We start from the raw sequence: 144179 nt of genomic DNA on the forward strand, positions 1-144179 counted from the left end.
TATAATTTATATTTTAATTTTAATTATAATTCTAATAATAAGGGTATGTTAGCGAATGTTGTAAGGGTGTAAGTCGAAATTCTGTCCGTGTAACGCTACGCTATTTTTAATCATTGTAAGTTATGTTCAACCTTTTTACATTAATGTCTCGTAGCTAAGTTATTATTATGCTTATTTAAAACGAAGTAATCATGATGTTGGGCTAATTACTAAAATTGGGTAATTGGGCTTTGTACCATAATTGGGGTTTGGACAAAAGAACGACACTTGTGGAAATTAGACTATGGGCTAATAATGGGCTTTATATTTGTTTAACTAAATGAAAGTTTGTTAATGTTAATATAAAGATTTACAATTGGGCGTCCCTATAAATTACCATATAAACTCGATCGGACACGATGGGCGGGGTATTTATATGTACGAATAATCGTTCATTTAACCGGACACGGGAATGGATTAATAGCCACTAGAATAATTAAAACAGGGGTGAAATTACATTCAAGGGTAATTGGTGTAATTGTTAACAAAGTAGTAAAACCTTGGTTTACACGCAGTCGATAACCTGGTGTATTCATTAAACAAAGTATTAAAACCTTGTTACAATTCGAATCCCCAATTAGTTGGAATATTTAACTTCGGGTATAATAATAATTTGTCAAGGACACTTGCAATTTATATTTATGACTGATGGACTGTTATGGACAAAAACCAGACGGACATATTGAATAATCCAGGACAAAGGACAATTAACCCAAGGGCATAAAACTAAAATCAACACGTCAAACATCATGATTACGGAAGTTTAAATAAGCATAATTCTTTTATTTCATATTTTATTTCCTTTATTTTATATTTAATTGCACTTCTAATTATTGCACTTTTATTGTTATTTAATCGCACTTTTAATTATCGTACTTTTAATTATCGCAATTTAATTTTATCGCATTTTTATTATTCGCAATTTCATTATCGTTATTTACTTTACGCTTTAATTTAAAGTCTTGTATTTATTTTATATTTTACATTAGGTTTTAACTGCGACTAAAGTTTTAAAATCGACAAACCGGTCATTAAACGGTAAAAACCCCCCTTTATAATAATAATATTACCTATATATATATTTGTATTTTTATAAAAATAAACTAATATAGCGTTGAGCTTTGTTTAAAGATTTCCCTGTGGAACGAACCGGACTTACTAAAAACTACACTACTGTACGATTAGGTACACTGCCTATAAGTGTTGTAGCAAGGTTTAAGTATATCCATTCTATAAATAAATAAATATCTTGTGTAAAATTGTATCGTATTTAATAGTTTTTCCTAGTAAAATATAAGCTATTTTATATACTACCCCGCTGCACATCAAAGTATTTTTGGCGCCGCTGCCGGGGAACGCCGAAGCGAAACGCCATATTTTTAATTTTTAAGTTATAATTAGTTTTGGTAAAATTTATATTTTTAAAAAAATAAAAAAAAAAAATATATAAAAAAAGAGCTTTTTAAAAAAAAAAAATATACTTATATATATTTTTAAGATTTTTATTTACAAAATTATCAAATATTTCTATTTTTAGTTTTATAAAAATATAAGTTTTTATTTAAACTATATAAATATTTTATATTAAATTTTAAAACAGAAAAATTAAAAAATAGAAAAACAGAAAAAAAAAAAAAAATAAGTAATCGGGCCAAGGTACTGTAGCAGCCCAACTTTTGGCCTGGATCCGAACACCATGCGAGTCGCATGACCCACCCCCTTAAACCATGCGAGTCGCATGAGGGGTCTGACAGGGCCACATCCAAACCCTAATTCCGCATTTATTACGATTATTATTTAATTATTATTAATTAAACCCTAATACTATTATTATTATTATAATTAAGTTTTTAATTTATTTAGTTATTTTTACTTTTTGTTTAGTTTTATTATTTATTTACTTAATACTTTTATTATAAAATATAAAAATAATATTTTTATAAAATCTAATATTTTTATAACTTTTTATAACTTTTATATTTTGTCCCTTTTTAATCGTTGTAGCGTAATATTTATATTTTTCGCTCATATTTAATTTTAAACTTAGTTTTTGCTATAGTTATTTTTACTCCTAGATTTTTAAGCTTTGCCGTAGAATTCCTTAAGTGCTTTTTCTTTAGACTAAGATTTAGGTGCTTTAGAATTTTGCGACGCCTTTTTAAGTTTTAGTTTCTTTTTAAGTTATTTCCATTTGGGATTTAGTTTTTCCTGTAAGCTTTAATATTTTTAGACCTTTTACTATGTATCAATTATCATTCTAATTAGTAATATCAATTTGCGATTATAATTTTAAGTTAGTTGTAGTAATAAGGTTAAATTAGTTAAGTATTTTTAAGTTTTTATAAGTTTCTTTTATTTTTCCGTCACCTTTTATTTTTCAACCATTTTTCTTTTTCGACCTTTTGCGACGAACTCTTTGTCTTTCTTATTTCTCGCCATTCTAGTTTTAGGACATAGATTTTTATTCTACTTCTTATCTAAATTTCTTAAAATTACGAAAATTTATTTTGAGTGGTTAAATCGATAGACATCAAAATTTTCTGGTTCGTAGTAATAGTTGGATTTGTACGTGGACCGGGTTATTGGAGCCAAACAGTCCTCAATTATATTGAGACCAAACGAATCCTGCCCCTCTGCTGCATCTTTTGGCTATTCGAAACGTGGGCAAAATCAGAAAAGTCTATTGATTGGATAACTTATTATAATTTTTCTTTCCTTTTTAAAACTAATAGGATATTCAGTGAATGCACCGAGCAAGACGTTCATCACCTTTTGTACGTTCACCACCTGTAACTCGATCAAGACATCGTTTAACAAATATAACCGCCGTTGATTTTTCTTTAGAATCGTCATCCAGTCGACCAAGTACTTCAGTTCAAATTTCCGATAATCCAGTTTTTGAAACAAACCTCACAATTGAGAATCCAGAAAATATTCAGGAACGGTTCGTAGATCCTGAACCATTAAACTTTCCTCCGGAACCACCAATCATTCAAACAGAGATTGTTGAGGAACGAACTATTAAATCAGAACCATCTAGTGATACCGAGTCAACAAATTCAATTATGGAGAATCTGGAACCTTTAAGTATGGAAGACCGAATGAGAGCTAAACGCACTGGCCAAGGTCACGCAATTACTCATCCAGACATTAATGCGCCAGATTATGAAATCAAAGGACAAATTTTACACATGGTGACTAATCAATGCCAATTTAGTGGTGCGCCGAAGGAAGATCCAAATGAACATCTACGTACCTTTAATAGGATCTGCACACTATTTAAAATCCGAGAAGTGGAGGATGAACAGATATATCTCATGTTATTTCCCTGGACTTTAAAGGGAGAAGCCAAAGATTGGTTGGAATCGTTACCTGAAGGGGCGATTGATACATGGGACGTTTTAATTGACAAATTTCTTAAACAATTCTTTCCTGCATCTAAAGCCGTAAGACTTCAAGCAGAAATTGTTACGTTCACACAGAAGCCAAATGAAACTCTATATGAGGCGTGGACAAGATATGGAAAGTTACTAAGAGGATGTCCGCAACATGGTTTAGACACCTGTCAAATAGTACAAATATTTTACCGAGGATGCGACATCACTACAAGAAAAGACATAGATATAGCAGCTGGTGGTTCTATTATGAAGAAAACCGAAACTGATGCTTACAAAATTATTGATAATACTGCTTCCCACTCACATGAGTGGCACCAAGAAAAAGATATCATTAGATCATCTAAAGCAGCTAGAGCCGATTCTAGCCATGACTTAGATTCCATTTCAGCAAAGATAGATGCTTTCGAGAGACGAATGGAAAAGATGACTAAGGATATTCATGCTATACGAATTAGTTGTGAGCAGTGTGGAGGACCACATTTGACAAAAGATTGTCTCAGTATTGAATTAACAATGGAACAAAGAGAGAATATTTCATACATAAACCAAAGGCCTGGAAATAATTATCAGAATAATTATCAACCGCCAAGACCAATTTACAATCAAAACCAGAATTATAACCGAAATATTCCATACAACAACCAACAAGGTCCTAGCAATCAACAAGTATCCAATAATACTTATAATCAGCAAAGACCGAATTTTCAAAACAAACCACCACAACAAACCGATGATAAAAAGCCGAATTTAGAAGATATGATGACGAAGCTAGTTGAAACTCAAACGCAGTTTTTCACATCTCAAAAACAAACAAATGAACAAAATGCTCAAGCATTTAGAAATCAACAAGCTTCTATTCAAAATCTGGAACAAGAAGTAAGTAACCTAGCAAGGTTAATAGGTGAAAGAAAACCGGGAAGTTTACCTAGTGATACAAATGCTAACCCCCGGAATGAAACAGCTAAAGCTATTACCACAAGAAGTGGTACAACACTTAAACCACCTGAAATACCTGTAACTTCTGATGAAACTATTCCTACTCCACAAGAACCACAACCTGATCAAGATAAGGAAAAAGAACCGGTAGTTGAAAAGGTTAATGAAGATAACACAGTTAAGGATAAACCTTATGTTAAACCATACCAACCACCACTTCCTTACCCGAGTAAAATGAAGAAAGAAAAACTTGAAGCCGAGCAATCCAAATTCTTGGATATGTTTAAACAGATAAATGTAAATCTTCCTTTCATTGACGTGATTTCAGGAATGCCAAGGTATGCTAAATTCTTGAAAGATCTAATCACGAATAGAAAGAAAATGGAAGAACTCTCGGCTGTTACTATGAATGCTAATTGTTCAGCAGTGCTGTTGAATAAGATACCAGAAAAACTATCTGATCCAGGAAGTTTCACAATTCCATGTTTTCTGGGTAGTCTTAGTTCAATAGAAGCATTGGCAGACTTAGGTGCTAGTATAAATCTAATGCCGTATTCACTATACGCTAAACTAGACCTTGGAGAATTGAAACCAACCAGAATAAGCATACAACTAGCCGATAGATCAATAAAATATCCTAGAGGGATAATGGAGAACATGCTAGTTAAAGTTGGTACTTTAGTATTCCCAGTAGATTTTGTTGTTTTGGACATGGAAGAAGATTCTCAAGTTCCTCTCATATTAGGAAGACCATTCTTAAACACGGCTAAAGCAATGATAGACGTGTTCGGTAAGAAACTGACCCTAAGTATAGAGGATGAGAGTGTTACCTTTTCAGTTGATAGAGCAATGCAACAACCACAATCTGCAGATGATACATGTTATTATATTCAAACTATAGATGCACATGCAGAATTATTAGAAGAATTTCCAGAATTACAAGGAACAGGAGAATGTTCTTTAGGAGAAGGTAATGAACCAATTGATGAAGCTGAAATGTTATCTACACTTATAGCTAATGGATATGAACCAACAACAGAAGAAATTCAAATGCTAAAAGAAGAAGACAGATATCGATATAAATCATCGATAGAAGAACCTCCGAAATTAGAGTTAAAGCCACTTCCAAATCATTTGGAATACGCTTATTTACATGGTGAATCTGAATTACCTGTAATAATATCGTCTTCTCTTACTGAAAATGAGAAATCACAACTCATTTCTGTGTTGAAAGCTCATAAACCAGCCATTGCATGGAAGATTCATGATATTAAAGGAATAAGTCCTTCGTATTGCACACATAAAATCCTTATGGAAGAAGGTCATAAAACGTATGTGCAACGCCAACGAAGACTAAATCCTAATATGCAAGATGTAGTTAAGAAAGAGATTATTAAACTGCTAGATGCAGGTTTGATATATCCAATCTCTGATAGTCCATGGGTAAGCCCAGTTCAATGCGTACCTAAGAAGGGTGGCATGACTGTCATCACAAATGAGAAAAATGAGCTTATTCCTACTAGGACTGTAACAGGATGGCGTGTATGTATTGATTATAGAAAATTAAATGACGCCACCAGAAAAGATCACTTTCCCTTACCTTTCATAGATCAAATGTTGGAAAGATTAGCCGGAAATAGTTACTATTGTTTTCTAGATGGATTTTCCGGATATTTTCAAATTCCAATAGCACCCGAGGACCAAGAGAAAACCACATTCACGTGCCCTTATGGTACTTTTGCTTACAAACGCATGCCATTTGGACTTTGTAACGCCCCTGCAACCTTTCAAAGGTGTATGATGGCGATTTTTCACGACATGATAGAAGAATGCATGGAAGTATTCATGGATGACTTTTCAGTCTTCGGTGATACATTTAAATCATGTCTAGTTAATCTGGAACGAATGCTAATTAGATGCGAAAAATCAAATCTAGTACTTAATTGGGAAAAATGCCATTTTATGGTTAAAGAAGGCATCGTTCTTGGACATAAAATTTCAAAAGAAGGAATTGAAGTGGATAGAGCTAAAGTAGATGTAATTGCTAAACTTCCACATCCCACCAATGTTAGAGGAGTTAGGAGTTTTCTAGGGCATGCCGGTTTTTACCGACGTTTCATAAAAGATTTTTCTAAAATTGCCACTCCTATGAATAAACTCCTAGAAAAGGATGCGCCATTCATCTTTTCAGATGAATGTATCAAATCTTTTAATATTCTTAAAGAAAAACTCACTAATGCACCGATCATGATAACACCAAATTGGAATCTACCATTTGAACTAATGTGCGATGCAAGTGATTTTGCAATGGGAGCCGTTTTAGGACAAAGGATTGAAAAACGATTTCAACCTATATATTATGCTAGTAAGACATTACAAGGAGCACAAACGAACTATACAACTACTGAAAAAGAACTCCTTGCTATTGTCTTTGCTTTTGACAAATTTCGATCATATCTCGTTCTAGCAAAAACGGTGGTCTATACCGACCATTCTGCTCTTAGATACCTATTTTCAAAACAAGATGCTAAACCAAGATTAATCCGTTGGATCTTACTCTTACAAGAGTTTGATATTGAAATCCGAGATAAAAAAGGAGCAGAAAATCTCGCCGCTGATCATCTTTCTCGTCTTGAAAATCCCGAATTAGAAGTTCTGAATGAATCGGCCATACAAGACAACTTTCCTGATGAATATCTATTGAAGATAGATTATAAAGAAATCCCATGGTTTGCAGACTATGCAAACTACTTAGTTTGTGGATTCCTTGAAAAAGGATTATCGTACCAAAGACGAAAGAAATTCTTCAGTGATATAAAACACTATTTCTGGGAAGATCCACATCTGTTTAAAAGTTGTCCCGATGGAATAATACGCCGATGTGTATTTGGAGATGAAGCTAGTAAAATTTTAAACCATTGTCACACAGGACCAACAGGAGGGCATTATGGGCCTCAACTAACAGCAAGAAAAGTTTATGAAGCTGGATTCTATTGGCCTACAATTTACAAAGACGCACACCTTCTTTGCAAATCCTGTGATGCATGTCAAAGGGCCGGAAAAATAAGTCAACGTGATGAAATGCCACAAAATGTCATCCAAGTATGTGAAGTATTTGACATTTGGGGTATTGACTTTATGGGTCCATTTCCAAAATCTCATAATAATCTATATATACTCGTAGCCATTGATTATGTATCTAAATGGGCGGAAGCACAAGCTCTCCCAACTAACGATGCACGAGTTGTAGTCAACTTTTTAAAACGTCTTTTTGCAAGGTTTGGAACACCGAAAGCTTTAATAAGTGATCGGGGTACTCATTTCTGTAATAATCAACTTGAGAAAGTTCTTAAAAGATATGGAGTAACTCATAAAATCTCCACCGCATATCATCCACAAACAAGTGGACAAGTTGAAAATACCAACCGAGCTTTAAAACGTATTCTAGAGAAAACCGTAGGATCAAATCCGAAGGAATGGTCCATTAAATTGGAGGATGCACTCTGGGCTTTTAGAACAGCCTACAAAACTCCAATTGGAACCACACCTTTTAGACTTGTGTATGGAAAAGCATGTCATCTTCCAGTAGAAATTGAACACAAAGCATTTTGGGCTTTGAAGACATGTAATCTTGATTTACATGAAGCCGGACGTCTACGATTAAGTCAACTAAACGAATTAGAAGAATTAAGACATGAAGCATACGAGAATTCGTTAATCTATAAAGAAAGAACGAAGAAATGGCATGATAAAAGAATCAGAAGTTCAAAAGAATTTAAAGAAGGAGACAGAGTTCTTCTTTTCAATTCACGATTCAAGCTATTTCCTGGAAAATTGAAATCAAGATGGTCTGGACCATTCATAGTCAAAAGAGTTTTCCCATACGGAACGATAGAATTAATAAATTCAAATGGGATTGAATTTAAAGTTAATGGTCACAGAGTTAAACATTACATACATGGTCCGATGGAAGTCGACAACGAAGTTAATCACAATTTCGACACCACAGCTAACTAAGTGTGGGGAGAATCAAGTCTTTAAAGGATAATATGTATTTCTGTTAGAGTTAGATTGTCTGTTTTCGTGTAGTTCTCGAAAATGGAACACGTATGGTCTTTCCCTAGCAGACCCTAAAGAACTAGTCTTCTCCCCCCATTCTGAATTTTTATTTTTTTTAGGTTTTTACAAAATGAAGACTGCCTGTGAACTAAACCATGGTCTAATGCTACACGCTTTGATCACTAAACGTAATAATGACATACTCCCGAGTGAAATAGTATCAGTAATCAGAGAAAGAATGGACGGAGTTAGAAAAGGATCCAGATGCGAAGATAATAAGTTACAATTTGGTAAAGGAAAATCAAAATCCGCAGCAAAAAGAAGAGCACGACACCTAGAACGATGTCACAAATGCGGAAAATGGTCACATGGAGGTAAATGTTCAAATAATCAAACCTATTCAAATACCGAATTTGTTACTTTATGCAGAGACGGACCGTTCATATGTTTAGAAGAAAAGACAATGAATGCTCGAGGTTACGCCTTTGGAGCCATGGAAAATCAATTAAACCGACTATCTTATGAATATAATAGATCATATAACTAAGAAATCTATTTCACAGGTATGTCTGTACAGTTTTTATTTTTATTTTTATTTTTAACCTTTTGATAATAAACGCTAATTTGTTCGCTAAAAAGTATTAAATTGGTATTAAATAAAATTAGGTTTGGCGACCGAAATTATTGATATCGTTCAAAAATTTATTACATCACTGCGAAATTTAACGTTTATTCTTAAGGTATAAATATCTTTAATCAATCAACCCAAAATATTTCAAAAATTCGTCATGAGTTAAATTAGGTCTTGGATCCGAAATTACTTTACCGAAAAGAGGGGCGCATATTTTTGATAATATTTGATCGATTAAAGTGGGATAAAAAGACAAAAAGATTTTTAATTTTATTTTTTTTACCATGTTTTTAAAATTAATATTTAAATCTTAAATTAATATTGTAAACATTGTAAAAACAATATATTTAAAATTGTAAATATTTGAAAAATTAATATAAGTTTGGTGTGAATTTATAATATAAATTTTTAAAATAAGTTTGGTGTGAATTTATAATATGAATTTTTAATTTTATGCATTTCAAATTTTAAGTTTGGTGTGATTTTTTTATATTAATTTTGAATTTTATAATTGTGTGAATTTAAAAACAAAAATTTACTTTATCTCATTAAGTTAAGAATATGATTTTTAAAATTCGTCGTAAGTTGAAGACTAGGTCTTTGAACCGAAATTGCTTTACCCGAAGGAGGGACGAGAACTTTTATTATCATTATTTTTAATCTTTTTGATTTAAAGTATGCCAAAAAAAAAAAAAATTATTAAAAAATCCAAAAATCTAAGCTTTTAAAACAATCGCTACAAAAAGACAAATTTTAAAATTTTGTCGAGGGACGGACTAGGGCATCGTCCCGAAACGACCTCGTCTTAAAAAGAAACAAAATTTTTAAAATTTTATTTAATTCTATGTTTTAAAAGTATAAGGTTTTATAAAAAAAAATAAAAAATAAAAAATAAAAAAATAAAAAAATACCTGGAAAATACCCCCATGCGAGTCGCATGGGGGTAGGCTACAAAGTCATGCGACTCGCATGACAGATAAAAACTGGACAGGATCAAAAGCTCAGCCGAGTTCTGCTTCTTTCACAAATACACACACATATACACGAAAACTCTCCCAAATCCTCTCAAAAATCCGCCATTTTTCACCAAATTTCTTGCAAAACTTCACAACAAACATGCCTAGATTCAGTAGTCTCAACCCCTTCAGGAGAAAGGTAAAGATTTCACCCCTAATCTCTTTAAATTCGAATTTTTGTGTTCTTGAGCTAGAAAATTTATATTTTGATTTTGTTAAATTTAGGTGTAATTAGAGCTAAATTGTTGTTATATTATGCATGTATATCCTAGATAGAAGCTATTTAACATGAATTGAAGCTAAAAACTTCAAATTTTTAAGAATCTAGGGTTTGTGTTCTTGAGCAATTTGGGGCTTTTTAATATAAACAGGTTATGGCCGATTTTTGTCATGAATTGTTGCTAAATTAAGTAGTGTAACATGTTTAGGTAGTTAATTGATCCAAACTTTGAGCCTAAACATGTTTTTGAGAATTAAAGTGGACTTTTTAAGTCTAAAAATTCATGAACTTGGATAATTTGATATAAAGGTCATTTGAAACTTGTTTCATTGCTAGTAGTGATTATTTTGGCATGTTATTTGAGATAAATGCTTATGAACTTGATGTACATTTTTCGTATATGCTTATTTGACAAATTGTAGACTTGACAAAAATATGAAAATGAGCACTAGTTTGATTTGAATGCCATGTAACAAGTGTTTAATTGTTATAATAATTATTGTTGACATGTTTAAGAGTTTAAATGTGATAAAACATTGTACACATTTTCGTATGTAAAAGTATATAATTGTTATTTTTAGGAAAATATGTATAAAATATGTTATGAATTGAACATGTCATCATAATTGTTTCAAGTTATTATTTTGCTAACACTAATGCATATTTGGATGCAAAAATTTTGTGTTTAATGTGTTTTGCAGAGAGCCGATACTGGAGGTTCAGGAGCATCATCATCCAGGCAACCAGAGCCCGAACCGGAAATGTTTCATGAACAAGAACAGCATATGCAACAAGAAGAAGAAGAACAGGAGGAGCAACATATTCCATATCACGATCAAGATCAGTTATTCATGAATCAGTTTCGTCAATTCGCTCCACATCAAAGGATTCTGAGCTTAGACATTAATGAAGATCAGTTACACCCAAATCTGAGATTTGATCGATGTTGGATAGAGTATCCAGATTATCAAAAGAACATGCACATTCTCTACTTTAAGGTTGTTGAAATGCCAAGGGCAATTGACTGGGTACCTTTGGAAACAGTTGACCTTGCCGAACCGATTCGGGAATTATTGGTGCAAAGGTATGGTAATTCTCAGTTTAACGATTGGATGCGCCTATTTTCCATTCGTAGAACCATATATAGGGAATGGTGTATAGAATTACTTAGTACTATTAAGTTAAACAGTGATGTTAGGAGGATAGATGATAGAAGCTTTATTAGATTTCTGTTAGGTGGACGCATGTACAGAATGTCCATGATAGATTTAGCTAGGGCCTTACAGATTTACACCCCTGCTGAACTTTTGAGCCCCGACTGTAATAGCCTGATTGCCCAAGGAGAAAGGGTAGATAGGGAATTTGATATTAACGCTGTCTGGAGGCGTATGTCCCACTTTAATGAATTTCACGCCAGTGGAAATCATACATACTTAGATATAGACAGAGCTGAACTCCGGGTGATTCATAGATTCTTAGCAAACACAATTACACAAAGGGGTAGGAATAAGGAGAAATTGACCGTAAACGATTTGTTCTACCTCAAGTGTATTAGAGACCCGAGGAGTTTCGTTAACATTCCCTATTGTGTTGGTTATTATCTCGCTAATGTAGTTTCGGGGATGAAATCGGGGAGTATTATAGGTGGTGGTATTTTCATTACTCTCATTGGAGAGTATTTAGGTGTAGATAAGCACCAAGGGGGTCCAATGAACGAAATAGAGGACGGAGGTGAAACTATAAGTTCAAACCTTTATCACGGTGCAAGGGTATTATTGATGAGACGTGGTCGGGTATATCGATACGAGGGACCTCAGCGACAGGTAGAAAGAGGTTCGGATGACGAGATGGAGGATGCGAACAACATTATAGGAGTTGTTCGGGAGACTGCTCTTGATTTAGGCGTTCGTATGGAGGATGAATACATGACGAACTATGATAGGCATATGCAGTACGAGGCATGGCAACGCCGGAATGACTACGAGCATTCCCGGCAACGAGAGCATGGCCGATGGGATTATCATCAGCGCCAAATTATAAGCCAGTTGCAGCCTGGCGAGATGTATTATCCGACCCGACCCGCATACTATCCCGCACATCAGCCAGAAATGAGACCACCCTATGATTCATATGATTATGACGCAGCATACCAGTTCACCTATAATCAGCCATGGAACCCGGACGCGAACATGAATTGGGATCCCTATCCTAATTATCCTCCTAACCCACCTCCTGATCAGTAGAGATAAGTTGGTAATTTTTATTTTTATTTTAAACACTTAACATTTTATTACGTTTATGTAATGTTTGATATTCTCATTATTATTGTGTACTAATATTTTTCTTATAGTTTGAAAGTGGGATGCCAAAGTTCCATTTCAAATTGCATGTATGATTATATTTGTATTGTATGTATTCTATTTTATGCACAAAACAGGGTAAAACAACGCATTTTCAAAGACTGGCATTAAGTTCAGCAAAAGCAAGTAATTTTGACGACAATGATGCAAAATGTATGTGAAATAACAACAAGACGGAATGAACAAATGACGTGCACCATTTATCATTCAGCAAACAAACGCCAATATATTTGGAAACTTTGGTAAAAATTTAATCATTTTCACACTAATCACCCTCAATAATTTAAATTGTTACTGATTTCTTGCAAATGAGGGCATTGCAAGATCTTAAGTGTGGGAAGGGGTTAAATTCTTTCGGATTTTAAAATTTTTATATTAAACACTTGGTTGCTATTAAAAATACTAGTAAAGCAGTAGTTGTATTAGAATCTAGTGCTCTCTGATAAAAAAGAACAGCCCTAGTCTTATATACTGACTACCCAATTCTAGTAAAATTTTTCAAAATTTTTAATTAAATGAATTCAAATCATGTTTATACATATTTATGAACGATAAAACTAGGTTTTAACACCGAAATTATTGTTACCTCGGAAAGGACATAAATTGAGAAACAAACGAAAATGTTAAAATTCATTTAAAATGGAATAGAGGACGATAAAAAGGAAAATAAAAGCCAAGTGTGGGAAAATTTACCAAGTTATTTTAAACATATGTCACATATATCTGTAACAAATAACTAAAAATACTTTTGCTTTGGACTAAACTAAACTGTTTTACCCGATGAAAGAAAAGAAGAGATGGATCTACACGATGAATCAATTCCATCACTAAAAGGAAGTAAAGTCTTCCGAAAAAGACACGCGCTTCTTGATTTAGGTCATGAAGTTGTCGTTCAGACCAGCTGTAGGTTGACGAAAAATCTAGAAAAGTCATCACTAAAATCAGCTGGAAATCCACGGACCTCAGCATTAAACAGGGTCGCCAAGTGGTCAGATTTATCCTAACCATGAGAAGGATTTATCTCGTACAATGGGGAGGCACCATGCAAATTAGCTGGATAAGACTAATGAATCAGATCCCCAGAAAGGATAATCTCCTTAAAGATTAAAAATCAGCTTTTAAGACTGATATTACTCAATCCTAGAGATTGACCTTAAAGATTGAGAATTACAAACTCATGGAATTCGATGATATCTAAACTCGAGCTTGAACGAGAAAATATTTTGATCAAAAATACAAACCGATTTGTTTTCTGAAAACCCTATTTTCAATGCGTTCATTACCATTGAACGTAAAATCCTAGGAATTCACCTGGAATTCATTAGGTCACCTGAACTAAATCGGGTGTCAACCGTAAGAACGGTGGTTGCATAACATGGTCAAAGACAGGACTTTGTGCCAAACCGACAAATTATAAGGGTGAGCTTTGCTATTGCTCCTACCAAGGATAGTAATTGCGTCCGACACGTTATAAACCATAATCAAAAGCATGTCACGGGACATTGCCTTAACAGTTGCTTGTTCAACGCTTTCCTTTACAACCGGACAGTAGTTTGCCGAAAGGTAATATACGGGACAAGTAAACTGGACGTGTTGCTTTCCAAATACAAGGTTAGCAAGTGGGTGACACAAAACCGCAAGTTTTGAGCTAAAATTTTCAAATCTGAAACCCACCAAACCCACAAAAATATTTTGCAAACACCGGTAAAGGGTTATTCCGGAAAACTTATCTAGGGTAAAAACTAGATTTTGAAAGATCAAATGTTTTCATAAAGATCCAATTTCCTTAATGGATCTAAATTTTTATAGTCATGTGGGACTGTAAACCATATCGTTACTTCCATTGTTTATACCGCCGTATAGAAATCACTGATGTACAAAGTGTGAAGAATAAAGAAGTGATTCTAGTATTTCAAGACAATATTGCTTGAGGACAAGCAACGCTCAAGTGTGGGAATATTTGATAATGCTAAAAACGAACATATATTTCATAGCATTATTCCTCAAGAAAGACAAGCTTTTAGTTGCAATTGTTCTATTTACAAGAGATATTCGTTTAAATAATAAAAGGTGAAGACAAAAGGCAGATTCGACAAATTGAAGACAAAAAGGTCCAAAGAGCTAAAAAGTACAAGATACAATTAAAAAGGTTCAAAATATTAATGAGGAACGTCTCAAAATGACAAGAGTACAAGTTGCGGAACGCAAAGTACGCGATTTAAAATAATACGCGAGGACGTCCAAAAATCCGGAACCGGGACCTAAGCCAAGAAGAAACGCCCGACGCAACGGACCAAAAATATCTAGTCTACTATGCACAAGAATATAATATAATATATATATAATTATATATAATTATATATTATATATATTATTATTATTATATTACGTCGGCAAGAAGAAAACAAAGCAGTTTGGCTGGATCCAGGGTGGCCATGCGACTCGCATGGCCAGAAGCACAAAATCATGCGAGTCGCATGGAGTGAGATTGCTGGTCAGGTCCTATATAAAGCCAGTTTTCTGCCGAGTTTAACACACATAATTTTAATCTCTCTCTCAATATATGTAATATATATTTATAATTTATATTTTAATTTTAATTATAATTCTAATAATAAGGGTATGTTAGCGAATGTTGTAAGGGTGTAAGTCGAAATTCTGTCCGTGTAACGCTACGCTATTTTTAATCATTGTAAGTTATGTTCAACCTTTTTACATTAATGTCTCGTAGCTAAGTTATTATTATGCTTATTTAAAACGAAGTAATCATGATGTTGGGCTAATTACTAAAATTGGGTAATTGGGCTTTGTACCATAATTGGGGTTTGGACAAAAGAACGACACTTGTGAAAATTAGACTATGGGCTAATAATGGGCTTTATATTTGTTTAACTAAATGAAAGTTTGTTAATGTTAATATAAAGATTTACAATTGGGCGTCCCTATAAATTACCATATAAACTCGATCGGACACGATGGGCGGGGTATTTATATGTACGAATAATCGTTCATTTAACCGGACACGGGAATGGATTAATAGCCACTAGAATAATTAAAACAGGGGTGAAATTACATTCAAGGGTAATTGGTGTAATTGTTAACAAAGTAGTAAAACCTTGGTTTACACGCCGTCGATAACCTGGTGTATTCATTAAACAAAGTATTAAAACCTTGTTACAATTCGAATCCCCAATTAGTTGGAATATTTAACTTCGGGTATAATAATAATTTGTCAAGGACACTTGCAATTTATATTTATGACTGATGGACTGTTATGGACAAAAACCAGACGGACATATTGAATAATCCAGGACAAAGGACAATTAACCCAAGGGCATAAAACTAAAATCAACACGTCAAACATCATGATTACGGAAGTTTAAATAAGCATAATTCTTTTATTTCATATTTTATTTCCTTTATTTTATATTTAATTGCACTTCTAATTATCGCACTTTTATTGTTATTTAATCGCACTTTTAATTATCGTACTTTTAATTATCGCAATTTAATTTTATCGCATTTTTATTATTCGCAATTTCATTATCGTTATTTACTTTACGCTTTAATTTAAAGTCTTGTATTTATTTTATATTTTACATTAGGTTTTAACTGCGACTAAAGTTTTAAAATCGACAAACCGGTCATTAAACGGTAAAAACCCCCCTTTATAATAATAATATTACCTATATATATATTTGTATTTTTATAAAAATAAACTAATATAGCGTTGAGCTTTGTTTAAAGATTTCCCTGTGGAACGAACCGGACTTACTAAAAACTACACTACTGTACGATTAGGTACACTGCCTATAAGTGTTGTAGCAAGGTTTAAGTATATCCATTCTATAAATAAATAAATATCTTGTGTAAAATTGTATCGTATTTAATAGTATTCTCTGCTAAAATTTAATAGTATTTTATACCCCTCTGCTTTGACATCAACACTCAATCGGACACGATGGGCGGGGTATTTATATGTACGAATAATCGTTCATTCAACCGGACACGGGAATGGATTAATAGGTACTAGAATAATAAAAACAGGGGTGAAATTACATTCAAGGGTAATTGGTGTAATTGTTAACAAAGTAGTAAAACCTTGGTTTACACGCAGTCGATAACCTGGTGTATTCATTAAACAAAGTATTAAAACCTTGTTACAATTCGAATCCCCAATTAGTTGGAATATTTAACTTCGGGTATAAGAATAATTTGATGAGGACACTCGCACTTTATATTTATGACTGATGGACTGTTATGGACAAAAACCAGACGGACATATTAAATAATCCAGGACAAAGGACAATTAACCCATGGGGCATAAAACTAAAATCAACACGTCGAACATCATGATTACGGAAGTTTAAATAAGCATAATTCTTTTATTTCATATTTAATTTCCTTTATTTTATATTTAATTGCACTTCTAATTATCGCATTTTTATTGTTATTATATTTAATTGCATTTTTAATTATCGTACTTTTTAATTATCGCAAGTTTATTTTACCGCACTTTTATTATTCGCAATTTCATTATCGTTATTTACTTTACGCTTTAAATTAAGTCTTTTATTTATTTAATATTTTACATTAGGTTTTAACTGCGACTAAAGTTTTAAAATCGACAAACCGGTCATTAAACGGTAAAAACCCCCCTTTATAATAATAATATTACTTATATATATGTTTGTATTTTTATAAAAGTAAACTAATATAGCGTTACGCTTTGTTTAAAGATTTCCCTGTGGAACGAACCGGACTTACTAAAAACTACACTACTGTACGATTAGGTACACTGCCTATAAGTGTTGTAGCAAGGTTTAAGTATATCCATTCTATAAATAAATAAATATCTTGTGTAAAATTGTATCGTATTTAATAGTTTTTCCTAGTAAAATATAAACTATTTCGTATACACCTCGCATAACATCAAGTATTTTTGGCGCCGCTGTCGGGGAAACGCAGAAGCGAAACGCCACACACATAAAAAAAAAAGATTTTTATTTTTAGTACGTTTTGTAGAAATACGTTTTAAATATTCGAAAATATAAAAATAAAAACAAAAATATAAATATTTTTTTAAGAGTTTGTAAGTTATATAAAAGTTTCTTTATCTTTATTTTATAAAAATATAAGTTTTATTTAATTTATATAAATATATTACATAATTTTATTAGTTACAAAAAAAAAAAAAAAAAAAATTTAATTCGGCCTGTACTGTAGCAGCCCACTCTATGGCCCGAAACCATAGCCCATGCGATCGCATGGCTGGGCAACTGAGGACTCATGCGATCGCATGAGCCCATCTGACACGCCAGATTTGACTTCCTGCTGCAATAATTACGAAATTATTATTATTATTATATAATTAAAACCCTAATTAGGGTATTATTTTTTTTTATTAGTTTAGTTTTTATTATTATTAATTTGTTATATTTAGTTTTATTTTAGTTTTCATTAAATTATAAAATTAATAGTTTTATAAAATAAATAATATAAAAATAATATTTTTATAAAAATTGTACTTTTTACAACTTTTTATATATTTTTATATTTTGTCCCTTTTTAATCGTTTTAGCGTAACTTTTGTATTTTTAGCTCATATTTAGTTTTAATTCATAGTTTTTGCCATAATTATTTTTACTTCTAGATTTTTAGGCTTTGCCGTAGAATTCCTTAAGTGCTTTTTCTTTAGACTAAGATTTAGGTGCTCTAGAATTTTGCGACGCCTTTTTAAGTTTTAGTTTCTTTTTAAGTTATTTCCATTTGGGATTTAGTTTTTCCTGTAAGCTTTAATATTTTTTAGACACCTTTTACTATGTATCAATTATCATTCCAATTAGTAATCTCAATTTGCGATTATAATTTTAAGTTAGTTGTAGTAATAAGGTTAGGTTAGTAAAGTATTTTTAAGTTTTTATAAGTTTCTTTTATTTTTCCGTCACCTTTTATTTTTCAACCATTTTTCTTTTTCGACCTTTTTCGACGAACTCTTTTTCTTTCTTATTTCTCGCTATTCTAGTTTTAGGACATAGATTTTTATTATACTTCTTATCTAAATTTCTTAAAATTACGAAAATTTATTTTGAGTGGTTAAATTGATAGACATCAAAATTTTCTGGTTCGTAGTGATAGTTGGATTTGTACGTGGACCGGGTTATTGGAGCCAAACAGTCCTCAATTATATTGAGACCAAACGAATCCTGCCCCTCTGCTGCATCTTTTGGCTATTCGAAACGTGGGCAAAATCAGAAAAGTCTATTGGTTGGATAACTTATTATAATTTTTCTTTCCTTTTTAAAACTAATAGGATATTCAGTGAATGCACCGAGCAAGACGTTCATCACCTTTTGTACGTTCACCACCTGTAACTAGATCAAGACATTTAGCAAATATAACCGCCGTTGATTTTTCTTTAGAATCGTCATCCAGTCGAGCAAGTACTTCAGTTCAAATTTCCGATAATCCATTTTTTGAACCCGACCTCACAATTGAGAATCCGGAAAATATTCAGGAACGGTTCATAGATCCTGAACCATTAAACTTTCCTCCGGAGCCACCAATCATTCAAACAGAGATTGTTGAGGAACGAACCATTAAATCAGAATCATCTAGTGATACCGATTCAACAAATTCAATTATGGAGAATCTGGAACCTTTAAGTATGGAAGACCGAATGAGAGCTAAACGCACTGGCCAAGGTCACGCAATTACTCATCCAGACATTAATGCGCCAGATTATGAAATCAAAAGACAAATTCTACACATGGTGACTAATCAATGCCAATTTAGTGGTGCGCCGAAGGAAGATCCAAATGAACATCTACGTACCTTTAATAGGATCTGCACACTATTTAAAATCCGAGAAGTGGAGGATGAACAGATATATCTCATGTTATTTCCCTGGACTTTAAAGGGAGAAGCCAAAGATTGGTTGGAATCGTTACCTGAAGGGGCGATTGATACATGGGATGTTTTAGTTGACAAATTTCTTAAACAATTCTTTCCTGCATCTAAAGCCGTAAGACTTCAAGCAGAAATTGTTACGTTCACACAGAAGCCAAATGAAACTCTATATGAGGCGTGGACTAGATATGGAAAGTTGTTAAGAGGATGTCCGCAACATGGTTTAGACACCTGTCAAATAGTACAAATATTCTACCAAGGATGCGACATCACTACAAGAAAAGACATAGATATAGCAGCTGGTGGTTCTATTATGAAGAAAACCGAAACTGATGCTTACAAAATTATTGATAATACTGCTTCCCACTCACATGAGTGGCACCAAGAAAAAGACATCATTAGATCATCTAAAGCAGCTAGAGCCGATTCTAGCCATGACTTAGATTCCATTTCCGCAAAGATAGATGCTGTAGAGAGACGAATGGAAAAGATGACTAAAGATATTCACTCAATACGAATTAGTTGTGAGCAGTGTGGAGGACCACATTTGACAAAAGATTGTCTCAGTATTGAATTAACAATGGAACAAAGAGAGAATATTTCATACATAAACCAAAGGCCTGGAAATAATTATCAGAATAATTATCAACCGCCAAGACCGATTTACAATCAAAACCAGAATTATAACCGAAATATTCCATACAACAACCAACAAGGTCCTAGCAATCAACAAGTATCCAATAATACTTACAATCAGCAAAGACCTAATTTTCAAAACAAACCACCACAACAAACCGATGATAAAAAGCCGAATTTAGAAGATATGATGACGAAGCTAGTTGAAACTCAAACGCAGTTTTTCACATCTCAAAAACAAACAAATGAACAAAATGCTCAAGCATTTAGAAATCAACAAGCTTCTATTCAAAATCTGGAACAAGAAGTAAGTAACCTAGCAAGGTTAATAGGTGAAAGAAAACCGGGAAGCCTACCTAGTGATACAAATGCTAACCCCCGAAATGAAACAGCTAAAGCTATTACCACAAGAAGTGGTACAACACTTAAACCACCTGAAATACCTGTAACTTCTTATGAAACTATTCCTACTCCACAAGAACCACAACCTGATCAAGATAAGGAAAAAGAACCGGTAGTTGAAAAGGTTAATGAAAATAACACAGTTAAGGATAAACCTTATGTTAAACCATACCAACCACCACTTCCTTACCCGAGTAAAATGAAGAAAGAAAAACTTGAAGCCGAGCAATCTAAATTCTTGGATATGTTTAAACAGATAAATGTAAATCTTCCTTTCATTGATGTGATTTCAGGAATGCCAAGATATGCTAAATTCTTGAAAGATCTAATCTCAAATAGAAAGAAAATGGAAGAACTCTCGGCTGTTACTATGAATGCTAATTGTTCAGCAGTGCTATTGAATAAGATACCAGAAAAACTATCTGATCCAGGAAGTTTCACAATTCCATGTTTTCTGGGTAGTCTTAGTTCAATAGAAGCATTGGCAGACTTAGGTGCTAGTATAAATCTAATGCCGTATTCACTATATGCTAAACTAGACCTTGGAGAATTGAAACCAACCAGAATAAGCATACAACTAGCCGATAGATCAATAAAATATCCTAGAGGGATAATGGAGAACATGCTAGTTAAAGTTGGTACTTTAGTATTTCCAGTAGATTTTGTTGTTTTGGACATGGAAGAAGATTCTCAAGTTCCTCTCATATTAGGAAGACCATTCTTAAACACAGCTAAAGCAATGATAGACGTGTTCGGTAAGAAACTGACCCTAAGTATAGAGGATGAGAGTGTTACCTTTTCAGTTGATAGAGCAATGCAACAACCACAATCTGCAGATGATACATGTTATTATATTCAAACTATAGATGCACATGCAGAATTATTAGAAGAATTTCCAGAATTACAAGGAACAGGAGAATGTTCTTTAGGAGAAGGTAATGAACCAATTGATGAAGCTGAAATGTTAGCTACACTTATAGCTAATGGATATGAACCAACAACAGAAGAAATTCAAATGCTAAAAGAAGAAGACAGATATCGATACAAATCATCGATAGAAGAACCTCCGAAATTAGAGTTAAAGCCACTTCCAAACCATTTGGAATACACTTATTTACATGGTGAATCTGAATTACCTGTAATAATATCATCTTCTCTTACTGAAAATGAGAAATCACAACTCATTTCTGTGTTGAAAGCTCATAAACCAGCCATTGCATGGAAGATTCATGATATTAAAGGAATAAGTCCTTCGTATTGCACACATAAAATCCTTATGGAAGAAGGTCATAAAACGTATGTGCAACGCCAACGAAGACTAAATCCTAATATGCAAGATGTAGTTAAGAAAGAGATTATTAAACTGCTAGATGCAGGTTTGATATATCCAATTTCTGATAGTCCATGGGTAAGCCCAGTTCAATGCGTACCTAAGAAGGGTGGCATGACTGTCATTACAAATGAGAAAAATGAGCTTATTCCTACTAGGACTGTAACAGGATGGCGTGTATGTATTGATTATAGAAAATTAAATGACGCCACCAGAAAAGATCACTTTCCCTTACCTTTCATAGATCAAATGTTGGAAAGATTAGCCGGAAATAGTTACTATTGTTTTCTAGATGGATTTTCCGGATATTTTCAAATTCCAATAGCACCCGAAGACCAAGAGAAAACCACATTCACGTGCCCTTATGGTACTTTTGCTTACAAACGCATGCCATTTGGACTTTGTAACGCCCCTGCAACCTTTCAAAGGTGTATGATGGCGATTTTTCACGACATGATAGAAGAATGCATGGAAGTTTTCATGGATGACTTTTCAGTCTTCGGTGATACATTTAAATCATGTCTAGTTAATCTGGAACGAATGCTAATTAGATGCGAACAATCAAATCTAGTACTTAATTGGGAGAAATGCCATTTCATGGTTAAAGAAGGCATCGTTCTTGGACATAAAATTTCAAAAGAAGGAATTGAAGTGGATAGAGCTAAAGTAGATGTAATTGCTAAACTTCCACATCCCACCAATGTTAGAGGAGTTAGGAGTTTTCTAGGGCATGCCGGTTTTTACCGACGTTTCATAAAAGATTTTTCTAAAATTGCCACTCCTATGAATAAACTCCTAGAAAAGGATGCGCCATTCATCTTTTCAGATGAATGTATCAAATCTTTTAATATTCTTAAAGAAAAACTCACTAATTCACCGATCATGATAACTCCAAATTGGAATCTACCATTTGAACTAATGTGCGATGCAAGTGATTTTGCAATGGGAGCCGTTTTAGGACAAAGGATTGAAAAACGATTTCAACCTATATATTATGCTAGTAAGACATTACAAGGAGCACAAACGAACTATACAACTACTGAAAAAGAACTCCTTGCTATTGTCTTTGCTTTTGACAAATTTCGATCATATCTCGTTCTAGCAAAAACGGTGGTCTATACCGACCATTCTGCTCTTAGATACCTATTTTCAAAACAAGATGCTAAACCAAGATTAATCCGTTGGATCTTACTCTTACAAGAGTTTGATATTGAAATCCGAGATAAAAGAGGAGCAGAAAATCTCGCCGTTGATCATCTTTCTCGTCTTGAAAATCCCGAATTAGAAGTTCTAAATGAATCGGCCATACAAGACAACTTCCCTGATGAATATCTATTGAAGATAGATTATAAAGAAATCCCATGGTTTGCAGACTATGCAAACTACTTAGTTTGTGGATTCCTTGAAAAAGGATTATCGTACCAAAAACGAAAGAAATTCTTCAGTGATATAAAACACTATTTCTGGGAAGATCCACATTTGTTTAAAAGTTGTCCCGATGGAATAATACGCCGATGTGTATTTGGAGATGAAGCTAGTAAAATATTAAACCATTGTCACACAGGACCAACAGGAGGGCATTATGGGCCTCAACTAACAGCAAGAAAAGTTTATGAAGCTGGATTCTATTGGCCTACAATTTACAAAGACGCATACCTTCTTTGCAAATCCTGTGATGCATGTCAAAAGGCCGGAAAAATAAGTCAACGTGATGAAATGCCACAAAATGTCATCCAAGTATGTGAAGTATTTGACATTTGGGGTATTGACTTTATGGGTCCATTTCCAAAATCTCATAATAATCTATATATACTCGTAGCCATTGATTATGTATCTAAATGGGCGGAAGCACAAGCTCTCCCAACTAACGATGCACGAGTTGTAGTCAACTTTTTAAAACGTCTTTTTGCAAGGTTTGGAACACCGAAAGCTTTAATAAGTGATCGGGGTACTCATTTCTGTAATAATCAACTTGAGAAAGTTCTTAAAAGATATGGAGTAACTCATAAAATCTCCACCGCATATCATCCACAAACAAGTGGACAAGTTGAAAATACCAACCGAGCTTTAAAACGTATTCTAGAGAAAACCGTAGGATCAAATCCGAAGGAATGGTCCATTAAATTGGAGGATGCACTCTGGGCTTTTAGAACAGCCTACAAAACTCCAATTGGAACCACACCTTTTAGACTTGTTTATGGAAAAGCATGTCATCTTCCAGTAGAAATTGAACACAAAGCATTTTGGGCTTTGAAGACATGTAATCTTGATTTACATGAAGCCGGACGTCTACGATTAAGTCAACTAAATGAATTAGAAGAATTAAGACATGAAGCATACGAAAATTCGTTAATCTATAAAGAAAGAACGAAGAAATGGCATGATAAAAGAATCAGAAGTTCAAAAGAATTTAAAGAAGGAGACAGAGTTCTTCTTTTCAATTCACGATTCAAGCTATTTCCTGGAAAATTGAAATCAAGATGGTCTGGACCATTCATAGTCAAAAGAGTTTTCCCATACTGAACGATAGAATTGATAAATTCAAATGGGATTGAATTTAAAGTTAATGGTCACAGAGTTAAACATTACATACATGGTCCGATGGAAGTCGACAACGAAGTTAATCACAATTTCGACACCACAGCTAACTAAGTGTGGGGAGAATCAAGTCTTTAAAGGATAATATGTATTTCTGTTAGAGTTAGATTGTCTGTTTTCGTGTAGTTCTCGAAAATGGAACCCGAATGGTCTTTCCCTAGCAGACCCTAAAGAACTAGTCTTCTCCCCCCATTCTGAATTTTTATTTTTTTTTAGGTTTTTACAAAATGAAGACTGCCTGTGAACTAAACCATGGTCTAATGCTACACGCTTTGATCACTAAACGTAATAATGACATACTACCGAGTGAATTAGTATCAGTAATCAGAGAAAGAATGGACGGAGTTAGAAAAGAATCCAGATGCGAAGATAATAAGTTACAATTTGGTAAAGGAAAATCAAAATCCGCAGCGAAAAGAAGAGCACGACACCTAGAACGATGTCACAAATGCGGAAAATGGTCACATGGAGGTAAATGTTCCAATAATCAAACATATTCAAATACCGAATTTGTTACTTTATGCAGAGACGGACCGTTCATATGTTTAGAAGAAAAGACACTGAATGCTCGAGGTTACGCCTATGTAGCCATGGAAAACCAATTAAACCGACTATCTTATGAATGGGATAGATCATATAACTAAGAAATTTATCTCACAGGTATGTCTGTACAGTTTTTATTTTTATTTTTTTTTATTTTTTAACCTTTTGATAATAAACGCTAATTTGTTCGCTAAAAAGTATTAAATTGGTATTAAATAAAATTAGGTTTGGCGACCGAAATTATTGATATCATTCAAAAATTTATTACATCACTGCGAAATTTAACGCTTATTCTTAAGGTATAAATATCTTTAATCAATCAACCCAAAATATTTCAAAAATTCGTCATGAGTTAAATTAGGTCTTGGAACCGAAATTACTTTACCGAAAAGAGGGGCGCATATTTTCGATAATATTTGATTGATTAAAGTGGGATAAAAAGCCAAAAAGATTTTTAATTTTATTTTTACCATGTTTTTAAAATAAATATTTAAATCTTAAATTAATATTGTAAACTTTGTAAAAACAATATTTTTAAAATTGTAAATATTTGAATTTTTAAATTAAGTCTGGTGTGAATTTTTAATTTTTAAAATATGAATTTTTAATTTTATGCATTTCAAATTTTAAGTTTGGTGTGATTTTTTTTAATATTAATTTTGAATTTTATATTTATGTTGTGTGAATTTAAAAACAAAAATTTACTTTATCTCATTAAGTTAAAAATATGATTTTTAAAATTCGTCGTAAGTTAAAGACTAGGTCTTTGAACCGAAATTGCTTTACCCGAGGGAGGGACGAGAACTTTTATTATCATTATTTTTAATCTTATTGAATTAAAGTATGCCAAAAACATTAAAAAACCAAAAAAATCTTTACTTTTAAAAACCGCGCTTTGATTTGACAAATTTTAAAATTTTGTCGAGGGACAGATTAGGACAACGATCAGAAACGACCTCGCTCCTAAAGGAAAACAAAATTTTTAAAATTTAATTAATTATAAGTTTTATAAAGCATAAGGTTTTACAAAAAAAAAAAAAAAAAAAAAAAAAAAAAAAAAAGGGCTGAAAACACTGTAGCCGGCACCCCATGCGATCGCATGGGGTTTGCACTTGGAACCCATGCGATCGCATGGGGACCAAATGCTGGTCAGGAACAAATACAGCAGAGAGTCTGCTTCTACACCACAACACACACACATACCCGAAAATACTCCCAAACATTCACCAAATTTCACCAAAATTCACCGTAATTCGTCATTTTTCTTGCTCTAATCATGCCTAGATTCTCATTCTTCAGCAAATTGGTAAAAATTACACTCCTAAACTCTATAAATTCCTAGTTTTTGTGATAATTACCAATTTTTTACCTAATGCAATTTTGTTAATTTCTAGTGTAATTAGTGTTAAATTGTTAGTATTTTATGCATGTATAACCTAGATTGATGCTATTTAACATGATTTGAAGCCAAAAACTTCAAAATTTTAGAAATCTAGGGTTTGTGTTCTTGAGCAATTTGGGGCTTTTTGATATAAACAGGTTATGGTCGATTTTTGTCATGAATTATTGCTAAATTGAGTAGTGTAACATGTTTAGATAGTTAAATGATCCAAACAATGATCCTAAACATGATTTTTGGAGATTAAAGTGGACTTTTTAAGTCCAAAATTCATGAACTTGATTAATGTGATATATATGCCATTTAAGACTTGTTTAATTATTAATAATGAATATTCTGACATGTTATTTGAGTTAAATGCTTATGAATTTTGTATACATTTTCATATGTGCTTATTTGAAAAGTGTAGAATTATGAAAAATTGTGAAAATGTGTATAAGTTTAATTTTGATTTAACATGTTATAGTGATTGTTTTAAGTTGTTATTTTGCTAACACTAATGCATATTTGGATGCACAATTTTTGTGTTTAATGTGTTTTACAGAGAGCCGATACTGGAGGTTCAGGAGCATCATCATCTAGACGACCAGCACCAGAACCAGAACCAGAAATGCAACACGAACAAGAACTACAACAGGAACAACAACAGCCTGATCAGCACATACCTTATTATGATCCAGTACAGTTTGTTGATGAATTCATAGTATTCCCAATGAGGCCGCCAGTAGAATTCCCAACGATTCATGAGCACACTCTACATCCTAATCTGAGATTTGATAGAAGATGGAGAGATTACGAGACATATCAAAGGAACAAATTCAAATTGGTAACAAAAAATGTAGAGGTGCCAAGGGTAATTGATTGGGCCCCTTTGGAAACGGTCCATCTAGCTGACCGTGTTAGACAGCTTTTAGTTCAAAGGTATGGCAGTTCTTCTTTTACAGATTGGGAACGTCTTTTCACCATTCGTAGACCTGTATATAAGGAATGGTGTGTTGAGTTGATGAGTACTGTATCACTTGATACAAATATAGTTAGGATAGATGATAGAAGATTTCTTAGGTTTATCCTTGGCGGTAGAATGTACAGAATGTCCATGCTGGACATGGCCAGGGCCTTACAGATATATACTCCTGGTGAGTTGCTATTACCCGATTGTACAAACTTGATTCATTATGGTGAACGGGTAGATAGTAACTTTGACGCTGACACCATTTGGAGGCGTATGTCACATTTTGATGTTTTTACACGAGCAGGAGGACACTCCTATACACATATTGACAGAGCCGAGCTTCGTATTATTCATAGATTTTTGGCCAACTCGATTACACAAAGAGGTCATAATAAAGAAAAAATTACCTTATATGATTTATTCTACCTAAAGTGTATTCGGGATCCTAGAAGCTTTGTCAATATCCCTTACTGTGTTGCTTTTTATTTATCTAAAATAGTAGAGGGAATGCAGGACGGGAGTATAATAGGAGGAGGTATTTTTGTTACTCTCAATGGAGAGTATTTAGGTGTTGATAGGAACCAAGGGGGTCCATTACAGATTTGTAGAGAACAGGTTGAGCCCTTAGGATTGAAAGTTTATGTGGGTGCTAAGGTATTGAAAAGTAGATGTAACCAGGCAGTACCCTATGAGGGATCTCATCCTCAGGTAGAGAGAGGCTCAGACGAGGAAATGGAGGAGGCGGAAGACATTAGGGATGTCTTTCGAGATGCTATTCTTGACGTCCACGTTCGTATAGATGAGGAAGCAATGACGAACGCGGCAAGACATAGTATGTATGAGCAGTGGAACTCCGAGCGAGTATACGAGGATTATAGGCGACGCCAACACGATAGCTGGTTAGTTCATCAGCACCAAATCATGAGCCAGCTATCATATCAGGTACCAAATAACTATGTACCTACTCGACCTGCTCATTTTCCGCCACATAGCCCCGATATCCGACCACCCTTTAACCGGTATGACTATAACCAAGCCTATCAGAACACCTATAACTAACAATGGAACCCACCCGATGAGATGAACTGGAACCCCTATCCAGACTGATTTAGTTCCAATTGGTTATTTTTATGATTTTTATGTTTTTATCTTTTGACTTTTTCATGTTTAAACTTATGTTATTGGATAAATTTGTGTAATTTTTATTATTTTATTATTATTGTGTACTAATATTTCATATTTAGAATTTGAAAGTGGGATATTAAGTCCCATTTCAAATTGCCATGCATGATTATACTTGTATGTATGTATATTGTCGATTGTTCAAAACAGGGTAAAACAGCGCATTTTCAAAGACTGGCATTAAGTTCAGCAAAAGCTACTAATTTTGACGACAAGATAACAAATAAATGTGATGTCACAACAGACGGAATGAACAAATGATGTGCACCATTTATCATTCAGCAAACAAACGCCAATATATTTGGAAACTTTGGTAAAATTTAATCATTTTCACACAAATCACCCTCAATAATTTAAATTGTTACTGATTTCTTGCAAATGAGGGCATTGCAAGATCTTAAGTGTGGGAAGGGGTTAAATTCTTTCGGATTTTAAAAATTTTTACTTTATACACTTGGTAACCATTAAAAATACTAGTAACGTAGTAGTTGTATTAGAATCTAGTGCTCTCTGATAATAAAGAACAGCCCTAGTCTTATATACTGACTATCCAATTCTAGTAAAATTTTTCAAAATTTTCAATTAAATGAACTCAAAATCATGTTTATACATATTTATGAACGATAAAACTAGGTGTTAACACCGAAATTATTGTTACCTCGGAAAGGACATAAATTGAGAAACAAACCAAAATGTTGAAATTCATTTAAAATGGAATAGAGGACGATAAAAAAAAGGAAAATAAAAGCCAAGTGTGGGAAAATTTACCAAGTTATCTTAAACATATGTCACATATATCTGTAACAAATAACTGAAAATACTTTTGCTTTGGAATAAACTAAACTGTTTTACCCAATGAAAGAAAAGAAAAGATGGATCTACACGATGAATCAATTCCATCATTAAAAGGAAGTAAAGTCTTCCGAAAAAGACACGCGCTTCTTGATTTAGGTCAAGAAGTTGTCGTCCAGACCAGTTGTAGGTTGACGAAAAATCTAGAAAAGTCATCACTAAAATCAGCAGGAAATCCACGGACCTCAGCATCAAACAGGGTAGCCATGTGGTCAGATTTATCCTAACCATGAGAAGGATTTATCTTGTAAAATGGGGGGGCACCATGCAAATTAGCTGGATAAGACTAATGAATCAGATCCCCAGAAAGGATAATCTCCTTAAAGATTAAAAATCAGCTTTAAAGACCGATATTACTCAATCCTAGAGATTGACCTTAAAGATTGAGAATTACAAACTCATGGAATTCAATGATATCTAAACTCGAGCTTGAACGAGAAAATATTTTGATCAAAATTACAAACCGATTTGTTTTCTGAAAACCCTATTTTTAATGCGTTCATTACCATTGAACGTGAAATCCTAGGAATTCACCTAGAATTCATTAGGTCACCTGAACCAAATCGGGTGTCAACCGTAAGAACGGTGGTTGCATAGTGGTCAAAGACAGGACCTTGTGCCATACCGAAAAATCATAAGGGTAAGCTTTACTATTGCTCCTACCAAGGATAGTAATTGCGTCCGACACGTTATAGACCATAATTAAAAGCATGTCAGGGGACATTGCCTTAACAGTTGCTTGTTCAACGCTTTCCTTTACAACCGGACGGTAGTTTACCGAAAGGTAATATACGGGACAAGTAAACTGGACGTGTTGCTTTCCAAATACAAGGTTAGCAAGTGGGTGACACAAAACCGCAAGTTTTGAGCTAAAATTTTCAAATCTGAAACCCACCAAACCCACAAAAATATTTTGCAAACACCGGTAAAGGGTTATTCCGGAAAACTTATCTAGGGTAAAAACTAGATTTAATTTTCAAAAGATCAAATGTTTTCATAAAGATCCAATTTCCTTAATGGATCTAAATTTTTATAGTCATGTGGGACTGTAAACCATATCGTTACTACCATTGTTTATACCGTCGTATAAAAATCACTGATGTACAAAGTGTGAAGAATAAAGAAGTGATTCTAGTATTTCAAGACGATATTGCTTGAGGACAAGCAACGCTCAAGTGTGGGAATATTTGATAATGCTAAAAACGAACATATATTTCATAGCATTATTCCTTAAGAAAGACAAGCTTTTAGTTGCAATTATTCTATTTACAAGTGATATTCGTTTAAATAATAAAAGGTGAAGACAAAAGACAGATTCGACGAATTGAAGACGCAAACGACCAAAAAGCTCAAAAGTACAAAAGACAATCAAAGAGGTTCCAATTATTGATAAGAAACGTCTCGAAATTACAAGAGTACAAGATTCAAAACGCAAAGTACAAAATATAAAATTGTACGCAAGGACGTTCAAAAATCCGGAACCGGGACCGGAGTCAACTCTCAACGCTCGACGAAATGGACTAAAAATTACAAGTCAACTATGCACATAAATATAATATAATATTTAAATAATTCTTATAATTATTTAATATATTATATTATTTATAAAACGTCGGCACAAGGAAACAAGCAACATGTGAGCTCTCCCAGCTGGCCATGCGATCGCATGGCCAGGAAGAAGGAAGTCCATGCGATCGCATGGCATGAAAAGTCAGGCCACACCTCCTATAAAAATCGAGCTTTGGTGAACCAAAAAAAAAATAATCCATCTTTCTCTCTTCTCTCATATATACGTAAAATATATATATATATAATTTATATTTTAATTTTAATTTTAATTATAATTCTAATAATAAGGGTATGTTAGCGAATGTTGTAAGGGTGTAAGTCGAAATTCTGTCCGTGTAACGCTACACTATTTTTAATCATTGTAAGTTATGTTCAACCTTTTTATATTAATGTCTCGTAGCTAAGTTATTATTATGCTTATTTAAAACGAAGTAATCATGATGTTGGGCTAATTACTAAAATTGGGTAATTGGGCTTTGTACCATAATTGGGGTTTGGGCAAAAGAACGACACTTGTGGAAATTAGACTATGGGCTATTAATGGGCTTTATATTTGTTTAACTAAATGATAGTTTGTTAATGTTAATATAAAGATTTACAATTGGGCGTCCCTATAAATTACCATATACACTCAATCGGACACGATGGGCGGGGTATTTATATGTACGAATAATCGTTCATTCAACCGGACACGGGAATGGATTAATAGCCACTAAAATAATTAAAACAGGGGTGAAATTACATTCAAGGATAATTGGTGTAATTGTTAACAAAGTAGTAAAACCTTGGTTTACACGCAGTCGATAACCTGGTGTATTCATTAAACAAAGTATTAAAACCTTGTTACAATTCGAATCCCCAATTAGTTGGAATATTTAACTTCGGGTATAAGAATAATTTGATGAGGACACTCGCACTTTATATTTATGACTGATGGACTGTTATGGACAAAAACCAGACGGACATATTAAATAATCCAGGACAAAGGACAATTAACCCATGGGGCATAAAACTAAAATCAACACGTCGAACATCATGATTACGGAAGTTTAAATAAGCATAATTCTTTTATTTCATATTTAATTTCCTTTATTTTATATTTAATTGCACTTCTAATTATCGCATTTTTATTGTTATTATATTTAATTGCATTTTTAATTATCGTACTTTTTAATTATCGCAAGTTTATTTTATCGCACTTTTATTATTCGCAATTTCATTATCGTTATTTACTTTACGCTTTAAATTAAGTCTTTTATTTATTTAATATTTTACATTAGGTTTTAACTGCGACTAAAGTTTTAAAATCGACAAACCGGTCATTAAACGGTAAAAACCCCCCTTTATAATAATAATATTACTTATATATATGTTTGTATTTTTATAAAAGTAAACTAATATAGCGTTACGCTTTGTTTAAAGATTTTCCTGTGGAACGAACCGGACTTACTAAAAACTACACTACTGTACGATTAGGTACACTGCCTATAAGTGTTGTAGCAAGGTTTAAGTATATCCATTCTATAAATAAATAAATATCTTGTGTAAAATTGTATCGTATTTAATAGTTTTTCCTAGTAAAATATAAACTATTTCGTATACACCTCGCATAACATCAGTGATGGTGGTGGTGGTTGGTGGTGGTGGGTGATGGTGGTGGTGTGTGGTGGTGGTAGTTGGTGGTGAGTGGTGGTGGTGAGTGGTAATTATTTCTTGAGGAATGATAATTATTTCTTGATGACTGATAATTATTTCATGATGAATGATAATCTTTTTAATGAATGATAATCATTTTGTGATGAATGGTTGGTCGTGGTGGGTGGTGGTGGGTGGTGGTGGGTGCGGCTGTGGTGAGTGGTGGTGGTGGGTAGGTGGATGGTTGGTGGGTGGTCATGGTTGGTGGTGGTGGCGGTGGTGAGTGGTGGTGGTGGATGGTGGGTGGTGGTGGTGGGTGGTGGTGGGTGATGTTCGTAATGGTGGTTGGTGATGGTGGTGGTGGTGAGTGGTTGTGGTGGTTGGTGGTGGTGGTGGTAATTGGTGGTGGTGGGTGGTGGTGGTAGTGGGTGGTTGTTAGGTGGTGGCGGGTGGTGGTGTTGGTGGTGACAGTTGGTGGTGGCGGTTGGTAGTGGCGGGTGGTGGTGGGTGGTAGATGGTGGTGGGTGGTGGTGGTGGTGGATGGTAGTGGTGGTTAGTGGTGGGTGGTGGTGGTGGGTGGAGGTGGTGGTTGGTGGTGGTGGTGGTGTGTGGTGGTTGGTGGTGATGGTGGAAGGTGGTGGGTGGTGGTGGTTAGTGGTGGGGGTGGTGGTGGTGAGTGTGTGAGGGTGGTGGTTGGTGATGGTGGTTGGTGGTGGTGGGTGGTGGTGGTTAGTGGTGGTGGATGGTAGTGGTGGTGATAGTGGTGGTGGTTGGTTGTTAATGGTGGTTGGTGGTAGTTGGTGATGGTGGTTAGCGGTGGTTAGTGGTGGTGGATGGTGGTGGTTGGTGGTGGGTGGTGGTGGGTGGTGGTGGTGGTGGAGTTTGGTGGTGGTGGTGTGACGGTAGTGGTTGGTGGTTAGTGATGGTGGTGTGGCGGTAGTGGTTGGTGGTTAGTGGTGGTGGTGTGGCGGTAGTGGTTGGTGGTGGTGGTGGTTAATGGTGGGTGGTGGTGGTGGTTGGTGGTGGTGGTGGAGTGTGGTGGTGGGTGGTGGTGATGGTGGTGGTTAGTGGTGGTGGTTGGTGGTTGGTGGTGGTTGATGGTGGTGTGGTGGTGGTGGTTGATGGTGAGTGGTGGTGGGTGGTGGTGGTGGTTGGTGGTGGTGGTGGAGGAGTGTGGTGGCTAGTGGTGGGTGGTGGTAATGGTGGTTGGTGGTGGTTGGTGGTGGTTGGCGGTGCTGGTTGGTTGGTGGCGGTGGTTGCTGGTGGTGGTTGCTGGTGGTGGTGGTGTTTGGTTGGGGTGGTTGGTGGTGGTTGGTGGTGGTGGTGGTTGGTAGGTGGTGGTGGTGGTGGTTGGTAGTGGTGGTGGTGTGTGGTGCTGGTTGGTTGGAGGTTATTAGTGGTGGTTGGTGATGGTGGATGGTGGTGGTTGGTGGTGGGTAGTGGTAGTTAGTTGTGGTTGGTGGTGGTGGTGGAGTGTGGTGGTGGGGTGGTGGTGGTGGGTGGGGGTGATGGGTGGGGGTGGTTGGTGGTGTTGGTGGAGTGTGGTGGTGGTGGTGTAGAGGTAGTGGTTGGTGGTTAGTGGTGGTGGGTGAGGGTGATGGTTGGTGATGGTGGTGGTTGATGGTGGGTGGTTATGGTGGTTGGTGGTGGTGGTGGAGTGTGGTGGTGGGTGGTGGTGATGGTGGTGGCTAGTGGTGGTTGGTGGTGGTAGTGTGTGGTGGTGGTTGGTGGTTGTTAGTAGTTGGTAGTGGTTGGTGGTGGTGTGGCGGTGGTGGTGGTGGGTGGTGGTTGGTGGTGGTGGTGGAGTATGGCGGCTAGTGGTGGCTAGTGGTGGTGGTGTGTGGTGGTGGTTGGTGGTAGTTAGTGGTGTTGGTTGGTGGTGGTGGTGGTTGGTGGTGGTTGGTGGTGGTGTGGTGGCGGTGGTGGTGGTGGTTGATGGTGGGTGGTGGTGGTGGTTGGTGGTGGTGGTGGAGTGTGGTGACTAGTGGTGCGTGGTGGTGATGGTGGTGGCTAGTGGTGGTGGTTGGTGGTGGTGGGTGGTGGTGGTGATGTGTAGTGGTGGTTGGTAGTGGTGGTGGGTGGTGATGATAGTGGTGGTGGTGGTGGTGGGTGGTGGTGGTGGTGGGTGGTGGTGGTGGTGGGTGGTGGTGGTGTGTGGTGCTGGTTGGTTGGTGGTGATTAGTGGTGGTTGGTGGTGGTGGAGGTGGAGGTGGTGGTTGGTGGTGGGTAGTGGTGGTTAGTTGTGGTTGGTGGTGGTGGAGTGTGGTGGTGGGGTGGTGGTGGTGGTTAGTGGTTAGTGGTGTTTGGGGGGGGGGGTGGGGGTGGTTGATGGTGGGTGGTGGTGCTTGGTGGTGGGTGGTGGTGGTTGATGGTGGTGGTGGTGTGTAGTGGTCGGTGGTGGTGGTTGATGGTGGTTGGCAGTGGTGGTGGTAGTGGTTAGTGGTGGTGGTGATTGGTGATGGTGGTGGTGGTTGGTGGTGGTGGGTGCTGGTGGTGGTGTGTGGTGGTGGTGGTTGGTGGTGCAGGTTGGTTGGTGGTGGTGGTGGTTGGTGGTGGTGGTGGGTAGTGGTGGTAGTGTGTGGTGGTGGTGGTTGGTGGTTAGTGGTGGTGGGTGGTGGTGGTGGTTGGTGGTTGGTGGGTTATGGTGGTGGTGGTGGTTGGTGGTGGTTGTGGTTGATGGTAGTTGGTGCTGGTTAGTGGTGTTGTTAGTTGGTGGTGGGTGGTGGTGGGTGGTGGTGGTGGTAATGGGTGGTGGGTAGGTGGATGGTGGTGGTGGTTGGTAGGTGGTTGGTGGTGGGTGGTTGGGTGGGTGGTGGTGGAGTCTGGTAGTTGGTGGTGGTGGTAATGGGTGGTGGGTGGTGGTGGTTAGGTGGATGGTGGTGGTGGTTGGTGGGTGGTGGGTGGTTGGGTGGGTGGTGGTGGAGTCTGGTAGTGGTGGTGGAGTCTAGTGGTGGTTGGTGGTTAGTGGTGGTGGGTGTGGTGGTGGTAGTTGTGGGTGGTGGTTGGTGGTAGGTGGTGGTTGGTGGTGGTGGTTGGTGGTAGGTGGCGGTGGTGGTAGTGGGTGGGTGGTGGTTGGTGGTTGGTGGTGGTGGGTGGTGGTTGAAGGTGGTGGGTGGTGGGTGATGGTGGTGGTGGTGGTGATGGTGATGGGTGGTTGGTGGTGGTGGTGGTGGTGGTTGATGGTGGTGGTGGGTGGTGGTGATGAAGGTAGTTCATAATATGTTAACTTTTATATAATTAATATTTATTAATTTACATATTAAATAATAGACAAAAATTATGAATAGTGTCAGGGGCATTTTCGACTTTTCACCTTTTTTAATTTAATTTTAACTAAATTTCATTTTACCAACAAAGACCCCTACATTTTTTTGAAAAATTCAAATCGACCTCCAAACAGGGGGGTAAAGTGTCAAATAATCATTTTCATAAAAAATCTTAAATAAACTCCACCCAAATATTCAACGGGTCATATCTTCTCGCTCGCAACGAGTTAAATTTTTCCGACACCATCGTTAAACTCGAAATAATTTAAGAAACACAATGTCACTAGCTATACGCAAAACGGACGCTTTTTAAAAAACGCTAAATATTTGGGGTACTTTGCATACACGTTGATTTTGCGTTAAATTTTTAAAAGTCGACAATTCCATAGCGAAATGCGGAGATGCACATATATTGTTAATTTAAAATAACATTTAAATCTCTCACGACTTATATCTTTTAGTTCGACTCGAGTTGCGCTTCAACGACATCATCGTTAGCCACAAAATAATTTTACTAAACGCAACAAAATACATTAAAAATCGAACCCCCGGTGCGAAACGAGGGTTCAATAACTAGTTATAATTATTAAATGACTTTTTTACCCTAATATGCATTTTAGGTTAAAAATAACTTTTATGATATTTTGTGGTTCACATTTACTTATCCGATTTGTACTCGTTTTAAGCTTAGCCACGGATCGTCTCCCTATATAATATATATATATATATATATATATATATATATATATATATATATATATATATATATATATATATATATATATATATATATATATATATATATATATATATATATATATATATATATATATATATAATTTTAATTATTATTAATAATTATTATGGCCTATACTTTTGCAAGCAAGACTTATTTACTAATATTCATGAACAAATATATATATATATATATATATATATATATATATATATATATATATATATATATATATATATATATATATATATATATATATATATTGTTGTAATTTTAATTATTATTAATAATTATTATGGCCTATACTTTTGCAAGCAAGACTTATTTACTAATATTCATGAACAAAGAGAATGAGAATAAGTTTAGAGAATTTTGATTATGAAATTATTGTGTGTTTACAAGCTTACATTGATGTAGTATTTATACTAAAAATTGGCCATCCATATTTGACTTTGTTTACATTTATATTATATTATAACACTCCCCCTTGGATGACAATTTTATTAAAGAGCAACTAGTACTGCCTCGTTAAAAACCTTGCTAAAGAAAAAATCCAGTGGGATAAAAACTTTAGTCAAGGAAAAAAGAGTGCAGTATAGAGTTGACTCCCCCTCAAGTAGACATCGCTGAGTCGTCACATCTTTTGAACTTGCCTCATGCCAATATTGTGAACGTACGTTCTGAAAACAGCGGTTGACAGTGCTTTGGCATAAAGATCAGCAGAGTTGTTGATTGAACGTATCTCATTTTAATCTGGTTCTCTTTTACGAGATCTTGAGTATATGAGAAGAATCTGAGGTTTTCATCTGAAACTGTATCATCTAAATCTTTTATGTACAAGTTTAGCCCCTGTGATTTGTCTGCAGTCTCCTTCATGGTTTGCTCAAACCCTTGTTTCAATTCCTATTCCCATTTAGTCTTTTCTGAGCCTTACTAACATACTATTCTTTTCCATCAAACTTATGACCGTTAAGACCGTCTATGGCTTTGGCGCCTCTTCAGCATTTATATTTTGTTCTGTCACTTTTGATACTCTTCTTTCATTTGTATTATGCAAGCTGCATTATCTTCATATATAGTTGTTGGTGAAGATAGTTGTTGGTCTTTTATAGCGTTCTAGTCCACAAGAATCAATAATGATTTGTGTCATTGATCTCAACCAAACACATTTTCGAGTAGTTTCATATAATGCAATCACTTCGTCATGATTTGATGATGTTGCAACAAATGTTTGTTTTAAGAACGCCATGATTTTGTGGTACCTCCATTTAGGAATACATATCCAGTTTGAGATTTAGCTTTATGTGGATCAGATAAATAACCTGCATCTACATAATCAACCAAATCTTATTTTGATTCGTTAGAATAAAATAATCCTAAATCAGTAGTTCCTCGAAGGTATCGAGATATGTGTGTGATTCCATTCCAGTGTCTTTTGGTGGGAGCTGAGCTGAACCTTGCCAACAAATTAACTGCAAATGAAATGTCAGGTCTTGTACAATTTGTAAGATACATAAGAGCTCCAATTGCACTAAGATATGGTACTTTTGGTCCTAGGATATCTTCATGATCTTCACAGGGACGAAATGGATCAGTGTCAACATTAAGTGATCTAACAACCATATGAGTACTTAAAGGTTTTGCCTTGTCCATATTGAAACGTTTTAAAATCTGTATAAGTTGTTTGATGTACAAGTAAACCATTAGGCATATGCTCAATCTGCAAACCAAGGCAATACTTGGTTTTTCCGAGATCTTTCATTTCAAATTCTTTCTTTAGAAGTTAAATGGCTTCATGGATCTCTTTATTTGTACCTATGATGTTAAGATCATTGACATAAATGGCTATGATCACATATCCGGATGTTGTTTTCTTAATAAGAACACATGTTCAAATAAGATTATTTGTATACCCTTTTTCTTATTAAGTAATCACTTAATTAGTTATACTATTGTATCAACCTATATAAAAATCTTTATAATTTAATTGAGTACATTGCTTTGTGTTTTGCATTTGATGCTTCTGATACCTTAAATCCTTCAGGTATCTTCATATATATATATATATATATATATATATATATATATATATATATATATATATATATATATATATATATATATATATATATATATATATATATATATATATATATATATATATATATATATATATATATCACTATCAAGTGATCCATAAAGATTAGCAGTAATAACATTCATGAGATGCATTTCTAGATTTTTAGAAACTGGCAGGCTGATTAAGTATCTAAAAGTAATTGCATCCATAACAGGGGAATAAGTTTCATCATAATCAATTCCCGGTCTTTGAGAAAAATCTTGAGTTACAAGTCTAGCTTTATACCTTGTAACTTCATTTTTCTCATTTCATTTTCGTATAAAAATTCATCTATACTCTACATGTTTCACATCTTTAGTTGTGAGAACGATAGATCCGAAAACTTTTCTTTTATTAAGCGATTCAAATTCAGCTCGTATTGCTCTTTTCCAATGATCCTAATCATGTCTATTTTTCCATGACAGATTTTGGTTCTGGATCATCATCATCATTCATGATGTCATATGCAACATTATATGAAAATATCTCATCAAGATTTTTCATGTCATTTCGGTTTCATAATATTTTTTGAATGTGCAAAATTGATTGCAATTTCTGTATTGACATCATCAATCTCCTCTGCAGAAGGAGTATTGATTTGTAGTTTTTCTTGAACACTTTCTTTTACTTCATTATCAGCTGATTTTATTTTTCGAGGATTTTTATCGTTGGAACCAATTGATCTCCCACGTTTCTGGCGTGGCAAAGACTCATGAGTGACATTATTACCAGCTTTTAGAATTTCAATTCTAGCTGAAGCATTTACTGCTAGTATATATGATTTAGTCACTACTTTTTGTATCTGTAAATACATCAGGTAATTTATTTACAAGTTCTTGCATATGTATTATTTTTAAACTTTCTTTTCGAAATCTTTTGTGCGATGATCAAGATACATTAATTTATGTTCACATCATGAAACATCTTTTTCTTTATTTTTCATTTCTCCCCCTAATATAGGGAACAATTTTTCATTATAATGACAATCAGCAAAATGTGCTGTAAAAACATCACCCGTCATGGGTTCAATATATCTTATAATTGAATATATTTCATATCCAACATATATTTCCATCCTCCTTTGAGGGCCCATTTTAGTGCGTTGTGGTGGTTCGATAGGAACATAAACCGCACAGCCAAATGTTCTAAGATGGAAAATATTTGGCTTTCGACCAAAATTAAGTTGGTAATGGAGAATACTTATGACTTGCACTTGGTTTAATGCGAATTAATATCGCATCATGTAAATTTACATGTCCTCATATAAATATTGAGAGTTTTGTACTCATAACCAATTGTCTAGCTATTAGTTGCAAGCGTTTATCTATTGATTCAGCTAAACCAATTTTGTGTATGTACATGAGCAACTGGATGTTCAACAACAATCCCTGTAGACATATAATAATCATTAAATGCTTGAGATGTTAACTCACCAGCATTATCAAGTCTCATCCTTTTAATGGTGTAATCAGAATAATGTGTTCTCAATTTAATAATTTGTGCAAAAAACTTTGCAAATGCCATATTATGGCCTGATAACACACAAACATGAGACCATCCCCTAGATGCGTCTATTAGAACCATGAAATATCAAAATGGTCCACATGATGGATGAATTGGTCCATATATATAACCTTGAATTCTTTCAAGAAACATTGGTGATTCTTTCTCAATATTCTTTTCATTAATTACCATATGTGCTTTTCATTAATCACCACATGTGCTTTTCATTAATCACCATATGTGCCTGTAAGACCCGTGTAATTATTATAAATAATGTATAGAAGTTAACTTTGTTGTGGGTTTGGTTTTATATTTCAAAAGGAGCTAGGAACCAGTTTCTGTCCATTTGCGCGCCGCGCGGCCTAATGGCGCGCCGCGCAAAATCGTGCAGACAGCCCCTCTTGTTTATTTAAGTTTAAATCAAGGGCATTTTGGGAAATTCACTTCAAGGCCGACTTTAAGGCTTGGTTCAGTTGTTTGGGAGCTCATTTACTCCCCTTTTCACCAACCTTATCTTCCTAATTCAATTCTAGAGAGAGAAGTGAGTTCTAGAGAGAGAGATCCCATTTTTGGAGAAGAAGAAGAAGGTTTCTTGCTAAAGTCCAAGTTCTAAAGTTGTTCATCTCGTCAATTGCTACATCTTGATAGTTGTGGTATGCCTTAACTTTCAATTCTTGTTTTGATTTTGTGTATGGGTTAGGGTTTGTGTTAAAGATGAACATTAAGACCCATTTTAAGTAAATTGGGTGTTCTTGGGTAATTTGGATCATGTAGACTCAATTATGTGTAAGCTAGGGTTTTAAATGTATAAATTGTGGTTATGAAACCCTAATTGGCTAGTAAGTTGTTAGAACACCTTGAGGAAGTGTAAATGGGTGTGATTTGGGCATAAATGACCCAAAATGGGTGTGTTGACTTTTATCGAGTCAAATGGGTCAAAATGGACCAAGATGGGTCAATATTAGTGTTTTGTGCTAAAACCTAGTGTTCTATTGTGCGTGAAGGCCATGAGTGCCAAGTGTTAGGGTTTTTGGTGAAAACGACCCAATTTAGTGTTAGTTGTCAAAATGGGTCAAGATGACCTAGGATGGTGTGTGTTATGAGATTAGACCAAGTTGATTGATTAATTATGCTTGTGAAATAGGTACGTTACCTTGGAATTCAAGCTTGGTTTAATAATCACCGAAGGCATAAGGTGAGTGGAATAATTATGCGTATGTGTATATAATGTATTTATTTGTGTTGCACGAATGTGGTATTGTCGCGGTGTTTAAGACACCACATTTTTAAGTAACGAGTAGCATTGTCGCGGTGTTTAAGACACTACTCATGGTATGATTGACTTGTGGTATTGTCGCGGTGTTTAAGACACCACAATGTCATGGGAGTGGAAGTGTCGCGGTGATTAAGACACCACTCATTGTATTGAATGAAGTGTGGATTCGTCGCGGTGTTTAAGACGCCACATTGTTGTGAGGGTGAGTTAGTCGCGGTGTTTAAGACATCACCCGGGGACTAGTGATTACGCGGTGTGTAAGTAACACTAGTGGACGTTATGAACTCCAACGGTCTTGTAAGTACCGCTTCCCGTGTTCGAATTGGTTAACCAAGGTTATGTGAATTATGTATTGGAAGTATTAATTTATGAATCATATGCTATTGTACTATTAGCTACTTGTGGGATTGTGAATTATTGGTATATGCTTATTAATGTAGCATGCTTGATGAATTGTTAAACTCGAATATGATGTTGTGTAAGTGATGCGAGTAAGTAGATTATATATGTGTATGTATAATTATTGTGCTCACTAAGCTTTGCTTACCCTCTCGTTGTTTACCTTTTTATAGGTTCGTGTGCGGATAAGGGTAAGGGCATTACCTTGGATTGAGTTTCCCGTTTCGATGATTAGGAAGCACTTTTGGGTTATGGCTTGGAGTTTGACCGAGACTTGGGTAGTTTAACCCCAAACACCATGCTCGTTGTGTCGTTTGGCAATTAAACTTTTGTGGTCGAAACTCTAATTTGTATTAAACATTGTATTTTAAACTTAGTGGCGTTTTGGGCACGTGTGGGCCCCACCTTGTAAAACTTGTTCATACCTTAGTTATGTGCTAGTTTTACATATATGAATGTATGGTTAAAAGCGTTTTGGTTAAATATGCCGGGAACACGTTCATCTTTTTCGCATTTAAACTTTCCGGCAACAGCAGGGGTTTGGCGCGGCGCGCGGCCCTTTTGGCGCGGCGCGCCGATGGCCTGGAACAACAAATTTTTTTTTGTTTGAAATTTCGTCGTGTTTGGTCGGTTACGGTTTGGGTTGTTACAAGTGGTATCAGAGCATGGTCTAAGGGATTTAGGTGACTTGAGATAGGCGCCTAGACTTAGACTTTTGTGTGTGCATTGTGCGGACTTGTAGGACTTTGGGTCGGACCGGGTCTTGGTTAGCGCATAGGTTTATATGAACTAATCATGCGTTATTGTTTGTGTTGTATAGCAATCATCGAGCGAAATGAACGTTGTACTAGCGAGTTAACGCGACGTGCTCGCGTAGTAATGATTAGCTACCCTTACTACGGGTGCAAATCGTGTCAAACAAGCGATGTACGATGATTGTCGAGCGAGATGGAGTGGTATGGTGTATATGTATATGTGTGTCATGTCTTTAGTTTCGTTGTTTAATCCTTTCCGTTTTATAGAATGAAGATGAGAAACGGACACGACACCGATATTGGGGGCACGAGCGAGGACCCCGAGTTCACGGCCAAGGTTGAGGCCATCTTTCAACGCCAAAAGGCGGAGTTTCGCGAAGATGTTAAGAAGATGTTTCTCGAGACGATTGACGAACAAGTCGTCACTTTGGTTAAGGAGCAAATTAAGATTGCTCTTTAAGAAGAAAATGGGGGAAGGCGTGACTTTTTCTTCAAGAACTTTAAGGATGCTCAACCTCCTACTTTTGAGGGCGATCGGGACCCACTCAAGAGTGCCCGATTCATCTCCGATATGGAGGGGGCCTTCCGTACTTGTGAGTGTCCACCCGACAAGAAGACTAGGTATGGTTGTAGCATGTTAAGGGGTGACGCGAAATTGTGGTGGGATGCTAAGATCCAACTCTATGGTGAAGAACAATGTATGGACTTCACTTGGGAGGAATTTAGAGCGGAGTTCTTCGATGAGTACCGAACTTCGGCCGATCTTACAAGACTTAAGGACGAGCTACGTACCTTGAGGCAAGGGTCGATGGACTTGAACACTCTCAAATCCGTGTTCTTGTCCAAGACGCAATTTTGCCCGGAGTATGTCGGGAATGATAAAATGTTGAAAGAAGATTTCTATCGAACCTTGAATGATAGTTATCAAGAAAAGATTAGCGTAAACGTGGTGAAGAGCTTCGATGAGTTGTTTAATATGGCGAAAGGGTTTGAAGCGATTGTGTTGAGGAAGAGAAAGTATGAAGGTTCGAGTCACTCAAATTTTTCAAGCAAGAAGTCAAAGAAAGGCCCAACCGAGAGTGTGGGGAGTGTGAAGAAAGGTGCCTCGGGGGATTTCCCCTATACTTGTCATAATTGTGGGCGAAGGGGGCATATGGCTCGTGATTGTACCAAACCATCTTCTACTACAAAATTCACTTGCTACAATTGTGGGAAGGAGGGACACAAGAAACCTGAGTGTCCCGAGTTGCGTAATGATAATGCTAAGCGGATTGAGAAGGCAGCGGGTACGGCTAGGGGTCGTAACTACTTGATGTCTAATGAAGAAGCTAAACAATCCAATGAAGTCGTTTCAGGTACTTTCATGGTTAACTCTAATCCGGCTCGGATACTTTTTGATAGCGGTGCTAATTTGTCTTTCGTATCTCCAAGATTTGTGCCTAAGTTAAATAAACCGCTAGTAAAGTTGAGTCGTCCGGTAGAAGTTGAAATAGCGGATGGCAAGACGGCGCTAGTGGTTGATGTGTGTAAAAATTGCAATGTTGTGTTTGGCGCCGAAAGTTTCGAAATTGATCTTATTCCGATGACTTTGGGTGATTTTGATGTTGTCGTTGGTATGGATTGGCTCGATCGTTATAGAGCTGATATTGCATGCCACGACAAGTTTATTCGTGTAAAGACCCCAAGTGGGGGAGAGATGATTATTCATGGTGATAAACGAAGGAGATCGGTGCCGATATGCACTTTTGCTCGGGCACGACGTCACGTTATTACCGGTGGTATGGCTTTCCTTGCTCATGTTGTCGACACTCGTAATGAGCCACCACCAATTCGTGAAATTCCGGTAGTTAATGAGTTTGAAGATGTCTTTCCGGATGAGTTACCGGGTGTCCCGGCGGAAAGACAAGTCGAATTTCGCATCGAGTTGGTTCCGGGGGCTACCCCCATTGCTAAAACTCCTTATCGTTTAGCACCAACGAAGATGCAAGAGTTATTGAATCAAATTCAAGAATTGCTCGAGAAGGGTTTTATCCGACCGAGTGCTTCGCCATGGGGCGCTCCGGTCTTATTTGTGAAGAAGAAAGACGGTAGTATGCGTATGTGCATTGATTACCGTGAGTTGAATAAAGTGACGATCAAGAATCGTTATCCACTACCTAGGATCGACGATTTGTTTGATCAACTTCAAGGCGCAACGTATTTCTCTAAGATCGACCTACGGTCCGGCTATCATCAAATGCGGGTCCGTGAGGAAGATATTGAGAAAACGGCTTTCCGAACGCGTTACGGGCATTATGAATTTGTAGTTATGCCCTTCGGTCTTACGAATGCACCGGCGGCATTCATGGATCTTATGAACCGGGTGTGCCAACCTATGTTGGACAAGTCGGTTATTGTGTTCATTGACGACATACTAGTCTACTCGAAAAGTATGCACGAACATGAACGTCACTTGCGTGAAGTTTTGAAGACGCTAAGAAAAGAGAAGTTGTATGCAAAGTTCTCTAAATGTGAATTTTGGCTAAGGGAGGTTCAATTCCTTGGTCACATTGTGAACGAAAGCGGTATCCAAGTGGATCCGGGGAAGATTGAGACGGTGAAGAGTTGGGGACGACCGACTACGCCCACGGAGATCCGAAGTTTTCTCGGATTGGCCGGTTATTATCGTCGGTTTATCCAAGACTTTTCTAAGATTGCTTCTCCATTAACAAAGTTGACGAGGAAGAGTGCTAAGTTCAATTGGGAAAACGAGCAAGAAACTGCTTTTCAATTATTGAGAGAGAAGTTGTGTCAAGCTCCGGTGTTAGTGTTACCGGAAGGCGTCGAAGACATGGTGGTTTATTGTGATGCTTCCTTAAATGGGCTCGGGTGCGTTCTTATGCAGAGGGGTAAAGTCATTGCTTATTCCTCTCGGCAATTAAAGGAACACGAAACGAGGTTCCCGACTCATGATCTTGAAATGGCGGCGGTTGTGCATGCGTTGAAAATTTGGCGCCATTACTTGTATGGTGTCAAGTGTACGATATATTCGGATCATAAAAATTTGAAACATCTTTTTACTCAAAGAGATTTGAACTATCGTCAACGTAGATGGATGGATGTGGTGAAGGATTTTGATTGTGAGATACTTTACCATCCGGGTAAGGCGAATGTGGTCGCGGATGCGTTAAGTCGGAAGACTCAACATCCGGCGATACGTGTAGCATCGTTACGTTTGATTATCACTAATGACTTTCTTGAAAAGATGGTTGAAGACCAAATAGAGGCTTATGTTCACGATAAGCACGCGGAACGAATTGTGGGCCAATCGGAGTTCATTACAATGGGCCCGCGGGGTTTATTGTCGTTTCAAGGAAGGGTGTGGGTGCCTAAGGCGGGTGATTACCGACGGGTGTTACTCGATGAAGCACATAAGTCAAAATATTCCATTCATCCGGGTGCGACGAAAATGTATCATGACTTGAAGAAAGATTATTGGTGGCCGGGCATGAAACGCGATGTTGTAAAGTACGTCGAACGATGTGTTACTTGTTTGCAAGTTAAAGCCGAGCATCAAAAGCCGTATGGTAAGTTGCAACCGTTAGAAATCCCGAAGTGGAAATGGGAGCACATTACCATGGATTTTATCACTAAGTTACCTAAGACGGCGAGAACTCAATATGATTCGATTTGGGTGATCGTGGACCGGTTGACGAAAAGTGCTTTGTTTCTTCCCATTAAAGAAGCAATATCGTCGGAGGCCTTGGCTAAGTTGTTTATCAAGGAAGTGGTCTCGCGACATGGCGTTCCTATATCTATTATTTCGGATCGAGATACCCGTTTTACATCTCGATTTTGGGAAAAGTTTCACGAAGATATGGGTACACAATTAAAGTTGAGCACGGCGTATCATCCTCAAACGGACGGTCAAACCGAACGTACGAACCAAACTTTGGAAGATATGTTACGGGCGTGCATTATCGATTTCGGTGGTAGTTGGGATGAGCATTTACCTTTGGTGGAATTTTCGTACAATAATAGTTTTCATACTAGTATCGGGATGCCACCGTACGAGATGCTTTATGGTCGAAGGTGTCGAACTCCCATTTGTTGGGGAGAAGTGGGTCAAAGAGAAATCGGAAGTACCGATTTGGTTTTAGAGACGAATAACAAGATTGATATTATTCGGGAGCATTTGAAGAAGGCTCAAGATAGGCAAAAGTCGTATGCCGATAAACGTAGACGAACGATCGAATTCCAAGAGGGCGACATGGTTATGCTTAAGGTTTCGCCATGGAAGGGTATTATTCGGTTTCGAAAACGGGGAAAGTTAGGTCCTCGGTTTATTGGGCCGTTTAAAGTTTTGGCTCGTGTTGGTGAAGTTGCATATCGGTTGGAATTGCCCGAAGAGCTTGCGGGGATCCATAACACGTTTCATGTTTCTCACCTCCGTAAGTGCCTTGCGGATGATTCCTCATGGATGCCTTTAGATGAGATCGAACTAAACAATAAGTTGGAGTATATTGAAGAGCCGATTGCCATACTTGATGAGAAGGTCAAACGATTGAGACATAAGGAGGTTAGGACCTACAAAGTTCAATGGCGACGGAATAAGGGTTCCGAGTTTACATGGGAGCCCGAAGAGTTTGTGTTGGTTTATCTTCCCGCTTGTCATGCGGCTTGGATCGCGAGGACGCAATCCGAATAAGTGGAGGAGAGTTGTAAGACCCGTGTAATTATTATAAATAATGTATAGAAGTTAACTTTGTTGTGGGTTTGGTTTTATATTTCAAAAGGAGCTAGGAACCAGTTTCTGTCCATTTGCGCGCCGCGCGGCCTAATGGCGCGCCGCGCAAAATCGTGCAGACAGCCCCTCTTGTTTATTTAAGTTTAAATCAAGGGCATTTTGGGAAATTCACTTCAAGGCCGACTTTAAGGCTTGGTTCAGTTGTTTGGGAGCTCATTTACTCCCCTTTTCACCAACCTTATCTTCCTAATTCAATTCTAGAGAGAGAAGTGAGTTCTAGAGAGAGAGATCCCATTTTTGGAGAAGAAGAAGAAGGTTTCTTGCTAAAGTCCAAGTTCTAAAGTTGTTCATCTCGTCAATTGCTACATCTTGATAGTTGTGGTATGCCTTAACTTTCAATTCTTGTTTTGATTTTGTGTATGGGTTAGGGTTTGTGTTAAAGATGAACATTAAGACCCATTTTAAGTAAATTGGGTGTTCTTGGGTAATTTGGATCATGTAGACTCAATTATGTGTAAGCTAGGGTTTTAAATGTATAAATTGTGGTTATGAAACCCTAATTGGCTAGTAAGTTGTTAGAACACCTTGAGGAAGTGTAAATGGGTGTGATTTGGGCATAAATGACCCAAAATGGGTGTGTTGACTTTTATCGAGTCAAATGGGTCAAAATGGACCAAGATGGGTCAATATTAGTGTTTTGTGCTAAAACCTAGTGTTCTATTGTGCGTGAAGGCCATGAGTGCCAAGTGTTAGGGTTTTTGGTGAAAACGACCCAATTTAGTGTTAGTTGTCAAAATGGGTCAAGATGACCTAGGATGGTGTGTGTTATGAGATTAGACCAAGTTGATTGATTAATTATGCTTGTGAAATAGGTACGTTACCTTGGAATTCAAGCTTGGTTTAATAATCACCGAAGGCATAAGGTGAGTGGAATAATTATGCGTATGTGTATATAATGTATTTATTTGTGTTGCACGAATGTGGTATTGTCGCGGTGTTTAAGACACCACATTTTTAAGTAACGAGTAGCATTGTCGCGGTGTTTAAGACACTACTCATGGTATGATTGACTTGTGGTATTGTCGCGGTGTTTAAGACACCACAATGTCATGGGAGTGGAAGTGTCGCGGTGATTAAGACACCACTCATTGTATTGAATGAAGTGTGGATTCGTCGCGGTGTTTAAGACGCCACATTGTTGTGAGGGTGAGTTAGTCGCGGTGTTTAAGACATCACCCGGGGACTAGTGATTACGCGGTGTGTAAGTAACACTAGTGGACGTTATGAACTCCAACGGTCTTGTAAGTACCGCTTCCCGTGTTCGAATTGGTTAACCAAGGTTATGTGAATTATGTATTGGAAGTATTAATTTATGAATCATATGCTATTGTACTATTAGCTACTTGTGGGATTGTGAATTATTGGTATATGCTTATTAATGTAGCATGCTTGATGAATTGTTAAACTCGAATATGATGTTGTGTAAGTGATGCGAGTAAGTAGATTATATATGTGTATGTATAATTATTGTGCTCACTAAGCTTTGCTTACCCTCTCGTTGTTTACCTTTTTATAGGTTCGTGTGCGGATAAGGGTAAGGGCATTACCTTGGATTGAGTTTCCCGTTTCGATGATTAGGAAGCACTTTTGGGTTATGGCTTGGAGTTTGACCGAGACTTGGGTAGTTTAACCCCAAACACCATGCTCGTTGTGTCATTTGGCAATTAAACTTTTGTGGTCGAAACTCTAATTTGTATTAAACATTGTATTTTAAACTTAGTGGCGTTTTGGGCACGTGTGGGCCCCACCTTGTAAAACTTGTTCATACCTTAGTTATGTGCTAGTTTTACATATATGAATGTATGGTTAAAAGCGTTTTGGTTAAATATGCCGGGAACACGTTCATCTTTTTCGCATTTAAACTTTCCGGCAACAGCAGGGGTTTGGCGCGGCGCGCGGCCCTTTTGGCGCGGCGCGCCGATGGCCTGGAACAACAAATTTTTTTTTGTTTGAAATTTCGTCGTGTTTGGTCGGTTACGGTTTGGGTTGTTACAGTGCCTTTTCATTAATCACCATATGTGTCTTTTCATTAATCACCATATATGTAGTGACCTGAACTTTTCCATGTTTATATATATTAATTGAGATTGATATTTACATGATTAAATGTTTCCAACATGTTAAGCAATCAAACTTGTTAAGACTTGATTAATTGAAATATGTTTCATATAGACAATTGACCACCCAAGTTGACCGGTGATTCACGAACGTTAAAACTTGTAAAAACTATATGATGACATATATATGGATATATATATAGTTAACATGATACTATGATAAGTAAACATATCATTAAGTATATTAACAATGAACTACATATGTAAAAACAAGACTACTAACTTAATGATTTTTAAACGAGACATATATGTAACGATTATCGTTGTAAAGACATTTAATGTATATATATCATATTAAGAGATATTCATACATGATAATATCATGATAATATAATAATTTAAAATCTCATTTGATATTATAAACATTGGGTTAACAACATTTAACAAGATCGTTAACCTAAAGGTTTCAAAACAACACTTACATGTAACGACTAACGATGACTTAACGACTCAGTTAAAATGTATATACATGTAGTGTTTTAATATGTATTTATACACTTTTGAAAGACTTCAATACACTTATCAAAATACTTCTACTTAACAAAAATGCTTACAATTACATCCTCGTTCAGTTTCATCAACAATTCTACTCGTATGCACCCGTATTCGTACTCGTACAATACACAGCTTTTAGATGTATGTACTATTGGTATATACACTCCAATGATCAGCTCTTAGCAGCCCATGTGAGTCACCTAACACATGTGGGAACCATCATTTGGCAACTAGCATGAAATATCTCATAAAATTACAAAAATATGAGTAATCATTCATGACTTATTTACATGAAAACAAAATTACATATCCTTTATATCTAATCCATACACCAACGACCAAAAACACCTACAAACACTTTCATTATTCAATTTTCTTCATCTAATTGATCTCTCTCAAGTTCTATCTTCAAGTTCTAAGTGTTCTTCATATATTCTACAAGTTCTAGTTACATAAAATCAAGAATACTTTCAAGTTTGCTAGCTCACTTCCAATCTTGTAAGGTGATCATCCAACCTCAAGAAATCTTTGTTTCTTACAGTAGGTTATCATTCTAATACAAGGTAATAATCATATTCAAACTTTGGTTCAATTTCTATAACTATAACAATCTTATTTCAAGTGATGATCTTACTTGAACTTGTTTTCGTTTCATGATTCTGCTTCAAGAACTTCGAGCCATCCAAGGATCCGTTGAAGCTAGATCCATTTTTCTCTTTTCCAGTAGGTTTATCCAAGGAACTTAAGGTAGTAATGATGTTCATAACATCATTCGATTCATACATATAAAGCTATCTTATTCGAAGGTTTAAACTTGTAATCACTAGAACATAGTTTAGTTAATTCTAAACTTGTTCGCAAACAAAAGTTAATCCTTCTAACTTGACTTTTAAAATAAACTAAACACATGTTCTATATCTATATGATATGCTAACTTAATGATTTAAAACCTGGAAACACGAAAAACACCGTAAAACCGGATTTACGCCGTCGTAGTAACACCGCGGGCTGTTTTGGGTTAGTTAATTAAAAACTATGATAAACTTTGATTTTAAAGTTGTTATTCTGAGAAAATGATTTTTATTATGAACATGAAACTATATCCAAAAATTATGATTAAACTCAAAGTGGAAGTATGTTTTCTAAAATGGTCATCTAGACGTCGTTCTTTCGACTGAAATGACTACCTTTACAAAAACGACTTGTAACTTATTTTTCCGACTATAAACCTATACTTTTCTGTTTAGATTCATAAAATAGAGTTCAATATGAAACCATAGCAATTTGATTCACTCAAAACGGATTTAAAATGAAGAAGTTATGGGTAAAACAAGATTGGATAATTTTTCTCATTTTAGCTACGTGAAAATTGGTAACAAATCTATTCCAACCATAACTTAATCAACTTGTATTGTATATTATGTAATCTTGAGATACCATAGACACGTATACAATGTTTCGACCTATCATGTCGACACATCTATATATATTTCGGAACAACCATAGACACTCTATATGTGAATGTTGGAGTTAGCTATACAGGGTTGAGGTTGATTCCAAAATATATATAGTTTGAGTTGTGATCAATACTGAGATACGTATACACTGGGTCGTGGATTGATTCAAGATAATATGTATCGATTTATTTCTGTACTTCTAACTGTGGACAACTAGTTGTAGGTTACTAACGAGGACAGCTGACTTAATAAACTTAAAACATCAAAATATATTAAAAGTGTTGTAAATATATTTTGAACATACTTTGATATATATGTATATATTGTTATAGGTTCGTGAATCAACCAGTGGCCAAGTCTTACTTCCCGACGAAGTAAAAATATGTGAAAGTGAGTTTCATTAATCCCTTTTTAAATGCTTTTACAATATATATTTTTGGGACTGAGAATACATGCGCTGTTTTTTATAACTGTTTTACGAAATAGACACAAGTACGTGAAAATACATTCTATGGTTGAATTATCGAAATCGAATATGCCTCTTTTTTATTAAGTCTGGTAATCTAAGAATTAGGGAACAGACACCCTAATTGACGCGAATCCTAAAGATAGATCTATTGGGCCTAACAAACCCCATCCAAAGTACTGGATGCTTTAGTACTTCGAAATTTATATCATATCCGAAGGGTGTCCCGGAATGATGGGGATATTCTTATATATGCATCTTGTTAATATCAGTTAACAGGTGTTCACCATATGAATGATTTTTATCTCTATGTATGGGATGTGTATTGAAATATGAAATCTTGTGGTCTATTGTTACGATTTGATATATATAGGTTAAACCTATAACTCACCAACATTTTTGTTGACGTTTTAAGCATGTTTATTCTCAGGTGATTATTAAGAGCTTCCGCTGTCGCATACTTAAATAAGGACGAGATTTGGAGTCCATGCTTGTATGATATTGTGTAAAAACTGCATTCAAGAAACTTATTTTGTTGTAACATATTTGTATTGTAAACCATTATGTAATGGTCGTGTGTAAACAGGATATTTTAGATTATCATTATTTGATAATCTATGTAAAGCTTTTTAAACCTTTATTGATGAAATAAAGGTTATGGTTTGTTTTAAAATGAATGCAGTCTTTGAAAAACGTCTCATATAGAGGTCAAAACCTCGCAACGAAATCAATTAATATGGAACGTTTTTAATCAATAAGAACGGGACATTTCAGTTGGTATCCGAGCGTTGGTCTTAGAGAACCAGAATTTTGCATTAGTGTGTCTTATCTAGTTTGTTAGGATGCATTAGTGAGTTTGGACTTCGACCGTGTTTACTTGAAAAATGATTGCTTAACAAATTTTGTTGGAAACTATATATTTTTAACATGTGAATATTATGTGATATATTAATCTCTTAACGCGTTTGATATTATGTGATAGATGTCTACCTCTAGAACAAGTCCCATTGACTTACCTAATAATAATGAAGAGTCAAATGTAAATTGGAATGATTCGTGGACTGATTCACAAGTTCCCGAAGAGGAACCGGAAGAAGAGTCGGAACCGGAAGAAGAATCGGAACCGAAAGAAGAATCGGAACCGGATGAAGAAATAGAACCGGTGGGGGAAATAATAAAGCGGTTAAGTAAAAGAAAATCCTCAACCAACCGACCAAGGTTAATTATGGTCAATGGAGTTTCCGCCAAGGAAGCAAAATATTGGGAGGATTACCAATTCTCCGATGAATCGGATTCCGATGAGAATTCCGATGATGTTATAGAAATTACCCCAACTGAATTTAAAAGGGCAAAAGAAAATAATAAGGGAAAGGGCATAAAAATAGAGAAATCTAATTCCAACCCCGATGAACTTTATATGTATCGTCAACCCCCGAAGTCCTTAAGTTGTAATAATGACCCGGGAACCTCTAAACCACCAGGTTTTTCTAAACCAATGTGGATAACGACGGCTCGTATTAGGGGAACATCATATATCCCTAGAAATTTGGCAAAACGAACCAAAACTGAAGAAGAAAAAACAAGCGAGTCGGAATAAGATAGTTGTATTCGTGTGGTGTAATATATGTAATATAGTGTGCTTATGCTTTATGATATATGTAAAAATTGCTTGTATTAATAAGTATTTTTTTATGAATCTAACTCTTGTCTATTTTACAGTATAAAAACACAAAATGGATCGACAACCCAATATTTTAAGAGACCTACCCGGAGACATGATTGATGAAATCTTGTCTAGAGTCGGTCAGAATTCTTCGGCACAACTATTTAAGGCGAGATCAGTTTGTAAGACATTCGAAGAACGTTCCAAGAATGCCTTGGTTTATAAAAGGCTTTCGTTCAAAAGATGGGGGATATCACATTGGGAAATCTATAAGTTACGATGTGTTTACTTTGACGCATATATTGCGGGGAACCTAAATGCTATTTTACGCAACGGGTTAAGAAATTATTTTGACTCAATATATCCGAATATTGGACTTCGTGATTTAGAAAAAGCGGCTAACATGCAACATAAAGAAGCATGTTATGCTTACGGATTAGTAATGTTCGCTTCTCACCAAAGTGAGAACAAGAACATCGGGCTACAACTATTAAACAAAACGTTTCCACAAGTGACGGAGTCGGTAATTGGGGTAAGAAATGAGGTTTTTAGATTATTACGGGACTGTTGGACATTACGAAACCCTCGTCCCTTTGACGACGTTACAACACGCTGTCTTATCAACGGCCATAACGGTTATGTTGCACAAGACCAAGGATGGGAAGTAGTCCTAGTAAAACCAGAATGCATGACTTGTTTCTGGACGTATGAATTACGTGTCTTTATTGCCTTTGCTGAACGACTTGTGTACTAGCTAGAATTATCTTCACAACTATCTTGTATCAAAGTTATTGCGTGCTATATTTCATGCTTTATGTAAAATAAGCGGTATTGTAAGTTTGTAAAATATTGTATAAAAGTTTGAACGCGAAATATTATTATAATCAGTTTTTCATATAGAATTGTAGTAGTTGAATTGTATATTAGCTACTAAGTATGAACTTAACGGGTAGGTACTACCCGAATTTAAACTTATAAAACGCTAATATGAAGAAAAAGCTTTTATAAATGAGTTCATATTATGCTACGAAATACTATTAACTACTCTTAATATTCTGTATGATTAACTTGTTCCATTTAACTATTTTGAAGGAAATGGCACCGACTACTCGACACACCGTGAATATGAATGAAGAGGAATTCCGTACTTTTCTAGCTTCAAACATAGCCGCAGTACAGGCTGCGCTACATACCAACAATAACCTTGGATCTAGCAGTACAGGAAATCGTGTAGGATGCACCTACAAAGAATTCACTGCCTGCAAACCTTTAGAATTTGATGGAACCGAAGGACCGATCGAATTGAAACGGTGGACCGAGAAGGTCGAATCGGTGTTTGCCATAAGTAAGTGTACTGAAGAGGACAAAGTAAAGTACGCTACGCATACTTTCACAGGTTCTGCGTTAACATGGTGGAATACCTATCTAGAGCAAGTGGGACAAGACGATGCGTACGCACTACCGTGGTCAGCATTCAAGCACTTGATGAACGAGAAGTACCGTCCCAGAACCGAGGTCAATAAGCTCAAGACAGAACTTAGAGGGTTACGAACCCAAGGATTTGATATTACCACGTACGAAAGACGATTCACAGAATTGTGCCTATTGTGTCCGGGAGCATTCGAAGATGAGGAAGAGAAGATCGATGCGTTTGTGAAAGGATTACCGGAAAGAATCCAAGAAGATATAAGTTCACACGAGCCCGCCTCCATACAACAGGCATGTAGAATGGCTCACAAACTAGTGAACCAGATTGAAGAAAGAATTAAAGAACAGACTGCTGAAGAGGCCAATGTGAAGCAAGTTAAAAGAAAGTGGGAGGAAAACGGTGATAAGAATCACCAATACAACAACAACAGCAATTATAACAATAATCGCAACAACTATCCTAACAATCGCAACATCAATCGCAACTACAACAAACGGCCCAACAACAACATCAACAACAACAACATCAACCACAACAATCATCTTAACAACAATAATAACCGCAACAACAACAACAATCAGAAGCAGCTATGCCAAATTTGTGAAAAGTATCACTCGGGGTTCTGCACCAAATTTTGCAACAAGTGTAAAAGAAATGGTCATAGCGCGGCGAAGTGTGATGTCTACGGACCAGGGGTTAACAGAACGAAAGGAACAAATGGTGTCGGAACGAGTAATGGCGGAGCAAGTAGTGTCGGAGCAAGTTATGCCAATGTAATTTGTTATAAATGTGGAAAACCGGGCCACATTGTTAGAAATTGCCCGAACCAGGAGAACACGAATGGACAAGGCCGCGGAAGAGTTTTCAATATTAATGCGGCAGAGGCACAGGAAGACCCGGAGCTTGTTACGGGTACGTTTCTTATTGACAATAAATCTGCTTTCGTTTTATTTGATTCGGGTGCGGATAGAAGCTATATGAGTAGAGATTTTTGTGCTAAATTAAGTTGTCCATTGACGCCTTTGGATAGTAAATTTTTACTCGAATTAGCAAATGGTAAATTAATTTCAGCAGATAATATATGTCGGAATCGAGAAATTAAACTGGTTAGCGAAACATTTAAGATTGATTTGATACCAGTAGAGTTAGGGAGTTTTGATGTGATAATCGGTATGGACTGGTTGAAAGAAGTGAAAGCAGAGATCGTTTGTTACAAAAATGCAATTCGCATTATACGAGAAAAAGGAAAACCCTTAATGGTGTACGGAGAAAAGAGCAACACGAAGCTACATCTTATTAGTAATTTGAAGGCACAAAAACTAATAAGAAAAGGTTGCTATGCTGTTCTAGCACACGTCAAGAAAGTACAAACTGAAGAAAAGAGCATCAATGATGTTCCCGTCGCAAAAGAATTTCCTGATGTATTTCCGAAAGAATTACCGGGATTACCCCCACATCGATCCGTTGAATTTCAAATAGATCTTGTACCAGGAGCTGCACCAATAGCTCGTGCTCCTTACAGACTCGCACCCAGCGAGATGAAAGAACTACAAAGCCAATTACAAGAACTTTTAGAGCGTGGTTTCATTCGACCAAGCACATCACCGTGGGGAGCTCCTGTTTTGTTTGTCAAGAAGAAAGATGGTACATTCAGGTTGTGTATCGACTACCGAGAGTTGAACAAACTTACCATCAAGAACCGCTACCCACTACCGAGAATCGATGACTTATTTGATCAACTACAAGGCTCGTCTGTTTATTCAAAGATTGACTTACGTTCCGGGTATCATCAAATGCGGGTGAAAGAAGATGATATTCCAAAGACTGCTTTCAGAACACGTTACGGTCATTACGAGTTTATGGTCATGCCGTTTGGTTTAACTAATGCACCAGCTGTGTTCATGGACCTTATGAACCGAGTGTGTGGACCATACCTTGACAAGTTTGTCATTGTTTTCATTGATGACATACTTATTTACTCAAAGAATGACCAAGAACATGGTGAACATTTGAGAAAAGTGTTAGAAGTATTGAGGAAGGAAGAATTGTACGCTAAGTTTTCGAAGTGTGCATTTTGGTTGGAAGAAGTTCAATTCCTCGGTCACATAGTGAACAAAGAAGGTATTAAGGTGGATCCGGCAAAGATAGAAACTGTTGAAAAGTGGGAAACCCCGAAAACTCCGAAACACATACGCCAGTTTTTAGGACTAGCTGGTTACTACAGAAGGTTCATCTAAGACTTTTCCAGAATAGCAAAACCCTTGACTGCATTAACGCATAAAGGGAAGAAATTTGAATGGAAGGATGAACAAGAGAAAGCGTTTCAGTTATTGAAGAAAAAGCTAACTACGGCACCTATATTGTCATTGCCTGAAGGGAATGATGATTTTGTGATTTATTGTGATGCATCAAAGCAAGGTCTCGGTTGTGTATTAATGCAACGAACGAAGGTGATTGCTTATGCGTCTAGACAATTGAAGATTCACGAACAAAATTATACGACGCATGATTTGGAATTAGGCGCGGTTGTTTTTGCATTAAAGACTTGGAGGCACTACTTATATGGGGTCAAAAGTATTATATATACCGACCACAAAAGTCTTCAACACATATTTAATCAGAAACAACTGAATATGAGGCAGCGTAGGTGGATTGAATTGTTGAATGATTACGACTTTGAGATTCGTTACCACCCGGGAAAGGCAAATGTGGTAGCCGATGCCTTGAGCAGGAAGGACAGAGAACCCATTCGAGTAAAATCTATGAATATAATGATTCATAATAACCTTACTACTCAAATAAAGGAGGCGCAACAAGGAGTTTTAAAAGAAGGAAATTTAAAGGATGCAATACCCAAAGGATCGGAGCAGCATCTTAATATTCGGGAAGACGGAACCCGGTATAGGGCTGAAAGGATTTGGGTACCAAAATTTGGAGATATGAGAGAAATGGTACTTAGAGAAGCTCATAAAACCAGATACTCAATACATCCTGGAACGGGGAAGATGTACAAGGATCTCAAGAAACATTTTTGGTGGCCGGGTATGAAAGCCGATGTTGCTAAATACGTAGGAGAATGTTTGACGTGTTCTAAGGTCAAAGCTGAGCATCAGAAACCATCAGGTCTACTTCAACAACCCGAAATCCCGGAATGGAAATGGGAAAACATTACCATGGATTTCATCACTAAATTGCCAAGGACTGCAAGTGGTTTTGATACTATTTGGGTAATAGTTGACCGTCTCACCAAATCAACACACTTCTTGCCAATAAGAGAAGATGACAAGATGGAGAAGTTAGCACGACTGTATTTGAAGGAAGTCATCTCCAGACATGGAATACCAATCTCTATTATCTCTGATAGGGATGGCAGATTTATTTCAAGATTCTGGCAGACATTACAGCAAGCATTAGGAACTCGTCTAGACATGAGTACTGCCTATCATCCACAAACTGATGGGCAGAGCGAAAGGACGATACAAACGCTTGAAGACATGCTACGAGCATGTGTTATTGATTTCGGAAACAGTTGGGATCGACATCTACCGTTAGCAGAATTTTCCTACAACAACAGCTACCATTCAAGCATTGAGATGGCGCCGTTTGAAGCACTTTATGGTAGAAAGTGCAGGTCTCCGATTTGTTGGAGTGAAGTGGGGGATAGACAGATTACGGGTCCGTAGATTATACAAGAAACTACCGAGAAGATCATCCAAATTCAACAACGGTTGAAAACCGCCCAAAGTCGACAAAAGAGCTACGCTGACATTAAAAGAAAAGATATAGAATTTGAAATTGGAGAGATGGTCATGCTTAAAGTTGCACCTTGGAAAGGCGTTGTTCGATTTGGTAAACGAGGGAAATTAAATCCAAGGTATATTGGACCATTCAAGATTATTGATCGTGTCGGACCAGTAGCTTATCGACTTGAGTTACCTCAACAACTCGCAGCTGTACATAACACTTTCTACGTCTCGAATTTGAAGAAATGTTTTGTTAAAGAAGATCTCACTATTCTGTTAGATGAAATCCAAACCAACGAAAAACTTCAATTCATCGAAGAACCCGTCGAAATAATGGATCGTGAGGTTAAAAGACTTAAGCAAAACAAGATACCAATTATTAAGGTTCGATGGAATGCTCGTAGAGGACCCGAGTTCACCTGGGAGTGTGAAGATCAGATGAAGAAGAAATACCCGCATCTATTTCCAGAAGATTCGTCAACACCTTCAACAGCTTAAAATTTCGGGACGAAATTTATTTAACGGGTAGGTACTGTAGTGACCCGAACTTTTCCATGTTTATATATATTAATTGAGATTGATATTTACATGATTAAATGTTTCCAACATGTTAAGCAATCAAACTTGTTAAGACTTGATTAATTGAAATATGTTTCATATAGACAATTGACCACCCAAGTTGACCGGTGATTCACGAACGTTAAAACTTGTAAAAACTATATGATGACATATATATGGATATATATATAGTTAACATGATACTATGATAAGTAAACATATCATTAAGTATATTAACAATGAACTACATATGTAAAAACAAGACTACTAACTTAATGATTTTTAAACGAGACATATATGTAACGATTATCGTTGTAAAGACATTTAATGTATATATATCATATTAAGAGATATTCATACATGATAATATCATGATAATATAATAATTTAAAATCTCATTTGATATTATAAACATTGGGTTAACAACATTTAACAAGATCGTTAACCTAAAGGTTTCAAAACAACACTTACATGTAACGACTAACGATGACTTAACGACTCAGTTAAAATGTATATACATGTAGTGTTTTAATATGTATTTATACACTTTTGAAAGACTTCAATACACTTATCAAAATACTTCTACTTAACAAAAATGCTTACAATTACATCCTCGTTCAGTTTCATCAACAATTCTACTCGTATGCACCCGTATTCGTACTCGTACAATACACAGCTTTTAGATGTATGTACTATTGGTATATACACTCCAATGATCAGCTCTTAGCAGCCCATGTGAGTCACCTAACACATGTGGGAACCATCATTTGGCAACTAGCATGAAATATCTCATAAAATTACAAAAATATGAGTAATCATTCATGACTTATTTACATGAAAACAAAATTACATATCCTTTATATCTAATCCATACACCAACGACCAAAAACACCTACAAACACTTTCATTCTTCAATTTTCTTCATCTAATTGATCTCTCTCAAGTTCTATCTTCAAGTTCTAAGTGTTCTTCATATATTCTACAAGTTCTAGTTACATAAAATCAAGAATACTTTCAAGTTTGCTAGCTCACTTCCAATCTTGTAAGGTGATCATCCAACCTCAAGAAATCTTTGTTTCTTACAGTAGGTTATCATTCTAATACAAGGTAATAATCATATTCAAACTTTGGTTCAATTTCTATAACTATAACAATCTTATTTCAAGTGATGATCTTACTTGAACTTGTTTTCGTTTCATGATTCTGCTTCAAGAACTTCGAGCCATCCAAGGATCCGTTGAAGCTAGATCCATTTTTCTCTTTTCCAGTAGGTTTATCCAAGGAACTTAAGGTAGTAATGATGTTCATAACATCATTCGATTCATACATATAAAGCTATCTTATTCGAAGGTTTAAACTTGTAATCACTAGAACATAGTTTAGTTAATTCTAAACTTGTTCGCAAACAAAAGTTAATCCTTCTAACTTGACTTTTAAAATCAACTAAACACATGTTCTATATCTATATGATATGCTAACTTAATGATTTAAAACCTGGAAACACGAAAAACACCGTAAAACCGGATTTACGCCGTCGTAGTAACACCGAGGGCTGTTTTGGGTTAGTTAATTAAAAACTATGATAAACTTTGATTTTAAAGTTTTTATTCTGAGAAAATGATTTTTATTATGAACATGAAACTATATCCAAAAATTATGATTAAACTCAAAGTGGAAGTATGTTTTCTAAAATGGTCATCTAGACGTCGTTCTTTCGACTGAAATGACTACCTTTACAAAAACGACTTGTAACTTATTTTTCCGACTATAAACCTATACTTTTCTGTTTAGATTCCTAAAATAGAGTTAAATATGAAACCATAGCAATTTGATTCACTCAAAACGGATTTAAAATGAAGAAGTTATGGGTAAAACAAGATTGGATAATTTTTCTCATTTTAGCTACGTGAAAATTGGTAACAAATCTATTCCAACCATAACTTAATCAACTTGTATTGTATATTATGTAATCTTGAGATACCATAGACACGTATACAATGTTTTGACCTATCATGTCGACACATCTATATATATTTCGGAACAACCATAGACACTCTATATGTGAATGTTGGAGTTAGCTATACAGGGTTGAGGTTGATTCCAAAATATATATAGTTTGAGTTGTGATCAATACTGAGATACGTATACACTGGGTCGTGGATTGATTCAAGATAATATTTATCGATTTATTTCTGTACATCTAACTGTGGACAACTAGTTGTAGGTTACTAACGAGGACAGCTGACTTAATAAACTTAAAACATCAAAATATATTAAAAGTGTTGTAAATATATTTTGAACATACTTTGATATATATGTATATATTGTTATAGGTTCGTGAATCAACCAGTGGCCAAGTCTTACTTCCCGACGAAGTAAAAATCTGTGAAAGTGAGTTTCATTAATCCCTTTTTAAATGCTTTTACAATATATATTTTTGGGACTGAGAATACATGCGCTGTTTTTTATAACTGTTTTACGAAATAGACACAAGTACGTGAAAATACATTCTATGGTTGAATTATCGAAATCGAATATGCCTCTTTTTTATTAAGTCTGGTAATCTAAGAATTAGGGAACAGACACCCTAATTGACGCGAATCCTAAAGATAGATCTATTGGGCCTAACAAACCCCATCCAAAGTACTGGATGCTTTAGTACTTCGAAATTTATATCATATCCGAAGGGTGTCCCGGAATGATGGGGATATTCTTATATATGCATCTTGTAAATATCAGTTACCAGGTGTTCACCATATGAATGATTTTTATCTCTATGTATGGGATGTGTATTGAAATATGAAATCTTGTGGTCTATTGTTACGATTTGATATATATAGGTTAAACCTATAACTCACCAACATTTTTGTTGACGTTTTAAGCATGTTTATTCTCAGGTGATTATAAAGAGCTTCCGCTGTCGCATACTTAAATAAGGACGAGATTTGGAGTCCATGCTTGTATGATATTGTGTAAAAACTGCATTCAAGAAACTTATTTTGTTGTAACATATTTGTATTGTAAACCATTATGTAATGGTCGTGTGTAAACAGGATATTTTAGATTATCATTATTTGATAATCTACGTAAAGCTTTTTAAACTTTTATTGATGAAATAAAGGTTATGGTTTGTTTTAAAATGAATGCAGTCTTTGAAAAACATCTCATATAGAGGTCAAAACCTCGCAACGAAATCAATTAATATGGAACGTTTTTAATCAATAAGAACGGGACATTTCAATATACTCTTTTCATCATATATCCTTTTCACCATATGCGCTTTTAATCATATGCGTTGTGCTTTTCATTATATGCACCTTTTATCATATGCGCTTTTAATCATATGGACTGCGCTTTTCAACATATGCGCTTTTCATCATATGCATTTTTCAATCATATGCGCTGTGCTTTTCATCATATGCGCTTTTAATCATATGCGCTTTTTATCATATGCGCTTTTAATCATATGCACTGCGCTTTTCATCATATGCGCTTTTCATCATATGGGCTTTTCATCATATGCGCTTTTAATCATATGCGCTGCGCTTTTCATCATATGCGCTCTTTATCATATGCACTTTTAATCATATGCGCTGCGCTTTTCATCATATGCGCTTTTTGGTGCTACATAGATATTTCTTATTTCCGGTTATCATTGACTGATAATCATATCCATTATGATATATATCAGAGAAACTTAACAAAATTCTCTTTGATTTGAGAGAAAATAAGGCATTGTTTATCAGAAAATTCGTACCATTTGGTAATATGAATTTTTGCCTTTTCCGTTCCTTATATGAAGTTTGCAAGACATGATATAGTATTTATAATTCCTTCATTTGATTTAAATCAATGAAATATTTCTTAGATTTGATCATAGTGTGTATGTTACCACTATCTGCAATACATAGGTCTTTACCATTTAATTGATGTTGTATTTCAGCAGGATTCATACTAAAACTTCAAATAATATAAGCAAATAATGAGTTATATTTCAGCAAGATAATCAAATTATATTACCTGCAAATAAGTTACAATCTGAAGTACATAAAAGATAACACTTAATAAACATATGCGTTATGGTCTAAAACCATTTATTTATGAGTGATACATAACAAGCTAGGCATATTAGAAAATTTAAACCATTCAAGTCTCAAGGTAGCTCATGGTTTATTTAATCAAGATTTTTCAACAGATTCACTCTCGTTTTTTTCTTTTCTTTTGGGACTTATTTGTAGAGCTAAACAAGATGTTCATGTATTCAAAAATACTAGACTGATGATCCACGTTACCAGATCATTAATAAGAATCTCCGGGATTCTTATAAGAGCGTCTACTAACATCTTCAATTTTATTATTTCATGGATCACCATTATTTCTTGATAATTAATATCGTATCTATCTTTGAGTATTTTCCATAATACACTTGGATCTTCAATCATATAATATGTAGATTCTAAGGAATCGTCAATATGTTTGCTAAGAAAAATACTTGCTATTGCTTTCTCTTGTTCGGAACAATTGTTATTTTCATTCAGGGTTTCTAAAATACCGATTGATTCAAGATGTTTTTCTACATTCATAACCCATGTTAAGTAGTTGTTCCCACTTGATTCTAAAGGAGAAAATTTAATCCTTTTCAAATTCGACATTTTCTATCATCAAAAGATGAACAACATAAATCATAATCATAATCAACTTCTATTCATAGACAAATAATAAAATAAAATTAGAATCATTTTAAATTCATAAGTAGCAAACAACAGAATAATGGCATGATTACAAATGATAAAACCACAAGAGCAGGATAGAATATAGGTTCGCCCCGTGGTATATTAGCAACAATGATGATAGTTAGTATGACCAATACAATAGGAAAAATCATCCTTGTGTGAATCATCTTTACAAAAAAACTTTTTGAGAGTGGTATTATGAGAAAATGAAGATTGATTTGTGAAAATGTGAAAACATAGATGTTTATTTTATATCTAAAAAATATAGTCGTTGTAACGTCGTCATTTGACGTTAACAACCGTTATGTATATATGACCGTTGTAACGTCGTTAGTTGACATTAACGACTGTTATGTACTCACTGTATTAATAATAATTTTAATAAAAGAATTTTATTAGTACAAATACGATTACTATAAATACATTTAGTATAAATACGTTTAGTATAAATACGGAGATTAAGAGAATAAACATATTATGCATAAATAATAAATTTTAAGAATAAACATTAGTATGCAAGAAATAAATAATGATTAATTGCATAAGTAATCATAAATGTTCGATAACATAAATATAAATGTTAGTGAAGTTAAGAGTTAGATTACAGAAATATAATTCAGGCGGTATAACCGACCATATATAACTTAAATAACATAAATATAAATGTTAGTGAAGTTAATAAAAGTTAGATTACATAAATATAATTCAGGCGGTATAACTGACCATATATAACTTAAATAACATAAATGTAAATGTTAGTGAAGTTAATAAAAGTTAGATTACATAAATATAATTCAGGCGGTATAACCGACCATATATAACTTAAATAACATAAATATAAATGTTAGTGAAGTTAATAAAAGTTAGATTACATAAATATAATTCAGGCGGTATAACCGACCATATATAACTTAAATAACATAAATATAAATGTTAGTGAAGTTAATAAAAGTTAGATTACATAAATATAATTTTACTTATGATGATAATAATATTTACCTTACTTATATATAATAGAAGATATCGTTAAAGAATTTCTTACCTTGATTAGTGACTTGTGCTTGTTTAGATAAACCTTGATTATACGGAGCACTTCGTGGTGATAACATGTTGTAATTTTAATTATTATTAATAATTATTATGGCCTCTACTTTTGCAAGCAAGACTTATTTACTAATATTCATGAACAAAGAGAATGAGAATAAGTTTAGAGAATTTTGATTATGAAATTTTTGTGTGTTTACAAGCTTACATTGATGTAGTATTTATACTAAAAATTGGCCATCCATATTTGACTTTGTTTACATTTATATTATATATATATATATATATATATATATATATATATATATATATATATATATATATATATATATATATATATATATATATATATATATATATATATATATATATATATATATATATATATATCATTTCAATTATTGGGAAAATGATAGCTACAAAAGCTATTATTTCCCATTAATTAATAGTTTGAATTGCTTTTATCTAGTTTGACCGAATGGTGAGAATGATTGGTCAAATATGTGGGAACGTGTTTATTAAAAATTTCGAGTACACGAGTTATTTAATGGGTCAGTTTGTTTTGAGATTTATTAGCAGTAATTTATTAGTGGGTCAAGTGCTTCTTATTATTATTACTAGTTTATAACCCGCGCATCCGCGGGCATTTTGTCATACATCGTTTAAAAAATATCTTCGTAATAAGTTATTTATGCTGATGATATAAGTAATAGTAGTGCAATATATGTGAATAATAAATATAAAGAACTTTAAAAGACGCACAAAGTAAATAAGTATGAATTGGGACAAGTTATAAACTAAAGATTTACACCGCGTTTGCTAGTAGGTTAACTTTTGATTCAATAAATACAAATAAGAAAGGTTAAGGGTGAGGACGTGATTGTCAACAATTGGTTAATGTTGTAAGCTTGTTGAAGTATGCATAATTTGACAATAATGCTAGTGCGAATTGTCTTGTTGTCAGCATTGACTTCAAGGTAGTTAATGTTTTTTCGCGAAGTTGATCAGCCTACAAAAAATAGAGTTAATATAAGACAAAAAGGTATTGTCGTAACCTATAATTAAATACATAAGGAAAATGAGTAACATTTGTATGAAAATGTAAACCAAAAAGTGCAGTAATATTAAATGTTACCTGATGGCATATAAATTGAAAAGAACTCAAATTTATGATAGCTTCTAGCTTAACTTTGGCAGCCTTTATTTATATGCTCGTGACAGCAAATAAAAGTACTCACGTTTAGAGAAATTTTCAGATAAACAATTGAACTTATTATAAACCACTAAATCCATGTGTCTTATCTATGTAACTGACTAACATAATCATTACTATATTATCTAATAGACACAAAATGGTGAATAGTAACTAGGGGTATTTTCGTCATTTCACTTTTTTTTTAAATACTAATTAAATTTCATTACACCAACAAAGACCCTCACACTTTTTTCAAATATACAAATCGATTCCCCAAAAAGGGGGTAAAGTTTTAAATAACCATTTTAATTAAAAAAAAATTTAAATAAACTCCACCCAAATATTCAGCGGGTTATATCTTCTCGCTTGCAACGAGTTAAAATTTTTCGACACCATCGTTAAACTCGAAATAATTTTAGGAACACAATGTCACTAACTATACGCAAAACGGATGCCTTTTTAAAATAAAAATTGGGGTACTTTTCATACACGTTGATTTTATGTTAAAATTTTAAAAGTCGATAATTACATAGCTAAACGCGGAAATAAACATATATTGTTAATTTAAAATACCATTTAAATCTTTCACGGGTTATATATATATATATATATATATATATATATATATATGGGTACTTTTCATACACGTTGATTTTACGTTAAATTTTTAAAAGTCGATAATTACATAGCTAAACGCGGAAATAAACATATATTGTTAATTTAAAATAACATTAAATCTTTCACGGGTTATATATATATATATATATATATATATATATATATATATATATATATATATATATATATATATATATATATATATATATATATATATATATATATATATCATTTTTAATTATTGGGAAAATGAGCTACAAAAGCTATCATTTCCCCTTAATATAATTTGAATTGCTTTTATCTAGTTTGACCGAATGGTGAGAATGATTGGTCAAATATGTGGGAACGTGTTTATTAAAAATTTCGAGTACACGGGTTATTTAATGGGTGGTGATCCTCACACTCTTCAAATTGATCCATACACACCATTTGATAAAAAGTGAATATTTTACCCCTGTTAAGTTTTATCCCCAATATAGCAAATACACTTCGTCGCTTATCACTGATCCCCACCATTGTTCTCCACTGTATGAAATACCTTACATATTATTTACTTTTAATTTAATTTTGATTCAAAAGTCAAAATCCTAATTTTAACTTTTTAAGTACTTTTTGAATTGAATTCAATTCAAATGAGTTCACAACATTGGTGATGTGCAACATACATACTATCTTCTTATAAGACATACTATCTTCTTTTCGGACACACTATCTAAAATTGTATAGTTCATTGTTTTGTACAACAACGAGATACGAAATCAGTATATAAGAGGCAACATGATCAAAGGAAGCAAAAGGCCTTGATGATGGATTAATAGACCTTAATTCCCTCGAACACAATGTTTCTTTCAAAGACTCGGTGAAAAAAAAACTCAGGCAACATAGAAGAAAACCTATTGAAATTAGCGTGCAAAAGAGTGAAATTATATTAAATGTTCATAGTAAATTAAGGGTAGAATAGTCATTTTTTATTAAATGGTGTGTATGGATCAAATTATGGTGTGTGAGGATCATCTCCCTTATTTAATGGGTCAGTTTGTTTTGAGATTTATTAGCAGTAATTTATTAGTGGGTCAAGTGCTTCTTATTATTATTACTAGTTTATAACCCGCGCATTCGCGGGCATTTTGTCATACATCATTTAAAAAATATTTTCGTAATAAGTTATTTATGCTGATGATATAAGTAATAGTAGTGCAATATATGTGAATAATAAATATAAAGAACTTTAAAAGACGCACAAAGTAAATAAGTATGAATTGAGACAAGTTATAAACTAAAGATTTACACCGCGTTTGCTAGTAGGTTAATTTTTGATTCAATAAATACAAATAAGAAAGGTTAAGGGTGAGGACGTGATTGTCAACAATTGGTTAATGTTGTAAGCTTGTTGAAGTATGCATAATTTGACAATAATGCTAGTGCGAATTGTCTTGTTGCCAGCATTGACTTCAAGGTAGTTAATGTTTTTTCGCGAAGTTGATCAGCCTACAAAAAATAGAATTAATATAAGACAAAAAGGTATTGTCGTAACCTATAATTAAATACAGAAGGAAAATGAGTAACATTTGTATGAAAATGTAAACCAAAAAGTGCAGTAATATTAAATGTTACCTGATGGTATATAAGTTGAAAAGAACTCAAATTTCTGATAGCTTCTAGCTTAACTTTGGCAGCCTTTATTTATATGCTCCTGACATCAAAGAAAATGGTGTACTCACGTTTAGAGAAATTTTCAGATAAACAATTGAACTTATTATAAACCACTAAATCCATGTGTCTTATCTATGTAACTGACTAACATAATCATTACTATATTATCTAATAGACAGAAATGATGAATAGTAACTAGGGGTATTTTCATCATTTCACTTTTTCTTTTAAATTCTAATTAAATTTCATTACACCAACAAAGACCCTCACACTTTTTTCAAATATACAAATCGATTCCCCAAAAAGGGGTAAAGTTTTAAATAACCATTTTAATAAAAAAATTTAAATAAACTCCACCCAAATATTCAGCGAGTCATATCTTCTCGCTCGCAACGAGTTAAATTTTTCCGACACCATCGTTAAACTCGAATTAATTTTAGGAACACAATGTCACTAACTATACACAAAACGGATGCTTTTTTAAAATAAAAAATTGGGGTACTTTTCATACACGTTGATTTTACGTTAAATTTTTAAAAGTCGATAATTACATAGCTAAACGCGGAAATAAACATATATTGTTAATTTAAAATAACATTTAAATCTTTCACGGGTTATACCTTTTAGTTCGACTCGAGTTGCGCTTCAACGACATGATTCTTTAGCCACGAAATAATTTTACAAACTAAACGCAATAAAATAAATTGAAAACCGAACCCCTAGCGCGAAGCGAGAGTTCAACAACTAGTTACCATATTAACTATTAGACAAAAATGATGAATAGTACCAGGAGTATTTTCGTCATTTCGCCTTTTTTTTATATAAACTTCCACTTAGCCAAACATTAAAACCAGCCCCCCAAACAGAGGGGTAAAGTGAAAAATCAACATTTTCATAAAAAATCTTAAATAAACTCTACCCAAATATTCAACAGGTCATATCTTCTCGCTCGCAACGAGTTAAATTTTTTCGGCATCATCGTTAAACTCGAAATAATTTTACGAACACAGCGTCATTAACTATACGCAAAACGGATTCTTTTTAAAAAAAACGCTAAATATTTGAGGTACTTTTCATACACGTTGATTTTGCGTTAAATTTTTAAAAGTCGACAATTCCATAACGAAACGCGGAGATGCACATATATTGTTAATTTAAAATAACATTTAAATCTTTCCCGGGTTATATCTTTTAGTTCGACTCGAGTTGCGCTTCAACGACATCATCGTTAGCCACGAAATAATTTTACAAACTAAACGCAATAAAATACATTGAAAACCGAACCCCCGACGCGAAGCGAGGGTTCGAAAACTTGTATTATCTAATAGACAAAAATGGTGAATAGTAACTAGGAGCATTTTCGCCATTTCACTTTTTTTTTTTTTTTAAATTCTAATTAAATTTCATTACACCAACAAAGACCCCCATACTTTTTTCAAATATAAAAATCGACCCCCCAAACAGGGGGTTAAAGTGTCAAATAACCATTTTTAAAAAAAAAATCTTAAATAAACTCTACCCAAATATTCAACGGGTCATATCTTCTCGCTCGCAACGAGTTAAATTTTTCCGACACCATCGTTAAACTCGAAATAATTTTAGGAACACAATGTCACTAATTATACGCAAAACAGACGTTTTTTTTAAAAAACGCTAAAAAATTGGGGTACTTTTCATACACGTTGATTTTGCGTTAAATTTTTAAAAGTCGATAATTACACAGCTAAACCCGGAGATGGACATATATTGTTAATTTAAAATAACATTTAAATCTTTCACGGGTTATACCCAAAACACCAAACCCCAAATCCTAAACCCTAAACCATAAACTCTAAACCGTTCGTGTTAAAAACTCAATCTAAATCCTAAATCTAAACCCTAAATTTCTAAACCCTAATATCTAAACCCTATAAACCCTGATATCTAAACCCTAATATCTAAAACCTCAACATACGTTCGAAAAACACGATAATTGTTATATATTAATTTCGAGCGTTTTTCCGCCAAAATAAAAACATTTATCACAAAGTGTCTTTATTAAATGTTCATATTTTCATCCAATCTATAATGTTTGTGAACAAAGTTTTTTCAAAAAACGAAAAAAAAGATTTTGCTTCCCCCCGCTTCCCCCCCCCGATTGGTTACTTCCATCTTGATCCTACCACTATATATATATATATATATATATATATATATATATATATATATATATATATATATATATATATATATATATATATATATAGGGGCAGGATCAATGGGGAAGTAATCAATCTGGGGGAAACAATTTTTTTTTTTTGTTTTTTTTGGATTTTTTTTTCTGGCATCAAGATCACACGAAAATATGAACATTTAGAAGAGACACTTCGAGATGAATGTTATTATTTAGGCGGGAAAACGATCGACAAAAATAACATTCAAGATAATATTATTCGTGAAGAATATGAACATTTTTTTCGTGTTTTGTGAAGTAAAATTTAGTCCGATTTAGAGTTTAGGGTTTAGGGTTTGGTGTTTTGGGTTTATTCCATAAACCCAAAACACCAAACCCTAAACCCTAAACTCTAAACCGTTCGTGTTAAAAACTCAATCTAAATCCTAAATCTAAACCCTAAATCTAAACCCTAAACCCTAAATTTTTAAACCCTAATATCTAAACCCTATAAACCTTAATATCTAAACCCTAATATCTAAACCCCAATAGCTAAAACCTCAACATACGCTCGAAAAACACGATAATTGTTATATATTATTTCTTCGAGCGTTTTCCCGCCAAAATAAAAACATTTATCACAAAGTGTCTCTACTAAATGTTCATATTTTCATCCCATCTATAATGTTCGTGAACAAAGTTTTTTCAAAAAACGAAAAAAAAAAGTTTTTGCTTCCCCCCGCTTCCCCACAATTGGTTACTTCCCTCTTGATCCTACCACTATATATATATATATATATATATATATATATATATATATATATATATATATATATATATATATATATATATATATATATATATATATATCAACCTTGTGCAAAATATCAATTAACCAAATGTAACCGTAAGCATATCATTTTGTCAAGGTCACACGTCCAAACACCTAACTAATTTGCGTGATCTTCAAGCAACTAATAAACTATGGATTTACCCATGCGCCTTATTGGCATAAAGTCCTTGTTAAACATACATCATATATAGTTATTGGAGGTGTAAAATTCTGCAATATATAAAACATACCTTGTTCAATTGTTGGGAAGAATATGCTTGTGTTGGTATACATCCTTTAATAGCTTTGCTGGTAAATGTAGTAAGCCATGGAAGCCAACCAACCGCCACCTGCTCTTTCAGTTGTTATTGGAATACTGCTTGGGGCAGGGTTTGTCTCTTCTCTCGTGAACATCAGACCATTGTTTCAGGGTTTAAATCTATATGCGTCTTTTCCTAACAATGTAACGTAATGCAGATGTGATTTGGTTGAATGGCCACAAACACATTGTATAATCTACAAAATTCAAAGCTCGGTTCCAATAATCTATTTCTTTGTCAAATATCACTAATAACAAGAAAATAATAACCACACTTTCGAATGACTAAGGCAAGTAAGCACTTAACTTTTATTTGATAGAGAAAAAATAACTTGAAGTTCTTTGGTAAGAGCCACAATTTCACATGGATTTGCATTAGACTTCTACAAAGATACTAAAGACTTCAAGCAAAATAATATTATTATTGCACCCTTCATTATATCGAAACAAAGTTGATTAAGAAACATGTTGGCTGCTTGAAGCAAACATCTACATTCTTTCAACACAAAGCAATACTTTTAAACAACTACATTCTTTTAACAAATCCCATTGGTACAATCCAGTGTCAAGTGCAACAGTAGATCATAATGGTAAAATAGCTGAAAGTTAAGAAGGAAAAAGAATATAATTACATATTTAGTAACTGTTAAGATATTAGGCAAAAGGAAAAAAATTTAGTACCTCATTGTGAACGATGGTAATATTTGACTTGAATACGGGTACGGAAGCATTTAGTATGACGTACAGATTCTCGAAATGGAGCAACGGAAACACCATCTATAACTGCATATATTAACGTAAGCTAAAGCATAACACACGTGGTGTTGCTCCTTTATACCACATATCACAAATGTAACCAAAGCATCGCTCTTGAAGTGGTAAGAGTTCCACCTCACGTGGTGCTGCTCCTTACAATACATAATCATCATACCACATGGATCAACACTATCTGCTTCTAAATCATCACAATCGACCCACTTACAGGAGAGTAGCATACATATACTTATTGAAACTACTTTGACTAATACTACTTTCCATGTAGGCCTATGACAATTGTTGAACTTACTGGCCAATTCTTTTATACGCATAATATGAAGAAAAGTCGATATTAATTTTGTTGCTTACATTGCCAACAAATATAGACCTTGTATCTATCTCCTCCGTATTGGCCTGAGTAGCAGCTGCAGCTGAAGGATCTGCAAAAAAAGCAAGCAATACCCAAATTCGACTACCAAACTTTTGTATAAATTAACAGTAAATTAATTAATTAATAACAATAAAAAGGGGAAATTCACCTTAAACAGCAGTAGCGGCACCCATTTCGTTTTCAACTTTTGGTTGCATTTCACGAACAGCGGCAACCGCTTCTTCCATATCTTTCACTAGTTTTTTCATCTCATCCAGTTCCAGAAACTTATAATAGTAGATGCGTGAATCATGTAAAATAAAGAGAACAAATTATAATCTACTGCTGATTAAAAATGCAATAATAGTCCGCAAAATTACACAGTATTTTATTTGATACAATACATGACATCAATATCGTCATCATTATTATTCAAACAACAATTAGGTGTGAAAGATTGGATATTAAATTTCTTACCCAGATGCTCTAAAATAACCAGCATCTATTCACATTGTTGTTATTGACTTCGTACAACTAATTGATTTACGACACTGTACCTAAAAATCAAAACCCTAATTTTGAAACGATGAAGCTGTAGATGTTGTTCACGGATCTTTTTGAATCTTTATGTGTTGGGATTGAAATTATTGGGTTAACGCGATGAAAGTATTAGAATAAAATATTTTATCGGCTAAAAAGTCACGTTTTCACTCCGGTATTGAGGCCCAAAAACAATAAAGTTCCGAGCTTTATCGCCAAAATACCTGCTTTGTCGGAAGAAATTGCAGATCAAGTGATTACGAAGACGATGCAAAAAGAATCAAGAGAATCGGAGCTAAAACGAAGATTATAGAGCGAAAACGGTGAAAGACGAGAAACCAAGTTACGATCAAGGAAATCAAGTTACGATCCAGCGAAATCAGCAAACCAAAGCAGGCCATAAGGTTTGCCATACGGATTGCCATACGGCCTGCCTATAGGAAAAACGGCCTGCCTATAGGAAAAACGGCCTGCCATAAGTGACACCGATGAATTTGAAGATATTCTCGAAGCCATCCATAAATCAACAATTGATTTCACACTGCACATAAAAGAACGGATCAAGGCTATCGAAGATGGGTACAACCTCTATTTACAGTGAGAAGATGATATGTTGAAATCTTAGAAGAGCGCATTCAAGACTTTATCAATACTCTTCACGATCATATCCACCATGAAGAAAGGCAACGAGAGCACAATTCAGTGGTTCGCACTATTCTCGAGACAAGATTTTGTCGAGATCAGAAGATCATTTACTCTAAGGTTTACTACGCCTTAGCCGGATCTGCACTTCTGTTCTTAGCAAAATAACGAGCACTACTAACTCTCATCCGGAAGCATATGGATCTTTTAACGACCCGTCCTAATCCATCTGGACGAATACATTACATTTGGTTACATCGCGAGGTACTTGACCTCTATATGATACATTTTACAAACATTGCATTCGTTTTTAAAAGACAAACTTTCATCACATCGAAAGTTGACAGGCATGCATACCATTTCATAATATATCTAACTATAATTGACTTAATAATAATCTTGATGAACTCAACGACTCGAATGCAACGTCTTTTGAAATATGTCATGAATGACTCCAAGTAATATCTCTAAAGTGAGCAAATGCACAGCGGAAGATTTATTTCATACCTGAGAATAAACATGCTTTAAAGTGTCAACCAAAAGGTTGGTGAGTTCATTAGTTTATCATAATCGATCATTTCATAATTTTAATAGACCACAAGATTTTCATTTCCATTTCTCATAAATATACGTCCCATGCATAGAGACAAAAATCATTCATATGGATTGAACACCTGGTAACCGACGTTAACTTTAATGCATAGAATATCCCCAAACAGAACCTCTCATCTATATAATAATAATCTCGAAGTACTAAAGCATTCGTACCCCGAATGGGACTTGTCAAGGTCCATAAATCTATCTTTAGGATTCGCGTCAATCAGGGGCCATTTCCCTAAATTCTTAGGTTACCAGACTTGAAGGGCGATATTCGGTTTAATAATCCAACCATAGAATGTAATTTTAAGTAGTTGTGTCCATTTCATAAAATATTTATAAAAGCAGCGCATGTATTCTCAGTCCCAAAAATGTATACTGCAAAAGCATTTAAAAATGGAGCAAATGAAACTCATCATACTGTATTTTGTAGTAAAAATACATATGACGACATTGAACAAGTATAGGGTTGGGCTCAGATTCACGAACGTATAAGAGAATACTACCTCAAAGTAAAGGCCTAAAAAAAATAATGCTCCATGCCAGGCTCGAACTCGCGACCTCCCGCTATTCCACAAACACCCTTAACCATTCACGCTACCTTGTTTTTCTGATATAACCCGTAATCATATATCCTTAACTAGTTTATTACGGCCCAACATAAAAACCAACTTACGGCCCAACAAAGAAAAGGTGCGGTGGCCCAACAGAAAGATTCATGGATCATATGTTCTGGTCAGTAGTTTTTGAAAAGCAGAAGCACAAATAAAAAAAAATATACTCGATCATTTTATCTTCATCGATGCATCACCCATCGTAAAAGAGAAAAAGTTTAAAAATTGCAACCATCACCTTATTTTACTCAATATGTCGGCCACTTGTATTTTTATTAAATCCATTTGCATAATTGATAAAGGGTTTTGGAGTATACTATGTATATTATCAAGTTGGCATCTCTAAATAAATATGTGGTTCAACTTCCTTCTCTTTGATTTGTAAGCTCACGATTCACCACCAATTGCAATCTTCTCTAGCTCCTTTGTGTCATACATCAGAAAGGGAATTAGCAATAATAGCTACGCTTTCTTATGTTTTTATCAGGGATGATATAGTTGTTGTAATCGAGTAAAAAATATTAGCGTTTGCAGGTTCTTGATGGTGTTGGGTGTTCGTGAAAGATAGTGGCGAGTTTACAGCAGGAATAAGCGAAATATCAAGCAATGGTTGTTGGAACAAAACAGAAAAATGAAGAGAGAGAGAGAGAGAGAGAGAGATATATATATATATAGAGAGAAGGGATCAAAGAAGAGAGAGGGAGATTACGGTGGTGAGGGTTGTTTTTTTTTTTATTGTGGTGGTAGTTCTATTTAGACTGAGAAAAATGAAAAAAAAAACGATAGTTGTGCAATGGATGGAGGTGGTGGTCATATGGGTAGTTTCAAGGTGATCATGGGCTGGGTTTGTGGTGTTTATTTTGGGTCGAACAACAAACAAAATAAACTATATGGGTTTGATGGAAGGTTAGGGTGGTGACGTTTGGTTCATATAAACTAGGAAGGAAAGAAGAAGAAAAAAAATGGAATAAAGAAGGATGGTGATTAGGGTGATGATTATGGATTGTCCTTTGATGTGTTTGTGGTGTATTTGGTGGCCAAAAGATCATGGTGTAAGGTGGTGGTTGTCTTTGGCCGGTGGTGATTTGGGTTTCATTATGGTTGGTGTCGAGTACAATGGTTTGTTCTTGGTGGTTCTAGGGTGGTCGAACAATGCAAGGGCAATAGTATTAATTCGATGATGGGGCTCTTGATGTGATTTGTGATCGATGGAAATGTTGGAGCAGAAGAACCGAAGGATAATGGCGTTTGAATGATTCCATGTACATGAAGGAAGAGAAGAAGAAAAATAATAGTATTTTGACAATAAGAATGATAAAGGTGGAAATTAGGAATTAAATGATTGTGTGAGTAACATGTAGCCCTCATTTGTTTTCTAATTAAATTAGTGTGGACATAAAGAATCAATCAGCAACAGAGATTGGAGAAAAGAAAATAAAAATTGATATAGATGTTTAATAGAGATCGTACTAATGATATTGATATGTAATAATTTGAAGACAAAAACAAATTCCAGTTACAGTTTGATAGGAACTTTTAATAGATTCCAAATATATATTTTATTCTATATCATCAATATTATTAAATAAATAAATATATTAATAAAAATATTAATACTAATAATAATATTAATTATATAAATAATAATAATAATAATAATTAATAACAATATTAACAACTATGGTAATGATAATTGTTAATAACAATATTAAAAATGATATACTAATGATATTGTATTTTTTTTTATGATAACATTAATAATGATTTTTAATAATAATGGCAATTATAATTATAAAAGTAATAATATTAATATTAATAATAATATTAATCATGATAACAAATAGTATTTAAATTATATCTAAATAATAAATTTAATCATTCTTATAGTAATATTTATATTTAAGTATTTATTTTGATAACCATAATCTTAAATTTATTAAGATTTTTATATTTATCATTTGTTAATATCACTAATAATGATATTAATAATAATGAAAGTAGTAATAATATAGTTTGTCATTATTATTATAATTTTAACTTGTTGTTACATCATATACTATATATGTAAATATGAATACAATAATAATGTTTTATATATATAATTATTATATATCGATTTACTATTTTATTTTATAATAGAAATAGATATTATAAATTTCAATACATAATATTTATGTTTATATATATATATATATATATATATATATATATATATATATATATATATATATATATATATATATATATATATATATATATATATATACACACATATTATTAACAATTGTTCGTGAATTATTGGGATTGGTCAAAGGTCAAATGTATACATGAACACAGTTCAAAGTTTTTGTGACTTCAACATTACAGACTTTGCTTATCATGTCGAATTTAATGGTAAGATCAAGTTTAAATTTGGTCAGAAATTTTCGGGTCGTCACAGTACCTACCAGTTAAAGAAATTTCGTCCCGAAATTTGATTGGAATGGTCATGGCTGACAAAAAGAATATTATTATGACGAATATGAACTGATAAATAGAGTTTTGTTACTGTTGAGTAATATGGTGTGACGACCCGGAAATTTCTGACCAAATTTAAACTTTAATCTTTATATTATTCTGACACGATAAGAAAAGTTTGTTAAGTTAAATCTCAAGAATTTTAAACTGTGTTCATACATTCATTATAACCTCGACCAAATTCCGACGATTCATGAACCGTTATATATAAATAGATATGTATATGTATATATATATATATATTATAACTTGAGAATATTAATAAAGTATTAAATGTATAATACTTTACACGAACGTATTTGTTTCAATATGATTTTTGACGAAATTAAAAAATATATATATATTAAATGATTGAATTATCAGAAACATTGAATTATGATTACAAGTCTCTGTTGAGAGGTCCACTATGATTTGAGAAAATCTATTCCTCTTAACGATATTCAGAATAATTTGTAAAACTATTTATAAATAAAAACAAAAAGTGTCATTTACGAAAGTTAGACAAAAGTTAGTGGAGAATTGGTTTCCATAATATTCTATTAATCTATTTTCAAACGTACAAAAACGTTTTCAGTTTAAAAAAGAACTTTATTATTAAAACGTATATAACTTTTATAAATATCTAGAATCACTTTTGACAACTCATTACTTAACCAGTATAATAAATATAACGATATTTATATTTTATTTCATTAAATATATATAACGATTTAAATTAATATTATATATATTTATACGCGTATTATACATACATAGTTTTTATACTTTTACAATACTTTAACTTAACTTTACTTTACTTTTACTTTACTTTAACTTTAATAATTCACTTTAATAATTCATACTTTAATAATTCACTTTAATAATTCATACTTTAATAATTCACTTTAATAATTAATACTTTAATAATTCACTTTAATAATTCAAAAATCTATTATAAATAGAATTCAAGAGGTTTCATTATTTCATAGAAACTTAAAAATATATTTCTCTAAACTCTCTCAATCGATTTATATATATATATATATATATATATATATATATATATATATATATATATATATATATATATATATATATATATATATATATATATATATATATATTGCTCTGTATTATTTCAAGATATTATTAGTATACATAAAATATTACGACGGAGTACTGTCTGAGTGATTTCAAAATAGTTTTTTTTGAATGAGTCGAAGCTAAGGAAATTATGGGTTATAGCTATGGAGGTGATGGGTATGGTTCATGGGTATGCTCGTGAGGTCAATCTAGTGTTTATCATCTCCGTTGCGTCTACGTACTTTCCTGCAATATTGAATCTCAATATTGATACGTTCGTGAATCCGAGGCCAACCTTGCACTTGTTAAATGACGTTATATGTATTTTTACTACAAAATACAGTATTGTGAGTTTCATTTGCTCCCTTTTATATATATTTTTGGGACTGAGAATACATGCGCTGTTTTTATTAATGTTTTACGAAATAGGCACAAGTACTAAAACTAATTCTACGTGGGTTTAAACCAGAAATATACCCTTAGCTTGGTAACATTAAACTACTTGTCTATGTACGGTAGGCGCGAATCCTAAAGATAGATCTATTGGGCCTGACAAACCTCATCCTGACTATGGGATGCTTTAGTACTTCGAGGTTATTTTAAATACACCTAATCTGGTGTACTTCAGAGGGTAAAACATGAACGTTAAGGCTTGTTACCGGGTGCCTACAACTTATAGAATACTTTTATACACTTGCAAGTGTACATATATTTATAAACGGAAATCTTGTGGTCTATTAATATATTAAAATGATTGTTATGATAAACTTATGAACTCACCAACCTTTTGGTTGACACTTTAAAGCATGTTTATTCTCAGGTATTAAAGAAATCTTCCGCTGTGCATTAGCTCATTTTAAGGATATTACTTGGAGTTATTCATGGCATATTTTGAAAGACGTTGCATTCGAGTCATTGAGTTCATCAAGATTATTATTAAGCCAATTATAGTTGGATGTATTATGAAATGGTGTGCATGCCGTCAACTTTTGTTGTAAAGAAAGTTTGTCTTTTAAAAACGAATGCAATGTTTGTAAAATGTATCATATAGAGGTCAAATACCTCGCGATGTAATCAACTATTGTGAATCGTTTATAATGTATATGAACGGGTCCTTTCAGTTGGTATCAGAGCGGTGGTCTTAGCGAACCAGGTCTGCATTAGTGTGTCTAACTGATAGTCGTTAGGATGCATTAGTGAGTTTGGACTTCGACCGTGTCTGCATGTCAAAAGTTTTACTCATCATTTTTGTCGGAAATTACCTGCTTATCATTCTTAGTCTAGACACATCTTATTGCATTGATTGCATGAATAGTGTATAGACAAAATTCATATCTTAGCGTATCTGCTAATTCATATCTTAGCGTATCTGTTACTGTAAACATTGCCTGACATATTCCGTAAATTCCTCCGTAATCTACGAAACCTTTTGCTCTATATAATTAGAATACCACCCGATAGCCGGAAAATCATTTCATATCGAAAAATTCTTTATTCAATCGTACGAAATAGAATTCGTCATTAGTTCAAGTCCCTCGGATTCCGAAATGGAATCCCACTCAAGTTTCGAAAGCAGTGTGACCGGAATGGATCAACCAATTAGTCATCATCTATTTTGGATGAATTGGGGATGGGTTCGTAGCCTCCTTAATCATTGGAGACAAGAAGAAGGTGATCCCTTCCATCCACCACATTGCCCTCTTGGCGAAGAACCTGAAGCACTTACCGGCGAACCTATCCGAAACACCATTTTCTCTCTTATTTCTAGAGTATCTCGTCACGATTACATACTACACCAAATTCTAGATTTTATTTATCCGCTCGTCCGAACCGACAATCACCCCGGTGTAATAGAAGAAGTCAACGAGCTTCACGCTCGGGTAGTGACTTTGGAGAATATGGTGCAAAGGTTACAAACACCAGCAGCAGCACCAGCAGCATAAACAGTACCACCATCAGCAACACCAACAGTACCATCACTACCACCAACAACAACATCCACATCCCACACCGCAACATCACAATCTGTATCTCAAACATCAACGTCATACGCCCTGTAAATATTCAGGAATATCAACAACAACAAACGATGAAGTATTAATTCATAAACTTCATTGAAGAGATATCTCTGCGGCAGTTATGTAATCTCCAAAATCTTAGAGATTATTTAATTCTGACCGTAAATCGGATGAGTGAACGGAGATAGTAGAGTAGAAACTTTGATCGAAAATGGTGTACGATTTACAAGCTAGAATTGTTTTACCAACAGCATCAACAGGACCGTAGCATCATCAACATAGTCAGTGCCGTCAGTATCGTCAGAATCAATAGCACCTATAACATCACAAACTCTGTCAGTTCAAGAATCATTGTGGACATCATTACGAATCAGCAACAAATATATTGTATCAACGAGTTATGAAGTATTAACTCATTTCCAATCGAAAGATTTATATGTATATTTTATATGTATAAATTTTTAAACCATAATAAATCTTCCCGTACTAAGCTATTATGTGTGAATCTTAACTACTCAGTTAATTCATATTACAAATATGCAATGATGTACGTCCTTCGTCCGCAACTTAACCATCGTTAATTACAATCTCTGTCTCAATTCAATAAAAATCCAATTCATAATAAATCAAGTGTATTATTCGAATATATGTTTGATTTTACACTTTCATCATCGATGTACTCGAAACTTTTCAAATAACATCATTCGTACCTTGCGAAGTTCACAAGAATTTCACGAAAACCAACAAATAAGTAAGTAATGATTCATAATTTCAATATTATTGAAGAAATACTTATGCAATTTATAAAGTTTTAGGGATTACTCAATTCTAGTTCCAACCATAAAACAAATGAGTTTAATTTAATATTAACTCATTAAATCTGTATTACATCTAAAGAAAATATACACATATATTTTCATAAAGACTGTAATAAATTTCTTTTGTACAAAATATTAATTGTGAAAAATTTTTTAACGGGTAGGTAATACCCGAGAGATATATAAATTCACAATTAATATATTATATTTTTCGAAACTGATTCAGCAATCATCAACTATACTCCATATTTTCACAACAATATCCATTCTTTCATATAAATCAAAACAATCATACTCATTCAAATTCAATTACATATTCTGATTTTGAAATCACATAATTCAATTCGAAATATAACCAGTATCATGACTCTTAGATTCCTATATCTTTCAAAGCTATACTTTGACTTCAAAACTGTGTTAGAACATCATATGTATTAACGATTACAATATGTGCTCAAACCTTTCGAAATTCCTGAAGACACTTCAACTAAGGAACAATCGAGATGATGATCCAACCACATGTTACCCACAGTTATACACCTGAAAAACTCTCAAAACTCAAGTCATACTTCGACACGTATCCGTGTTAGACCCTTTGACATTTACTAGCTAAAATAACTTTTCAATTCCGTTTCAAAATAGACAGTTTTGTCACAGCTCCAGCAAGTCAACTTCGACTTCTCAATCAAAACAGTCTTATTATAACCTCGATAGATACGTTGCTCTTTTGCCTACGTTACCGGGGAATCGTTTATATTCACCACATTAGCAATAAATTTACCAACAACTTCACTGATCTTTGACTTTCCAAAAAAAAAAAATCATTATAATTATCGAAACCCTATCATATACTCATTCATACCTTATAACAAGAATTGCCATACCAATTATTGAGAATCACCAATCAGTATTTTGAAACCTCGCAGCATGTCTACATCAACAATTACATATACACACAACGTCTACCTCCAAGACTTACATTTTTTGAATGAGAAATTTCTGAAAAACACCCTAAACTGCGAACCAGTTCTCGAAATTTTGAAAAATGCTGATGAAGCAGCAAAAACTGTAAACGACCTTAACAGTAAAAAGTTGGATGATAAAGGATAGTATATTGGCAAAGCTCAAAAAAAGAGAAACTTTGGAACTGGAAAACGGATTGAGCAAAGTATGAAGGAGGCTGTGGACAAATCACAAAGGCTGAACCTGCCTTCAAAGAATCCAAATGATTCAGTACTTGCTGAAGTCATTAACGAATACCTTGCTCCTGACTCTAAACCCCTGCGGACAATATCCTTCATCATCCTCTGATATTAGACATTCTAAGATATCATCGTATCTTTCATTATAAATATCATCCATACTTCTGAAGATATTTTTATAATTATTCTTATCTGAAATCATTTACCTCTTCGCGTTATCTGTATTATATCATAAAAGAAACTATTTTAGTTTCTAAATTCTGAAACATTCGAGTTTAAAATAGGAATATTCTTGAAGAAGTGTTGGGAGCTGAAGCATGAGTTAGTATAATATAATGACACTTGATCAACGTGATTATATTACAGTAATTCATGCTGAGTTTCTAAATGGAACATGATGATTCACAGATCATAACGTCATCATGTGCTATGTTACACGACTCTTGTATTCTCTTTGATCTCTAAATATCAAGAAAATATTTCTTGATGATTCGGCCTTTTCTGAGGTATTCTGGTAATTTGACAAGTCAAGATCGTGCCATTACAATTTCCTTCCTAGAACATTAACAATGTTCATTCCGAAATTTATATCTGCGAATTCTGGACCATTACAAGCGGTGCTTAATCGCAAGAAGAAGAAACGAAAGGACAAAGCTCCGAACTAGAAATGGGAGTATAAATCATAGCAAATAGAAGAGAGCATTAATTATAGATGATAATGATCATAGAAGAAGCAAGGACTTTGAAATATAAGGGAAGATATAAAACCCAATAACAACCCAGAAATCACAAACCGTATATATCAATGCATATAACAATATAAAGACACGGGAGAACTAAAAACACTATAAAACCAAAAGTATAGTAGAAGTAAATAGATTCTTCCGGAGGCAGATGAAAAAGAAGAGCGACAGATATGAAAGTGAGGAGTATATCAAGAATCAGCACTGGATGAAGCATATTGACAAATACTTTAAAATATGAGTTGAGAAGGTGTGAGTTGTAAGAAAACAAATGAGGTGGATTTATAGTGAAATATCCGACAGAGAAATCAAAATAGATTATCGCATTAATTCGAAGAGGATCATAATTTCCTTAATTACCGAATAATCAAATCCAATATAGATTACAAAGATTTTCTTTTCGAAGATCAATAGTGAAGACGTCAAAAGATACGACGAATCACTATTATCTTATTTCATTCATTTACGATAACTTCACTCACACGCTTCGAGTAATCGAATTATTTTATCCATTCTTCTTGAACATGATAAAATTCTATAATCGTTATAATAACATTCTCATTGTTAGTCATGACGACCTCTATCAAATTTCGGGGACGAAATTTCTTTAACGGGTAGGTACTGTGACGACCCGGAAATTTCTGACCAAATTTAAACTTTAATCTTTATATTATTCTGACACGATAAGAAAAGTTTGTTAAGTTAAATCTCAAGAATTTTAAACTGTGTTCATACATTCATTATAACCTCGACCAAATTCCGTCGATTCATGAACCGTTATATATAAATAGATATGTATATGTATATATATATATATATATATATTATAACTTGAGAATATTAATAAAGTATTAAACGTATAATACTTTACACGAACGTATTTGTTTCAATATGATTTTTGACGAAATTAAAAAATATATATATATATATTAAATGATTGAATTATCAGAAACATTGAATTATGATTACAAGTCTCTGTTGAGAGGTCCACTATGATTTGAGAAAATCTATTCCTCTTAACGATATTCAGAATAATTTGTAAAGCTATTTATAAATAAAAACAAAAAGTGTCATTTACGAAAGTTAGACAAAAGTTAGTGGAGAATTGGTTTCCATAATATTCTATTAATCTATTTTCAAACGTACAAAGACATTTTCAGTTTAAAAAAGAACTTTATTATTAAAACGTATATAACTTTTATAAATATCTAGAATCACTTTTGACAACTCATTACTTAACCAGTATAATAAATATAACGATATTTATATTTTATTTCATTAAATATATATAACAATTTAAATTAATATTATATATATTTATACGCGTATTATACATACATAGTTTTTATACTTTTACTATACTTTAACTTAACTTTACTTTACTTTTACTTTACTTTAACTTTAATAATTCACTTTAATAATTCATACTTTAATAATTCACTTTAATAATTCATACTTTAATAATTCACTTTAATAATTAATACTTTAATAATTCACTTTAATAATTCAAAAATCTATTATAAATAGAATTCAAGAGGTTTCATTATTTCATAGAAACTTAAAAATATATTTCTCTAAACTCTCTCAATCGATTTATATATATATATATATATATATATATATATATATATATATATATATATATATATATATATTTGCTCTGTATTATTTCAAGATATTATTAGTATACATAAAATATTACGACGGAGTACTGTCTGAGTGATTTCAAAATAGTTTTTTTTGAATGAGTCGAAGCTAAGGAAATTATGGGTTATAGCTATGGAGGTGATGGGTATGGTTCATGGGTATGCTCGTGAGGTCAATCTAGTGTTTATCATCTCCGTTGCGTCTACGTACTTTCCTGCAATATTGAATCTCAATATTGATACGTTCGTGAATCCGAGGCCAACCTTGCACTTGTTAAATGACGTTATATGTATTTTTACTACAAAATACAGTATTGTGAGTTTCATTTGCTCCCTTTTATATATATTTTTGGGACTGAGAATACATGCGCTGTTTTTATTAATGTTTTACGAAATAGGCACAAGTACTAAAACTAATTCTACGTGGGTTTAAACCAGAAATATACCCTTAGCTTGGTAACATTAAACTACTTGTCTATGTACGGTAGGCGCGAATCCTAAAGATAGATCTATTGGGCCTGACAAACCCCATCCTGACTATGGGATGCTTTAGTACTTCGAGGTTATTTTAAATACACCTAATCTGGTGTACTTCAGAGGGTAAAACATGAACGTTAAGGCTTGTTACCGGGTGCCTACAACTTATAGAATACTTTTATACACTTGCGAGTGTACATATATTTATAAACGGAAATCTTGTGGTCTATTAATATATTAAAATGATTGTTATGATAAACTTATGAACTCACCAACCTTTTGGTTGACACTTTAAAGCATGTTTATTCTCAGGTATTAAAGAAATCTTCCGCTGTGCATTAGCTCATTTTAAGGATATTACTTGGAGTTATTCATGGCATATTTTGAAAGACGTTGCATTCGAGTCATTGAGTTCATCAAGATTATTATTAAGCCAATTATAGTTGGATGTATTATGAAATGGTGTGCATGCCGTCAACTTTCGTTGTAAAGAAAGTTTGTCTTTTAAAAACGAATGCAATGTTTGTAAAATGTATCATATAGAGGTCAAATACCTCGCGATGTAATCAACTATTGTGAATCGTTTATAATGTATATGAACGGGTCCTTTCATATGGATAAGATAATTCGATTACTCGAAGAGTACGAGTGAAGCTATTACTAAATAGTGAAATGAGATAGATAAGTTTCATCATAACTTTTCACTAGTCATTGTTGAATTTAGAAAATAAGTTTGCGTCTTGATTTTTTTGACGTTGTCTTGGTTGAATTCCGGAATTCAAGGGATTTAAAGAAATCTTTGAAATCTGAATAAGATTTGATTCTTCGATAATTAAGGAAATTAGGATCTCTTCAATTAAATGCGATTATCTGTCTCGATTACTTTGTCTAGTATTTTCACTATAAATGAACTTCTTCCGTTTCATTATTTTCACCACTCCAATACTTTCTTTCTCGATTCATACTTTCAATGATTGTGAATATGCTTAATCCAACTCTGGTTCTTAACCTCATCCTGACTATCACAACAATCATTCTTCTATTACAACTCCCATCAGAGGAATCTGTTTACTTCTACTTCGCTCTTGGGCTAATTGTGTTTATCATACTCCCGTGTCTTTATATTGCTATTCGTATTAATATACACGGTTTGTGATTTCTGTGTTTGTGATCGGCTTTATATTTTCCTTTATATTTCGGAGCTCCATGCTCTTGTTTTCTCTTCCCGACTCCAAGTCAAGCGAATAATGGTCCAGAATTCATATGTATGAAATTTTGAATGATCATAATATACTAAGCAGAAGAATTGTAATAGCACGATTTGATTGGTTAAATTACCATAATTACAGAAGATAGAACTATCAAGAATATATTTTTCTTGATATGTTCGGAGGTTAAGTAGAATGAAAGAGTTATGTAACATGACACGTGATGATGGTATGATCTACTGTGAACCATCATCACGTTTCATTAGAAACTCAGCATGACTTACTGTAATATAATCAGGTTGGCCGGGCGTCATTATATTATACTAACCCATGCATCAATTCCTAACACTTCTCCACAATTCATTCATAATTTATACTTAGATTTTTCAGAAGTTTCCAATATAATGAAATACAGAAAACACGAAGAGGTAGATAATTTCGGACAAGAATATTTATGAAAATATCCACAGAAATATCGAAGATATTTATGATGATATTTTTTGGAATTTCTAAGTTCGAAGGTTGATGAAGAAAGATTTTTCGCAAGATTTTAACATGAGTACGGAGCAAGATATTGGTTGAAGGTTTCATCGGATCCAGAATTACCTGGATTCTTTGAATATATGGTATGGTCCTTGTATTTGGCCTTGGTCTCCTTCATGGTTTGCTCAATATGTTTTTCAGTACTAAATTTTCTATCGAGCGTTCCTAACACTCCCTTCTTTATCATCAAACTTTTAGCCGTTTTGATCATCTACAATTTTTCTGTTTCCTCTGCATTAAATGCTACGATATCTGAATCATCGGTTATCAATCCGAGGTGGTTTCAGGAGGATTGTGTTTTTAGATGATTAAACGCTGATGGTAATATGGTGGAATATAAAACGTTCCCCGGTAACAATAAAAGAGCACGCATATATGTCAAGGTTATAATAAGGTTGTTTCGAACGAAAAGTCGAAGTTGACTTGCTGAAGCTGTGATAAAATTGACTACTTGGTAAAGGGATGTAAAGTTATTTTCGGTAATGGCAACGCCAAAGGAGCTAACACATATACGTGTTAAACGTTTACTCAGTTCCCGAGAGTTTTTCAGGTGCATAGCTATATGCATAAATCTTTCTTTACGTAGATGAAGTGCGATTGGTTCATCCTCTCGATTGAGGTGTTTTCAAGAATCATGAAAGGTTTGAACGCAGATTATAATTGTCAAGATACAACGAGATTTAAGATGAAATCAAGTGGCAAACTTGAAGAAATGTTTAGTTTCATATGTTATAATCAATATTTTAATTCATTTTAATTGTTTAATATTATTAGTCCACAGTCGATAGTCCACAGTTAACAGTCCAATAATTCATATATAGTTTAATATATAATATTCGAATTAATTAATACGTATCGTGACCCGTGTACATGTCTCAGACTCGATCACAACTCAAAGTATATATATTATTATAGAATCAACCTCAACCCGGTATAGCTAACTCTAGCATTACTGCATATAGAGTGTCCATGGTTATTCCAAATAATATATATAGATGCGTCGATATGATATGTCAAAACCTTGTATACGTGTCCCGATATTTAAAATGCGTAAATAACATTATTTAAATGACAATAAATAAAGTGCGTAAAATAAATAACAGAATGTAAATGACAATAAATAAAATTACGAGAATTAAATTGCGATAAAATAAATTGCGATAATTAAATGTACAATAAGGAATTAGCAGTTAGCTAGGAATAGTTAGCTAGGATTTTGTTAGCGTGGATTCTTAACAAAATTTCTCATAGTTAATTTGTTTGTTTCTAACAAATTTTATTTTGTCCAATGTTTTCTTCATTATGCCACTTGTCGGATTCTGATAGGTCAAAATCCAAATATGAAATTGAATGAAAATAGTTATTCTGTGGTGAACGGATTCATATATCTGTGGATGTAAGTAGGATAGTAAATGACTGTTGAATCAGATTCGAAGAATGTACAGTATAACTTATTAATGTGAAATTTAAATATTCCTCGGGTATTACCTACCCGTTAAAATATTTTCATCATTAACAGTTTGTACAAAAGAATTTTTAATTACCATCTTTATGAAAACATATATACACATATATTTTCTTCAGATGTAATACAGATTTAATGAGTTAATATAATATTAATCTCATTTGTTTTACCGTTAGAACTAGAATACATAATCTCTAAAACATTAGAGATTACATAATCGTCATGTCGAACGAAGATAAATGATGTAGAACGTCATGTAGAATGATGATTATGATCGAGGTACAGATTGTGATGTTGAAGTGTGTGTTGTTGATGGTACTAGTATTGATGTTGGTGGTACTGTTGGTGCCGTTGATGTTGCTGAAGCTGGTACGTTTTGCACCATATTTTTTTAAGGCTACAACTCAGGCGCGTAGTTCGTTGACTTCTTACTCCGGGATGATTGTCGGTAAGAATGGGCGAATGAATAAGGTTTAGAATCTGAGTTATGATATAGTTGTGGCGAGATATTCGGGAAATGAGAGTGAAAATGGTGTTTCGGATTGGTTCGCCGGTGAATGCTTCAGGTTCTTCGCCCAGAGGACAATATGGTGGATGAAAGGGATCGCTTCTTCTTGTCTCCAATGATTGAGGAGGCTACGAACCCATCAGATGAATTGGGGATGAATGATTGGTTGCTACGTTCCGGTCACACTGCTTTTGGAGCTCGAGTGAAACTCCATATCGGAATCCGAGGGACTTGAACTAGTGACGAGTTCCATTTCTTATGATTGAATAAAGGATTTTTCGATATGAAATGATTTCCGGCTATCGAATGGTATTCTAATTACATAGAATATCTATATATATAGAACAAAAGATTTCGTAGATTACGAAGGAATTTACGGAATATGTCAGGCAAAGTTACAGTAACAGATACGCTAAGATATGAATTAGCAGATACACTAAGATATGAATTTTTGTCTATACACTATTCATGCAATCAATGCAGTAAGATGTGTCTAGACTAAGAATGATAAGCAGGTAATTTTCTAAGGATGAATAGCAGATGATTTCTGACTAGAAATGATAAGTAAAACTTTTGACATGCAGACACGGTCAAAGTCTAGACTCACTAATGCATCCTAACGACTTATCAGTTAGACACACTAATGCAGACCTGGTTCGCTAAGACCACTGCTCTGATACCAACTTTAACGACCCGTCCTAATCCATCTGGACGAATACATTACATTTGGTTACATCGCGAGGTACTTGACATCTCTATATGATACATTTTACAAATATTGCATTCGTTTTTAAAAGACAAATTTTCATCACATCGAAAGTTGATAGGCATGCATACCATTTCATAATATATCCAACTATAATTGACTTAATAATAATCTTGATGAACTCAACGACTCGAATTCCACGTCTTTTGAAATATGTCATGAATGACTCCAAGTAATATCTTTAAAGTGAGCAAATGCACATGATGTTATGCGAGGTGTACTAGGAAATAGTATTATTTTTGCTACGAAATACTATTAAATACAATACAATTTTACACAAGATATTTATTTATTTATAGACTGGATATACGTAAACCTTGCTACAACACTTATAGGCAGTGTACCTAATCATACAGTAGTGTAGTTTTTAGTAAGTCCGGTTCGTTCCACAGGGAAAATTAAACAAGCTTAACGCTATATTTTTAAAAACAATATTTGTAAAAATACAAAAATATATAAGTAATATTATTATTATAAAGGTGGTTTTTACCGTTTAATGATCGGTTTATCGATTTTAAAACTTTAGTCGCAGTTAAAACCTAATGTAAAATATTAAAAATAAATATAACTTAATTTAAAGCGTAAAGTAAATAACGATAATGAAATTGCGATAAATGAAATTGCGATAAAATAAAATTGCGATAATTAAAGAGAACGATAATTAAAAGTGCAATTAAATACGATGACAGTAAATAAAAGTGCGATAATTAAAAGTGCAATTAAATATGAAATAAAAGAATTATGCTTATTTAAACATCCATAATCATGATGTTTGACGTGTTGATTTTTAGTTTATTCCCATGGGTTAATTGTCCTTTGTCCTGGATTATTCGATATGTCCATACGGATTTGTCCATAACAGTCCATCATTCATAATCATAAAGTGCGAGTGTCTTCGTCAAATTATTCTTATTCCCGAAGTCAAATATTCCAACTAATTGGGGATTCGAATTGTAACTAGGTCTTAATACTTTGTTTAATGAATACACCAGGTTATCGACTGCGTGTAGTCCAAGGTTTTACTACTTTGTTAACAATTACACCAATTACCCTTGAATGGATTACACCCCTGTTTCAACAAGTCTATTAACTATAAATCAAGTTCCGTGTCCGGTCAAATGAACAATTATCGGTATTTATAGATATCCCGCCCACCGTACCCAGTCAAGCGTATATGGTTATATATAAATAGATCAAATTATAAGTCTATATATTAAATTAACGAGGTATCGTTTAGTTAATATAAAGCCCATTAATAGCCCATTGTCTAATTTCCACAAGTGTCGTTCTTTTGTCCAAGCCCCAATTTTGGTACAAAGCCCAATTACCCAATTTTAATATTTAGCCCAACATCATGATTACTTCGGCATTAAATAAGCATAATAATAACTTAGCTACGAGACATTAATTTAAAAATAACAATAACCATAACTTACAGTGATTAAAAATAGCGTAGCGTTACATGGACAGAATTTCGACTTACACCCTTACAACATTCGCTAACATACCCTTATTATTAGAATTTAAAATTAAAATTAAAATTATAATATAAATATATATATATATATATATATATATATATATATATATATATATATATATATATATATATATATATATATATATATATATATATATATACGTGATAGATAGAGAGATGGATAAAAGATGGATATATCGTTCACCAAACTGCGAATTTATAGGCATGTGGCCTCTCACCTACTGCCATGCGATCACATGGTTTTAGCATTCCTGGCCATGCGATCGCATGGCCACTTTTTCCAGCCCACATGTTGTTGTTTGCATTCTGCCGACGGTTTATATAATAATATATAATATATAAATAATTTATATAATTATTTAAATATTATATTTTATTCTTGTGCATAGTAGACTTGTAATTTTTAATCCGTTGCGTCGAGCGTTGAGAGTTGACTCTGGTCCCGGTTCCGGATTTTCTAACGTCCTTGCGTACAATTTAATATCTTGTATTTTGCGTTTCGCGTCTTGTACTCTTGTAATTTTGAGACGTTTCTCATCAATAATTTGAACCACTTTGATTGTACTTTGTACTTTTGAGCTTTTTGATCGTTTGCGTCTTCAATTTGTCGAATCTGTCTTTTGTCTTCACTTTTTATATCACTTGTAAAATAGAACAATTGCAACTAAAAGCTTGTCTTTCTTGAGGGATAATGCTATGAAATATATGTTTGTTTTTAGCATTATCAAATATTCTCACACTTGAGCGTTGCTTGTCCTCAAGCAATATAGTCTTGAAAAATACTAGAATCACTTCTTTATTCTTCACAATTTGTACATCAGTGATTTCTATACGGCGGTATAAACAATGGTAGTAACGTTGTGGTTTACAGTCCCATATGACTATAAAAATTTAGATCCTTTAGGAAATTGGATCTTTATGAAAACATTTGATCTTTTGAAAATTTAATCTAGCTTTTACCCTAGATAAGTTTTCCGGAATAACCCTTCACCGGTGTTTGCAAATTGTTTTTGTGGGTTTGGTGGGTTTTAGATTTGAAAACTTTAGCTCAAAACTTGCGGTTTTGTGTCACCCACTTGCCAACCTTGTATTAGGAAAGCAACACGTCCAGTATACTTGCTCCGTATATTACCTTTCGGTAAACTACCGTCCGGTTGTAAAGGAAAGCGTTGAACAAGTAACTGTTAAGGCAATGTCCCCTGACATGCTTTTAATTATGGTCTATAACATGTCGGATGCAATTACTATCCTTGGTAGGAGCAATAGTAAGGCTCACCCTTTAGTTTTTCGGTTTGGCACAAGGTCCTGTCTTCGACCATACTATACAACCACCGTTTTTACGGTTGACACCGATTTGGTTCAGGTGACCTAATGAATTCCAGGTGAATTCCTAGGATTTTACGTTCAATGGTAATGAACGCATTAAAAATGGGTTTTTAGAAAACAAATCGGTTTGTAATTTTTATCAAAATATTTTCTCGTTCAAGCTCGAGTTTAGATATCATCGAATTCCACGAGTTTGTAATTCTCAATCTTTAAGGTCAATCTCTAGGATTGAGTAATATCAGGCTTAAAAGCTGATTTTTGATCTTTTAAGGAGATTATCCTTTCTGGGGGTCTGATTCATTAGTCTTATCAAGCTAATTTGCACGGCGTCCTCCCCATTGTACGAGACAGATCCTCTCATGGTTGGGATAAATCTGACCACTTGGCGACCCTGTTTGATGCTGAGGTCCGTGGATTTCCTGCTGATTTTAGTGATGACTTTTCTAGATTTTTCGTCAACCTACATCTGGTCTGGACGACAACTTCATGACCTAAATCAAGAAGCGCGTGTCTTTTTTGGAAGACTTTACTTCCTTTTAATGATGGAATTGATTCATCGTGTAGATCCATCTATTCTTTCAAATATATTATAGTAAATCGGGTGAAACTGATTAGTTTAGTCTAAAGCAAAAGCATCTTCAGTTATTTATTACAGAAATATGTGATATATGTTCAAAATAACTTGGTAAATTTTTTCCACACTTGGCTTTTTATTTTCTTTTATTTGCCTTTTTATTGTCCTCTATTCCATTTTAAATGAATTCTAACATTTTAGTTTGTTTCTCAATTTATGTCATTTCCAAGGTAACAATAATTTCGGTGTTAACACCTAGTTTTATCGCTCATAAATATGTATAAACATGATTTTGAATTCATTTAATTGAAAATTTTGAAAATTTTACTAGAATTGTGTAGTCAGTATATAAGACTAGGACTGTTCTTTATTATCAGAGAGCACTAGATTCTAATACAACTACTGCATTACTAGTATTTTTAATGGTAACCAAGTGTTTTAAGTTAAAAATTTTTAAAAATCCGAAAGAATTTAACCCCTTCCCACACTTAAGATCTTGCAATGCCCTCATTTGCAAGAAATCAGTAACAATATAAATTATTGAGGGTGATTAGCGTAGAAAAATGATTAAATTTTACCAAAGTTTCCAAACATATTGGTTTTTTTTTTGCTGAATGATAAATGGTGCACATCATTTGTTCATTCCGTCTTATTGTTACATCACATTTGTTTTTCATTTTGTCGTCAAAAGTATTAGCTTTTGCTGAACTTAATGCCAGTCTTTGAAAATGCGCTGTTTTACCCTGTTGTGTACAATTGACAATATACATACATACAAATATAAACAAGCATGTTAATTTGAAATGGGACTTAAAATTCCACTTTCAAATCAAATATGAAATATTAGTACAACATAATAAAAATATTAAACAATACATTAATGTGTCATAATATCATATGTTTAAACATAAATAAATAGAAATAATAAATAATAAAAATCATAGAAATCACCAACAGGAATTAAATCAATCTGGATAGGGGTTCCAGTTTATGTCATCGTCCGGGTTCCATGCTTGGTGATAGGTGTACTGGTAGGCCTGGTTAGGGTCGTAGAGAGTATATGGTGGTCTAATCTCGGGCTGGTGTGGAGGATAGTAAGCGGGTCGGGTCGGGTCGGAACGTAGTGATCCTGAGGTGACAGCCGGCTCATAATCTGATGCTGATGATAGTCCCATCTATCATGCTGTCATTGCCTGGAATGTTCGTAATCATTCCGGGCTTGCCACTGCTCCATCCGACGAAATCTCTCCGTGTTTTTCATATATACCTCATCTATATGCTGGTAGACATCAGTCTTAGCCTCCCGAATGACATCCCTAATGTCATCCGCTTCCTCCATTTCCTTGTCTGATCCTCTCTCTACCTGTGGATGACTACCTTCATAGGGTATTGCCTGATTGCGTCTACTCTTCAATACCTTAGCACCCGTATAAACCCTCAATCCTAAAGGCTCAACCTGTTCCCTACATTCCAAAAGTGGACCCCCTTGGTCCTTATCTACACCTAAATACTCTCCAATGAGAGTAACACAAATACCTCCTCCAATTATCCCCCCTTCCTGTATTCCTTCAACCATCTTTGACAAATAAAAACCAACACAGTAAGGGATATTAACAAAGCCTCTTGGGTCTCGAATACACTTTAGGTAAAATAAATCATGTAAGGTCAATTTTTCCTTGTTGTGACCTCTCTGTGTAATCGAGTTAGCCAAAAATCTATGAATTATACGAAGCTCGGCTCTGTTAATATGTAAGTAGGTATGTGTTCCTGCCCGCCCAAAAACATTATAATCTGACATACGCCTCCAGATGGCGTTCGCATCAAAATTTCTATCTACCCTTTCACCACGATAAATCAAATTCATACAATCAGGTAGTAGTAATTCAGCGGACGTATATATCTGCAAAGCCCTGGCCATGTCCAGCATGGACATCCTGTACATCCTACGGCCAAGTATAAATCTAAGAAAACTTCTATCATCTAATCTATCTATATCTACATTTAATGCTATAGTACTCATCAGCTCAACACACCATTCCTTATATACAGGTCTACGAATGGTGAATAAACGTTCCCAATCAGTAAAAGAAGTGCTGCCATACCTTTGGATCAAATGCTGTCTAACTGAGTTAGCAAGTTGGACCCTTTCCAAAGGATTCCAATCAATTACCCTAGGCACCTCTACATCTTTCGTTACTAATTTGAATTTATTACTTTAATATGCCGGGTAATCTCTCCAGCTTCTATCGAATCTCAGATTAGGATGCAATGTATGTTCAGGAATCATTGGGTATTCTACTAGCGGATGCATCGGAACTACTATGAATTCATTATCAAACTGTAGCGGATCATAATAAGGTACATGTTGATCAGGCTGATGTTGTTGTTCCTGTTGTGGTTCTTGTTCGGGTTCTGGCTCGTATTGCGGTTCATATTCTGGTTTAGGTTCTTGTTGTGGTTGTCTAGATGATGATGAAGCACTAGCAATATCGGTTTTCTGCAAAAAACATTAAACACAAAATTTGTGCATCCAAATATGCATTAGTGTTAGCAAAATAACAGCTTATATTAACCACAATAACATGTTAAATCAAAATTAAACTTATACACATTTTCACATTTTTTACAATTCTACATTTTTTCAAATTAGCACATATGAAAATGTATACAAAGTTCATAAGCATTTAACTCAAATAACATGTCAAAATAGTCATAACTAGCAATTAAACAAGTCTCAAATGGCAATTATATTAAATTAATCAAGTTCATGAATTTTGTACCTAAAAAGTCTACTTTAATCTCCAAAAATCATGTTTACGATCAATGTTTGGATCATTTAGCTACCTAAACATGTTACACTACTTAATTTAGCAATAATTCATGACAAAAATCGGCCATAACCAGTTTATATCAAAAAGCCCCAAATTGCCCAAGAACACAAACCCTAGATTTCTAAAATTTTTGAAGTTTTTGGCTTCAAATCATGTTAAATAGCATCAATCTAGGTTATACATGCATAAAATACTAACAATTTAACACTAATTACACTAAAAATTAACAAAATTAAATTAGGTACAATATTGGAAATTATCACAAAAACTAGAAAATTTATTTGTTTAGGGGTGTAATTTTTACCTTTTTGTTGAAGAATCCGAACCTAGGCATGATTAGAGCAAGAAATTTGACGAATTACGGTGAAAATTTGCGAAGTTTAGAGAGGATTTTGGGGTATTTTAGGATGTTTGTGTGTGTTGTGGTGTGAAGACAGAACCAGTCGACTGCCTTTTGATCCTGAGCTAAAATCCAGCTCCATGCGATCGCATGGAGTTGAAGTTTAAAACCCATGCGATCGCATGGGTCTGGTATTTTTATTTATTTTTTAATTTTTTTTATAAAAAACCTTATAACTTTTAAAACATATAATTAATAAAATTTTTAAAAATTTGTTTCTTTTTAGGATGAGGGCGTTTCGGATCGTTGTCCTAGTCCGTCCCTCGACAAAATTTTAAAATTTTTCAATTCAAAGCGTGGTTTTAAAAGTAAAGATTTTTGGGTTTTTTAAATGTTTTTGGCATACTTTAGTTCAATAAGATTAAAAATAATGATAATAAAAGTTCTCGTCCCTCCCTTGGGTAGAGTAATTTCAGTTCAAAGACCTAGTCTTCAACTCACGACGAATTTTTAGAAATCAATTTTTAACTTAGCGAAATAAAGTAAATTTTTGTTTTTAAATTCACACCAAACTTAAATTTAAAATGCATAAAATTAAAAATTCATATTAAAAATTCACACCAAACTTAAATTATATTTTTTGTTTTTATACATACAAACTTATATTAAAAATATTAATTTTTTAAATATTTACAATTTTAAATATATTAATTTTAAAAAGTTACATTAATAATTTAATATTAATATATTAAATTTAAAAACATAATAAAATTAAAAATCTTTTTGGTATTTTATCCCACTTTAATCAATCAAATATTATCAAAAATATACGCCCCTCTTTTCGGTAAAGTAATTTCGGCTATATTACCTAGTTTTACTCCTGACGAATTTTTGAAATATTTTGGGTTGATTGATTAAAGATATTTATACCTTAAGAATAAACGGTAAATTTCGCAGTGATGTAATAAATTTTTGTATGATATCAATAATTTCGGTCGCAAAACCTATTTTTATTGAGTATCAATTTAATACTTTATAGCGAACAATTTAGCGTTTAATATCAAAAGGTTAAAAGCAATAAAATAAAAATAAAAACTGTACATACTTACCTGTGAAATAGAATTCTTAGTGACCTGCTTTAGCCCACTCATAAGATAGTCGGACTAATTGGTTTTCCATAGCTACATAGGCGTAACCTCGAGCATTCAACGTTTTTCTTCGAAACATATGAACGGTCCATCTCTGCATAAAGTAACAAATTCGGTATTGGAATATGTCTGATTAGTCGAGCATTTTCCTTCGTGTGACCATTTTTCGCATTTGTGACATCTTTCAAGGTGTCGTGCTCTTCTTTTCACTCAAGATTTTGATTTTCCTTTACCAATTTACCTCTGATTAATTATACCAATTCACTTAGAAGGGTGTCATTATTACGTTTAGTGATCAAAGCGTGTAGCATTAGACCATGGTTTAATTCACAGGAAGTCTTCATCTCTTAAAACCTAAAAAAAATAAAAATTCAGAATGGGGGGAGAAGACTAGTTCTTTAGGGTCTGCTAGGGAAAGACCATTCGGATTCCATTCTCGAGAACTACACGAAAACAGAAAATCTAACTCTAACAGAAATACATATTACCCTAAAAAGATTCGAACCTCCCCACACTTAGTTGAAATTGTGATTAACGTTATTTTCAATTGGATCATCAACAACTTGTATATCTTTGACTTTTACTTCAATCCATTTGTTGATTTCCTCCTTAACTTTCACAAGTTCAACTAACATCGCCTTTTCTTTTGGCGATAAATTGGATATTAATCGGTTACATAACTTAAAGTTTCCCTTAATCCTAGCATCGTGAATCCGTTTATAAAGTTTCTTCGTTGAACTATTAAAAATGGGTTCATCTAATTTCTTATCATCAACGGGGTTCTTTGTGATTAGATCATCATTAAGTGTTTCTTCATCTTCCCCACACTTATTCGTTTTTATTAGTTTAACAGTTTTGGTTTGTGGAGATCTAAACTTTTGGTTCACAAAGGTGATCGATTTATCACCATCCCTAAGTGTCATTCTACCTTCTCTTACATCAATGAATGCCTCGGTGGTTGCTAAAAATGGGCGACCTAAAATTAGAGGAATATCAAGGTTTTCCTCCATATTAATCACTATGAAGTTTGCAATAAATGTCAAACTTCCCACGTTAACAAGTAAATTATTTGCTATTCCAACCGGTGTTTAATGGTTAGGTCAAATGATTGAACACCTATTTCGGTTGGTTTTAATTTACCCATACCTAATCTTTTGTATAAGGAAAGAGGCATAATATTTGCACTTGCTCCTAAATCTGCGAGTCCATTATATACAACACCATCATTAAGCAAGCAAGAAATGATAAATTCACCCGGGTCTCCTGCTTTAGTAAGTCGAGTTGGTTTGTAAACCTTTTTCGGGTGTTCTTTTCTTGGTTCTTTCACTTCTATTTGAATTTCTTGTTCACATTTTTCTTCGTTTCTTGGAATGGGAGGTTTGTATAAGAATTCTTCTTCATCACTCAAATTTGAATCCTCCCTATTTTCCAATTTTGATTTTTCATATGTTGTTGATAACATATTTATGTTTTCATTTTGAGGGTTTTCTTGGGTGGTGAAATTATGATTGACTTCATTGTCAACTTCCATCGGACCATGTATGTAATGTTTAACTCTATGACCATTAACTTTAAATTCAATCCCATTTGAATTTATTAACTCTATTGTTCCTTATGGGAAAACTCTTTTGACTATGAATGGTCCAGACCATCTTGATTTCAATTTTCCAGGAAATAGCTTGAATCGTGAATTGAAAAGAAGAACTCTGTCTCCTTCTTTAAATTCTTTTGAACTTCTGATTCTTTTATCATGCCATTTCTTCGTTCTTTCCTTATAGATTAACGAATTTTCGTATGCTTCATGTCTCAATTCTTCTAATTCGTTTAGTTGACTTAATCGTAGACATCCGGCTTCATGTAAATCAAGATTACATGTCTTCAAAGCCCAAAATGCTTTGTGTTCAATTTCTACTGGAAGATGACATGCTTTTCCGTAAACGAGTTTAAAAGGTGTGGTTCCAATTGGAGTTTTGTAGGCTGTTCTAAAAGCCCAGAGTACATCCTCCAATTTCATGGACCATTCCTTCGGATTTGATCCTACGGTTTTCTCAAGAATACGTTTTAATGCTCGGTTGGTATTTTTAACTTGTCCACTTGTTTGTGGATGATAAGCAGTGGAGATTTTATGAGTTACTCCATATCTTTTGAGAACTTTCTCAAGTTGATTATTACAGAAATGAGTACCCCGATCACTTATTAAAGCTTTCGGTGTTCCGAACCTTGCAAAAAGACGTTTTAAAAAGTTGACTACAACTCGTGCATCATTAGTTGGGAGAGCTTGTGCTTCTGCCCATTTAGATACATAATCAATGGCAACGAGAATGTAGAGATTATTATGAGATTTTGGAAATGGACCCATAAAGTCAATACCCCAAATGTCAAATACTTCACATACTTGAATGACATTTTGTGGCATTTCATCACGTTGACTTATTTTTCCGGCCCTTTGACAAGCATTACAGGATTTGCAAAGAAGGTGTGCGTCTTTGAAAATTGTAGGCCAATAGAATCCAGCATCGTAAACTTTTCTTGCTATGAGCTGAGGCCCATAATGCCCTCCTGTTGGTCCTGTGTGACAATGGTTTAAGATTTGACTAGCTTCATCTCCGAATACACATAGGCGTATTATTCCATCGGGACAACTTTTAAACAAATGTGGATCTTCCCAGAAATAGTATTTTATATCACTAAAGAATTTCTTTCGTTTTTGGTACGATAATCCTTTTTCAAGGAATCCATATACTAAGTAGTTTGCATAGCCTGCAAACCATGGAATTTCATTATAATCTATCTTCAATAGATATTCATCAGGAAAGTTGTCTTGTATGGCCGATTCATTTAGAACTTCTAATTCGGGATTTTCAAGACGAGAAAGATGATCAGCGGCGAGATTTTCTGCTCCCTTTTTATCTCGGATTTCAATATCGAACTCTTGTAAGAGTAAGATCCAACAGATTAATCGTGGCTTGGCATCTTGTTTTGAAAATAGGTATCTAAGAGCAGAATGGTCGGTATAGACCACCGTTTTGCTAGAACGAGATATGAACGAAATTTGTCAAAAGCAAAGACAATTGCAAGGAGTTCTTTTTCAGTAGTTGTGTAATTTGTTTGTGATCCTTGTAACGTCTTACTAGCATAATAAATAGGTTGAAATCGTTTTTCAATCCTTTGTCCTAAAATGGCTCCCATTGCAAAATCACTTGCATCGCACATTAGTTCAAATGGTAGATTCCAATTTGGTGTTATCATGATTGGCGCATTAGTGAGTTTTTCTTTAAGAATATTAAAATATTTAATGCATTCAACTGAAAAGATGAATGGAGCATCTTTTTCTAGGAGTTTATTCATAGGAGTGACAATTTTAGAAAAATCTTTTATGAAACGTCGGTAAAAACCGGCATGCCCTAGAAAACTCCTAACTCCTCTAACATTAGTGGGATGCAGAAGTTTAGCAATTACATCTACTTTAGCTCTATCCACTTCAATTCCTTCCTTTGAAATTTTATGACCAAGAACGATGCCTTCTTTAACCATGAAATGTCATTTGTCCCAATTAAGTACTAGATTTGATTGTTCGCATCTAATAAGCATTCGTTCAAGATTAACTAGACATGTTTCAAAAGTATCACCGAAGACTGAAAAGTCATCCATGAAAACTTCCATGCATTCTTCTATCATGTCGTGAAAAATCGCCATCATGCACCTTTCAAAGGTTGCAGGGGCGTTGCAAAGTCCAAATGGCATGCGTTTGTAAGCAAAAGTACCATAAGGGCACGTGAATGTGGTTTTCTCTTGGTCCTCGGGTGCTATTGGAATTTGAAAATATCCGGAAAAATCATCAAGAAAACAATAGTAACTATTTCCGGCTAATCTTTCCAACATTTGATCAATGAAAGGTAAGGAAAAGTGATCTTTTCTGGTGGCATCATTTAATTTTCTATAATCAATACAAACACGCCATCCTGTTACAGTACTAGTAGGAATAAGCTCATTTTTCTCATTTGTGATGACAGTCATGCCACCCTTCTTAGGCACGCATTGAACTGGGCTTACCCATGGACTATCAGAGATTGGATAAATTAAACCTGCATTAAGCAGTTTAATAATTTCTTTCTTAACAACATCTTGCATATTTGGATTTAGTCTTCTTTGGCGTTGCACATATGTTTTATGACCTTCTTCCATAAGGATTTTATGTGTGCAATACGAAGGACTTATTCCTTTAATATCATGAATCTTCCATGCAATAGCTGGTTTATGAGCTTTTAGCATAGAAATGAGTTGAGATTTTTTATATAAATAAGCATGTAAATAAGCATATTCCAAATGGTTTGGAAGTGGCTTTAACTCTAATGTCGGTGGTTCTTCTATCGATGATTTATATCGATATCTGTCTTCCTCTTTTAGCATTTGAATTTATTCTATTGTTGGTTCATATCCATTAGCCATAAGTGTAGCTAACATTTCAGTTTCATCAATTGGTTCAGTTCCTTCTCCTGAAGAACATTCTCCTGTTCCTTGTAATTCTGGAAATTCTTCTAACAATTCTGCATGTGATTCTATAGTTTGAATATAGTAACATGTATCATCTGCAGATTGTGATTGTTGCATGGCTCTATCCACTGAAAAGGTAACACTCTCGTCCTCTATACTTAGGGTTAGTTTCTTACCAAACACGTCTATTATTGCTTTAGCCGTGTTTAAGAATGGTGTTCCTAATATGAGAGGAACTCGAGAATCTTCTTCCATATCCAGAATAACAAAATCTACTGGAAATACTAAAGTACCAACTTTAAATAGCATGTTCTCCATTATCCCTCTAGGATATTTTACTGATCGATCGGCTAGTTGTGTGCTTATTCGTGTTGGTTTCAATTCTTCAAGGTCTAGTTTAGCGTATAATGAATACGGCATTAAATTTATACTAGCACCTAAGTCTGCCAATGCTTCTATTGAACTAAAACTACCCAGAAAACATGGAATTGTGAAACAACCTGGATCTGATAATTTTTCTGGTATCTTATTCAACAGCACTGCAGAACAATTAGCATTCATAGTAACAGCCGAGAGTTCTTCCATTTTCTTTCTATTCGTGATTAGATCTTTCAAAAATTTAGCATATCTAGGCATTCCTGAAATCACATCAATGAAAGGAAGATTTACATTTATTTGTTTAAAAATATCCAAGAATTTGGATTGCTCGGCTTCAAGTCTCTCTTTTCTCATTTTACTCGGGTAAGGAAGTGGTGGTTGGTATGGTTTAACATAAGGTTCAGCCTTAACTGTGTTATCTTCATTAACCTTTTCAACTACCGGTTCTTTTTCCTTATCTTGTTCAGACTGTGGTTCTTGTGGAGTAGGAATAGCTTCATCAGAAATTACAGGTATTTCAGGTGGTTTAAGTGTAATACCACTTCTTGTGGTAATGGCTTTAGCTGTTTCATTCCAGGGGTTAGCATTTGTATCACTAGGTAAACTTCCCGGTTTTCTTTCACCTATCAACCTTGCTAGGTTACTTACTTCTTGTTCCAAATTTTGAATCGAAGCTTGTTGATTTCTAAATGCTTGAGCATTTTGTTCATTGGTTTATTTCTGAGATGTGAAAAACTGTGTTTGAGATTCAACTAGCTTCGACATCATATCTTCTAAATTTGGCTTTTTATCATCGGTTTGTGGTGGTTTATTTTAAAAATTAGGTCTTTGCTGATTGTAAGTATTGTTGGATACTTGTTGATTGCTAGGACCTTGTTGGTTGTTGTATAGAACATTTCGGTTATAATTCTAGTTTTGATTGTAGATTGGTCTTGGCGGTTGATAATTATTCTGATAATTATTTCCAGGCCTTTGGTTTATGTATGAAATATTCTCTCTTTGTTCCATTGTTAGTTCAATACTGAGACAATCTTTTGTCAAATGTGGTCCTCCACACTGCTCACAACTAATTCATATTGAGTGAATATCCTTAGTCATTTTTTCCATTCGTCTCTCGACAACATCTATCTTTGCGGAAATGGAATCTAAGTCATGGCTAGAATCGGCGCTAGCTGCTTTAGATGATCTAACGATATCTTTTTCTTGGTGCCACTCATGTGAGTGGGAAGCAGTGTTATCGATAATTTTATAAGCATCAGTTGCGGCTTTCTTCATAATGGAACCACCAGCTGCTATATCGATGTCTTTTCGTGTAGTGATGTCGCATCCTTGGTAGAATATTTGTACTATTTGACAGGTGTCTAAACCATGTTGCAGACATCCTCTCAATAATTTTCCAAATCTGGTCCAAGCTTCATATAGAGTTTCATTTGGCTTTTGTGTGAACGTAACAATTTCTCCTTGAAGTCTTACGGCTTTAGATGCCGGAAAGAATTGTTTAAGAAATTTTTCAACTAAAATGTCCCATGTATCAATCGCCCATTCAGGTAACGATTCTAACCAATCTTTGGCTTCTCCCTTTAAAGTCCATGGAAATAACATGAGATATATCTGTTCATCCTCCACTTCTCGGATTTTAAATAGTGTACAGATCCTATTAAAAGTACGAAGATGTTTATTTGGATCTTCCTTCGGCGCACCACTAAATTAGCATTGATTAGTTACCATGTGTAGGATTTGTCCTTTGATTTCATAATCTGGCGCATTAATGTCTGGTTGAGTAATTGCGTGACCTTGACCAGTGCATTTAGCTCTCATTCGGTCTTCCATACTTAGAGGTTCCAGATTTTCCATAATTGAATTTGTTGAATCTGAATCACTAGAGGATTCTGATTTAATGGTTGGTTCCTCAACAATCTCTGTTTGAATGATTGGTGGTTCCGGAGGAAAGATTAATGGTTCAGGATCTATGAATTGTCCCTGAATATTCTCCGGATTCTCAATTGTGAGGTCGGGTTCAAAAAATGGATTATCGAAAATTTGAATTGGAGTACTTGGTTGACTAGATGACGATTCTAAAGAAAAATTAACGGCGACAATATTTGCTAGATGTCTTGATCGAGTTACAGGTGGTGAACGTACAAAAGGTGGTGAACGTTTTGCTCGGTACATTCACTGAATATCCTATTAGTTATAAAAATAAGAAAAATTATATGAGTTATCAAATTAATAGACTTTTATGATTTTGCCCACGTTTCTAATAGCCAAAAGATGCAGCAGAGGGGCAGGATTCGTTTGGTCTCAATATAATTGAGTACTGTTTGGCTCTAATAACCCGGTCCACGTACAAATCCAACTATTACTACGAACCAGAAAATGGATGTCTATCAATTTAACCACTTAAAATAATTTTTCGTTTTGAAATTTTAGAGAAGAAATAGAAAAAAATTCTATGTCCTAAAAACTAGAGCGTCGAGAAATAAGAAAGAAAAAGAGCGCGTCGAAAAACGTCGAAAAATAAAAGGGTCGAAAAATAATAGGCGTCGAAAAATTAAAATAAGAAAGTAGCGCGTCGAAACTTAAAAAGGAACTAAAAACTAAGAATTAAAAGTTGCGTCTAAAAATATTAAATCTTAAAAGAAAAACTATATCCCAAATGGCAATAACTTAAAAAGGTACTAAATTTTAAAAACGGCGTCGCAAAATTCTAAAGCACCTAAATCTTAGTCTAAAGAAAAAGCACTTAAGGGATTTTACAGCAAAGCCTAAAAATCTAGAAATAAAAATAACTATGGCAAATACTATGTCTTAAAACTAATTACGAGCGAAAAAATACAAAAATTACGTTAAAAACAAATAAAAAGATACAAAACATAAAAATAAACTTAAAGTTCTAAAAAGTACAATTTTTTTATAAAAATATTATTTTTATATTATTTATTTTATAAAACTATTAATTTTATAATTTATTAAAACTAAATAAACTAAATATATAAATTAAATACTAAAAACTAAACTAAATTAATAATAAATATAACCCTAATTAGGGTTTTAATTATAATAATAATAATAATTACGTAATGATTGCTGTTGGAGAATCAATTAGGGCGTGTCACGTACCCTCATGCGATCGCATGAAAATTTGCCTTCGGGCTCATGCGATCGCATGGACTAGGGTTTTGGGCCAGTATATGGGCTGCTACAGTACGGGCCGAGTAATTTTATTATTTTTTTTGTTTTCTGATTTAGATATTTATATAATATATTTAAATAAAACTTATATTTTTATAAACTAAAAATAAAAATAAAGAAACGTTATAAAACTTAAATATTTAACAAACTCTTAAAAATATATAATTTGTTTTTCTTTTTATATTTTTGAATATATTATTATTATTTTTTTTAAAACGTATATTTTTATAAGAAAAATAAAAATCTTTTTTTTTTTAAATTTAGCGTTGCGCTTTCGGCGTTTTAACGTTCCCCGGCAGCGGCGCCAAAAATACTTGATGTTATGCGAGGTGTACTGGGAAATAGTATTATTTTTGCTATGAAATACTATTAAATACGATACAATTTTACACAAGATATTTATTTATTTATAGACTGGATATACCTAAACCTTGTTACAACACTTATAGGCAGTGTACCTAATCGTACAGTAGTGTAGTTTTTAGTAACTCCGGTTCGTTCCACATGGAAAATTAAACAAGCTTAACGCTATATTTTTAAAAACTATATTTGTAAAAATACATAAATATATAAGTAATATTATTATTATAAAGGGGGGTTTTTACCGTTTAATGACCGGTTTGTCGATTTTAAAACTTTAGTCACAGTTAAAACCTAATGTAAAATATTAAAAATAAATATAACTTAATTTAAAGCGTAAAGTAAATAACGATAATGAAAATTGCGATAAAATAAAATTGCGATAATTAAAGAGAACGATAATTAAAAGTGCAATTAAATACGATGACAGTAAATAAAAGTGCGATAATTAAAAGTGCAATTAAATATGAAATAAAAGAATTATGCTTATTTAAACTTCCATAATCATGATGTTTGACGTGTTGATTTTTTAGTTTATTCCCATGGGTTAATTGTCCTTTGTCCTGGATTATTCGATATGTCCATACGGATTTGTCCATAATAGTCCATCATTCATAATCATAAAGTGCGAGTGTCTTCGTCAAATTATTCTTATTCCCGAAGTCAAATATTCCAACTAATTGGGGATTCGAATTGTAACTAGGTCTTAATACTTTGTTTAATGAATAAACCAGGTTATCGACTGCGTGTAGTCCAAGGTTTTACTACTTTGTTAATAATTACACCAATTACCCTTGAATGGATTACACCCCTGTTTCAACAAGTCTATTAACTATAAATCAAGTTCCGTGTCCGGTCAAATGAACAATTATTGGTATTTATAGATATCCCGCCCACCGTACCCAGTCAAGCGTATATGGTTATATATAAATAGATCAAATTATAAGTCTATATATTAAATTAACGAGGTATCGTTTAGTTAATATAAAGCCCATTAATAGCCCATTGTCTAATTTCCACAAGTGTCGTTCTTTTGTCCAAACTCCAATTATGGTACAAAGCCCAATTACCTAATTTTAATATTTAGCCCAACATCATGATTACTTCGGCATTAATTAAGCATAATAATAACTTAGCTACGAGACATTAATTTAAAAATAACAATAACCATAACTTACAGTGATTAAAAATAGCGTAGCGTTACACGAACAGAATTTCGACTTACACCCTTACAACATTTACTAACATACCCTTATTATTAGAATTTAAAATTAAAATTAAAATTAAAATTATAATATAAATATATATATATATATATATATATATATATATATATATATATATACGTGATAGATAGAGAGATGGATAAAAGATGGATATATCGTTCACCAAACTGCGAATTTATAGGCATGTGGCCTCTCACCTACTGCCATGCGATCGCATGGTTTTTAGCCTTCCTGGCCATGCGATCGCATGGCCACTTTTTCCAGCCCACATGTTGTTGTTTGCATTCTGCCGACGGTTTATATAATAATATATAATATATAAATAATTTATATAATTATTTAAATATTATATTTTATTCTTGTGCATAGTAGACTTGTAATTTTTAATCCGTTGCGTCGAGCGTTGAGAGTTGACTCTGGTCCCAGTTCCGGATTTTCGAACGTCCTTGCGTACAATTTAATATCTTGTATTTTGCGTTTCGCATCTTGTACTCTTGTAATTTTGAGACGTTTCTCATCAATAATTTGAACCACTTTGATTGTACTTTGTACTTTTGAGATTTTTGGTCGTTTGCGTCTTCAATTTGTCGAATCTGTCTTTTGTCTTCACTTTTTATTATTTAAACGAATATCACTTGTAAAATAGAATAATTGCAACTAAAAGCTTGTCTTTCTTGAGGGATAATGCTATAAAATATATGTTTGTTTTTAGCATTATCAGCACAGCAGAAGATTTCTTTCATACCTGAGAATAAACATGCTTCAAAGTGTCAACCAAAAGGTTGGTGAGTTCATTAGTTTATCATAATCGATCATTTCATAATTTTAATAGACCACAAGATTTTCATTTCCATTTCTCATAAATATACGTCCCATGCATAGAGACAAAAATCATTCATATGGATTGAACACCTGGTAACCGACGTTAACTTTAATGCATAGAATATCCCCAAACAGAACCTCTCGTCTGTATAATAATAATCTCAAAGTACTAAAGCATTCGTACCCAGAATGGGACTTGTCAAGGTCCATAGATCTATCTTTAGGATTTGCGTCAATCAGGGGCCATTTCCCTAAATTCTTAGTTTACCAGACTTGAAGGGCGATATTCGGTTTAATAATCCAACCATAGAATGTAATTTTAAGTACTTGTGTCTATTTCGTAAAACATTTATAAAAGCAGCGCATGTATTCTCAGTCTCAAAAATATATACTGCAAAAGCATTTAAAAAGGGAGCAAATGAAACTCGCCATACTGTATTTTGTAGTAAAAATACATATGACGACATTGAATAAGTATAGGGTTGACCTCGGATTCACGAACCTATATCATTTATATATATATATTAAAACATGTACTTGTGATCGAACACTTATATATATTATTGGTGATATAATCTTTATATTAATAACTTATTTATCTCATTAAATTTATTCATTTTATATATAATCATATTAATATAGATAAGTTATGTGTTTTAAATATATTTTTATATAATTGTAAATATACTAGATTAAGGATAACAATAAATATGATAGTACTACTGAAAATGACAAAGTTAAAAATAATAACTTTAATAGAAATGTTAAATTTTAATAAAAATAATAATTTTATTAATTTTAGTTATAATTGTGAAAATAATAATAATAATAATAATAATAATAATAATAATAATAATAATAATAATAATAATAATAATAATAATAATAATAATAATAATAATAATAATAATAGTATTAATAAAAAATGATACTTTACTTAAATATTACAATGATAATAATAATAACAGTGGTAATAATAATAATAATAATCTAATTTATCAAAAACTTAGTTTTTAATTTTCTCAACTTATAACTGTAGTTCCTATAACTTAATTTCATAGTCAAATTCCTAAATATACATGTATTCATATAATTCATAATTATTTTCCATAATTTTATCATATTAACTTTTATTATAAATTTTGTCATATCAATGTTATTAACATACTCAAATCATAATAATGATAATGATATTAAAATGATAAATTAATAATAATAATAACATTAATAATACTTATAATAATAATAATAATAATAATAATAATAATAATAATAACAATAATAATAATAATAATAATAATAATAATAATAATAATAATAATAATAATAATAATAATAATAATAATAATAATAATAATAATAATAATTGTAGTATTAATAAGAGAATACTACCTCAAAGTAAAGGCCTAAAAAAAATAATGCTCCATGCCAGCTCGAACTCGCGACCTCCGGCTATTTCATAAACACCCTTAACCATTCACGCTACCTTGTTTTTCTGATATAACCCGTAATCATATATCCTTAACTACTTTATTACGGCCCAACATAAAAACCAACTTACGGCCCAACAAAGAAAAGGTGCGGTGGCCCAACAGAAAGATTCATGGATCATGTGATCTGGTCAGTAGTTTTTGAAAAGCAGAAGCACAAATAAAAAAAAATATACTCGATCATGGTGTAAGGTGGTGGTTGTCTTTGGCCGGAAGTGATTTGGGTTTCATTATGGTTGGTGTCGAGTACAATGGTTTGTTTTTGATGGTTCTAGGGTGGTCGAACAATGCAAGGGCAATAGTATTAATTCGATGATGGGGTTCTTGATGTGATTTATGATCGATGGAAATGTTGGAGCAGAAGAACTGAAGGATAATGGCGTTTGAATGATTCCATGTACATTAAGGAAGAAAAGAAGAAAAATAATAGTATTTTGACAATAAGAATGATAAAGGTGGAGATTAGGATTTAAATGATTGTGTGAGTAACATGTAGCCCTCATTTGTATTCTAATTAAATTAGTGTGGACATAAAGAATCAATCAGCAACAGAGATTGGAGAGAAGAAAATAAAAATCCATATAGATGTTTAACAGAGATCGTACTAATGATATTGATATGTGATAATTTGAAGACAAAAACAAATTCCAGTTACAGTTTGATAGGAACTTTTAACAGATTCTAAATATATATTTTATTCTATATCATCAATATTATTAAATAAATAAATATATTAATAATAATATTAATACTAATAATAATATTAATTATATAAATAATAATAATAATAATTAATAACAATATTAACAACTATGGTAATGATAATTGTTAATAACAATATTAAAAATGATATACTAATGATATTGTATTTTTTTATGATAACATTAATAATGATTTTTAATAATAATGGTAATTATAATTATAAAAGTAATAATATTAATATTAATAATAATATTAATCATGATAACAAATAGTATTTAAATTATATCTAAATAATAAATTTAATCATTCTTATAGTAATATTTATATTTAAGTATTTATTTTGATAACCATAATCTTAAATTTATTATGATTTTTATATTTATCATTTATTAATATCAGTAATAATGATATTAATAATAATGAAAGTAGTAATAATATAGTTTTTCATTATTATTATAATTTTAACTTGTTGTTACATCATATACTATATATGTAAATATGAATACAATAATAATGTTTTATATATATAATTATTATATATCTATTTACTATATTATTTTATAATAGAAATAGATATTATAAATTTCAATACATAATATTTATGTTTATATATATATATATATATATATATATATATATATATATATATATATATATATATATATATATATATATACATATTATTAACAATTGTTCGTGAATCGTTGGAATTGGTCAAAGGTCAAATGTATACATGAACACAATTCAAAGTTTTTGAGACTTCAACATTACAGACTTTGCTTACCATGTCGTATTTCATGTTAAGATCAAGTTTAAATTTGGTCAGAAATTTCCGGGTCGTCACAGTACCTACCCGTTAAAGAAATTTTGTCCCGAAATTTGATTGGAATGGTCATGGCTGACAATAAGAATATTATTATGACGAATATGAACTGATAAATAGAGTTTTATTACTGTAATATGGATAGGATAATTCGATTACTCGAAGAGTACGAGTGAAGCTATTACTAAATAGTGAAATGAGATAGATAAGTTTCATCATAACTTTTCACTAGTCATGGTTGATTTTAGAAAATAAGTTTGCGTCTTGATTTTTTTGACGTTGTCTTGGTTGGATTCCGGAATTCAAGGGATTTAAAGAAATCTTCGAAATCTGAATAAGATTTGATTCTTCGGTAATTAAGGAAATTAGGATCTCTTCAATTAAATGCGATTATCTGTCTCGATTGCTTTGTCTGGTATTTTCACTATAAATGAACTTCTTACATTTCATTATTTTCACCACTCAAATACTTTCTTTCTCGATTCATACTTTTAATGATTGTGAATATGCTTAATCCAACTCTGGTTCTTAACCTCATCCTGACTATCACAACAATCATTCTTCTATTACAACTCCCACCAGAGGAATCTGTTTACTTCTACTTCGCTCTTGGGCTAATTGTGTTTATCATACTCCCATGTCTTTATATTGCTATTCGTATTAATGTACACGGTTTGTGATTTCTGTGTTTGTGATCGGCTTTATATTTTCTTTTATATTTTGGAGCTCCATGCTCTTGTTTTCTCTTCCCGACTCCAAGTCAAGCGAATAATGGTCCAGAATTCATATGTATGAAATTTTGAATGATCATAATATAATAAGCAGAAGAATTGTAATAGCACCATTTGATTGGTTAAATTACCAGAATTACAGAAGATAGAACTATCAAGAATATATTTTTCTTGATATGTTCGGAGGTTAAGTAGAATGAAAGAGTTATGTAACATGACACATGATGATGGTATGATCTACTGTGAACCATCATCATGTTTCATTAGAAACTCAGCATGACTTACTGTAATATAATTACGTTGGCCGGGCGTCAATATATTATACTAACACATGCTTCAATTCCCAACACTTCTCCACAATTCATTCATAATTTATACTTAGATTTTTCAGAAGTATCCAATATAATGAAATACATAAAACACGAAGAGGTAGATAATTTCGGACAAGAATATTTATGAAAGTATCCTCAGAAATATCGAAGATATTTATGATGATATTTTTTGGAATTTCTAAGTTCGAAGGTTGATGAAGAAAGATTTTTCGCAAGATTTTAACATGAGTACGGAGCAAGATATTGGTTGAAGGTTTCATCGGATCCAGAATTACCTGGATTCTTTGAATATATGGTATGGTCCTTCTCTGTGGCCTTGGTCTCCTTCATGGTTTGCTCAATATGTTTTTCAGTACTAAATTTTCTATCGAGCATTCCTAACACTTCCTTCTTTGTCATCAAACTTTTGGCCGTTTAGATCATCTACAATTTTTCTGTTTCCTCTGCATTAAATGCTACGATATCTGAATCATCGGTTATCAATCCGAAGTGGTTTCAGGAGGATTGTGTTTTTAGATGATTAAACGCTGATGGTAATATGGTGGAATATAAAAGGTTCCCCAGTAACAATAAAAGAGCACGCATATATGTCAAGGTTATAATAAGGTTGTTTCGAACGAAAAGTCGAAGTTGACTTGCTGAAGCTGTGACAAAATTGACTACTTGGTAAAGGGATTGTAAAGTTATTTTTGGTAATGGCAATGCCAAAGGAGCTAACACATATACGTGTTAAACTTTTACTCAGTTCCCGAGAGTTTTTCAGGTGCATAGCTATATGCATAAATCTTTCTTTCCGTAGATGAAGTGCGGTTGGTTCATCCTCTCGATTGAGGTGTTTTCAAGAATCATGAAAGGTTTGAACGCAGATTATAATTGTCAAGATACAATGAGATTTAAGATGAAATCAAGTGGGAAACTTGAAGAAATGTTTAGTTTCATATGTTATAATCAATATTTTAATTCATTTTAATTGTCCAATATTATTAGTCCACAGTCGATAGTCCACAGTTAACAGTCCAATAATTCATATATAGTTTAATATATAATATTCGAATTAATTAATACGTATCGTGACCCGTATACATGTCTCAGACTCGATCACAACTCAAAGTATATATATTATTATAGAATCAACCTCAACCCTATATAGCTAACTCCAGCATTACTGCATATAGAGTGTCTATGGTTATTCCAAATCATATATATAGATGCGTCGATGTGATATGTCAAAACCTTGTATACGTGTCCCGATATTTAAAATGCGTAAATGACAGTATTTAAATGACAATAAATAAAGTGCGTAAAATAAATAACAGAATGTAAATGACAATAAATAAAATTACGAGAATTAAATTGCGATAAAATAAATTGCGATAATTAAATATACAATAAGGAATTAACAATTAGCTAGGATTTTGTTAGCGTGGATTCTTAACAAAATTTCTCATACTTAATTTGTTTGTTTCTAACAAATTTTATTTTGTCCAATATTTTCTTCATTATGCCACTTGTTGGATTCTGATAGGTCAAATCCAAATATGAAATTGAATGAAAATGGTTATTCTGTGGTGAACGGATTCATATATCTGTTGATGTAAGTAGGATAGTAAATGACTGTTGAATCAGATTCGAAGAATGTACAGTGTACTTTATTAATGTGAAATCTAAATATTCCTCGGGTATTACCTACCCGTTAAAATATTTTCATCATTAACAGTTTGTACGAAAGAATTTTTAGTTACCATCTTTATGAAAACATATATACACATATATTTTCTTCAGATGTAATACAGATTTAATGGGTTAATATAATATTAATCTCATTTGTTTTACCGTTAGAACTAGAATACATAATCTCTAAAACATTAGATATTACATAATCGTCATGTCGAACGAAGATAAATGATGTAGAACGTCATGTAGAATGATGATTATGCTCGAGGTACAGATTGTGATGTTGAAGCGTGTGTTGTTGATGGTACTGGTATTGATGTTGTTGGTACTGTTGGTGCCGTTGATGTTGCTGAAGCTGGTACGTTTTGCACCATATTTTTTTAAGGCTACAACTCGGGCGCGTAGTTCGTTGACTTCTTACTCCAGGATGACTGTCGATAAGAACGGGCGAATGAATAAGGTTTAGAATCTGAGTTATGATATAGTCGTGGCGAGATATTTGGGAAATGAGAGTGAAAATAGTGTTTCGGATTGGTTCACCGGTGAATGCTTCAGGTTCTTTGCCCAGAGGACAATATGGTGGATGAAAGGGATGTCTCCAATGATTAAGGAGGCTACGAACCCATCAGATGAATTGGGGATGAATGATTGGTTGCTCTATTCCGGTCACACTGCTTTCGGAGCTCGAGTGAAACTCCATATCAGAATCCGAGGGACTTGAACTAGTGACGAGTTCCATTTCGTATGATTGAATAAAGGATTTTTCGATATGAAATGATTTCCGGCTATCGAATGGTATTCTAATTACATAGAATATCTATATATATATATAGAACAAAAGATTTCGTAGATTACGAAGGAATTTACGGAATATGTCAGGCAAAGTTACAGTAACAGATACACTAAGATATGAATTAGCAGATACACTAAGATATGAATTTTTGTCTATACACTATTCATGCAATCAATGCAGTAAGATGTGTCTAGACTAAGAATGATAAGCATGTAATTTTCTAAGGATGAATAGCAGATGATTTCTGACTAGAAATGATAAGCACAACTTTTGACATGCAGACACGGTCGAAGTCCAGACTCACTAATGCATCCTAACGACTTATCAGTTAGACACACTAATGCAGACCTGGTTCGCTAAGACTACCGCTCTGATACCAACTTTAACGACCCGTCCAAATCCATCTGGATGAATACATTACATATGGTTACATTGCGAGGTACTTGACCTCTATATGATACATTTTACAAACATTGCATTCGTTTTTAAAAGACAAACTTTCATCACATCGAAAGTTGACAGGCATGCATACCATTTCATAATATATCCATCTATAATTGACTTAATAATAATCTTGATGAACTCAACGACTCGAATGCAACGTCTTTTGAAATATGTCATGAATGACTCCAAGTAATATCTTTGAAGTGAGCAAATGCACAGCGGAAGATTTCTTTTATACCTGAGAATAAACATACTTTAAAGTGTCAACTAAAAGGTTGGTGAGTTCATTAGTTTATCATAATCGATCATTTCATAATTTTAATAGACCACAAGATTTTCATTTCCATTTCTCATAAATGTACGTCCCATGCATAGAGACAAAAATCATTCATATGGATTGAACACCTGGTAACCGACGTTAACTTTAATGCATAGAATATCCCCAAACAGAACCTCTCGTCTGTATAATAATAATCTCGAAGTACTAAAGCATTCGTACCCCGAATGGGATTTGTCAAGGTCCATATATCTATCTTTAGGATTCGCGTCAATCAGGGGCCATTTCCCTAAATTCTTAGGTTACCAGACTTGAAGGGCGATATTAGGTTTAATAATCCAACCATAGAATGTAATTTTAAGTACTTGTGTCGATTTCGTAAAACATTTGTAAAATCAGCGCATGTATTCTCAGTCCCAAAAATATATACTGCAAAAGCATTTAAAAAGGGAGCAAATGAAACTCACCATACTGTATTTTGTAGTAAAAATACATATGACGACATTGAACAAGTATAGGGTTAGCCTCGGATTCACGAACCTATATCATTTATATATATATTAAAACATATACTTGTGATCGAACACTTATATATATTATTGGTGATATAATCTTTATATTAATAACTTATTTATCTCATTAAATATATTCATTTTATATATAATCATATTAATATAGATAAGTTATGTGTTTTAAATATATTTTTATATAATTGTAAATATACTAGATTAAGGATAACAATAAATATGATAGTACTACTGAAAATGACAAAGTTAAAAATAATAACTTTAATAGAAATGTTAAATTTTAATAAAAATAATAATTTTATTAATTTTAGTTATAATTGTGAAATTAATAATAATAATAATAGTATTAATAAAAAATGATACTTTACTTAAATATTACAATGATAATAATAATAATAATAACAGTGGTAATAATAATAATAATAATCTAATTTATCAAAAACTTAGTTTTTAATTTTCTCAACTTATAACTGTAGTTCCTATAACTTAATTTCTTAGTCAAATTCCTAACTATACATGTATTCATATAATTCATAATTATTTTCCATAATTTTATCATATTAACTTTTATTATAAATTTTGTCATATCAATGTTATTAACATACTCAAATCATAATAATGATAATGATATTAAAATGATAAATTAATAATAATAATAACATTAATAATACTTATAATAATAATAATAATAATAATAATAATAATAATAATAATAATAATAATAATAATAATAATAATAATAATAATAATAATAATAATAATAATAATAATAATAATAATAATAATTGTAGTATTAATAAGAGAATACTACCTCAAAGTAAAGGCCTAAAAAAAATAATGCTCCATGCCAGGCTCAAACTCGCGACCTCCCGCTATTCCACAAACACCCTTAACCATTCACGCTACCTTTTTTTTCTGATATAACCCGTAATCATATATCCTTAACTAGTTTATTACGGCCCAACATAAAAACCAACTTACGGCCCAACAAAGAAAAGGTGCGGTGGCCCAACAGAAAGATTCATGGATCATGTGATCTGGTCAGTAGTTTTTGAAAAGCAGAAGCACAAATAAAAAAAATATACTCGATCATTTTATCTTCATCGATGCATCACCCATCGTAAAAGAGAAAAAGTTTAAAAATTGCAACCATCACCTTATTTTACTCAATATGTCGGCCACTTGTATTTTTATTAAATCCATTTGCATAATTGATAAAGGGTTTTGGAGTATACTATGTATATTATCAAGTTGGCATCTCTAAATAAATATGTGGTTCAACTTCCTTCTCTTTTATTTGTAAGCTCACGATTCACCACCAATTGCAATCTTCTTTAGCTCCTTTGCGTCGTACATCAGAAAGGGAATTAGAATAATAGCTACGTTTTCTTATGTTTTTATCAGGGATGATATAGTTGTTGTAATCGAGTAAAAAATATTAGCGTTTGCAGGTTCTTGATGGTGTTGGGTGTTCGTGAAATATAGTGGCGAGTTTACAGCAGGAATAAGTCAAATATCAAGCAATGGCTGTTGGAACAAAATAGAAAAACGAAGAGAGAGTGAGAGTGAGATATATATATATATATATATATATATATATATATATATATATATATAGAAGGGATCAAAGAAGAGAGAGGGAGATTACGGTGGTGATGGTTGTTTTTTTATTGTGGTGGTAGTTCTATTTAGACAGAGAAAAATGAAAAAAAAATGATAGTTGTGCAATGGATGGAGGTGGTGGTCATATGGGTGGTTTCAAGGTGATCATGGGGTGGGTTTGTGGTGTTTTTTTTGGGTCGAACAACAAACAAAATAAACTATATGGGTTTGATGGAAGGTTAGGGTGGTGACGTTTGGTTCATATAAACTAGGAAGGAAAGTAGAAAAAAATGGAATAAAGAAGGATGGTGATTAGGGTGATGATTATAGATTGTCCTTTGATGTGTTTGTGGTGTATTTGGTGGCCAAAAGATCATGGTGTAATGTGGTGGTTGTATTTGGCCGGTGGTGATTTCGGTTTCATTATGGTTGGTGTCGAGTACAATGGTTTGTTCTTGGTGGTTCTAGGGTGGTCGAACAATGTAAGGGCAATAGTATTAATTCAATGATGGGGTTCTTGATGTGATTTGTGATCGATGGAAATGTTGGAGCAGAAGAACCGAAGGATAATGGCGTTTGAATGATTCCATGTACATGAAGGAAGAGAAGAAGAAAAATAATAGTATTTTGACCATAAGAATGATAAAGGTGGAGATTAGGAATTAAATGATTGTGTGAGTAACATGTAGCCCTCATTTATTTTCTAATTAAATTAGTGTGGACATAAAGAATCAATCAGCAACAGAGATTGGAGAGAAAAAAATAAAAATCCATATAGATGTTTAACAGAGATCGTACTAATGATATTGATATGTAATAATTTGAAGACAAAAACAAATTCCAGTTACAGTTTGATATGAACTTTTAACAGATTCCAAATATATATTTTATTCTATATCATCAATATTATTAAATAAATAAATATATTAATAATAATATTAATACTAATAATAATATTAATTATATAAATAATAATAATAATAATAATTAATAACAATATTAACAACTATGGTAATGATAATTGTTAATAACAATATTAAAAATGATATACTAATGATATTGTATTTTTTTATGATAAGATTAATAATGATTTTTAATAATAATGGTAATTATAATTATAAAAGTAATAATATTAATATTAATAATAATATTAATCATGATAACAAATAGTATTTAAATTATATCTAAATAATAAATTTAATCATTCTTATAGTAATATTTATATTTAAGTATTTATTTTGATAACCATAATCTTAAATTTATTAAGATTTTTATATTTATCATTTGTTAATATCACTAATAATGATATTAATAATAATGAAAGTAGTAATAATATAGTTTGTCATTATTATTATAATTTTAACTTGTTGTTACATCATATACTATATATGTAAATATGAATACAATAATAATGTTATATATATATAATTATTATATATCTATTTACTATATTATTTTATAATAGAAATAGATATTATAAATTTCAATACATAATATTTATGTTTATAGAAATATATATATATATATATATATATATATATATATATATATATATATATATATATATATATATATATATATATACACACACACACACACATATTATTAACAATTGTTCGTGAATCGCTTGGATTGGTCAAAGGTCAAATGTATACATGAACACAGTTCAATGTTTTTGAGACTTCAACATTACAGACTTAGCTTATCATGTCGAATTTCATGTTAAGATCAAGTTTAAATTTGGTCGGAAATTTCCGGGTCGTCACAGATCTTTCCACCAGACGCCCGAATTATCACTCTGATTTGCAAATGATTGAAGATATTCACTGTCTCTTCATTCTCTTGAAAAAAGATAATTTCGAAAGCACACCAGACAGGGTAGTGATTTATGTAACAATTGATCACCATGCCAATTTGATTATCAAGGAGTTACGAGACGTAGTAGCGGAAGAAGGGAGACGCAACAATCCATTCTCACATCTTGAACCAGACCAAGTCAACATTGACACCTATGTTATGAAGCAGATAGCACGTATCTTCCACGAATCCATAGATCCTAGTTTCACATTCAAAGCTAGATGTTGGGAGATATACTCAAAGACGGTGACATTAATGCTTGGATCAGGGCTGCTTTTCACTTCTTTTCATCTTCGTCTTTTAACAAATTTGTGCAAAGCTACATACTCCTTCTGTGGAGATTACCGTTCAGAAGATTTCGACATACTGAAGATACAAATTTTGACAGTATTTGAAGACCTCCGAAATGAGCATCCTATCAGAGAAGTAATCACCACCAGCACTAGCACTGCCTCGATGATTGACATTCATGGATCAATCAGTAGAGCCGTAGATCATATTCTCATCGAACTTCAAGATTTGTCACGAGCTAAAACCGCACATTATCTCTCATTCAGAAGATCTTCAAGAGAAGTACCGGATCTACTACCACTTTTGGTCCAACACTTTCTCCGGATTTATCCACCAAGACACACATTCCCCCGAGAAGACCATGATTACAACTACCAGAGGGGAATGTCTGCTTTTTTAAGCATCACTATGGTCGAGCCAACGACCTTAAACAAAAGCACTTCTCGGGAGGCAACCCGTGCAATAAAGTAGAGTTATAGAATAAAGGATCACAAATGAGCCGATCAATAAAGGACGTAACTTCCAAGATTACTGAAACAACCAGTCTTCACAAGCAAATGCGAACATCTGCTGGGGTTCTCCTTTCTTTCCGTTACTAGCTCAAATTTTAATTATACCACATCCTAGCTTATCACTAAGTGTGAGATTCCAACCCAAATAAGCGCTAGACAAATATTCTCAAATCCTTAACTAAAACTCCTAAGTGTGGGATACACTAGGAACATTGAGGACAATGTTCGTCTAATTGCGAGATGTTAGTATAATCTTTTTATGATGAATTTAAATAACCCCACTACAAAGATTACGAGTTCTTAAGCCAAATTTCAAACTTTTTAACAAGAGAAAAACCTTTTCGAAAAAGTACTTTCGAAAACCTGAAACGTTTGTAAATAAAATTAAGGCTTAAGTAAGGTAGAAATCTTGTTGGGACGAACCAAATCTATAATAGAGCATTGCATGACTAGGCACTATCGACCTAATTTGATTATGGTGGGGCACCCAAATAAGACCATATGAGCATTCATCCTTAATGCTTTACTATTTTCCGTTGAGAGTGCCGATGACTGAACTCAGAATCAGAACTTGCTCTAGATTTGCATTTCCAAGTAAAGAAATGTGATTCGTGTATAATCAGAAGAGCTAGCCATTTGTCAAAATAAGCCTTCCACACCTTCACCACTTCTACCAACCCATCATTTCCATCATCTTTACTATCACCCGAAAAATCTAGAGAATGAGATTCCTTTCGAAAACCCAATGTTATAAACCTCTCAAATATCATGGAAATGGTCTTGAAAAAGTTTACCAGCAAAAAGTTTCTCGAGATAAATCTAAAAAAAAATTGTATTTTCAAAGTTCTGAGAAAAGAAGAACTTATAAAAAGAAACGCCGAAGAAGAACTTGACCAAAAATGTCTATCACTCAAAAGAGGAAAAAGTCAAAGTGCTTCTCAAAAATATCATCACTCCTATCTATCTTATATTTCTGAAATTCCGAATAAAAGTCTTTAAAAAAGACTATATAACCCTTTTCTCACCCCCTTTAAAACAACTTCACCACCACTCCAAAATTCCTTTCCATCATTCCAAATTGACAAATGACCTAGAAGATATGGTTACTACCATTTTCATAATAGTAGTAAGGATTTGAGTCTTTGTCAAGCCAATGACGATGGGTGCAAAATGACTGGCTATGAGTTAATTCATTTCTTGGATCTATAGGGAACCTTAAATGCTAGAGTGATTTGAGTGGTCCGTGAAAGCTAGTCTAAGTCATGTAACCTCCCTGCATGCTTGCAGAGATAGTTTCAACCCTAACATAGATAACCTATCTTATTTTCGCTCTTATAATAAAAAGCAAACCGCTTAGGCTATTAGAAAAGAAACTCTGAAAGATTTCTTAAAGTAAAAACGAGAAGTTTACTTGAGGACAAGCAAAGTCTAAGTGTGGGATATTTGATATCGGCTAAAAAGTCACGTTTTCACCCCGGTAATTGAGGCCCAAAACAATAAAGTTCCGAGCTTTATCGCCAATATATCCACTTTGTCGGAAGAAATTAAAAATCAATTGATTACAAAGATGGTGCAAAAAGAATCAAGGGAATCGGAGCTAAAACGAAGATTCTAGAGCGAAAATGGTGAAAGACGAGAAATCAAGTTACGATCAAGGAAATCAAGTAACGATCTAGCAAAATCAGCAAACCAAAGCAGGCCATAGGGCCTGCCTATAGGGAAAACAGCCTGCCATACGGCCCAGGCAAACAGCCAGGCAAAACGGCTGACCAATGCAAACGGGCATCAAAAACGGCCCCGGAGAAGAACGCCGAAGATTGTATTAGGAGCGGTTTGTATTCTATTATGCTTAAGAAATTTTAGACCTTTGTGGAATGTTAATACGTCACCCAATCGAGTCGCTGAATTGGATGATCCGTCTGAACATGTATCCCTGTAGTCAGACTGCACGGGCGTCGAGGGTAAGGGACGTTGATGTCTATTCAGAATCTTCAAGCCTAACGCATACCCAGTGACATGTCTTATGACAGGGGCGTTTAAGACCAGTGTAATAAATAAAATGTCACTACCTATTCATGAGGCAACATTCCATAATCTCGGCAAAGTAACTGATGAAACCATAGTATGCGCTTGTTTTAATCTTATCTGAATTACAAGTTTTATTGCATTTACTTTACTTTATCTTATAAACTAGAAAATTCAAAATTAGGTATAAACAAATACTTCTTTACTTTAGGATAATCTTAAACTTTAATTATAGGTTCGATTTTACTGATATCTCAAAAATGCGACCCTATGTCACACTTCCTTTACTCATAATAATGAGTAGTACGATTTAGGCTCCATTAAATATAAATTTAAAACTATTGATCTCTCTCTTGATAAGCTGCTTCTGACGCCTTGCGACCTAACGATATCGCATAAATAAAACTGTCCGTTTCGGTCATATTACATACCTGATTGTAAGATTCGGTGGCTATGAACACTTGGATTGATCGGAAGAATTCGAATAAAATTCCAGAGTTCAAGAAACAATGTATGGAGGTAGAGGTTTTTGATTTATCCCTTGTTGATGATCAAATCATTCTTATGCACTTGAAACCTGCTTCGAAACCCACTTATGTAGTATTCAACATACACTTCCTGGATTAAGGGAAAATAGCATAATTATAACACAAATTATTTAACTGTTAGATACTCCGTATAATAATACATAAATTACCAAATTAGTCATGGCATCAACCTACTATATTACTTTTGATTGGTTACAAAAGGAGTATGCATCATCATAACCACCCTTCAAGTTCACAATATTTTGATGTGGTGGCAGAAGTTCCAAAATCTGATCCTCACTTCTTAAATAAAATGTTGTTATGACATCTAGTGCATTATTGCCTGAAAATGAATTTCAACTTTTTATTAATACAATTCATCCAACATTTGGGATACAAAACCTGGATAAAAGATCACACACGAAAACGCACATCCAAACTCCCGTAATTCATGAAACTGACAGAACGAAAAAAGGACTGCACAAAATAAAAAATATACCAATTGTTATATATATATATATATATATATATATATATATATATATATATATATATATATATATATATATATATATATATATCTGCATGAAACGGTTTTGTATATTGATAAATATAACTTAGTGCAGTTATATACTAACCGATGTTCATAATACATGACAATGATGTTCTGAAAGCATTTATATCGGTTGTAGGATTTGAAAGTGGAGCTGCAGAGGTAGACGTAACACCTAAACATTCAATACCTAACAATCAATACAAATTTACCAATTTACACATTATCATTCTTCTCATCAGATTCATTAAAATCATTTAAGTTTGTCCCACAATTGATAAATATCCAATTTTGTATCATTCAACAGTTATATAAAAAAGAGTAGGGTTAATTTGATTGAAAAAATATAATTAGAGCCTATAATTATAAATTACACAGTTAAAGAGTGGTAAATATAAAAATTGAATAACTTATTAAATCAAAAGATTTACCAGATGAATTAGTTGATTGCATAATAAAAAAGAATTCACATTTAAATAGTAGAAAAATATAGGATAAGAGAGATTAAGGATAAGAGAGATTAGTGTATAAGATAAGAATTGAACTTATTGTAATATTTTAATCAAAGGAAGCAAAATATAAAAAATGTAGTCCACGGGGTCTTTTGTTTCCATTTCCATTCATTTTTATTTTGCAAATCATTGAATAATATAAGCAAAGTGTAGCCGTATTTCATTTTTTCTGTTACTCATTTTGTATGTGTGAGTTAGTAGGACCTGTGATCCTATATACATTACGAGATTGTAAATCTTACCCTTTTAAGATTTACAATCTCGTTACCCTTTTAACAAAAATATCAACAAAAAGATAGTGAGATGAGAGAGAGTGTAGTGAGAGAAAACAGAGAAAGAGTGTGGCGAGCGAAGGCAGGCACAGACAGACAACGGGAAGGGTACAACGGCGACTATGTGCACGGTAACAAGAGATCAAACGGCAGCCAGCTGACTTCATACATGTTTTTCAATGTTCTGATCGATTGGGGTGTGATTGATTTCTGGAAACTTTTCAAATCGTATTGTGCTGTGAGAGATGTTTACATAGCATCAAAGAGATTAAGGAACGGAAAACGATTCGCCTTTGTTCGATTCGCAGAGGTTGGGGATGGGAATCGATTCCTAAGAGAATTAGAAACTATCAAAATCAAGGGTGAAGCCATCAAAGTGTTCATGGCTACCACACGTAGCCCTAAGGTGGACTCAGGGCCCAAAACCAATCCGATGAACTCTAAAACAAGGGTTAATCCTGGTACTAACAATTTCCATGATGGGCGTACCTTCAATGATGTGGTTAATGGTATGCACGAGGGTTTCCAAAATGATGGCAGAAAAGAAGCGAAGGAAGATTTGAGAGAAAAATTGAAGAAAAGACAGGCAGATGGGGGGACTGATCTCAGGAACATTCTCAATAAAAAAAAACCGGATGTTACTCTGAGTTCTGGTAAATCTATGATCGTGAAGGTTCATGAAAGCAACTCCAACCATGAGCTACTTAAATCGGCTATTTTATGTGAAGCAAAAACCTATAGAATTCTTAATAACCTACAAAGCATTGCAAGTGAAGAAGGCTTTCATGATTTGGAATTCAAACAATTGGGTAACGTTAGTCTCATTATCATCTTCAAATCAAAGAAGGATGCAGAAGCAATTGTCAACAACGATTCTCATTCGCTTAGAAAGTGGATTCATAAAATCCAATTATGGGAAGAAGATTTTTTGGCCTGAAGGGTGTACGACTTGGCTGAGAATTAAAGGTGTCCCGGTTCAGTGTTGGACCGATAAGACCTTTATGTCGATAGCGGATTGGTGGGGTGTTGTCTATGAGATGGATAACTGTTCGCTCAAAGGCAACCAAAAGCTCCAATGGGGTAGAGTATTTGTAAAACTTAACAAACCTGAGAAAGTTAATGAATCTTTAATACTCGTCCATAAATCACGTGAATTTTTCATCAGTGTTGTTGAAGAAAAAAGAAGGTGGTCCAATTTATATGAGGAGTCGATTGTTAGTGAGTCCAATAACGAGTCTGAAGATGGGTACAATCAAGATGCAAAGAATATTGATTCCGATGAGTTTTCAGTTAGTGAAGACAATGAATCATATTATCCTTCTGAAGAAGATACGTATTTCAAATTTGATGATTTCGAGGATTTAATTCAGGATGATTTAGCAGACGATGAGGAGTTGATATCCGGTAATATGTCAAAATCTCCTAATGATAAAGTCGGTTCTCCAGGAAATGTTGAGGTTCCGGTCACCGGAAGTGCAAAGGTTTCTCCAGCTAACGATGAAGCTAGGGCAGAAGATGTACATTCAGGGTGTTTTAGGTTTGGGAGACTTTTTGCAGATAACAATGAGGTTGTTCCAGAGACAATGAGTAATATGACATCTAGTCTAACTTCCAAGATTAGGGTTTCAGGTTCGGCGTAAAATATTCCCAAGGTGGTTAATGATTATGGGAGTGGGCCCCATGAGTAGGGTAGGGATAAAGTGGGTGGAAATGATAGCCTAGGTGATAGTTTGTCTCCCAACATTAATGATATTCACGAGAATATTGATACGGGTAATGGGTCTGGTAACAGTAGGCCTAATTCAAACTTAGATGGGCTGGTTGATGGATTGAATAATAGTGGGCCGGAAGGGGATGCTGAGCCTGTCGAAAACACAAATGAAGAAAAGGTGGAAGAAACACAACCAGTTGGGCCAAATTTACCAAAGGGCGGTGATATTCCTAAATCTCATTCTAGCAGATCCTCCAAAACCTCGTCTATTTCTTTCTGTGGAATCTGTTATTGGAAGGCAATAAGTAACTGTAGAGCTTCCTCCCGCATCAAGTGTATGAAAGACATGGCTAGAAAAGGCATCAACTTGGATGAAACGCATAAATGTAAGGCTTGTGGTTCCAAACCTTCGGAAAAGAGATGCTCATCAAAATTGGGTCAGTCTATCTCGAGTAATCACTTCCATCCGATTAGTAGTAATGAAATAAGGGATTTTGGCAACGATCTCGGGTTGAGGTGGAATCCCCTCAACCCTATGTAAGTGTATTATCCCCTCCTGTCGTTCTATTATAGTTTTATTATGAAGATACTTACATTTAATGTGCGTGGCCTTGGGGTCAAAGGGAAGTTCAGGTGGGTAAAAGGCATTTGGTCTAATGAGAAACTGGATATAATTGCACTACAAGAAATGAGATGCAAGCATCTTAGTGAACATTGGGTTCATAATTTATGGGGAATAATGATTGCAGCTTTATCCAAAAAGAAGTTATGGGTAAATCGGGCGGGATGTTGATGGTTTGGGACGCAAAATCTTTTGTTGCTTCTAGTTGTCTCTGCAGTGAGTTCTTTCTAGATATACAAGGGAATTGGGCGATATCGGGGCAAGAATCGATAATCGTCAACGTATATGGTCCTTACAATGACTCTAGTAAGATTCGTATGTGGAATAGCCTTGATAATGTAATTGGTGGGATTGATTCGGCATGGGTTTTATGTGGCGATTTTAATGAGGTTAGGGAAAGCTCGAATAGGCTAAACTGTGTATTCAAGCAAAGTAGGGCCTCTAGATTCAATGAGTTTATTGCGAGAAACAATTTGGTTGAAATTCCAATCACCAGTAGGAAGTTTACAAGAATTAGTGATGATGGGGCAAAATTTAGTAAACTTGATAGGTTTTTGGTTAATGATAGCTTTATTGGCTTATGGAAAGATCTCTCGGTTCATCCGTTAGATAGACGTGTCTCCGACCATTGTCCACTAATTCTTAGAGATAAATACATTGACTATGGTCCTAAACCTTTCAAGATCTTTAATGAATGGTTCAATTGCGAGGGGGTTGATGAGATTGTTAATAATGCATGGTCGAAACCGGTTACGAGTAAGAGATTAGATTGCATATTTAAAGATAGACTTAAAAATGTTAAGTTTGATCTTCGAGATTGGAGCAAAAGAGTGTTTGGTAACCTTGATTGTGAAATAAATGAGATTAAGATTAAAGTTGATAAGTGGGAGAAAAAGGTCAAAGGTGGATGTCTAAATGATGTCGAAAGAGAAACATGGTTGGGTGAGAGGAAACTTTGGATCGAGAAAGAGAACACAAAAATCAACATGTTAAAACAAAAGGCAAAAAATCGTTGGATTCTTGAAGGTGATGAAAACTCGAAATTTTTTCATGCTTCCATCAAAAGAAAGGTTAATAAATGCAACATTCGTGGACTTAACATAAACGGAAGTTGGAACGAAAACCCGAACGATGTTAAAGAAGCTATTCGAACCCACTTCCAAAAAAAATTTTATTCAAGAATTAATGAAAGGCCCAGTATTGTTGTTTGAGCTGACGATGTCATTGTTCCAGCTAGTTCCGGGGTGCCTACTGGGCCTGGCAGCAATCTGCCCAACAATGTGTAGTGACCCGAACTTTTCCATGTTTATATATATATATATTAAATGAAATTGTTATTTACATGATTAAATGTTTCCAACATGTTAAGCAATCAAACTTGTTAAGACTTGATTAATTGAAATAGGTTTCATATAGACAATTGACCACCCAAGTTGACCGGTGATTCACGAACGTTAAAACTTGTAAAAACTATACGATGACATATATATGGTTATATATATTTAACATGATTTTATTATAAGTATGTATCTCATTAGGTATTTTAACAATGAGTTATATACATAAAAATGAGACTATTAATTTAAGAAACTCGAAAACGATATATATAACGATTATCGTTATAACAACGTCTTACTAGGTACATATGAATCATATTAAGATATTGATACACTTGGTTAATTATGTTAAATGATAAATAAATATATTATTAAGTGTATTAACAATGAAATAAATATGTAAAAATAAGACTACTAACTTAATGATTTCGAAACGAGACATATATGTAACGATTATCGTTGTAACGACATTTAACTGTATATATATCATACTAAGATATATTATATATCATAATATCATGATAATATAACAATTTAACATCTCATTTGTTATAATAAATAATGGGTTAACAACATTCAACAAGATCGTTAACCTAAAGGTTTCAAAACAACATTTACATGTAACGACTAACGATGACTTAATGACTCAGTTAAAATGTATATACATGTAGTGTTTTAATATGTATTCATACACTTTTAAAAGACTTCAACATACTTATCAAAATACTTCTACTTAACAAAAATGCTTACAATTACATCCTCGTTCAATTTCATCAACAATTCTACTCGTATGCACCCGTATTCGTACTCGTACAATACACAACTTTTAGATGTATGTACTATTGGTATATACACTCCAATGATCAGCTCTTAGCAGCCCATGTGAGTCACCTAACACATGTGGGAACCATCATTTGGCAACTAGCATAAAATATCTCATAAAATTACAAAAATATGAGTAATCATTCATGACTTATTTACATGAAAACAAAATTACATATCCTTTATATCTAATCCATACACCAACGACCAAAAACACCTACAAACACTTTCATTCTTCAATTTTCTTCATCTAATTGATCTCTCTCAAGTTCTATCTTCAAGTTCTAAGTGTTCTTCATAAATTCCAAAAGTTCTAGTTTCATAAAATCAAGAATACTTCCAAGATTGCAAGTTTACTTCCAAGTTTTCTAAATCCATTCCAAGTAATCATCCAAGATCAAGAAACCTTTGTTACTTACAGTAGGTTATCTTTCTAATACAAGGTAATAATCATATTCAAACTTTAATTCAATTTCTATAACTATAACAATCTTATTTCGAGTGGAAATCTTACTTGAAATTGTTTTCGTGTCATGATTCTGCTTCAAGAACTTTCAAGCCATCCAAGGATCCTTTGAAGCTAGATCTATTTTTATCATTTACAGTAGGTTTATCCAAGGAACTTGAGGTAGTAATGATGTTCAAAACATCATTCGATTCATACATATAAAGCTATCTTATTCGAAGGTTTAAACTTGTAATCACTAGAACATAGTTTAGTTAATTCTAAACTTGTTCGCAAATAAAAGCTAATCCTTCTAACTTGACTTTTAAAATCAACTAAACACATGTTATATATCTATATAATGTGCTAACTTAATGATTTAAAACCTGGAAACACGAAAAACACCGTAAAACCGGATTTACGCCGTCGTAGTAACACCGCGGGCTGTTTTGGGTTAGTTAATTAAAAATTATGATAAACTTTGATTTAAAAGTTGTTATTCTGGGAAAATGATTTTTATTATGAACATGAAACTATATCCAAAATTATGGTTAAACTCAAAGTGGAAGTATGTTTTCTAAAATGGTCATCTAGACGTCGTTCTTTCGACTGAAATGACTACCTTTACAAAAACGACTTGTAACTTATTTTTCTGACTATAAACCTATACTTTTTCTGTTTAGATTCATAAAATAGAGTTCAATATGAAACCATAGCAATTTGATTCACTCAAAACGGATTTAAAATGAAGAAGTTATGGGTAAAACAAGATTGGATAATTTTTCTCATTTTAGCTACGTGAAAATTGGTAACAAATCTATTCCAACCATAACTTAATCAACTTGTATTGTATATTATGTAATCTTGAGATACCATAGACACGTATACAATGTTTCGACCTATCATGTCGACACATCTATATATATTTCGAAACAACCATAGACACTCTATATGTGAATGTTGGAGTTAGCTATACAAGGTTGAGGTTGATTCCAAAATATATATAGTTTGAGTTGTGATCAATACTGAGATACGTATACACTGGGTCGTGGATTGATTCAAGATAATATTTATCGGTTTATTTCTGTACATCTAACTGTGGACAACTAGTTGTAGGTTACTAACGAGGACAACTGACTTAATAAACTTAAAACATCAAAATATATTAAAAGTGTTGTAAATATATTTTGAACATACTTTGATATATATGTATATATTGTTATAGGTTCGTGAATCAACCAGTGGCCAAGTCTTACTTCCCGACGAAGTAAAAATCTGTGAAAGTGAGTTATAGTCCCACTTTCAAAATCTAATATTTTTGGGATGAGAATACATGCAGGTTTTATAAATGATTTACAAAATAGACACAAGTACGTGAAACTACATTCTATGGTTGAATTATCGAAATCGAATATGCCCCTTTTTATTAAGTCTGGTAATCTAAGAATTAGGGAACAGACACCCTAATTGACGTGAATCCTAAAGATAGATCTATTGGGCCTAACAAACCCCATCCAAAGTACCAGATGCTTTAGTACTTCAAAATTTATATCATATCCGAAGGGTGTCCTGGAATGATGGGGATATTCTTATATATATGCATCTTGTTAATGTCGGTTACCAGGTGTTCACCATATGAATGATTTTTATCTCTATGTATGGGATGTGTATTGAAATATGAAATCTTGTGGTCTATTGTTACGATTTGATACATATAGGTTAAACCTATAACTCACCAACATTTTTGTTGACGTTTAAAGCATGTTTATTTTCAGGTGAATACTAAGAGCTTCCGCTGTTGCATACTAAAATAAGGACAAGATTTGTAGTCCATGTTTGTATGATATTGTGTAAAAACTGCATTCAAGAAACTGATTTCGATGTAACATATTTGTATTGTAAACCATTATGTAATGGTCGCGTGTAAACATGATATTTTAGATTATCATTATTTGATAATCTACGTAAAGCTTTTTAAACCTTTATTTATGAAATAAAGGTTATGGTTTGTTTTAAAAATGAATGCAGTCTTTGAAAAACGTCTCATATAGAGATCAAAACCTCGCAACGAAATCAATTAATATGGAACGTTTTTAATCAATAAGAACGGGACATTTTAGTTGGTATCAGAGCGTTGGTCTTAGAGAACCAGAATTTTGCATTAGTGTGTCTTATCGAGTTTGTTAGGATGCATTAGTGAGTCTGGACTTCGACCGTGTTTACTTGAAAAATGATTGCTTAACAAATTTTGTTGGAAACTATATATTTTTAACATGTGAATATTATGTGATATATTAATCTCTAGAACAAGTCCCATTGACTCACCTAATAATAATGAAGAGTCAAATGTAAATTGGAATGATTCGTGGACTGATTCACAAGTTCCCGAAGAGGAACCGGAAGAAGAGTCGGAACCGGAAGAAGAATCAGAACCGGAAGAGGAGGAACCGGAGGAGGAAATAGAACCGGTGGGGGAAATAATAAAACGGTTAAGTAAAGGAAAATCCTCAACCAACCGACCAAGGTTAATTATGGTCAATGGTATTTTCGCCAAGGAAGCAAAATATTGGGAGGATTACCAATTCTCCGATGAATCGGATTCCGACTAGAATTCCGATGATGTTATAGAAATTACCCCAACTGAATTTAAAAAGGCAAAAGAAAATAATAAGGGAAAGGGCATAAAAATAGAGAAATCTAATTCCAACCCCGATGAACTTTATATGTATCGTCAACCCCCGAAGCCCTTAAGTTGTAACAATGACCCGGGAACCTCTAAACCACCAGGTTTTTCTAAACCGTTGTGGAAAACGACAGCTCGTATTAGGGGAACATCATATATCCCTAGAAACTTGGCAAAACGAACCAAAACCGAAGAAAAAGAAACGAGCGAGTCGGAATAAGATAGTTGTATTCGTGTGGTGTAATATATGTAATATAGTGTGCTTATGCTTTATGATATATGTAAAAATTGCTTGTATTAATAAGTAATTTTTTTTATGAATCTAACTCTTGTCTATTTTACAGTTTAAAAACACAAAATGGATAGACAACCCAATATTTTAAGAGACCTACCCTGAGACATGATTGATGAAATCTTGTCTAGAGTCGGTCAGAATTCCTCGGCACAACTATTTAAGGCGAAATCAGTTTGTAAGATTTGAAGAACGTTCCAAGAATGTATTGGTTTATAAGAGACTTTTGTTTGAAAGATGGGGGATATCACATTGGGAAACCCATAAGTTACGATGTGTTTACTTTGACGCATATATTGCGGGGAACCCAAATGATATTTTACGCAACGGGTTAAGAAATTATTTTGACTCAATGTATCCGAATATAGGACTTCATGATTTAGAAAAAGCAGCTAACATGCAACATAAAGAAGCATGCTATGCTTACGGGTTAGTAATGTTCGCTTCTCACCAAAGTGAGAACAAGAACATCGGGCTACAACTATTAAACAAAACGTTCCCACAAGTAACGGAGTCGGTAATTGGGGTAAGAAATGTGGTTTTTAGATTGTTACGGGACTGTTGGACATTACGTAACCCTCGTCAATTTGACAACGTTACAACACGATGTCTTATCAACGGCCATAACGGTTATGTTCCACAAGACCAAGGATGGGAAGTAGTCCTAGTAAAACCAGAATGCATGACTTGTTTCTGGACGTATGAATTAAGTGTCTTTATTGCCTTTGCTGAACGACTTGTGTACTAGCTAGAATTATCTTCACAACTATCTTCTATCAAAGTTATTGTGTGCTATATTTCATGCTTTATGTAAAATAAGCGGTATTGTAAGTTTGTAAAATATTGTATAAAAGTTTGAACGCGAAATATTATTATAATCAGTTTTTCATATAGAATTGTAGTAGTTGAATTGTATATTAGCTACTAAGTATGAACTTAACGGGTAGGTACTACCCGAATTTAAACTTATAAAACGCTAATATGAAGAAAAAGCTTTTATAAATGAGTTCATATTATGCTACGAAATACTATTAACTACTCTTAATATTCTGTATGATTAACTTGTTCCATTTGACTATTTTGAAGGAAATGGCACCGACTACTCGACACACCGTGAATATGAATGAAGAGGAATTCCGTACTTTTCTAGCTTCAAACATAGCTGCAGTACATGTTGCGCTACATACCAACAATAACCTTGGATCTAGCAGTACAGGAAATCGTGTAGGATGCACCTACAAAGAATTCACTGCCTGCAAACCTTTGGAATTTGATGGAACCGAAGGACCGATCGGATTGAAACGGTGGACCGAGAAGGTCGAATCGGTGTTTGCCATAACTAAGTGTACTGAAGAGGACAAAGTGAAGTACGCTACGCATACCTTCACAGGTTCTGCGTTAACATGGTGGAATACCTATCTAGAGCAAGTGGGACAAGATGATACGTACGCACTACCGTGGTCAGCATTCAAGCACTTGATGAACGAGAAGTACCGTCCCAGAACCGAGATCAATAAGCTCAAGACAGAACTTAGAGGGTTACGAACCCAAGGATTTGATATTACCACGTACAAAAGACGATTCACAGAATTGTGCCTATTGTGTCCTGGAGCGTTCGAAGATGAGGAAGAGAAGATCGACGCGTTTGTGAAAGGATTACCGGAAAGAATCCAAGAAGATATAAGTTCACACGAGCCCGCCTCCATACAACAGGCATGTAGATTGGCTTACAAACTAGTGAACCAGATTGAGAAAAGAATTAAAGAACAGACGGCTGAAGAGGCCAATGTGAAGCAAGTCAAAAGAAAGTGGGAGGAAAACGGTGATAAGAATCACAATACAACAACAACAGCAATTACAATAATAATCGCAACAATTATCCCAACAACCGCAACATCAATCGCAACTACAACAAATGGCCCAACAACAACAACAACAACAGCAGCAGCAACTACAATAATCATCCCAACAACAATAACAACCGCAACAACAACAACAATCAGAAGCAGCTATGCCAAAGGTGTGAAAAGTATCACTCGGGGTTCTGCACTAAATTTTGCAACAAGTGTAAAAGAAATGGTCATAGCGCGGCGAAGTGTGAGGTCTACGGACCAGCGGTTAACAGAACGAAAGGAACAAATGGTGTTGGAACGAGTAATGGCGGAGCAAGTAGTGTCGGAGCAAGTTATGCCAATGTAGTTTGTTATAAATGTGGAAAATTGGGCCACATTATTAGAAATTGCCCAAACCAGGAGAACACGAATGGACAAGGCCGCGGAAGAGTTTTCAATATTAATGCGGCAGAGGCACAGGAAGACCCGGAGCTTGTTACGGGTACGTTTCTTATTGACAATAAATCTGCTTACGTTTTATTTGATTCGGGTGTGAATAGAAGCTATATGAGTAGAGATTTTTGTGCTAAATTAAGTTGTCCATTGACGCCGTTGGATAGTAAATTTTTACTCAAATTAGCAAACGGTAAATTAATTTCAGCAGATAATATATGCTGGAATCGAGAAATTAAACTGGGTAGCGAAATATTTAAGAATGATTTGATACCAGTAGAGTTAGGGAGTTTTGATGTAATAGTTGGCATGGACTGGCTGAAGAAGGTGAAAGCAGAGATCGTATGTTATAAAAATGTAATTCGCATTGTACGAGAAGAAGGAGAACCCTTAATGGTGTACGGAGAAAAGGGCAACATGAAGCTACATCTTATTAGTAATTTGAAGGCACAAAAACTAATAAGAAAAGGTTGCTATGCTGTTCTAGCACACATCGAGAAAGTACAAACTGAAGAAAAGAGCATCAATGATGTTCACGTCGCAAAAGAATTTCCCGATGTATTTTCGAAAGAATTACCGGGACTACCTCCACATCGATCTGTTGAATTTCAAATAGATCTTGTACCAGGAGCTGCACCAATAGCTCATGCTCCTTATAGACTCGTACCCAGCGAGATGAAAGAACTATAAAGCCAAATGTAAGAACTATTAGAACATGGTTTCATTCGACCAAGCACATCACCATGGGGAGCTCCTGTTTTGTTTGTCAAGAAGAATGATAGTACATTTAGGTTGTGTATTGACTACAGAGAGTTGAACAAACTTACCATCAAAAACCGTTATCCACTGCCGAGAATTGACGACTTATTTAATCAACTACAAGGCTCGTCGGTTTATTCGAAGATCGATTTACGTTCTGGATATCATCAAATGCGAGTAAAGGAGGATGATATTCCAAAAACTGCTTTTAGGACGCGTTATGGTCATTACGAGTTTATGGTTATGCCGTTTGGATTGACTAACGCACCAGCTGTGTTCATGGACCTTATGAACTGAGTGTGTGGGCCATATCTTGACAAGTTTGTCATTGTTTTCATTGATGACATACTTATTTACTCAAAGATTGATCAAAAGCACGAAGAACATTTGAGAAAAGTGCTAGAAGTATTGAGGAAAGAAAAAATGTACGCTAAGTTTTCAAAGTGTGCATTTTGGTTGGAAGAAGTTCAATTCCTCGGTCACATAGTGAACAAAGAAGGTATCCAGGTGGACCCGGCAAAGATCGAAACTGTTGAAAAGTGGGAAACCCCAAAAACTCCGAAGCATATACATCAATTTTTATAATTGGCTGGTTACTACAGAAGATTCATCCAAGATTTCTCCAAAATAGCAAAACCCTTGACTGCATTAACGCATAAAGGGAAGAAATTTGAATGGAAGGATGAACAAGAAAAGGCGTTTCAATTATTGAAGAAAAAGCTAACTACGGCACCTATATTGTCATTGCCTGAAGGGAATGATGATTTTGTGATTTATTGTGACGCATCAAGGCAAGGTCTCGGTTGTGTATTAATGCAACGGACGAAGGTGATTGCTTATGCGTCTAGACAATTGAAGATTCACGAGTAAAATTATACGACGCATGATTTGGAATTAGGCGCGGTTGTTTTTGCATTAAAGACTTGGAGGCACTACTTATATGGGGTCAAAAGTATTATATATACCGACCACAAAAGTCTTCAACACATATTTAATCAGAAACAACTGAATATGAGGCAGCGTAGGTGGATTGAATTGTTGAATGATTATGACTTTGAGATTCGTTACCACCCGGGGAAGGCAAATGTGGTAGCCGACGCCTTGAGCAGAAAGGACAAAGAACCCATTCGAGTAAAATCTATGAATATAATGATTCACACTAACCTTACTACTTAAATAAAGGAGGCGCAACAAGGAGTTTTAAAAAGAGGGAAATTTAAAGGATGAAATACCCAAAGGATCGGAGAAGCATCTTAATATTCGGGAAGACGGAACTCGGTATAGGGCTGAAAGAATTTGGGTACCAAAATTTGGAGATATGAGAGAAATGGTACTTAGAGAAGCTCATAAAACCAGATACTCAATACATCCTGGAACGGGGAAGATGTACAAGGATCTCAAGAAACATTTTTGGTGGCCGGGTATGAAAGCCGATGTTGCTAAATACGTAGGAGAATGTTTGACGTGTTCTAAGGTCAAAGCTGAGCATCAGAAACCATCAGGTCTACTTCAACAACCCGAAATCCCGGAATGGAAATGGGAAAATATTACCATGGATTTCATCACTAAATTGCCAAGGACTGCAAGTGGTTTTGATACTATTTGGGTAATAGTTGATCGTCTCACCAAATCAGCACACTTCCTACCAATAAGAGAAGATGACAAGATGGAGAAGTTAGTACGACTGTATTTGAAGGAAGTCGTCTCCAGACATGGAATACCAATCTCTATTATCTCTGATAGGGATGGCAGATTTATTTCAAGATTCTGGCAGAGATTACAGCAAGCATTAGGAACTCGTCTAGACATGAGTACTGCCTATCATCCACAAACTGATGGACATAGCGAAAGGACGATACAAACGCTTGAAGACATGCTAAGAGCATGTGTTATTGATTTCAGAAACAGTTGGGATCGACATCTACCGTTAGCAGAATTTTCCTACAACAACAGCTACCATTCAAGCATTAAGATGGCGCCGTTTGAAGCACTTTAAGGTAGAAAGTGTAGGTCTCCGATTTGTTAGAGTGAAGTGGGGGATAGACAGATTAAGGGTCAGGAGATAATACAAGAAACTACCGAGAAAATCATCCAAATTCAACAAAGATTGAAAACCGCCCAGAGTCGACAAAAGAGCTACGCGGACAGTAAAAGAAAAGATATAGAGTTTGAAATTGGAGAAATGGTCATGCTTAAGGTTTCACCTTGGAAAGGCGTTGTTCGATTTGGTAAACGGGGGAAACTAAATCCAAGGTACATTGCACCATTCAAGATTTTAGATCGTGTCAGAAAAGTAGTTTACCAACTGGAGCTACCTCAACAACTCGCGGCTGTACATAACACTTTCCACGTCTCAAATTTGAAGAAATGTTTTGCTAAAGAAGATCTCACTATTCTGTTGGATGAAATCCAAATCAATGAAAAACTTCAATTCATTGAAGAACCCGTCGAAATAATGGATCGTGAGGTTAAGAGACTTAAAAAAAATAAGATACCGATTGTTAAGGTTCGATGGAATGCTCGTAGAGGACCCGAGTTCAGCTGGGAGCGTGAAGATTAGATGAAGAAGAAATACCCGCATTTATTTCCAGAAGATACGTCAACACCTCCAACTGCTTAAAATTTCGGGACGAAATTTATTTAACGGGTAGGTACTGTAGTGACCCGAACTTTTCCATGTTTATATATATATATTAAATGAAATTGTTATTTACATGATTAAGTGTTTCCAACATGTTAAGCAATCAAAATTGTTAAGACTTGATTAATTGAAATAGGTTTCATATAGACAATTGACCACCCAAGTTGACCGGTGATTCACGAACGTTAAAACTTGTAAAAACTATACGATGACATATATATGGTTATATATATAGTTACCATGATTTTATTATAAGTATGTATCTCATTAGGTATTTTAACAATGAGTTATATACATAAAAATGAGACTATTAATTTAAAAAACTCGAAAACGATATATATAACGATTATCGTTATAACAACGTCTTACTAGGTACATATGAATCATATTAAGATATTGATACACTTGGTTAATTATGTTAAATGATAAGTAAATATATTATTAAGTGTATTAACAATGAAATACATATGTAAAAATAAGACTACTAACTTAATGATTTCGAAACGAGACATATATGTAACGATTATCGTTGTAACGACATTTAACTGTATATATATCATACTAAGATATATTATATATCATAATATCATGATAATATAACAATTTAACATCTCATTTGTTATAATAAATATTGGGTTAACAACATTCAACAAGATCGTTAACCTAAAGGTTTCAAAATAACATTTACATGTAACGACTAACGATGACTTAACGACTCAGTTAAAATGTATATACATGTAGTGTTTTAATATGTATTCATACACTTTTGAAAGACTTCAAGACACTTATCAAAATACTTTTACTTAACAAAAATTCTTACAATTACATCCTCGTTCAGTTTCATCAACAATTCTACTCGTATGCACCCGTATTCGTACTCGTACAATACACAGCTTTTGGATGTATGTACTATTGGTATATACACTCCAATGATCAGCTCTTAGCAGCCCATGTGAGTCACCTAACACATGTGGGAACCATCATTTGGCAACTAGCATGAAATATCTCATAAAATTACAAAAATATGAGTAATCATTCATGACTTATTTACATGAAAACAAAATTACATATCCTTTATATCTAATCCATACACCAACGACCAAAAACACATACAAACACTTTCATTCTTCAATTTTCTTTATATAATTAATATTTCTCAAGTTCTATCTTCAAGTTCTAAGTGTTCTTCATAAATTCCAAAAGTTCTATTTTCATAAAATCAAGAATACTTCCAAGATTGCAAGTTTACTTCCAAGTTTTCTAAATCCATTTCAAGTAATCATCCAAGATCAAGAAACCTTTGTTACTTACAGTAGGTTATCTTTCTAATACAAGGTAATAATCATATTCAAACTTTAATTCAATTTCTATAACTATAACAATCTTATTTCGAGTGGAAATCTTACTTGAAATTGTTTTCGTGTCATGATTCTGCTTCAAGAACTTTCAAGCCATCCAAGGATCCTTTGAAGCTAGATCTATTTTTCTCATTTCCAGTAGGTTTATCCAAAGAACTTGAGGTAGTAATGATGTTCATAACATCATTCGATTCATACATATAAAGCTATCTTATTCGAAGGTTTAAACTTGTAATCACTAGAACATAGTTTAGTTAATTCTAAACTTGTTCGCAAATAAAAGTTAATCCTTCTAACTTGACTTTTAAAATCAACTAAACACATGTTCTATATCTATATGATATGCTAACTTAATGATTTAAAACCCGGAAACACGAAAAACACCGTAAAACCGGATTTACGCCGTCGTAGTAACACCGCGGGCTGTTTTGGGTTAGTTAATTAAAAACTATGATAAACTTTGATTTAAAAGTTTCTATTCTGGGAAAATGATTTTTATTATGAACATGAAACTATATCCAAAAATTATGGTTAAACTCAAAGTGGAAGTATGTTTTCTAAAATGGTCATCTAGACGTCGTTCTTTCGACTGAAATGACTACCTTTACAAAAACGACTTGTAACTTATTTTTCCGACTATAAACTTATACTTTTTATGTTTAGATTCATAAAATAGAGTTCAATATGAAACCATAGCAATTTGATTCACTCAAAACGGATTTAAAATGAAGAAGTTATGGGTAAAACAAGATTGGATAATTTTTCTCATTTTAGCTACGTGAAAATTGGTAACAAATCTATTCCAACCATAACTTAATCAACTTGTATTATGTAATCTTGAGATACCATAGACACGTATACAATGTTTCGACCTATCATGTCGACACATCTATATATATTTCGGAACAACCATAGACACTCTATATGTGAATGTTGGAGTTAGCTATACAGGGTTGAGGTTGATTTCAAAATATATATAGTTTGAGTTGTGATCAATACTGAGATACGTATACACTGGGTCATGGATTGATTCAAGATAATATTTATCGATTTATTTCTGTACATCTAACTGTGGACAACTAGTTGTAGGTTACTAACGAGGACAACTGACTTAATAAACTTAAAACATCAAAATATATTAACAGTGTTGTAAATATATTTTGAACATACTTTGATATATATGTATATATTGTTATAGGTTCGTGAATCAACCAGTGGCCAAGTCTTACTTCTCGACGAAGTAAAAATCTGTGAAAGTGAGTTATAGTCCCACTTTTAAAATCTAATATTTTTGGGATGAGAATACATGCAGGTTTTATAAATGATTTACAAAATAGACACAAGTACGTGAAACTACATTCTATGGTTGAATTATCGAAATCGAATATGCCCCTTTTTATTAAGTCTGGTAATCTAAGAATTAGGGAACAGACACCCTAATTGACGCGAATCCTAAAGATAGATCTATTGGGCCTAACAAACCCCATCCAAAGTATCGGATGCTTTAGTACTTCAAAATTTATATCATATCCGAAGGGTGTCCCGGAATGATGGGGATATTCTTATATATGCATCTTGTTAATGTCGGTTACCAGGTGTTCACCATATGAATGATTTTTATCTCTATGTATGGGATGTGTATTGAAATATGAAATCTTGTGCTCTATTGTTATGATTTGATATATATAGGTTAAACCTATAACTCACCAACATTTTTGTTGACTTTTAAAGCATGTTTATTCTCAGGTGAATACTAAGAGCTTCCGCTGTTGCATACTAAAATAAGGACAAGATTTGGAGTCCATGTTTGTATGATATTGTGTAAAAACTGCATTCAAGAAACTGATTTCGATGTAACATATTTGTATTGTAAACCATTATGTAATGGTCGTGTGTAAACATGATATTTTAGATTATCATTATTTGATAATCTACGTAAAGCTTTTTAAACCTTTATTTATGAAATAAAGGTTATGGTTTGTTTTAAAAATGAATGCAGTCTTTGAAAAATGTCTCATATAGAGGTCAAAACCTCGCAACGAAATCAATTAATATGGAACGTTTTTAATCAATAAGAACGGGACATTTCAGTTGGTATCCGAGCGTTGGTCTTAGAGAACCAGAAAATTTGCATTAGTGTGTCTTATCGAGTTTGTTAGGATGCATTAGTGAGTCTGGACTTCGACCGTGTTTTCTTTAAAAATGATTGCTTAACATTTTTGTTGGAAACTATATATTATTAACATGCATATATTATGTGATATATTAATCTCTTAACATGTTTGATATTGTGTGATAGATGTCTACCTCTAGCACAAATCCCATTGACTCACCTAATAATAATGAAGAGTCGAATATATATTGGACTGATTCACAAGTTCCCGAAGAGGAACCGGAAGAAGAATCAGAACCGGAAGAAGAATCAGAACAGGAAGAGGAGGAACCGGAGGAGGAAATAGAACCGGTGGGGAAATAATAAAACGGTTAAGTAAAAGAAAATTCTCAACCAACCGACCAAGGTTAATTATGGTCAATGGTGTTTCCGCCAAGGAAGCAAAATATTGGGAGGATTACCAATTCTCTGATGAATCGAATTCCGACGAGAATTCCGATGATGTTATAGAAATTACCCCAACTAAATTTAAAAAGGCAAAAGAAAATAATAAGGGAAAGGGCATAAAAATAGAGAAATCTAAATCCAACCCCGATGAACTTTATATGTATCGTCAACCCCCGAAGTCCTTAAGTTGTAACAATGACCCGGGAACCTCTAAACCACCAGGTTTTTCTAAACCGTTGTGGAAAATGACAGCTAGTATTAGGGGAACATCATATATCCCTAGAAACTTGGCAAAACGAACCAAAACCGAAGAAGAAGAAACGAGCGAGTCGGAATAAGATAGTTGTATTCGTATGGTGTAATATATGTAATATAGTGTGCTTATGCTTTATGATATATGTAAAAATTGCTTGTATTAATAAGTATTTTTTTTATGAATCTAACTCTTGTCTATTTTACAGTATAAAAACACAAAATGGGTAGACAACCCAATATTTTAAGAGACCTACCCGGAGACATGATTGATGAAATCTTGTCTTGAGTCGGTCAGAATTCTTCGGCACAACTATTTACGGCGGAATCAGTTTGTAAGACATTCGAAGAACGTTCCAATAATGTCTTGGTTTATAAGAGACTTTCGTTTGAAAGATAGGGGATATCACATTGGGAAACCCATAAGTTACGATGTGTTTACTTTGACGCATATATTGCGGGGAACCCAAATGCTATTTTACGCAACGGGTTAAGAAATTATTTTGACTCAATGTATCCGAATATAGGACTTCATGATTTAGAAAAAGCGGCTAACATGCAACATAAAGAAGCATGCTATGCTTACGGGTTAGTAATGTTCGCTTCTCACCAAAGTGAGAAAAAGAACATCGGGCTACAACTATTAATCAAAATGTTCCCACAAGTGACGGAGTCGGTAATTGGGATAAGAAATGAGGTTTTTTGGTTATTATGAGACTGTTGGTCATTACGTAACCCTCGTCCCTTTGACGACGTTACAACACCCTGTCTTATCAACGGCCATAACGGTTATGTTCCACAAGACCAAGGATGGGAAGTAGTCCTAGTAAAACCAGAATGCATGACTTGTTTCTGGACGTATGAATTACGTGTCTTTATTGCCTTTGCTGAACGACTTGTGTACTAGCTAGAATTATCTTCACAACTATCTTCTATCAAAGTTATTGTGTGCTATATTTCATGCTTTATGTAAAATAAGCGGTATTGTAAGTTTGTAAAATATTGTATAAAAGTTTGAACGCGAAATATTATTATAATCAGTTTTTCATATAGAATTGTAGTAGTTGAATTGTATATTAGCTACTAAGTATGAACTTAACGGGTAGGTACTACCCGAATTTAAACTTATAAAACGCTAATATGAAGAAAAAGCTTTTATAAATGAGTTCATATTATGCTACGAAATACTATTAACTACTCTTAATATTCTGTTCCATTTGACTATTTTGAAGGAAATGGCACCGACTACTCGACACACTGTGAATATGAATGAAGAGGAATTCCGTACTTTTCTAGCTTCAAAGATAGCCGCAGTACAGGCTGCGCTACATACCAACAATAACCTTGGATCTAGCAGTACAGGAAATCGTGTAGGATGCACCTACAAAGAATTCACTGCCTGCAAACCTTTGGAATTTGATGGAACCGAAGGACCGATCGGATTGAAACGGTGGACCGAGAAGGTCGAATCGGTGTTTGCCATAAGTAAGTGTACTGAAGAGGACAAAGTGAAGTACGCTACGCATACCTTCACAGGTTCTGCGTTAACATGGTGGAATACCTATCTAGAGCAAGTGGGACAAGATGATGCGTACGCACTACCGTGGTCAGCATTCAAGCATTTGATGAACGAGAAGTACCGTCCCAGAACCGAGGTCAATAAGCTCAAGACAGAACTTAGAGGGTTACAAACCCAAGGATTTGATATTACCACGTATGAAAGACGATTCACAGAATTGTGCCTATTGTGTCCGAGAGCGTTCGAAGATGAGGAAGAGAAGATCGACGCGTTTGTGAAAGGATT

The 144179-nt window shown here is 33.7% G+C and overlaps 1 protein-coding gene across 1 annotated transcript; it reads left to right on the top strand.

Moving 5' to 3' along the window:
- Nucleotides 1–5684: 5684 nt before the first annotated feature.
- Nucleotides 5685–72144, top strand: LOC139888816 (uncharacterized). The gene is made up of 4 exons (XM_071871803.1): nt 5685–6570; nt 21893–22768; nt 71984–72051; nt 72139–72144. Exons 1-4 carry the CDS (start codon nt 5685–5687, stop codon nt 72142–72144), a joined length of 1836 nt encoding a protein of 611 aa, XP_071727904.1.
- Nucleotides 72145–144179: the final 72035 nt, after the last annotated feature.

The sequence above is a fragment of the Rutidosis leptorrhynchoides genome, chromosome 2 (assembly GCF_046630445.1).
Source record: "Rutidosis leptorrhynchoides isolate AG116_Rl617_1_P2 chromosome 2, CSIRO_AGI_Rlap_v1, whole genome shotgun sequence".
Classification (NCBI taxonomy): Eukaryota; Viridiplantae; Streptophyta; class Magnoliopsida; order Asterales; family Asteraceae; genus Rutidosis; species Rutidosis leptorrhynchoides.

What these genes read in the sequence shown, in the direction of transcription:
- LOC139888816 (XM_071871803.1), top strand. Translation starts at nt 5,685, where the DNA reads ATGGAAGAAGGTCATAAAACGTATGTGCAACGCCAACGAAGACTAAAT. An exon ending in ATTCATCTTTTCAGATGAAT is followed by an intron (nt 6,571 to 21,892) that starts GTATCAAATCTT and finishes TTATGGAAGAAG; the next exon opens with GTCATAAAACGTATGTGCAA. An exon ending in ATTCATCTTTTCAGATGAAT is followed by an intron (nt 22,769 to 71,983) that starts GTATCAAATCTT and finishes TGGTAAATGTAG; the next exon opens with TAAGCCATGGAAGCCAACCA.